At 36.9% G+C, this 144,179-nt stretch overlaps 3 protein-coding genes and 1 long non-coding RNA gene across 5 annotated transcripts; 3 read left to right on the top strand and 1 right to left on the bottom strand.

Annotated features, from left to right (window-relative positions):
* The first annotated feature begins 4,527 nt into the window (after positions 1–4,527).
* Positions 4,528–6,737, top strand: LOC125225351 (very-long-chain (3R)-3-hydroxyacyl-CoA dehydratase hpo-8-like). Its single transcript, XM_048129022.1, has one exon. It carries the CDS (start codon positions 4,746–4,748, stop codon positions 5,460–5,462), a length of 717 nt encoding a protein of 238 aa, XP_047984979.1. The 5' UTR covers positions 4,528–4,745; the 3' UTR covers positions 5,463–6,737.
* Positions 6,738–27,223: 20,486 nt separating this feature from the next.
* LOC125225137 lies at positions 27,224–85,783 on the top strand. Its single transcript, XM_048128711.1, has 10 exons — positions 27,224–27,318; positions 29,158–29,276; positions 29,480–29,628; positions 29,982–30,058; positions 45,667–45,884; positions 46,667–46,846; positions 47,740–47,922; positions 80,680–80,852; positions 81,604–81,684; positions 85,598–85,783. Exons 1-10 carry the CDS (start codon positions 27,270–27,272, stop codon positions 85,722–85,724), a joined length of 1,356 nt encoding a protein of 451 aa, XP_047984668.1. The 5' UTR covers positions 27,224–27,269; the 3' UTR covers positions 85,725–85,783.
* Positions 34,543–37,092, bottom strand: LOC125225138. Its single transcript, XR_007176960.1, has 4 exons — positions 36,775–37,092; positions 36,198–36,326; positions 35,614–35,751; positions 34,543–35,163 (listed from the first exon to the last, which is right to left on the bottom strand). It is a non-coding gene; the product is annotated as an uncharacterized LOC125225138 (long non-coding RNA).
* A 1,095-nt stretch (positions 85,784–86,878) lies between the features above and the next one.
* Positions 86,879–105,529, top strand: LOC125225621. Of its 2 annotated transcripts, none has more exons than XM_048129426.1 (10): positions 86,879–86,977; positions 94,536–94,660; positions 96,742–96,890; positions 97,206–97,282; positions 98,879–99,096; positions 101,469–101,648; positions 102,079–102,267; positions 103,024–103,196; positions 104,344–104,424; positions 105,288–105,529. In XM_048129426.1, exons 1-10 carry the CDS (start codon positions 86,923–86,925, stop codon positions 105,391–105,393), a joined length of 1,353 nt encoding a protein of 450 aa, XP_047985383.1. In that variant the 5' UTR covers positions 86,879–86,922; the 3' UTR covers positions 105,394–105,529. The 2 variants fall into 2 exon arrangements, with proteins under 2 accessions (XP_047985383.1, XP_047985382.1); XM_048129425.1 differs by having other exon boundaries at positions 105,285–105,529.
* The last annotated feature ends 38,650 nt before the right edge of the window (positions 105,530–144,179 follow it).

The following is a 144,179-nucleotide window of genomic DNA, read 5'->3' as shown; positions in this document are numbered from 1 at the left end:
CGCTCACGAGAGCATTTCTTTTTTTTTTTGCCAATAAAAAAAATTTGATTGGTTTAGGGAATTTTACGTCAATTGTACTCAGAATCACGAGTACTTTCAATCTCACTGGGAGACAAAAAGTGTCCCAGAATTTCCATACATTTTTGTTACTTTCCTCTTTTGTTACCCCATACAACATGTACGGAAAATGGTAACAAAATAAGAAAAAATCGTATGGGACAATTTTTTTAACTACTAGGATTGAAAAAGCTAGTAATTCTGAGTAGAAATAGCATTTTTTTTTTCAAAAATATCTCACTTCATAAAAGTGGCAAAAAAAAAAAGAAATGCTCACGAAACGAAACGCTCGTAGATATGTATCTCTATCGCTCGTGCGTATTGGCGTGAGAGAGCCAGACTACCTTTCACGGCGTTTAGTTTTCGTTTCGCGTCGCAGAAATGCCATTCGGCTACCACCACTCAGAAGAATAACAAGTTTGGTTAGCCCTGTTACCCATGGTCAGGCCTCTGCGAACAAATTGTTAGAGAAGCTTGTATTAAACTACTTAATATTCAAATGGAATAATTCGAATATTATACTTAAGAACCACTTGTTTATAAATAGATGGTAGTTATTGACTAATACCACACACGACGGTATATAAAAACAACGTGAGATTCGCAATGGTTAGTTAATTTGTTTACATATTTATATAATCACTTATTATTTGTGTATTCATAAGAAATGGATATTATTTGTTAGGATTATCAAGATAACATTTTTTATGCTTGATTTTATTTTTGTCAAAATCTTAGTACCTATTCAATCTGCAGGGCAATCATGGTCGCGCGACAAATGATAAAACATCGAGCCGTCCCTATCGCATTATTTGAAAGTGCGATAGGGACGGCGATGTTTTATCATTTATCGCTCGACTATACTTGTAATATATGGAATAGTTCGAAACGTTCGCTCGCTTTTTCGTATTGGTGCGACGTCGATAATACTCTAGACTTGAGGCCCTGACCTGATGCAAAATCAATGTTTGTGCGAAATCTAGACGCCAACGTTGATAAATAAAAAAGAAACAAAGAAACACAAACACAAAACCTCGACTTGGGGGCAATTTGTAACTAATCCATTTTTTCCATTATTACACTATGATGTTGAGTTCTACATGTATCCACTGAACACGCCTACCATACATAACCGGTGGACACTCTATTTAATAATGTAAACATTGTAAAACATGGAAAAAATGGACCAGTTACATTTGCCCCCAGTCGAGATTTGCCCCTATGTACCTTACCTATTTAGTTCTCCAGTAAGGATTGTGTTATGATGCGGCGCGACGTATGATGCGACACTATAATTAAATGGAAGGATCAATCTGTAGACATGACAAAAAATTTGGAAATGTAAAGAAAACTTTTAAAGGTGGGAGAAACTTATTCAGTTCTTGAGACTCAAATAAGAAACACAGCAAAAGCTCAGTCTATACCCTATGGTTCCGTAGTGTACAAAAACTACTGTTTTCTAATTTTCCTAGAAAGTCTTTATAAAGTTCTACTTTTGTGATTTTTTCATAATTTTTAAACATGTGGTTCAAAAGTTAGAGGGGGACGCACTTTTTTCCCTTTAGGAGCGATTGATCTTAGAAACACTGTTTGAGAAAAAAAAATTGCAGGCGTCCAATAAAACATTTTTTTCCATTTTTTATTTTTGCACTTAACGTGATTGATATACATATTGGTACCAAATTTCAGCTTTAGTGCTAACGGTCAGGCGGGCGGACGTGTGGACGGACGGACGGACAGACACCGACGTTCCTAGTATAAAAAGAAAAGCGGCATAAGTTGGTATGTACTAGATTCGATAACTTTTTTATTAGTGTCAACAGAAATGACGCTTTTACTAAATCTGATCGTTGGCGTAGACCGTCAGACAGTTTGTATAATTAAAACGCTTCTCAAAATAGTGATAAACAGCTAATCGTCATGGTAAATATTATTGTCAATACACATGGAATTCCTACGTAGTACTTCCTGACTTGGAAAAAATATTTTAATACTTACGTTAGGCACTGGTCCCACCGCGAGCTAGTAACTCTAGTAAGCTATGAGCTATCGGCTATAACAACGAACAAAAAAGATAAGTACTCCCGTGCAAATAAGACGCGGCGATATTAATAGCTCACCGCTAGGCGAGTAGCTATAAACATCGCCGTCTCTTTTATTTACACGGGAGTTATCTTTTGTTCGTTTTTACAGCCGATAGCTCATAGTTTACTAGCTCGCGGTGGGACCAGTGCCTTACTCAAGTAATCGTATAGATACTTGTTTTTTTTACGTAAGTAAAAGACAACTTCCAGTTTTAAAGTAATTGGATATCTATTTACAGTGTGTATTCCATATGGGCGAATGTATACAATGTATGTTATGCCAGGTGCTACTCTAACGCTCAGCTTGTAAAGCAGATAACAGATTATAGCTAGGTAAAATCAAATAAAAATTATGCAGATTGACTGAGTGCCACGACTTACCGTGAAGCCTTCAAGTGTTGCCGAATTCTACGCCCGGACAGACGACGCAACGAAGCCTCAACGTTACGTTGTCACCTAAATCTAGATAATTATTTGTTATGCTAGTAGATAGTTTATTTATTATGCTTTTATGTATTTTAGTTACTCAGTGCTTTGGTTTTTTCACTTTTTACTGTCATACTGGGTAACGTATTTGAAATAAAAATAAAAATGACGGCTTGTGTTGTTGTCAGTAAAAGTGGGTTCTCTTACCGGGATTCGAACTAATGCCTTTTCAGCGCATTTTACTTCCAAGTGACATGCCGTTACCGTCCAACTGAAAGTCAGTCAGTCACTGGCTTCCTTAAGTTGATTCCCTATAAAAGACGAAATTAGGAATGGCATTACTTACATTTTATTTCGTTTTATTACGGTAGCAAATCAAGGCCGCAATGTGGTCGCGACACCTGAATGTAACTACTCGAAGGGTGAAATAAGGGTCTGAAATCCCTAAAGGGCCTGTATTCCTATTACTTGGCGAGGAAATGCTACTTCATAATAGATACATTTTGTAATTTTATTTTTTATTTTTTGTCGCTGACTGTGCATTTTTTTAGTCAAACTACTAAAAATAATATAAAAAAGAGACAATACTGAAAAATACAAAAGCAGTCATGATGCGTTATTATTATCAGTGTTATCACAGAGTTTCCATTACCTTCATCTGATCAACTCAATATTGTCATTATTTTGCATATCCGATTATTTACCTACTTATGCAAAACTCATCATAAAGGAATAACAAACTTCAAGAAACAAAGTTCATCCTCACTTTCACGACACGTGGCAAACCAAGAACAAACGGGCCTCCCGCTCGTTTTTGCCCAGAACGTGCAAGTTGTGGAATGAGCTACCTTCTGAGGTGTTTCCCTTGCGCTATGACATGAGGTTCTTCAAGAAGCAGGTATTTAGGTTCTCAAAGGTCGGCAACGCATAAGTAGCTGCCCTGATGTTGCGTATGTCCATGGGCGGCGATGACTGCTTACCATCAGGCGGCTCGTCTACTCGTTTGCTGCCTATTTCATAAAAAAAAACTCCAACTTCCAATATTTAAGAAAGAAAATCAAAATTAAATAGGAAACTTGTATAAAACATGGAGTACATGACGATAGTTTTTGATATTAATAAAAAAAAAGCAACAAACATGACTGTGTAGCCATAATATTGGAGAAGTTTTCTTTTAGTTCTACATAATTATTTTTGCAATTGTTATTAGTATATTACGCATAAATAAAAGAACATCCGCATAACATTACATTTTGCGACAAAATTTGAATTTTCGGTGGAATGTCCCAGAATATCCTTGGAAAAAGAAACTGTATAAGTTTGAGGTCAATAAGCTTCATAGCTTTGCGTACCTAGTCAGGGATCACCTTTATATTGGTTTTCCCAAAAATCTCGCCAGTACCCAATGGTCGGTTAGCAGTGTTCATAAGAGTAGTTCCGGTGATAAGTAAGTTTATTATATAGAAGCTATATTTTAAGGGTCTTTATAGAAAGTCCTAACCAATGATCCTCTGTTTACGACATCCATTGCCCTAATAATATGTTTTATTTACAGATCCGGTTCTCGTTAGTAAATAGGAACTAATTTAATAATGTACGTCTTATCGTCAATCGTCAAGTGAAGGAATATTCCTTGTATTATGTTGATTGGAAAGGAGTCGGATTTAATTTTACATTTTACTAAAACCTTTCAAAAATTACAACCGTTCAAACATATATTGTTTTTTTTTTTATTATACGCCATTATACTAACTTGCCTTGAACTTGACGGATTAACGTAAATTATAGACAAAAACGCAAACATGCAGATAGACGTATATTATACTTTGCTTTCAAGTTTGCGAAAAACTGGAAAAATGGAAATGATTTACAAAACAACACTTTGTATGTAAATTATAAATGGAAGGTTTGATCACTTTGATCTCGAAGCGAGAAGTGAACGTCAGTTACTCTGCCGCCGTGTGCGCAGCACGACGCGGCGACCGACAAGCGCCTCACAATTTTATAACCTTGCCGAAGAAAACCCTGATTTCACCGACACATAACTGGTTGCGCGCTATAAGTGGCTCAAATATCACATTGATTCATCAGTGACTTGATAGTGCTCGGCGGTGAACTTGCTTATAATATATTGAAATATATTAAGAGAAGGTTGAATATTTGTGTATAAACGTTGACATGGCAGCAAAAACAACGACGAAACCTCGTGAAAGTTCGCAAATCAGCAAAGCGTACCTCGTGGCCTACAATGGTACGCAAATCGTCGGCTGGACGTATATGCTTTTGCATACGTTGGGTTACTTCTTGAATCGTGGAACCCTCGATAACTTCTGGAAGGAGATCAGCTGGATCATGGTGATTTTTCAAAATGCTGCAGCGCTAGAAGTTCTACATGCGGTATTGGGGATTGTGCCAACCGGTGTTTTCTTGACACTCACGCAAGTGACATCTAGAGTATTCCTTGTGTGCGGCGTGCTACTTGTATCTGATGCAGCAACGATCAGCCCTGGCATAGTGCTGTGTGTGCTTGCGTGGTCAATCACGGAAATAATCCGATACGGTTATTATGTAGCCAACGCGATCGGACAACCACCACCGATGCTGATGTTAATGCGATACTCAACATTTTTCCTGCTGTATCCACTTGGAGTTACTGGAGAGATCCTGTGCATATATGACTCGCTGAAGGACATCGCTGCCAGACAGTTTTGGACAGTGCCCATACTGTCAAGCTACGTTACTGTAGCGAGCCAGTACCACATAATCTTTAGCATGTTATACCATTACTTCCTTATTTGTTGGATGCTGCTGTACATACCTATGTTCCCGATGTTATTTGGACACATGATGCAACAAAGAAAAAAAGTGTTATCTAAATTTATGAAATCATATTGAAAACAATTGAACTGCCTAGAAAATATTGTAAATAGATAATGTTATAATTTATTATAAGGACTTGAATTAATGTTACTTTAGTGTTGAGCGGTTATTTAGATATATTATCTACTTAAGCGAGTTATTGACTACAAATTTCGTCTTTGATTTTTAAATCTTGTCAAAATTTTATTAGTCTTTTTTTATTTTTTTTTGTTCAGTGCAATATGAAATATGTAATAGGATAAAAAGCAGGCCACTTTCTAAGTCACTTTCTTCCTTATTTTGTATGGAAACCATTAAAATGTAAGCTTTACTTAATTCCTACTATTTTATGTCGCACATAAAAGTAATTCCTACTTGTTTGAAGTTTTTTACTTCGTCGTTTATGCAACACGTTGCTGTTAATTCAACTTTAATAATCAAGATGTAGAAGAGAAAATCAATAATTTTTCGATCGATATCTCAAAAGATGTTTTCACTTCGGTTACTGTTATTCTCGTCTCACGGATACGTCACGTATGTCTGCTTACGTCAATGAGTAAAACTATTGATTTTAAATACTCGAATTTTAAAACAAGCTTAGGTACTCATTTTTAATATGTGTACCATATTGCAATACCCTGTAAGGTATCATGTTGCTATGTAACTATTGTACCTAGTGTAAGATCTGTACACCAACATGAAAGCAATAAAAATTCTATTCTATTCTATTCTCATTTTATATTGTTTTGAATTTTTGTATTGTATTGTTTTGTTCTGAAACAGTCTAACCATGTATAAGCAACATGTATCAACTCGAACTATATTTACAAGTCCGTGTCTCGCACATGGGCCAATAATAGCCGATTGGCTACTATGGAAGACATTTCCTTGGAGAAAATCAAATCATTTTGTATGTGGACTGTGTACAGTCAACCAATTGGAACTCTAGGCCACTCTACAACCATGTCAAAATGACAAGCAGTAAGAGATTTCTTGCAATCTGATTTATAACGTCACTATGACATAGTTCTAGTGGTCAAGGGTTCCAATTGATTGACTGTAGGTGTTGATGAAAATTTTAGACACCAGTCTCATAAAATTAAAGAATACCTACCCTTGGCAATGTTTCCATGTGTGTGTACTGAATACTATTTTGTGTAAATTGACATACAATTTGTAGCTTTACTGATTTTATACAAACTTGTAAAATCTTAAAAGACTGTAATTCGTTAACTATGTAGGTATATTGCATTTAAATTGTTATGTAAGTTATGTTGTAAAATAAGATTTAATAAAAAATTTTTTTTTTAACATTATGTTTTCGTTGATTTACCTATGATCGTAACATACTTATACCGCAAAACCTTACTTTTCATATTATATTTTTCCACCACACCAAACAGTAAAGGCTTACTTTGTTCTTCGAAATCAGATAGCAAAATTTTAATTTTATCCACAAGAGTGCAAAGTAAATTTCGTATAAACTTTAACTTGATGTCTTAAGCGGGATGGATTCTATTTATCTAGAAATGGTGATTTTGAATTATACATATAAAATAAATTGATGGTTTTGATTATGTTTGATGTTTTACGATGATGATTTTTGATGTTAATATTTTATTCATGTTGTTGTGAAAAAATTAACGGTTAGACAACAACTAAAAGGGCGCCACTTGTAAAACAAATAATTATTTTTTAATTGCTCAATACCTAGATGTTATGTCACAAATATCTGTCACTAGAAATTAAAAAACCGGCCAAGAGCGTGTCGGGCCACGCTCAGTGTAGGGTTCCGTAGTTTTCGTTGTATTTTTACCACGTTTGAAAAACTACTGAACCTATCAAGTTCAAAACAATTTTCCTAGAAAGTCTTTATAAAGTTCTGACTTTTGTGATTTTTTTTCATATTTTTTAAACATATGGTTCAAAAGTTAGAGGGGGAGGACGCACTTTTTTAGGGATACGAGGCCGGGAATCCTTTTCAGGGGCGATTATTTCCAAAATATTAATATTATCAAAAAACGATCTCAGTAAATCCTTTATTGATTTTTAAATACCTATCCAACAATATATCACACGTTGGAGTTGGAATGAAAAAATATCAGCCCCCACGTAAAGACAATATTTCATTTGTACTTTTTCTCAAACATGATGGGAAATGTTTGAAAAGTCTAATAAAACATTTTTTTGTGCGATTTTTTTTTTTTAACACTTTATTGGCGTGATTGATAGACATAATTATTGGTACCAAATTTCAGCTTTCTAGTGCTAACGGTTACTGAGATTATCCGCGGACGGACGGACGGACGGACGGACGGACGGACGGACGGACGGACGGACGGACAGACAGACAGACATGGCGAAACTATAAGGGTTCCTAGTTGACTACGGAACCCTAAAAAGAGGACTTTGCCGGCCTAGGCCTACAAGATTTATATGAAATTCCATTAGCGGCATCTTGTCCGAGCCGCACCTGAAACGTCATACTTCGCGGCCAATTTTATAATGCACATAACATCAATATTTCATACGATGTTCGAGGCAAGCACATTTCCTGATTTCTGAATCGTAAAAACAAAGTCAAAAATAAAAGTTTCTACGTCAACAATGTCGTTATACGTCATTTGACGCATGGAATAACTATAAAAAGCTGCTTCAAATCCAGTTTTCTATATTTTTATCCTTAATTAGAATATTTCCATAGCTTTATATGACGTCTTTGGGCTTATGAATCTTATGATTCAAACTTTGGACGCAACAATATTTTTATCGTGTCAAGAAGATTCATTGCCCCGCTGGTTTTACCAGTGCAATAAGTCAACTCATGGCGACTAGTAGCAAAAGCTGGTACCTACTACTGACCACACCTATCTCATTGCTTCTGGAAAATTCTTAGATGTTGCTTTTTGGTAGGATTTATCTTATGCAGGCGATCGAGTTATCTGCTGGTAATATGTACACAGATAGAAAATATCTCTTCAACCAAAGAAACCTATTTGAACCAAGAGATATCCAGTTTCCCATATCAGGAAGATTTTAATTACTTGATATAAAACATAAAATGTCTCGATGTTTATTACTTGCACTAACCATTTTATATCTTAACATGGTTAGCAAAACAATCTTTTTTTAAAAACTTAAGTTCAGTGATAATTATTACTCAGAAGCAAATCAGCAAGTTCTTAAAAACAAGTATAATATTTCTTGGTTCTAAGTAATAAAATTGTTGTATTAAGAGTTATGACGGTTTTCGGTTAAGAGTTATGCATAATTAAAGTAAAAGTTAATGTTTCTTGGGGTGAAACAATTAGTTACTTACACCAAATATATACATTTTTCATTTTAAAAGTTCTGACGGTATTAGATGAAGATTTACATGTTTGAAGTTAGATTTAATGTTTCTTGGGGTGAAACAGTAAGTATCTTAAACCAAATATACTTACTTCTTGGATGTAATTTATCTTATTTCATTTAAAATATATAATTTCTTGAAATGAAATTTTATATTTCTTAGATTGAGTAAATAATGTTTGTAGCGGGGGTGCGCGCGGGGAGAGAAGGGAAAGCCGAAATGACGTGAGAGGTGTGTATTATGTTCAATAACCCGTACGTTACAAGCTTATAACTCAGAACGAAGACGAGTTCCCCAGCCAGTTAGAGAGAGAGAGAACTGGAGCGGAAGCACGTTTAGGATAGTCCTCAATAATAGCGCGTAGTTCCCAGAGGGAAGCAGGGGGCTATTATGTCGGAATTTGTATTCCTATGATTCGATACATATCAAGTTCCAACCGGCGAGCCTAACCAAATCGGCAAAAATCTTAACACCGCGATGTACGAATTCTATGGGCTGGGGTCAGCGCCATCTAGCGGGTTTTTTGGTAACTAAACCGGTGTCGCCGCTCAGCGCGCGAACTAAATCTTTAAGCAAAACTTTATTATTTTTCGATCTAAACGTGTTGATTCTCAAATGGAACTTGTAGGCATTAAATCAAGAATTTGTGATATGAAGCCAAGAATGTAATAAATCTTGACCTAAGTCCGTGTTGATTTTTTGTTTAAAACCTGCTCGAATTATGAATGAAGTCTATAAGCATCAAACCAAGAATTATTATAATCAAGCCAAGATTGTTCTAAATCTTGAAGTAAAACCTTGATATTTTTTGATTTGAACTTGTTGATTCTCAAATGGAGCTTGTAGACATTAAATCAAGAATTTGTGACATAAAGCCAAGAACTTAATAAATCTTGACATAAATCTGTGTTTATTTTTGTTTTAAGTTATTCTGGAACTTTGAATGGAGTTGCAAAGCATCAAATCAAGAACTATTAAAATCAAGCCAAGATTGAACTAAATCTTGACGTAAAACCGTGTATTTTTTTTATTTAAACTTTTATGTCTTGACTGTAGAACGTAAAAGTTAAATTAAGAAATTATGATTTCCTATTAAAAACGCAGAATTCTTGTAGTTAAATTGTGGTGAATCTTCTTTTAACAGGTTTTTATTTTTGCTTTGATAAAGGTTACTTGAACCAAAGACGTTTTTTAAGAACTAGCATATTCATACTAAAACGGTGTAATATTTTGTTGCAAATAAATACTTCTTTGATTCAAATCTGTCCTATTTGTACCAAATGTATATAAAAATTGGATATAAATAAATAAATATTGGGGGACACCTTACACAGATCAACCTAACCCCAAACTAAGCAAAGCTTGTACTATGGGTGTCAGGCGACGATATACTTACTTATATAGATAAATACGTACATAGAAAACATCCATGACTCAGGAACAAATATCTGTTGCTCATCACACAAATAAATGCCCTTACCGGGATTCGAACCCGGGACCGCGGCTTAGCAGGCAGGGTCACTACGCACTAAGCCAGACTGGTCGTCGTTATGTATATCGTTTGTAATACTAGGTGTATCGTCTGTAATGCAAGGCATCCGTAAATTTTTTTATCCCACTCGCACAACCGTTCAGTGCTTTCACTCCATAGTGCATTTCTCAAATAATCTTTACCACCCAGGGGCGTGCTGCCTCTGCCTGTGTCTGAAGTTCCAAGGCAAGGACAGTATCCGCTCATTTTATCTCATACGACATAAAGTGTCAAAAGTGGTTTCACATGCCTCGCAAAGCGCATAAAATTGGCATACGGGAGCAAATGGCAAGGTCGTAGGGGAGCAAATGGCAAGGTCGTGGGGGAGCAAATGGCAAGGTCGTAGGGGAACAAATGGCAAGGTCTTAGGAGAGCAAATGGCAAGGTCGTAGGCGAGCAAATGGCAAGGTCGTAGGGGAGCAAATGGCAAGGTCGTAGGGGAGCAAATGGCAAGGTCTTAGTTTGAAGTTAAATGACATGTCTTCAGTAATCTACTTAATTAAAAATAATTCCAGATAAAATGCAATGATGACTTTAATTTTGTTCAATTTACAGTAAAAAACAGCTGCAACCATAGGTAAAAAAACTGCAGCAGTATTAAAACGTGCGAGCATATCTGACCTACTAACATTGCAACGTAGTCTAGAAATCTATATTTACTTATCAATGAAAATTTACATACAAGAGAATTGGATAATTTGTACACCAAAATAATACGAGGTTACTTTATTTACTTTACTTTTACTTTATTTGCTTACTTTACTTTATTACTTTATATGGCATCAAAAGTTACTGTTTAAGTACTGCAACTTACTGCAAAGACTGTTTGTTCACTGCAAAGAGGATCGAGACTTATATAGAGTTACTGTCGAAGTAAAATGTGTAATCAGAGTGCATAGACTGTCATCTCTCAACACAGGCTTAAAACCTTTGGATCTCAGTGTTGACAATTTAGCCCTTAGCTTGATATGTGTCTTAAAATGTCAAATATTAGTATTAATTAGCGCCATCTACATAGTTGAGCGTACCCTAAAGTTGTAATGTCATCTAGACCACCGTACCTTTTTCTGTATGGTACGTTTTTTTCTTAGACTTTATCTGTCTGTACGGAGTTATATATGTCTTTGGTTACTGTTAGCTACGTACAGTCAACCAATTGGAACCCTAGGCCACTCTCCAACCATGTCAAAATGACAAGCATTAAGATATACAATCTTATTTATAACGTTACTATGATATAGTTCTATAGTGCTGTGGCCTAGCGTTCCAATTGGTCGACTGTACATACGTACATAAACTTATCGTCTGTTTTACACCCATGGGCAGACGCGTGAAATTCTTGATCCGGAGAATGGGAGAAATTCCCCACGGATATTTGATTACTATTATATTAAAATGTATATTAAGGTAACATATGTTTTTATCATGATTAGGCATAATTCGATCTCTCGCAGTGCGTCATTCTCGGCCTGTATCATACTTCCCCTCGGGTCAAAGGCGAAAAACTATACCTAATAATTATCTCCGCGACGACAATCATAATATACATCCGGGCGATTCGAACAGCGCTTAAAAATGTTCAAAGCGATACGATGCCACTGCCAGTGTCAAAGGTGATATTTCTTCAACCAAAAACGTTACTGTGATCACTCGTCATCAACAACATCGATCGGTATTGTATCACTGGAAAATCTTATAAGCGTTGTTCGAATCGGGTAGCTACTAACAGGAAAAAACACTATAATATGCACGTATTTTTCTTAAACGTAAATCCGCATAATCTGCTTGGGTCAGCATAATTATAATCCAATTTGCATTTTAATACATATTATCATAGTTCCCCACTTCGTCTGTTTATATGTCTACGAGTTCGCAATAAATCTAAAAACTACTGATCAATAAAAAAACTGAAATATGTACCATACATCACGCAATGTATGTTATCACTTTCAGTGGTTGTGCACGGCGGTGGTAGGCGGTCGGGGTGGTGAAGAGGTGAGCGCGTTGGTCGCGTAAGCTGAAGACTCGGGTTCGATTCCCAACTCCTTAGGTCGGCTCAAAACCTTTCTATAGTTTGCTAAATAATCATGCATATAAATTAAAATTAAATGAAGGGAAGTGAAAAATGCAAGTAATAATATCTATAGGTGCCATCAACAAAATAGTTATTAAAACCGAAATAAATTACACATATGAAAGAAAAAGTGACCAAGTCCTCTGGTGCCTGAGGCTGGAATCGAACCAGCGTACTTTCCAATCGCGGGAAATGCCTCTATCCGCTCGGCCACCCAGGTCACAGCTGTTTCGAAATTATCTCTCATATGAGTAATCTATACAAGGACTCGTAGCGCCCTCTGTCCACCCCTAGGGCAGAACGGTTGACAGCACAAGTTGAAATATTTTCAATAGATTATGATTTAACTTGTGTTCATTAGAAAATAGTTATTGATTTTTTTTCACTTTTATATAAAAAGGACATAATTTTTAAATTTTTTACATTTGATTTTCCTGTTATGTAAATGCAAGGCTATTTTGATACAAGTATCAAGCTCAGCGACGGTCGGACGAGACAATCTAATTGAATAGCGGAGTCCCGCGTCGCCGGGATCGCATTATCGCCGGGATTCGAGAACTCGAGCCAATGTGACTCGAGCCCGGCCAGGGTCAAAGGCAATAGGGGCATATTATTAGATAAATCAGTGCCTCAAGAAATGTATAGTTTTATTATCTTTTTCAATTTTTAACCGTTGATTTTCCTGCTGTACATATCAGGTTATTTGGATACAAGTATCAACCTCAGCGACAGTCGACGAGACAATCTAATTGAATAGCGAAGTCTCGCTTCGCCGGGATCATATTATCGCCGGGATTCGCGACCTCAAGCCGATGTGACTCGAGCCGGGCCTGGGTCGAGGGCAACAGACACATTTTATTACATAAATCAGTTTCTCAAAAATTTGCACAGTTTTATTATCTTTTTTAATTTATAAGCGTTGATTTTCCTGATATGTAAATATTATTTAATTTCAGCTAGCTAAATGGATACAAGTATCAGCTCAGCGATGGTCGGCGAGACAATCTAATTGAATAGCGAAGTCCCGCGTCGCCGGGATCACATTATCGTCGAAATTCGAGATCTCGAGCCATTGTGATTTGTGACTCGAGCCGGGCCTGGGTCGAGGGAAATAGTGCCATGGGCTATTTTGGCATGTAATATTACTGACAAATCAGTGCTGCGAGTAAAGGTAATAATTATTTAAGTTCAAAGTACAAACACAATATTATAAAGGGCAATATTATAGTAGGCATCATCTACAATAGGCACTTAACACTAGCAACAGTCGCTTTTTTTCTTATATTTATTAATATGATAAAACAACATTTTATTTCCAATTTATGACATTTGATTTTCCTTAAATCTTAATGTCACAGGCTCACAGCTATTTCAAGACAATATTTCTGTGATCTGGCCCCGTAGCCGAATGGAATTTCTGCGACGCAAAATGCCACAGAAATGTAGTCTGGCTCTGTCGCGCCAATACGCAAGACCGATAGAGACCGATAACTACGAAAGAGATATTATCGTGAGCGTTTCGTGAGCGTTCGTGCATTCGGCTATGCACACAGAGCCAGACCTGTGTCAAGGGTAATAGGGACGTGGATTGTGATGCTGTTATAGATGAATCAGTGCCTACCTAGAAAAAAGGAATATACTATTTTGTAATTTAATAATTTAGGTAATGAGTAGGTATTTAACTAGGAAAATAAACACTTACCTTTTTTCCCTGAAAGTGTCATCAACCGTGTCCGTGATAATAGTATAAAGTGATGCTGAAGTTTTTTTAATTCTTTTTATTTACATGAACATATTTACATAATTATATAAGAAACGAATTATCTCTATTAAGTGATGCTTAGGTATTAATATCCAAAGGTATGCCTACTAATATATGTAAAGGATTGTCTCTAACCATTTGCTTATAAATGTTATTATTATAAAGCCAAACAGGTTAACTACATAGTTATTTGTATGCTAAAATGTGAAACTACGACACTATGACGTGCGAAACTTTTCTAGAAGATTTTCTTTTGTTTTACGCCATTTATAAAAGAAAAATATTCTCAAATTATTAGCAAGTTTTTCGCTTCTAATCTACAACGTAAAATGCGTTTAAGTACATTTTTTTGGACAACAAAACATATCCATACTAATATTATAAATGGGAAAGTGTGTGTGTCTGTTTGTTTGTCCGTCTTTCACGGCAAAACGGAGTGACGGATTAATGTGATTTTTTAAATGGTGATAGTTGAAGGGATGGAGAGTGACATAGGCTACTTTTTGTCTCTTTCTAACTCGAGCGAAGCCGTGGGAAATATCTGGTTATATTATATATATAATATTGAACGAATAAAGCAAAACGTTTTTCATAAATCAAGTTAATTATGATAGTTTAGTTGCCATCTGATATATTCGAGCAGGCAATGTTAGGTAGGTACTTCAAAATAATAGAAGCGTGCACTTTGTTCTCATCGATCGCAAACGATGGTAACATTTTGTATGTTTACTTGTGTAAATTACACTTTTATATGTAGCATCGAATTCCTTAGTCACTTCGTAAACATATACAAATTAATGATATAATAAAAGCTACTTATAGCAAATCATGTCATATAAGCATAAACCGTTATGTTGGTTAATCAGTTGCAAGTGAAAGTAGAGTTAGATTCAACTTTCGTTAAAAGAGTCTATATTTAGACCAGTCCAGACTGCTCTACACAAACAACATACCAATTTTAGTATGTAATGAATTTCAATTATTATATAGAAAAACAATTGAAAATCAAAGCAGAGTGAGGGAATGCAAGTGACTGACGAGATGACGTTCGATAGATAAATATGGAAGAAAATTACAGGTCCGGCATAAATAAGTGATGATGTCTATCCCTTGTCACATTAGTGTCTTGTTTGAAATGTCATACGAAATTGTCAAACGATTAAAAGTGACAAGGTACAGAAATCATCACTTATCTATGCTGGTGACTGTACATGCTGCGCCAACCACAAGTAAATGGAATAAGGGCTAGGAAATGATGGTAGAAAAAAATTTACCGTTTGTTATTATTTGCATAAATATAATAAATTAATTACATTTCTTAGCCAGACAATGAAGCTAAAGCTAAAAATGCATCATTAAATAAAATGTAGGTGTAATATTTTATAAGAAACAGGATTTTGTAAGGATTTTCATAAGACTGCCACAAAAATGTGATTTAAATGGTATAACCTGTTTAAATATATGTTTCATTTAGATTTTTTTGTTATTAACGGTTCTATGACAAACACCGAAGCAACACCTGTTCCTAACGAAACATAATATTTAACTTAAGTGCTTATTCTCATAGTAAACAGCATAAATTATTTGTGTACACATTTTTAACCTTTGAAAACATACAAAAGGTTAATACGTCAACTAAGTGTTTGTTTAACTTCTCTACTCATACGTTGAAAGTCTTTTAGTAAAAGTTGCACAGACATAAATCTTTCTATGGCGCTTTTGAAAGAAACTATTAACTAGTAATTTTAATCTTCGACTGCCTTATTGAAAAAAAAAAATATCTAAGTAACAAACACTTTAATAATATTCTAAACAAGGACCACAGTAGTAATAATGGTTATATGATTATTCATTAGAACGTACTAGACTACCGATAACATTTTTTACATGCCAATTGGCATCTATTTTTAGAAATTATGTTTTTGTTTTTTCATATTTTGCAAAACCTAACCTCAACTAGTACCTAGTTACTTTTGACTGGGTATGTTTATGTGAATTACATAGTCATACGGAGCTAGGTGTATAAGAAACTAGCATTTGCCTGCGGCTTCGCTCGCGTTAGAAAGAGACAAAAAGTGGCCTATGTCACTCTCCACCCCTTCAACTATTTCCACTTAAAAATCTAGTCAATTCATCGCTCCGTTTTGCCGTGAAAGACGGACAAACAAACACACACACTTTCCCATTTATAATACCTATTAGTATGGATTATAATGCTTTATGTCTCAGGATATGTTCTCAATCTTACGAAAATTTCTCAGACAAGCAATTTCATTTAACACCTACTGCTGGCCTATTCAAACACACAATCATTTGGCGATTGAAATGAAACGCAGTGTGGCTCTCTCGCGCCATTACATAATAGCGATATTGAGAGCTAAGCTACGAAGTGTAAGCGATTGTAACGTTTGGCTAGGTTAGGTACCCTGTCGGTCTAGCCGAACGACAGTCGTTGACCCTAGACGCCGATCGAAATGCGTTGTGGTTCTGTCGCGCCAATACTACACCTCGGACACTGGCGATCAAATATATGAAAGAGGCGCGTTCCTAGCACACAGTCTAAGCTAGTGTACGTGAACGCGTACTATGCTTGTGTGATCACTCAATATGACAGATCGACTGTTCGCGTTTTTGACAGGCGGAAACTGTGAGATAACCGAGAGGGGTTGAGCGGCACTTTCAGCGGGGAGCAGGAGTGGCCATACTGTACGATAGTACTCATTATTATACTGTGTTATCGTGAGCGTTTGTGCATTTGGCTACGTATACCCTGTTCTTGTATATTCTGCGTTATACCACGTTATAAGTACTTACGTACTTATCCCTCGCAGCGTGATTGCCAGACGTTGGCAATTAGCAGCAAGCCCTTTGTGCCGCGCCTGTGTTTGACAGGTCAAAGGCGATACTCGTCATTGAATGGGTACCTTTCACAAGTAGACGAGACGAGAGGGAAACAAAACGTCTTATACGTTGAAGCAAATATGATAGGAAGTGAAGTTACCTACTTATTGTATTTTGTTTACAGTCAGTGTTTATATCATATCGTAATTAGATCAAAAACAAAACTTGTAAAAACACCCTCGAAACTCAGTTCTTCTGGCGTAAAAAAGAGTTGAGATCCCTGTAATACCAAGTCGATAAATTTATTCAGTCAATATTCAGTTAAAGGACCTCCTGCCATAAGTCATTATGTAGTTTACCTATAGCTAACCTAATAACATCTTATAGCGACCATTTCAATATTCAAAATATTTCATGTTTTAAAGAAAATGGACTGACATGGCAATCAAAATTCCATGAGTATAATAAATAATGTAGAATGTTAACCAGAAAAGTCATTCGTTTTTGTTTTCTTAAACCTAAACAGGATATTAAATACGCTTCTAAACTTTCGACTGTTTATTGTTACATCTTGTAGGTATTCAAACTTTGACGCACATTGCTCATTATTTCACCAAAACAGGTTTTTTTATTTAGGTATGAATTTATTGTATATTAAAAAAAATACAGTCACCATGTTGAAGTGTAATAATTATGTTTTATTTTGTAAAGTCATCATATTTAGCTACATCTTAGATACAAATAATCGAATATATAAATGTTTAAGTTCAGTGTCATGTGCCTATTTTGATAGATGTGTTTATAAAAAATTGCTTAGTCATAGTCAACACAATGTTTCTACGCAAGTTAACCTACTTTCTATACCAGTCAAAAATAGTCAATGCCAATCAATTATCGCATTTATAGGTAGGCAGAACACATGAACTACTATGTTTCAGTGCCACTCTTGGCAAAAAGGGCTTCTAGGGATGTACCGACTATTGATTTGGCCGACTAGGCCGACTACCGACTAGTCGGCGCTTGGGTGGCCGATTAGTCGGCCGACTAGTCAGGCCAGAACATAATTTTCGATAAATTCACATTTTGAATGTCATTTTTGGTCCTTCGTTCGCGCTTTTAAATGATTTTTTACAGATGTTCAAAGGTTCATGACAATATTTATATACATTTTCCATTTTTAACAACCGGCTTGGCTTAGTGAGTAGAGTAGTGATCCTGCCTACGAAGTCGATTCCTAGGTAGGAAATTTATTTCTGTGGTGATAACAGATAATATTTATTGTTTTGACAAAAAAAGGAATTACTAATAGCTACATAATACAACCATAATTTTCAGCTGGTAATTTAATTTTGTACTGTTTTTCTATCACTAATGAAGTGCCGACTAATCGGCCTTTTTTGCCGACTAGTCGCCGACTAATCGCCGACTACAAATGTGGCCGGATAGTCGGCTTTCCCGACTAGTCGGCGACTAGTCGGTACATCCCTAGTTGAAAGACATTTATATCTGGGCATAAAAATTATTGGAAACAAATAGGCAAATTACAAATCTCGAGAAAAACGCTACATGAGACAAATCTTTTCAGTAGGAAATGAATCTTCGATTAGAAAGAGTTGAGCAAAGGGCCGATGTTCAATAGCCTTGGTTTTTAATCAGAGACGTCTGCGTTATTTCCGGGGCTTGAGACCCACCTGACTCGACTGATAGTGACGTGCATTTCCGGACAATTCTTCGCTATATAGTACATACATACATACAAACATACAACCACGCCTGTATTCCATAAAGGGACAAACTACTCAAGTTTTAGTGCCACTTTTGCCATTCAGGAATTGAAAGAAATAGTTATTTGTTATACAAGGGGGCAAAGTTGTATTTTAACGCCGAGTGTGGAATTGAAAAACGAGCAAGTGAAAGGATCCTATAGTTGAACCACGAGCGAAGCGAGTGGTTCGAAAATAGAATCCTGAACTTGCGAGTTTTTTAACACACGAGAAGTAAAATACATTTGCACCCGAGTGTAACACAAACCTTTTCCCCTCACTACAGCGAGGAAACTACAACGCAAAAATGCATTTTTCACTGCTTCCAGTAGTTCCACAGGTGGTAAATCATCTTTATTACTAGATTCACCTACTTTTATCAATTTTAAAGCAGTTAATTTGATTATATTCAAGGTCAAATTACTTTACCCACACTAGTGAAAAGAAGTGGTGGAAGTTATCCACTAGGATAAAATGCGTTTTTACCCGCTGGTATTAAAGGACAAAACAAGTGTTTCCGAGCTAGTGAGGGGAAAATGAAATTGTGATCTTGCAGTGACAGGTTGCTAGAGTCTCGCTTATCGCCACAATTCAACCTATTTATATTCCCACAGTCGACTTCTTCGACTTATCATTTCGAATGATTAATGATCAGTTTCACTAGACAAATTTAGACCGAAATTTAGACTGTGATGGGAATTTCGACAGTCGCAGAATATAATGTCTAGTATTACTGATTTACCTATGTTATGAGAGTCGTTTATAATAATATGAATATAATATTGTATATATTCGCCCCCTCCCGCCCGTATGGTGACGGGTTAAGAATTTCACCACCCCCTTTCTTCCCGTGGGTGTCGTAGAAGTCGACTGTGGGATATGGGTTAAATTGTGGTGTAGGCGAGAGGCTGGCAACCTGTCACTGCAATGTCACAATTTGGATTTCTTTCAACCCCTTTTTGCCAAAAATGGAACTGAAACTTAGTAGTTCATGTGCTCTGCCTACCCCTTTATGGGATACAGGCGTGATTATATGTATGTTATATGTATGTATGTATATACTTTCACTTAATTTTAACCAAAAATACATGATATAGTGGATGATGACCTTTCTGAAAGTTGACAGATGTTTATAGTCCTATAAATATTATTAGATTACTAATCAAAGTATAATCAATCACCCTCACTAATGAAGAGGTATTTCAACATTTATTGCTAAAGAAATATTTCTTCTTTGTCAATGATTTCTAGTTTTTAACCGACTTCAAAAAAAGGAGGAGGTTCTCAATTCGACTGAATGTTTTTTTTTTTATTTTTATTTTTTTGTATGTATGTTATTCGATATCTCCGAGAATCATGGTCCGATTCAGGGGCCAGCCTGGTATGGTTGGGTGGTGCAAACAGGAAATAGCAAGGCGACGAACAGGTCTGGTACCGAATACAAAAATAATTGATTTGTTTATAATTTGGATGTTTAGATTATTGCAATCCGATAAGAAATCTGAATTCAAAGGTTTATTATTTTTGCTTTTTAGTTTGTCCGTGTTTTGTAACGCGCTTATTTTTTTATGAGAAGCGTTTGATGCTTAATATAAATTTGCTCGTTGACTTTTGTAGGCACTTTTGCATTGTATCTTGATTGTTCATCAAAATAAAAAGTACAAAAAGAAGCTTTCAATAATACTAAGTTGATAATAACATTAAAGGCAATATATTTTAGAAGATTCGTTAATAAAGGTAAACTCTTTAAAATAAAAATCATTTTATTTCACTACGCGGCCCCCATTAGTGGGAAAGTAAACAATTTCCACTAAGTAATGTATTTTAACCTTACCAGGAGCCTTAGTACTGTAAGAGAGTCGGCCTATCAGTGGAGAGCATCCAAAAAAAAAAAAAAAAAAAAAAATCTCCTAACACCCAATAGTGACAGCCTCATTCAAGGTAGCCAACATCTAACGCTCTTTGCGTGGTTGCCTAGTCCACGGTTGAGACCGCCATAATTTGGATAGTTGGACTATAGCCAAGGTCCTCGCAAATTAGTCAGATATGGACTATGGTTAGGAAAACCAATGGCAAAAACCTAACCCCTGCCCATCGACTAAACCCTTTTATTTTGAACTTTCTGACAGCTAATTGTCTGTGGCCATGACTAGATGACATTGACATGACAGCTGTTAGCAAATTCACCTAACTTCAAGTAAAAAAACAAGGCAAAACGTTTATTTCTCATGAAAAAACATAATAAATTTTGAAGATGCCGATTCTTGTTGGCGGTGGCGTTGAAGTGGGGGCTTCTCATGGCCGCCAATCTTCCCGCCGCGCCGGTTGCGAAGTGAAGTGGAGCCCGAACGGCTCATGAAGATTGCTGCAGCTGCACAAACCCTACAAGTAAAAATATTTCATTTCAATAAATTTAGTTTTTTTATCGTAGGTCCTTGAAACAAATAAAGGTATGAGTTTCTCCCTCCTTAATATTGAGCTCCATATCCATGCTTAAACAAACCCTACAAGTAAAAACACAATAAAAGGTCCCAAACAAATAAAGGACAAGCAATTCGAATCTCAAGCAGCACTTAAATTTTACGCATCAAGTTAAAGAGTCCATTAAATTCCATTGTACCGCTATTCGTGTCCGAGAGTGTACACTTTGAGAATTTAAAAAGTAAAACGTACTTAGTACAACTAGCTCAGTGCCTTCTTGTACCTTATAGGCTTAGGATAGAGTGTGAAATGAGGGTGGTTGGTTGTGAGGTAGATGTGTTTCAACATTTGAAGGTGGAAATGACGAGGGTACAGTCAGGCTGGCGTCTTCAGTCCCTATCTAGCTGGACCGCTCTTTGTGTGCTCTTTCAAAATGTTCGTCATTTCTCGGTTCCGATATTTCCGATATTGTCACGTTGTGATCAGTTTTCGGAAAGATTTATCTTGCTTATTTATGACAAAATAAATGAATGGAGATAAAATTTCATAAAATAATATAATAGGTATACCACCTATTTGTCCATTGTGATTCAGTGAGGAAATTCTAACTCTAATGTAATTTGTCGGACCTTTTACTTATTTATTTAGAAGTAATAGCCGTTTAGATAGTAAATTGATTTATTTTGACAAATTATAAAGGTATGAAATCAAAATTTTGTTTTTTACCAATGTATTATGTACCTACATAAGTAAATTAAATAGAATATTTACATAAACATTACTTTTGAGTGTATTAAAAACTATTTATACTAATACATTTTATTTATGAAGTACTCTTAAGGACGTAATACGTAAGTATTTGAAACTTAAATATGTACCCATTATCAGAATATCTGTAATATTCATCTGAATGTTTTGTATAATTAAATGTTCTAAATTTTCACTGCCCCATTAACAGTTGGCACGCCCATCTTAATTTTCAGATTTTTATACAATTCGCATACAAACAATAGTTACATGAAGATGGCAGATATCCTAATAACAATATTTAAAATATAACAGTGGAAATATATGTCCGATGTCAAGAGACGCTGAGGTGGGTGTTCGAGAGGCATCTTGTTATTTCTAACCCTTTTTATGACGAATTTTTCAACTCCTGATTCAATTGGATATCCCCGGCCTGATTATATTTGCACATAAAATAAAACTTGAGAAAAGAAATGCATTGTAGAATGTAAACTTAAACTTACTCGCACTTATTTGAATGACGCAGCTCTAAACAAAATATTTTCATAAATGGATGAAAAAACTTGTTTAAAAGAACGTTGTGTTTATGCTAAGATTTTTTTATAATTTTAACCTTTGGACTACACGCGCAATATAGGGCTACAGTTGGTTCGTCTAAACTCTAAGGGCTAGTTGCAGCAAGAGACATCAACGTCACGCAGTAGAAAAATATTTGCGAACCCTAAATTTGATGACAGAGTGGTTGTCTTGGGAGGCTTAGTAGACGCGGCGGCATGGTCAGACGACTCTGGCTCAACCGGCAGGGACTCCACTTTCGAGACGGTGTTTGCGCGGCGACACACGCCGTTCTTGCAGAGAACTAGGTATTACATCGCCGTTCGATGTCCAACTGTTTGATGCAATTGACCCTTTATGGGCGTTTCTCCTAGCGTTTCAACAGCTTTGACGTCATTAGTCGCAACATTTTTACGCGATTCCCGTAAGAGCCACCTGAAATTTTGTCAATTGAAGAAATTGCGGATTTTAATAGAAACAAAGGAAACTCAAGTCTACTTTTAATTTACTTGTACAGATTTTTCTGCATTTAGAAAAAAAAAGTTGTTCAGAATGGTAGGATCAAGTGGTTTGTTTCATCCGCTACAGTTGAAGCTGAACATCACTTTATCACGGTACATATCTATAACATCGAGCAAACTAACTATGTAAGAAAAGAAGGTAACCCACTGTTGTTGGGAGAATAAAATTATTAAAATATATTTTAATCGAGGTTAGGAAGTTACAGAACGTAAAAATAGAAAAACAAATACATTGGGTACAGTCACGGACTTTAATTGTTGATCCACTTCTAGCTCTTTTTATACTGGACACCTCTTAGCTTAACTATGCTTAACTGTGAGACATGCAGTATAAATGAGCTAGAAGTAGATCAACAATTAAATTCCGTGACCGTACCTGTGTAAAATATAAACGTCGTCGATACAAACATAAACGCAACGGTTACGCGATTAAGTCCCGTAAAAATATGAGAGAAACTCGTGTTTTAAATAAAAAAGTACGTAAAATTTCGGTATTATTTACTGCAAAAAAGTAAAATAACAAAAATATTACTATTCGGTAAATCACCGTATCATGCCACAAGAGGCGTCACTGAAATTTTTGCGGGCCGAGCCTCCAGTGCCCGAGGGCCAGGAGGGTCCTTCAAGCCCTCATTACCTCCGGACACGAGAGGGTAGATATTGTATGTTTGGTAACATGATAACGATGGTGAAAACCAGTCAAGTGCAGAAACACGCAACAAAGGATCTTGTAACTAGCATGGGAAACAATTGCCAAAACGAATGAGTCTCATTGACGTCAGATGTGTAAACTTATGCATAGTTGCAATATTTTTTTTTTATGTAGAAGTAAGTTTTGTAGACACAATTTTTTTACAGTCATACACAGGATTAAAGATGAGAGGCTGAAAATTTAGTCAAATAAATAATGTTAACAGGGTACAAGGATCAACGAAAGGTCTGCAATTTCTGAACGAGCATCAATTTTCTTGATATTTTCGAGGTACTTCGCGTTTTTTTTTTTATTTAGTTTATACGAAATTATTCATCATTAGTTTAGCTGGCCAATAAACACTGATTCTTGAGAAATCCCAAGTGATGAAACTATCCATCTTGGCGGTGACCTAAATGGCCACGTGGGATCCTCGAACATAAATGCGGAAAGATGCCATGGCGGGTTTGGGTATGGCACCCGAAATAGTGACGGTGAGACAATTATAGAAATGGCGTCAAGGTTTGACCTTGCTATAGTAAATACCTTCTTCCAAAAGAAAAATGATCATCTCGTAACATACCGAAGTGGTAGGAACTCGACACAAATAGATTATATTCTCGCAAGACGTATACATCTAGGCAGATACAGAGACAGTAAGGTCATACCTGGGGAGTCACTGACAACTCAACACAGAATATTGGTCACCACATACAAACTTCCTAAGCCTTTAAAACAAAAGCAACACAAGGTTCCAAAAATCAAATGGAGTTCGCTATCAAAAGCGGTAGGGCAAATTTTCACCCGAGAACTAAGGGATGCATACATGGACCAAAAAGACACTGAATTAACGGCCGCAGAAATGTGGAATGATTTTGAAGTCACGTGTAGAGGAACTGCGGAAAAACATCTAGGTCGCACAAAGGGAGCAACAGGTCCATTTAAGGAAACAGCTTGGTGGAACATAGAGGTCAAAAACGCTGTCTCCAAAAAGAAAGAGGCTTTTAAAATCTGGCAGTCAACAAATGAAGAGGCAGACCGTTTACTTTAAAACGACCTCAAACGGCAAGCTAAACGAACCATAGCTATATCCAAAGCTGAATCCTACCAAGCTTTTTACGAAAAATTGGAAAAAGCTGACACTCTAGTAGACATCCACAAACTGGCGAAATCGCGTCACAACAGCACCAAAGATATCACCACAGTCAAGTACATAAATGATGCATCCGGTAAACTTCTAACCCAGGACAAAGATATCCGGGATAGATGGGTGCAGTACTACGAAGATCTCTTAAATGTATCGCACCCGAGAAACACCAATACGTCACCACCAGTCTCTGTCTGTGGCCCCCTTACAGCGATAACACCCACGGAAATAAAGAAAGCTCTGTGCCAGATGAAGAACAACAAAGCAACAGGACCAGATGAAATCCCGTCAGAAGTCTGGAAACACTTAGGCGAAGAAGGTATACTCTGGCTTTATGAAATTTTCAACAAACTTATACAAGGTCAACAAATACCTGAAAGCTGGAGAAACAGTCTTCTCATACCATTTTACAAAGGAAAGGGAGACGTGAGAGACTGTGGTAACTACCGCGCTATCAAACTTATGTCCCACTCTCTAAAAATCTGGGAAAGGGTTTTGTATAACAGACTAAATGAACTAATAGTATTAACTTCAAATCAATGCGGCTTTGTTGCTGAAAAGGGAACGGCGGACGCTATACACACACTATACGCATACTTTTAGAAAAGAGAAAGACTAACAAGAAGAACTTACACATGGTCTTCATTGACTTAGAAAAAGCGTTCGACCATGTCCCACGTGACCTGATCTGGGAGGCCCTCAGAGATCAGCTGGTGCCGGAAAGTTATATCTCGCTCATAAAAGACATGTACAGCGATGTAAAGACGCAAGTTATGAGCCCAGCAGGTAAAAGTGACAGCTTCTCAATCAGATCCGGCGTCCATCAAGGCTCGACTCTCAGCCCGTTACTTTTCAATGTAACAATAGACTACCTCACGAAAAGTTGCCAAAAACCTGTGCCCTGGAATATTCTTTACGCAGACGATGTTGCACTTATTTCAGAAGATATAATAGATCTCCAACACACATTCAACACCTGGATAGAAGCACTTGAAAGTAATGGGCTAAAGATTAGCAGAAAGAAAACTGAGCATATGTCTTGTGTGTTTGATGGCATTTCTAATGCCAACGACTTCAAAATCTATATCGGAGCCACAAGAATTCCCACAGTGTGCCAATTTAAATACTTGGGATCCATCATCAGCAACGATGGCAAGATCGATAAAGATGTCACACATAGAACTACAGTGGGGTGGCAAAAATATAGGGAGCTGACCGGCGTAATATGCGATAAGAAAATGCCAATAAAAGTGAAAGGGAAAGTCTATAAAAGCGCAATAAGGCCTGCTCTTTTATACGGCACAGAAGGCTGGGCAACAACCAAACAGCACATAAATAAATTGCATGTCACTGAAATGCGCATGTTGCGTTGGTCAGGAGGAGTCACGTTGCTGGATAAAATCCGCAACGACTACATAAGAGGTAGTTTCAAGGTCGCACCTATAGCTGAGAAACTCAAAGAAAATCGTCTTCGGTGGTATGGGCATATTCTACGTCGCCCAGAAGATCATATGGTCAAGTTAGCCTTAAACATGCCGACACAAAAAAGAGGAAGCGGAAGACCACCTACCACTTGGCTGACGACAGTCCAAAAAGACATGAAAGATGTTAACGCAGACGCTGAAATAGCCAAAAATCGTGTATTATGGAGGAAAAGGACAAGAAAGGCCGACCCCACTTAAATGGGAAAAGGTCAAGGAAGAAGAAGAATAAACACTGATTCTTCCATTCCCTGCAAAAAAACAATATACGTCATGCAATACTCTTAGGATCTAGAGAGAGAGAATAAAGCCTAACCGATCAATTGATATAGTAATATATGCACAAATAAAAGGATCTGTACGCCTAGCCACATTCACAATCGCTATTGCTTTGACAACATAATGTTTCTCTCTCTAAAACTCATTCATAGGGGTTGTAATGTTTATTACTGTCAATATTTAAGGTAGTGATATTTGATAATTAAAAAAGTGTAACTACGTTTTACTCTAAATTTCCTTCCTTTAAATGATGGATACTAAGCCAAAGCCGAAGCTGGTACATTAGATAACAAAATCTTCCGAATCGCTCCGTCACCCCCACGCGTGCCGTGACCACTGTGGCGGCGCTTGAGCACATCAGTGTCCTTTTGAAGAATAATGTTTAGACAAAATCGAATGAATGTTTAATGTTTTTTTTGTCACAACCGGCCAATCATATCCGGAAAATCAATTACCGGTTGTAAAAATGATACCATTATAAGTCCGACAGTTGCGTTTCGATGGCAATTTGTCTACGACTCCTGTATAAACGGATACATGATGTTCAGTCAGTATTAGCTGCCTAATAATTATATACTAACCAATCAGGTATACAGTCAAGCATGAAATTGGATTTGGAGCTAAATGATTTCATATCAAATATGGCACGTTTGGTATCTACACTATTTTTCATCTAAAATGTTGAGTTTGTATTTCCTTGTTTTAGGTTTCAGTAAATCTTACTCAGGTAAGTTATCTTCCCATTTCTTTTCCTCCCTGCGTTGACATTTCATCTACAAGAGTAATTAAAAAAAAAATTAAAATTAAAATTTATTTATTTCAAGTAACATTTCAACTACAAGAGTAATAAAGTGATTTGATGCAAGTGTTGTGTTGTCTAATGATTTTTTGTTTCCGGGTGTTCTCATCTGCAGGTCCCAATTCTCAACAGATTTTCATGATATTTAAAGTCACTTACAGGTCGAACGCGATTAATTAACATTATTTTACCTTTTTTCTCAACGTTTCGGCCAGGTTGCACTGGCCGTGGTCGCGGAAGACTGACATCCCAGCAAAGCAAAGCAAAGTTGGGAAAAAAGGTAAATTAATGTTAATTAATCGCGTTCGACCTGTAAGTGCCTTTAAAATATATAGATTTTCATGAAATTTTGTAGTCATAGTCATTAGTCATTTTATTCATTTAACAATATTATTATACATTGTGTTTGAATATTACATAAAATTAATAATATTACAATTACAATATAACTAAATATCTACAAATTAAAAAAAAACATTACTAACTTAATAAATAACTAATAATACAGAAATCTAAGTCAACCTCGAAATTATTCATTAATACTATTCATTCATTATATTAGGTACCTATGTCAGAAAGAAAGAAAAAATATCACAAAAAAAGAAACTATTTTGAGCCTATAAACTCATCCACGAATAAAAACACTTTTCCACCAGATACGATTTTAGACATTTTTTAAACAAATTTAAATTTGTGACCGACTTCAACTCCGTTGGCAATCTGTTAAACAGAGTAACTGCTTGGTAAGCTGAAGAGTGTTTAACCACCTGCAGTTTAGTGGTTATTATTTGTGGTAAGTCCTTCCTTCTTGTTTCCAGCCGTTTTCTTCTTTCATCCAAACTTTCAATGCAGTTTAGATACTTTATGAGGTCACTAAGAATAACAAGAATGTATAGACTGGGTACTGTTAGGATATGGAACTTTATGAAATGAGGTTTACATGATGTCATCTGAGGTACTCTGGTTATAGTTCTGATGACTCTCTTTTGGGCCACAAAAGCTGCCTGGATATTGTATAGATAACTGTTACCCCAAAACTTGACGCTATATCTAATTTTAGATTCTACCAGTGCGTGGTACACCATTTTTAAGTTCCTCTTTCCAGCATAAACTTGAATCAATCTTGACTCCGAGAAATTTAACAGAATCAACTTGTTGAATTATATAATAACTCCATTTGATGAAATCTGTAGACTGTCTTTATTTCTCGAGGTGGTTTTAAACAACAAAGCATTAGTCTTGGCACAATTCAGTTTAAGGTTGTTTGTGCTGAACCAGGTGTTTAGAGCTTGTAGAGTAATGTTAACTTTGTCATTCAGCTGCGTCATGTTTTCAGCAGATACTACAGCATTGGTATCATCAGCGTAGACTACAAGCTTAACATCCGGAACCAGTAACCAGATTCTATAACTAACAAATTTTTTTTCGACCCAGTTTTAAGAAAGTTAGTAATACCTAAGCGGAAATAGCGTTGATGACGCTTAATAATACCGTGACTCGACTAGATAATGGCTTTAAAACCAAATTATTTTCACTTTACGTTTTTAATTAAACATGTCGCAAAAGATCTACAGCTCTCAAAACCACTAGTTTAATTATTTTCATAACCTCGTGCTTTGATAAATTTGCATTTCCCATGGTTTTATTTATCGTACTATTCGCTATTACCTACAGCTACGGCGGTTGTAAAAAAATCTATCCATCGCTTACTCAGGTATCAATATTAAATTAGTGATATCTTGTAAAACAAAATAAATCTAATTTCAGGCACAATTCCCTCCCCAGCTCCTATCACAAACGCAACACTAGAGAAAGCGGCAGAAATTTTAAAAGATGCTAGACGTATCTTCAAAGGCAAAGACGTTTTTGACACTAGGCCATACATGGTTAGTATTTTTTTTAAGAGGCAGTAAACACAAACTCGTTTTATGTAACGAAACGAAACGAGAGTATAGGTTGCCGATATCGTAAAGTAGAAATTACGATGCACTAGCAGACACAGATTTTCAACATAGGCTCTTTGTTATTGCTCCTAAGAATAGTATAGACAACTTATGATATAGATAAAACTAATTAAAATGTCTCCCAGGTGTACTTGCGGCCTACCTCTACCCACAATGATTTGGCGGACGAAAATTGGTTATGCGGTGGCGTTATTATCCATGAGAATTATATACTGACATCCGCAGCGTGCATCGAAGACGTCAAATACTTTTATATAGTCTCTGGGACGCATAGGTACGTTATTGCTCCCTTTACCGACTCAATCATGTGGTTGTTGATCTGCGAATTTTACATAAGTACGTATAAAATCATAATGCTGATAGTATAAATCCCGCGCAAAAATTTGATTCGGTGAAAAATACAAACAAATCAAATTATGAATTGTAGTCGTTTTCTACTGACAATTAGTGAATATTGTCTAGTGTGTTATAACCAACCTAGCACAGTTGTATCCAAATGTACTTGTTTAAAATAATTTTATTACACTTGCTTGAGTAAGATTTGTAAAAAAGACAACTATTTTTTATAAAAAATTTTAAATGTGTTTTTTCTATTTTGAATAAATGATAATAACCTTTGGTCATCAGGTGGTTACCACCAGCACAGACAAATGACTGTATTAAAAACGGCGCCTTACGAGCCGTTTGGAAATGTGTTCATAGAAGTAAGTAAACTGTGCAGATTTTTCCTAAGCATTCTCGATTAATGACGAAACCGTAGTCAAATCTTAATAAATTATCTTTTTCGTTCTTCCGTTGGTTCGGCAGAGCTAGTTGCCACTCACTCAACACGGAGAATGAAATAAAAGATACTATTGGTTACAGACTAAGCCCCGTTATTCATAAATGTTCTCTAATGTTATCAAGCCGATAAAGTTCGTTTGTCCCTTTTTTGATAAAATACGTCGAAAAGGGGCAAACGAACTTTATCGGCTTGATAACTTTAGATAACATTTATTAATAAGGGTAAGTATTTATTTATCATTGACTAAGCGTCAACGTTAGTATAGATCCAAGGTCAGCCCAACATGTCCATAAAATCTTGCCTGTTATAAAAATTTCACCCTGGATGTCCGGATGTTCTCTACAAGATCCTGTATCGTGTCTCAGAAATTGTAACTAGATTTTATGATAAAATATCAAAATGTCGTGAATGCAGATTATAAATTTACGAACTGAATGAATCATAAATGACAATCTAATAATCCTAATAATATTGCTGACATGGAGCTAATCTAATGAGTCATGATGATAACAGGATTTGGCTATTGGAACACAGTGATAAATCAACGTAATCTTAGTATATTAGGCGTTTTTTAAATTGTCTTACTTGCTTACCCGTTAAGCAAGCAGAACTTGCGGTAACATTGCTCAATGCTACACCTGGGAGCTTGAAACTTACAATTGCAAGCTTGTAACATTAGAGCAATGTTTGAGCTATATTGATGTTAAACGCTTTCGGCCGCGCTGTAGATAAACCCTGTAAGTTTCCCAGATCGGAATTTTACAACTTTCTATAACTTTGAATAGCAATGTTGCTGATACATTGAAATATAAACTTACTAGAAAGTTATGACGAAAACTTTTAAGAAGTTCATTTTTGTACATTGCAACAATAGCACATATGCAATTTGTGCGTAACTTACACGCTATTCATTACGGCAAGGTTACATTTGTAATAAACCAAAAAGTTTGAAATTGTATGTTATATAAATTTTTCACTGGCACCTTTTAATAAGTTACAAATGTAACATTGCTTTAACAACTCTAGTGAAGTTCCTTGCAAGTTACACTTGTAATGTACCTAAAAGTAGCGCTCATAATGTTTCTGGTATATAACCATTTGGTATGTTGTGTCAATAAATCACTGGCAACTTACTAGTTTAGTCAAAAAATAATATTGCTAGAACTTGCTAATTGCACGTCATGAGAAAGTAACTCGTGAATCGTTCGCACAACATTTCATAGGGATATTGCAGGGAAATTAATTTTTGTGGTTGATAGGACGTCGCAAATACAAATGCACGCAAGGTGCTCTGCGAGCTGCGTGCGGACCGCAGCGAGCCTGGGCGGGCGGGCGGGCTCGCCCAGGCTCGCTGCTGTTCGTGTGCAGCTTAATAACTAGAAACAAATAAAGTCAAACTTTAAAAATACCACACACAAAAATCATTGATGTTTATAAAACAAAAACATGGATATACAGCCAACATAATTTATTTCATTTTTTTTCTTTTAACCCTTCAGACCAAACCAGCACCATACTAATGTACAATGATAATACTTATTTATACTAATGGTGTTACATATTTGAATTGACAATGACATATCTATTATAATACACACAAACACATTTTAAAACAGTGTGCGTGAATACTACTACTATTATTTAGTGCCTAAAAAATCGAAAAAATCAAGGTTTTGTTCTCCACTGTTTCGTTCTCCAAAACCTAACCAATCGTAATCAAATGTTTAAATCTGGATGATAATGATTGTCTGTGTCGGACTGTTTAGTTTTTTGGACAGTCGATGTCAGATTTGAATAGGTACCACGCCTATCTTTGCAGCTGTGTCAAAATAAAATCAAAAGAAGCAAAACAGTCAGACACAATATGAAGTATTGGTAAAAGGGGCATTCCACGAGAATGTCCTGTACAAAATACAATTATTCTAATACTTCTGACAACGCTAAGAAAGCGATTTTGTGCCTGACCATCTTTCATGACTTAAGAGTATTTTCTCGAGCTTCACTGACTTGATTGGAATAGCTGCCTTATATACGTATTTCGTAAAGGATATTCTCGTGGAATGCACTAAAAACCAAGCTCTAACTTTAAAAAAACCAATGAAAGATACAGTCGAGAATATTTGTATGAAGAAATTACTATTCCTGTTTCCTCTTAACTAATACGCACATAAGTTTTCATGAAAACATGTTTTTTAAATCATAAATACAAAATACAAACATTTATTCAGCAAGTAGGCCACAAGGGCTCTTATACACGTCACTAGCCACAGCACATGAAATATACATAATAATATGTTTAAACTTTCAGACTGAAATACATGATAAACATTTACATGAAAAACATTCAGATATAAATAAATACAACAGCCAATACCTGGGTACACTTTAAATTGAAGTCTAGTCTCGATGGAGTTTTAATAAGCTTTATAGTCAGTGATCGGAATAGGCAGAGTACATTTACCTACACTTGGTAGAACATATAAAAAGTAGATTTCCTTACGACATTTTTTTTTTGCGTAACTAACGTCCCGGGAACCTACTGTAATTAATATAGTTCTAAATAGGTCAAAATACACTGCAAACTGACCTAACTCGAAAATAAAATATTAAAAAAAAACGTTAAACTAATGTCCACTAACTTTTTAACAGATAAATAGTTAATTAAAGAAATTTAAAAACCGTGACGAGTGGCGGAAAACAGGGTAGCACGCCCAACTTTTAACTGCCTGTCGGGGGAAATAATTCGTGTATAAGCGAATTTTGGCATAGTTGTAGAGAATGGTGTCTTAATTCACGTACTCAAAGTACTCTAGGGTCGGGGTGGTAATGGTAGTATGGAGGGGAAAAGACGGACAATAATAGTACATTGTACTAACGAGAGTAAGTTGGCTTGCTGGAGCGATTTAAAGAGTCGAGTTAGTAATATTCATACTTCCCGAGTAACGCACAATGTTTTTCATCACACTTGCATTATAAAAAAAATCTTCCCTGTCCATCTTTTCCTATCCATATTTCATGATCCCAGATAAAAAGTGAACATATTTTTCTTTGTAGAGAATTTTCTGAAGATTACTTGTGTCTTGAAACATTTTTTGCTACGTGGCACAGTTTAAGAAGTATTCACGAAAAACTAAAAAAAAAGGGACTTTTTCCACTCCCCCTCTACCCGTTATCTCCACCCAAACCCCCGAGTACTTTGAGAATGTGGATTAAGACACCATTCCCTACAATTATACCAAAATTCGCTTATACACGAATTAATTCCGATGAGGTAGGCTTCGTTGAGTGTGCTAGGGGAGGCCTTTGCTCAGCTGTGGGACACAATATAGGCTGTTAAAATAGTATCTTACGACGTTTTTCAGTACAGATGAGCCTCCGAACGAGACTTCGGAGTCCGAAGTTTCGACCTGGCATATAATGAACCACTTCTCGCACTAGTGCGTAAAAAAACCACCATCTGTACTGAAAAAATAGTTAATTGTTTTACAAGGGGGCAAAGTTATTGTTTAACTGCACGTGCCAATATTGATACTCGAGCAAGCGAAAGATTCCAATATGGCAAAATAGTACATTACGATACAAGTGCGTAAAAAGCGAAAGATTCCAATATGGCAAAATAGGAAGTTCGAAACGAGTAGCGATAAATTAAAACACGACCGAAGGGAGTGTTTTAAATCGACACGAGTTACGAATTTCCTTTTCGCACGTGTATCGTACGACGTTTTTCAGTACAGATGAGCCTCCGAAGTTTAGACCTGGCGTATAATGAACCACTTCTCGCACTAGTGCGAAAAAAAAAAACACCATCTGTACTGAAAAAATACTATCGCAAGGAAGTCATTTCGTTTAAAAATAAATATATCTACTCTGCCTATTCCGATTGCTTATAGTACAAGAACTTATTTAGTTAAAAATAGAATAACTAAGGAACTTATAAATTTGGTCTTCTAGTAAATTTTACCGTGTAACAACATGCACTGTCGTCTGTCTAACACAGTCCGTTCTCTATTGGGAAAAGGTGAATTTTTGAGTAGGGCATTGGCGTTTGGTATGGGTATTATACACGTCCTCCCGAGTCAAACAAGACCGGTAGCCACTTTGAACTCCGTGTCCGAAGGGGGGAGAGGGGGTCAAAGTATGGAGCTCCTGCTGCTCAGAAAAAATTCTGGCCGATTAGTTTGAGCTTTTGAGTCAATTTTAGTGTCAGTTTTATGTAACTACTTTTTTAGGGTTCCATAGCAAAATATAGCACAATATTTAATATAATGAATTTTTAGTAGCCACGAAATGCAAACAAATCCTCATATTTCCATATTTTTATACTAATCATGATTTTTAAAAAATATTTTTAAAAAGCCTATTTTATTAGTAATCTTTGATGATTCTAATATTTGATGTAAAAAATATTGAAAGTACTGCAACGATCGCCATCGCAGCATAGGGGACAGCATAAAGATTTTTAATAATCATTATACTGCGCCCCGAGTGTTACCCACGATCAAGAAGAAGCGACGTGTTAACTTAGGGTATATCTTACTTCCTCCATACTTAATTTTATAAATAATATTTGTTAAGGCACTTGGGCGTGGCGTGAGGAAGTAACAAACACAGTATGCTCACAAACTTTTGCCTTAATAATATTACTGTGATTTTTAATCTTCTTCAATTTAAAAATGAAGCGAACAGTTTACATAAAAATGACACCAAACTTGACTCGAAAGTTCAAAACTAATAGACCAGAATTTTTTTTCTGAGTACCGGGAGCTCCATACTTTGACCCTTTCGGACACGGAGTTCAAAGTGGCTACCGGTCCTCTTTGACTCAAGAGGATGTATATAATACTCATACCAAACACCATGTCTGTACTCCAATATATATACCTCTCCATACAAGCATGCCCAATAGAGAATGGACAAAACAGTACAAACTGACGTCTCTTGAGTTGGGTCTCAGCAGCGTGTTGAAACCATTACATGTCTCGAAACTTTCCTCCGTTACATTTGGAAATGTCTGCCTTACAGCACCTGTAAAATTTATAAAATGTTAGGAAACCTTTAGATATATTATTTTAAATCAATTTGGACTAAACGCATATGAATAAGTCTTTTGCAAAAACGTCTTTTTTGGCACAAGCTTTTTTATTGCCGACTGTACCTTTCTTTCAACAGTTGTCTACTGCTCTCCGAGATGTTTCTAAAAACCCCTTTTACTCAATGGGGATAGGACGTTTCATAACAAAGTTCCTATGACCACCTTTCTGCTCCATCATCAGATCAGCTCCATGATACCATAATATTGCATTGTCACATGATTTACATATGCATGCAAAATTTCAGCTCAATCGGAAACCGGGAAGTGGGTCAAATTTAGCTTCTACGTTTTGACCCAAACTAACACACTAACAAGGCAAGTTGAATAAAAGCTTGTAATAAAAGATGGACATTGCCCTTTATGAAGGGTTCATAAGTACTTACGTTTTAGAACATTCGTCAGTATTAGGGTAGATGATGAAATTGTTTTTTCCCTGTCCAGAAGTCATCCCACAAGATTGGTTCCAAACAGCAATTGATGCAGTCCTGTTCCTTGCCTCCTTCTGTTTGCCTTAGCATATCCTAAAAAGAGAAAAGAGAGTCAGTGTTATTCAATCCATAATTACTTCAGCAGAAACGGGCGATTTACTACAGCAGGGGTCAATTCTCCATACAAAAGCTCTCGACTATTTCCTCCCTGGTTTTTTCAACACAGATTATTATATTTATTATCGTTTATATATGTGTCGGACTGTCGTAGGATAGTCAAAATGGGTCAACAATTAGCCAAAAAAAACCAAACGGTACGACACAGATTATTTCATTATCATTCAAATCCTCAAATTTCATCCTGATTGATTAAGTTTTAGAGGAGGAAACAGTTGAGAGTGGAACCTCAATTTTTATACTATAAATCTAGTTAATAACACAAACTAGTAAGAGATTTTTGCTATACCCTTTTCAGGGTCCAAATATGTACATATTGTAAAAATTATATGGTATGCAAATAAAGAACAATAGTATATTACCTAAGATTCTCTAATTGAAAGGGGAGCTCCTTTCCATTTTCGCTCCTGTTGCCCTTCAATGCAGCCCGTGGAGCAGCTGTGACATACTCCATGTTATTATGAGCAAAAGTAACAAACTCATACCTAAAGCTGAAAACATAAAATTAGTTGAATAAATCAGCATCATTAATATATTTACACAAGTAGAAGTAGTTAGTTTCAATTAGATTTGAATGGTTTTCTCCTCATACCATAAAATTTATTCTATATCTAATCTATCTCATATAATCTAATTAACAGGATAACGTTAGATTCTTCACTCCTACGGTTGCGCCTAGATCAGCATACCTAGGGCATTTTATTTCTTAAATAACTAAAAACTAAACCAAACAAACAAACTCGACCTAAATCAATAAATAACCAGAACTGGCAGGCAAGCATGGTCGTGCGATAAATGATAAAACATTAGGCCATCCCATGCTTGCCTGCCTGGCGCTAAGAATAAAACACATGGACGCCTAACGCAAAGTGCAGTTAACTCGATAGAACTCATTTCATTCAAAGAATCCATACAAAACTTAAGAAACAAAATACTTACTATATGATCCTGGTCTGCATTCCGTGGGTTTCCACTCCGTTCTATATGTGTCATCCGACCATCTGCTCGTGGTTTCCCGCCACCTCGGCCACCCAGGCTAGGTCTCCACAGCAATACTAGGCGACCCCATTGATCGTCATCTCTGCGAAAAATATAGCCGGTCCATTCCCACTTGAGTTAATCCTTTTTGCAATGTCGGTAACTTTATTGCGTTGGCGAATATCCTCATTTCGAATTCTGTCTCGCAATGAAATTCCTGGCATCGCGCCCTGATAGCTCTTTGCGCCAGTCTGAATTGACGAATTCTTCCAACAGTCAGCGTGCATGTCTCCACGTGTCCACTAAAGTAACACAATTTGTAAAATACCAAAAATTACTTAAAAAACGGCACGGTGGACGTCGGCAAAAACTAATTACAAAATTTACAAGTCAACAATCAAAAAGGTAAGAAAGATGGCGGACTGGTGGCGCACTCACAGCTCGCTTGTTCGTGGCGTCACAAGGGGCGTCAGGGTTACCAACTTAAATGTTTTACCGCTACTTTTTCGTTTTCGCTACAATCCTTACAAAATTTTATAAAAGCAATACTTTGAGAACGAGGTATTTATTTCATTTATTTGTGTGGTATTTAATATGTATTTAATACGAAATTGTCTATTTTGATTTGATTTCCTAGTAATTAGTCTCATTTATTAGTAAGTATATTTAAAGAAGTACGTTACGTAAAATATGCATGCAATGCAATTAAGAAATAACTGACAAATAGTTTTGATACTTATAATTTTTCCATATTTATTCTTTATTCAATTTTTTTTTAACACGGAGTTTGTACTAACGGTATCTCGAATAAAAGATAACATATTAAATGATAATGAAAGTTGGAATGCACTGCACTGCACATATTATGTGCTGAGCTGTGCAACAATAATAATTATATCAAATTCAAGCACATCTTATAAGACTGGGGCGCTTGGTATGAGCAACTGATGGGAAGGCTATACGAGTACATTACGTTTAGTTAGAAATTGAAACTTTCTGCCCGTACATGGAATATAATACAATCTTATACTTTTAAACGAACAATTCTTGTATATTTATTTATATATTTATTTATACTGACGATCTCGGAAACCGCTCTAAAGATTTCGCTGAAATTTGTTATGTGGGGGTTTTTGGGGGTGAAAAATCGGTCTAACTTATCCTTAGGTCCGGAAAACGCGAATTTTCGAGTTTTCATGCGTTTTCTTCACGCGCCATCTCATGTGCAGTAGTTGTACTGTTAAGACAGAATTCTTTCGGTCGATGTAAGTACTATTTATTGCAAACACTAGATGGCGACACAGGTCAAGGCTAAAATGAATAGAAAAATACACTATTTGAGTTTTAATGGCGAAACGCGCGCCATCTCGTGTGGAGTAGTTGTGTTGTTAAGGCTGAGAATTCTTTCGCTCGATGTAGGTACTATTCATTTTTGAACTAGATGGCGACACATGTCAATGATACGAAACAGAACCAAGCGAAGCTCGGTCACCTAGATATTTATATTAATAAGTGACACATTTACACTTTGCTACACCCGTATCAGGGTCCATGTATGTACATATGTATGTGGGCCTATGGGTGTACAGAATGAATGAGGTATGCAAATAAATTCTCTATTCTCTATAATATTTTCAAGTTCCTATGGGTACAAAATATCGTGAGTGTTTTTTTTTTATGTGAACACTTAATGTTATTCTTCACATAATAAAAAATTGTAACCGGTTATGAAATTTGATCGGTTATTGCATTCCCTAGTCTTAGGCACGCCATAGACACTGAGAAATTCATAATCTTAAAAAAGATTTGCATCCAACCTGTCAGTTCATACTGACAGAATTTTCAGATTGAACTGACAGGTTGCATACAAAAAAAAAAGGTTGCATATAAACCTTTTTTTTCCACACTGTGGCGTGGTGTGCCTTAATTTATACATGCAGCTGAATAGGCAGATTTCTAGCAAGTAGTTTTTTTAAGCTGTCACTGTAGTATCTAAGTCATAAAAATAATGAGTTCAAGTTTAATTGGTTTTACATGAAAACTAGTGCCTGTGCTATGAATGCGTCACCTACAGAGCTGAATTTTTTTATTTTTATTTACAACATATCTGTTAAGGGTGCGCGGCTCGCCCACGTTCGTCGAAGTTGCTCGGCAACTTACGTATTTGTATGAAAAGTTGCGTTGCTTCGTGAGCGATCTCTCATATGCATTTCTTATTAAACAGCGTCCATCAGCGACGCGTCGAATCGCATATGAGAACTCGATTCGACACAGTTCGATTCCGCCTTAAGCCTGGCATCCAATAAGGGCACTAAGAACGGCAACAGAGTCTGAAAGAGACAGTCTGAAAAAATCATAATCTGAAAAAAGATTTGTATGCTGACACTGACAAATCTGTCAGTGTACGTTTGAACTGTCAGTTATGCATACAGTCTTCATTTCATAATCTTAAAAAATCATAATATTAGCGCTAGGAGGTAGGGCATAGCGAATGATATTCCGCTTTCTGTGGTAGGGCACACGGATATCGTTTCGCTCGAAGCTAGAGCAGAGCCCAACTGGGGAAGTACCTCCGCCTAACAGAAGACCGCAGCCAAATAGCACTAGACCCTACTCATAGTGTTGTGTTCCTGCCGGTGAGTAAGGCTCCCAGAGCTCAACGAGGGTGCGGGGTGCTGACCACGGGAGGACTTAAGGAAATAATTTGTTCCGTCTATTGTCTTTTGAGTCGTTGGCAACCCAAACCCTCCTTTGAACTTGTGCACTCCTTTTTGCTGTGTACTTATACTTAACACAGCAAAGGGGTGAACAAAAGTGTACAAAAGTTTCTAATGGGGTGGCAACGCGCATGTGACACTCTTTGAGTTGCAGGCGTCCATAGGTTACGGTAACCACTTTCCATCAGGCGGACCGTATGCTTGTTTGCCACCGACGTAGTATAAAAAAAATGAAATCAGATCGAGTGCAATGAAAATTCATATTATTCGCAATCTGTCAGATCGATCTGAAAAAAAAAACATAATATTAAAAAATAACACGGACAGTTGCGAATTGTATGGAAATCCTTGCACTAGATCTGTCATACAAATCCAAATTCAGATTATGAATTTTTCAGACGGTGGACGCCAGCAGGCTTTCGAGACGGTCAATTTAAGTGTTATGGCTCCTCGATGATTCCGTTCATCCAACTTCAATGTTTAGGATACATTTTTCTAATTTGCCGGCTTTTTTACTGCCGAGATTTGGTTGACCGTCTTTAAACAAAAAAAAATGTTTATAGTGCATTAATACTTTTAATTACTTAACGCTTTTATATCAGAAATGCACAGAACATTGAGAATATTTTGATATCTTTAATTCATGCATTCAGGTTTACCGAGCGGTTTAACTTCAAAAAATTAGAGACCTTTTCATAATCTCCGAAATTTTCCGATTGTATCTGATCTCCGCTAGAGGCTCAAATTCTCAGCAAATCGGAGAAAAATCTCTGAACTGACAACACTGGTCGTGCTATAATTACGTTACAGTGCTGTCAGCATAACAAAAACTCCGTTTGACGTTTCGTTTCGATTGACGGAATATGTGAAACCATGTAACTCATTTTCAGATTTTACACTCTAGAAAGTTAAAAAGTATTTAAAGTGCATATTTTACCATCACATTGTATTTAGTATCGATTCACTTTAAATGTATATTCTTTCTACAACAATTATTAATGACACAAAAATACTTTTTAAAATATATTATGAAATTTTATGTGGATCAAAACGTAACTCAAAATGTAGTGATTATACAGATCTGTCAGTGTCAGTTTGAATTGTCAGTTTGCATACAAATCTTTTCTAAGATTATGCATTTTTATGACTGTCTGTTGCCGGCCTATAAATTCTCTTTGATGTCCTGAGAGGAAAACCTGCCCGACCCGACAACCCAGAACAGAGCGTCCTGGCGCCGTAGAATTAGGATAGCCGACCCTAGCCCTACATGAAGTGGAAAGAATCAAAGAACAAGAAGAAGACTTGTTTCAGTATTGGTAAATTCACCATTCTGGAAAGCTAAAGAAACACCTGTTGTTTGTCCACCAAAGAAAACCGTACGTAAGTATAAACCATATTCTTTCTTTTAGTATGAATTGTTTATATTGCTAAATACCAGGGGCCCGTTTCTCGAAAGACGGGCCACAGGTCTAATAATATAATAATTATTTATTGTTACTTAATCTACCTCTTCTATTTTGCAGTGGATCCTCCCATCATTTGAAGGAAGCAAGTTCTGAGACAGAAGCAAGAGCACATAATTATAAAAGTACAAGTACAGAAGGCTCTGCACTGTCATCAACCTGTCAACGGACTGCATGCAACTTTGAGTTCTATTGTGCAGGGAGACGGTCATCAAACTCTAAGCCAGGACTTGCGGCTGCCGGAATGTATGAAAGAAAAGTTGAGTGAGCCTCCCTGGCAAGAGTATATTTGTAATAATCAGGTAGAACCATCACAAACAGAAGACTTCAAATTCAGTACCATCATTGTTCAACCACAGGATCTATATAAATTTATAAGGGCATGTGGGCCTTAGAGAAAGAGTTGTTAATGTGAAGACTAAATAAATTCAACAAATAAAATCTCAACTATAATACTGTCTTTGGTACACCCGCTACCATCACGTCCAATAGTGAAAGTGCAGTTCAGTGTAAGCAAAGACAGTGTACAAGATATACCACTCACCTATGGCATTAGTGTTACTAGACTACATTAATACATACGAGTAAAGACTATTTTTCTAAAGTTGTCCAAAAATTTTATTAAAAAGGTGTCGAGAGCCGGTTCCTTCTTTGCTCAGAGGTTGAGTCTGGCGGTGCAAAGGGGAAACGCCGCAAGCATTCTTGGGTCTATGCCAGAGGCAGGGGATCTGAGGGGGGTTTTTTATATTTAGTTATAACCTGCTTGTGTTAGTTTTAGTCTTTAGGGTTTTAAGATTTAATTATAAGATTAGATATATTGTTCGTAGTTGTTCTTGAATAAGCAGTGTTTGTGTGTCTGACTAACGAAAATATAAATTCATATTCTAAACGTCTAAACTTGTGTATAGCTCTGTGTTGTCTTAATAAATCCTATTGGAAACACTGTTGTTGTTCTGATTAGCCAGGCCTGAACATTACACTTCACCATCTTATAAGAGTGCCGACTATTGGGAACCTGAACCTAAATGACAGTAAGGGTCACTTGCACCACCGAAAATCCGAGGTTAACCTTAACCCACCATTTTATATGGAATTTGACAGTCCACTAACCTTGACTTAAGCAGGTGGTACAAGTGGCCCTAAGGGAACGCCATCACACAATGAAGCTAGGAATATATTGCGCTGACGTCCGCGATCGCACGTGCACGACCGACAACCGATAGTTTGCACAATTCAATCTAGGAACATACTACGCGGACGTCCGTCGTAAATCGACCGCGGACGGGGATCTGGACTGCACAATGAATATACACTTAACCGTGCAAACTATCGGTCGACGGACGTGGACATGGCATTGAGCGCATGGACGTCCGATCGAAATCTGGCTCGCTGGATGTTTTGGTGACCGTGCACACTGATCGGTCGCGGTCGCGGTCGATTTACGACGGACGTCCGCGTAGTATGCTCCTAGCTTCGGTGTATATTCATGAAGCTAGGAACACACTACGCGGACGTCCGTCGTAAATCGACCGCGGACGAGGATCTGGACAATGAATATACACCTCACCCAGCAAACTATCGGTCGACGGACGTGGACGTGGCCTTGAGCGCATGGACGTCCGATCGAAATCTGGATGTTTTGTTCCGTGCACACTGATCGATCGCGGTCGCGGTCGATTTACGACGGACGTCCGCGTAGTATGTTCCTAGCTTTATCCAGATCGCGTCCGCGGTAGAGACCCATAATATGTTCCTAGCTTTACCAGTTCCACAATATAATATATAATATTATGTGGTCTGTACGTGGCTTGGCCCGAACCCCACTGATGTACACGCCGCTATGGTGGGGAGGCAAGTATGGTCGCGCGATAAATGATAAAAAACATCATCGTTTATCGCTCGACTATACTTAATGCCTGCCAGGGAGCACACGTAAGGCCGTTTTCACATTATCCGATCCGAATATCGGATGTCGGAAGGATTTTAATGGAAAAAATCCAAGATGTCGCCAGTAATGAATGGAATAGCGGTTCAATACATCCGATATCGGAATGGATAATGTGAAAACGCACTAACGTCGTTATACTCGTACCTACAGCGTCAAGCTAGGAACATACTACGCGGACGTCCGTCGTAAATCGACCGCGACCGCGACCGATCAGTGTGCACGGAACAAAACATCCAGCGAGCCAGATTTCGATCGGACGTCCATGCGCTCAAGGCCACGTCCACGTCCGTCGACCGATAGTTTGCACGGTTATGTGTAATTTCATTGTCCAGATTCCCGTCCGCGGTCGATTTACGACGGACGTCCGCGTAGTATGTTCCTAGCTTCACCCTCGGATTAGGCTGGTTTTACGTCACGCGGGCCGACCGCGCGGAGCGATCCGCACTGGATTTATGTGTTAAGTTAACACTGTTAACTTCAGGGAGCGGTTTAGACTTAGAGTGGCATGGACCGGGTCCGCGCGGACGACAACATCATCATATAAATTGGTCGCGATCCGCGCGGACGGGCCGCGTGAGACTAGTAAACTGCATGCTGGGGATGAATCACAGAACTAAATTCTGTGGGATGAATCTATTGAGTGGTTCGTGATGGAGTCGTTGGATATCCAACATAGGTCTTTCAAAACGTATATCTGAAAAATCTAATATACTTAGCTTAAAACATCTATTGTGTTTATAATTTGCCCTGATGTTATGCTATTTTGATACGGGTAATATTTATAGATTCTAAAATAGATTCATTAAAGGAAATATCAATTTGTGATAACGAAGCAAAATTATAAAAAATATATTTAAAACGGTCAATGACTGTAATATTGATGTTAAATGTTTAATAAACGTTATTATTTAAAATTGGTGCAACATTGAGAAATTAATTCTTTAAAAAAAACAATTGCTGTGACATTGTATTTATAATTACCTGTAATGTTACAAAATAAATATACCGGTTATATCAAAAGGTTTTATTGAAGTAAATCTTAATTTGTGATATTGCAGCAACTGCATAAAACCAATATTTCAAGTGGTCAATTGCAGTAATATTGATTTTGAACATTTGGGAAACTTTAAGTTTAGACATTGAAGTAACATTGAAAACTTGATGTTTAAAAGTTAATGTTGCTGTAACGTTGCATATGTAATATAGCTAATACCTTGTTGCAGCAATGTAATAAATGAACATTTAAATAACTTGTGATCAAAACATCCTTGCAATATTATAATATTAGTTTTCATTTGTCATGTTACAATAATATAGCACTACTAATTTTCTGAAAGTTTCAAATTACCAATAAGTTGAATGTTGTTGTCATATTTCTCCGACCTTACATTCTAAACTTACAAATGTGAGGTATGTAAACTTACTGCAAGTTATTGTAAGTTTCATGCTCAGTGGGTATGGATAGAAAACCACAGGCAGCGTAAAGAGATTTTATTTTACATCTATTTTCTAAGACTTTTCTCTACTCTTGTATATGTCGCAGGGAAATGGCCAAAACAGAGATTTGATCAAATCTCTAAGGGATATGATCAAATCACGCAGGATGTCCAAATGGCGAATCCATTTCATAATTTCTCTAGAAAATTTCAGTCATTTCACTAAATCCCTGACTCTGTTTAGTGAAATCTCAAAATCGGCCAATAAACACACCACGTTTTGTCATTTCACTAGATTTGCTTAGGGATTTGATAAAATCCCTGAACCACGACAGTAAGTTGACGAAACGAGCTTATAAAGTCAACTAGTTTTATGCTGTTGGGGAACATCGACCTCACGAACGTACCCAAGTGGTCCTGGGGAGCTCTGTAAGATTTAGATTCCATTAACTCTCAAATAGTCTTTACACTGATGCCTCTGCAATTGCTGCTGCTCTCAAGGGCAGCATCTGCTCGTTGTACCCCATGCATTTCATTAAAGTACCAAAGGGGCCTCTACATGTTGGTTTCAGTTCCGCGCACGCATCCCAAAGGTCCGGAATACCCTATGGTTTCCATGATGGGATAGACATATGTATTATATTATTTGATAGACGTACAAATAATTATGTTTCAGTTTACAACCACTTTATACTTTATAATTTCCCTAATTTTTTTTAGCGAAATGTTAAAACTAGTTGACTTTTTGAGTTCGTTACGTCAACTTACTGTCGTGGTTCAGGGATAAATCCCTAAACAAATCTAGTGAAATGACAAGACGTGGTGTGTCTATTGGCCGATTTTGTGATTTCACTAAACAGAGTCAGGAAGGGACAGAGTTAAATGACTGAAATTTTCTAGAGAAATGATGAAGTTTATTCGCCATTTTGACATCCTGCGTGATTTGATCATATCCCTTAGAGATTTGATCAAATCTCTGTTTTAGCCATTTCCCTGCGACATATACATCCACCTTCATATTAACCATTCATTTTGTAATATTGCTTTAATCAATCCTTATGACATGAATTTTTTTGGGCTAGTTTTAGTGTCACAGCGCGGAGCTCAAGCTTAATTATGTACTCATTAAGTTCAGGGAGCTATTTAGAGTATCGGTGTCCGCGTGGACGACAGCATCAACTTCATTCAAAGTAGTCGCCCAGATCGCTCCGCGCGCGCGGTCTGCGTGACAAACATCAGCCTTAATTTGAAAATGTATATTTTATTAAATGTTAATATTATTTCCCCAGCATATCGGTTTGATGGACAAGTGTTTAACAACATTCGTTGGATGGTGAATGACATAGCAGTTGTCATGACGGAGGCCCCGATTTCCTTCCAAAGACGTGTGAAAGGTTGCGATTTTGTCCCACAGATGATCCGTTTCAATAATATATCTCAAGAGTTTGAGAAACCCGGAACTCGGGGTTTCATTGCCGGATGGGGTTCTTTAAATGAATTCACTGACGTGAGTCTATATTTCTAGTTTGTCAAAAGTTATCCATTAAAACCGGGATTTCCGTGGCATTTTTAGCTGCCAGAGGTCCTATTACTTTTAAACTTGATCCAAAGATAAATTAGAAATCCTTATGACATCTCAAAAGCACTGCAAAACTTCTGGTCTCAGTTAATTTAGGTATTTATATCAGAAACTAAAAAGCTAAATAACTCAGGAATATCAAAATACCTACTACGTTTTCTTTCAAAGTTTATTTGTTTAACTAGCTTTTGTAGCTTTCTAACTTTCTGTAGTAAATATTGCACTTCAATAGTTGTCTCACAAAATCTATCAACTTGTATGATAAGTTGATAACTATGAAAACTAAATCTAAATCGGTTCATCCGTTCGGGAGCTACGATGCCACAGACAGACAGACATACACACAGACAGACAGACAAACAGACAGACAGATAGACAGACAGACAGACACGTCCAACTTATAACACCCCTTCGTTTTTGCGTCAGGGGTTAAAAACAAAATATCTTTATTTCAGACCAAAGTTCATACAGTGTATACATTTTAAAAAATTATTTTAATTAACTTAATCTTACTATTATATACATACAAGCTTAGCCTGACACTAAATAATCATCAGGGTCCCTTGACATGAAGCTGACTTGGGACTTTTTCAGTTACGCTTTATGCGTTTAAATTAAGCGTTTTAGAAAAAATTTCTTCTATTCTATTCTAAATATTCTAATCAAACATTTGATGATTTACTGTGTCTATGATTATTCACTATTTACAGGCAGTAGACATTTTAGCCCGCACCAGTGTCAATTCCCGTATACTGCAGGAAGCGGAGACCATGATCATAACCAAGGATACTTGCAAGAATCGCTGGAACCCACGGTACCACAATATCATCCAACACTACATGATCTGTGGAAAGCAGGGCCGTGCCGGCGACATGCGCGAAGGTTGTATGGTATGACCACAAAACTGTGTGATTCGAATATTAATTAAGAGGCCGGGAAAATGAGGATTTCCGGCCAATTTTAACTATAAAACTCCCGTGAGACTCATACATATTTAAAAATATTTCGCTCTCGACATGTAAAGGCGGGGTGTCGCTACTCTTGAGAAAGGTTCTCGAAATTGAACCGAAACATGTCGAACGCTATATCGACTTAATACGTGAGTAACCCGCTTAAAATATTTTTAAATATTTCCGGCCAAGTGGGTATATACGGCCGAGCGAGCGTGCGAGCGAGGCCGGATAGGGATACGAGGCCGGGAATCCGTTTTCACGCCGAGGCATGTATAGTGCTTTTCTCAAACATACAATGAAATAAAAAAAAATGCTCTAAAGGACAATATTTTATAAAAAAAGTTACTTTACAGGCCTAGGCCTGAAAATAATATGAAATCCCTTTACAGTCCTCTCGAGTTGTTGCGCCCAAAAAGCGATACTTCCCAGCCCATTTTAAGGAACGTAAAGACAATATTTCATTGCATGTTTGAGAAAAATAAATAAATATTGTTTGCATGTTTACACAAATTGCCTAACCCCCATGGTGAGCTCAAGAAGACTAGTGTTGTGGGTAACCAGACAATTCACGTTAAGTCTGTTTCACCAGCGCTACCTGGGTGGATCCATCGAAAGGTGGCACCAGGATACGTATTAGCCGAATGGCACAAACGCTCACGAAACGAATCTCTAACGCTCGTGCGTATTAGCGCGACAGATCCAGACTACCTTTCGCGGCGTTCCGTTTTCGATTATCGTCGGAGAAATGACATTCGGCTACGGCACCCGCTATTGTTTTCAAATTCGCCCGCATAGCAGTCGGCCAAATTTTTGTTCTTTAATTTTCACAGGATAATCAAGTGGACTGCAGACAGCTGATATACTCAGAGGAGGAGGGACCTCGAGTTAGAAGATTCGAGAGGAATCCCGTTAAGCTCCTTCTACATTCTGCAGCTGTAGTAAGAAAAAGGGCGAGAGAAAGAAAAAATTCGAGACGAAACAGTTACCGAGAGAGATTTGGAGGGTTTTGCGAAGTATGTACCTCTAGATTATATATTACGAATATGCGTTCGATAATTTCATTTTTGGTACAATCTTTTATCGCCAACTGTACTTTTCTTTCAACAGTCTTCTACTAATTTCCGAGACATTTCTAAAATCCCTTACCCGATCTGCCGTGCGATGACAAGACACTGTATCTAAAAAATACCTATTTTCCAGAAATCGCAAAAAACTTTTTTTTTTCTTTAATTGGCCACAGAGTCGTTAGTTTTCATCCGGTTGTAATGAAATTTGGACATTTTACAGATAATATGTTACTATTAGTGACCATTTATTTATTCATTTATTTAAACTTTATTGCACAGTAAAAATATACAGTTACAAAAGGCGAACTTAATGCTACATGGCATTCTCTACCAGTCAACCTTTAAGCCTAACAGAAAAGACCAAAAAAAGGTGCGGGATATGTAAAGAACACTAAAGACTTGATTTTATTGGACTACGTTATTGAAAAAAAAATAGGGACTTATATAAATATATTTACCTATTTAAGCCACTAATAACTATAATAAATACATAAGGTGCACTAGGATATTTCCGAATGATTTTTGCACTAGTTGATAAGGTGTATGTGTTTCCATGAACCAGTCAGTATAGCAAAGTTTTTAGACGGAAATAGTGAATAACACACTTACTAGATGGAATAGCCTAACAATGGATTACAGAATTTTTCATAAATAATGTAAGATTTTTAAAATACAAGCATTTCAAATCTAGTTTGTTTTTTCGGTGCAAATGTGCAATTCCGAATTGGTTCGGGTAAATCCGAATACACTTGAAAACGAGTTTTATGTGTATGTCGCATAAGAAACATATTACTTTTTTGATTTAAATTACCCTCCCGGTTCTTTTTACTCGATTTGGCGTATAGGAGTACTTATACATGTGCTTGTCAAGCTTTTATTTCGGATTTACCCGATCAGGAATCTGTGGTACTCAAACTAAACTAAACTAACTTCCTGTCGCTATTTTACCGGTGACGAGACGGCAGGCTAGTTTTCAAAAAAATTGACAAAAAATCATTATAAAATATTATAACGACAAATGGATAACAGCAATTTAAGCAGATTGTGCAGATTATTTATATACTAAAATAACTTCGATAACATGTAGATTTTTGGAGAAATGATCACTTGTTTCGATGTATTTTCAAGACAAAATTGAGTTCGTTTTACTTTTAATTTATCAATTTCAAAGTAATAAAAGATAAATATTGTTTAATGGGCCTAAAATACAAGATATTAGGAACTTAAATTTACCGCATTTATGGGAGTGAGCTTATCAAATTGTACATAATAAGAGCTCCGAAATCTGTGCTTCATGCGGTTTTTTGTAAACGTGCATCAGAAAAAAAATCATTACTAATTGGAAAAGCTTTTTTTTCATATGTTTTTTAATTAACCAACAGTTAATAAGATGTTCTAACTGAAACAAGTACTTTTACGTCGGTGAGATTGCCAATTCCGCTATGTGCATTTTAGCTACTTTTCAGGAGAGACAAAAAACCGATTTACTAGAGAATTAGGTACAAACATCATTTCAATTTATATCCAAAATGTGTCAAAAATAGCAAGAAATATGTTGTGTGAAAAAAAATGGGAAATAATAAATCACACATTAATATATACTCCTTTTTCTTAATTTTGTGCACATACGGGTATTGGTTTTGAGCTTACTAAATACATATGTGTAAGTCATGCACATAGTAATCATAAATACTGTTCATTTAAGGTTTATCAGAGTAAGTTATGTGCGTTTAGGGTAATAAAAACAAAACAACATGATATAACAATCACTTGTATCAGAAATAAATGATATTATCCAAAGGAAAATGTCAGTATCTGACCTTCTGATAAAGACCTTTCTTGTCAACTACTAATAATATAATTTACGTACATACATAATACATACAACCACGCCCGTATCCAATAAAGGGGTAGGCAGAGCACATGAACTACTTAAGTTTCAGTGCCACTCTTGGCAAAAAGGGGTTGAAAGAAAACGAACTATATATTTATAATAAAAAAAAGAACTTAAAACTCGTTCTGACTAAATTCAACGTAATTATAACGACAAAACGACAACCTATGCGATAGCGACATACATTGCCACATAGCTGACAAGGGAAGCTTGCAACCTGATACCTCGTTTCTCTATTGTCTGCAAGTGCCGCAAACCAGGTCCATGGACGAACTTGCGACCATCTTCAATGCACTTACGCCACTCCCTCAGTTTCTTAGCAAGCCTCATCTCCTAGTTTCGGTAGTCGATCTTAAAGGCAGCCATGTCCTATCAGCTGCTAAAGTTCATGGCGAATTTATCAATGAATTCATTCCTAATTTCTCCATGCACTTTTGCAGCTGATAGTACCTCTTGGCGCAGTCTTTGAAGCGAAGCAATGACCTCCCCACATCTTTTTTGGCATTCGCTACTGTGCCCTGAAGAACACGGCGTGGTAAACGGGAGGGTTCCATCCTGTGCAACCATCAACGTAGTCGCTTCTGTTTGAGAAGCACGGTCAGACTGGGCAGCCATTTCTAGAACTCTCTGGTTTGACGACCTGTGATGATATGCCCAACATCTTACGCAGGCATCGCTTATAGAAGGAGATGCCACGGCGTTTGAATTTGGCATACATCTCGGCTTCGTACAAGAGTATGGTCTATACACAAGCCTGAAAGACTAACACCTTGGTCTTAGTAGTCAGGAGTCTGTTTTGCCATACTCGAGCACTAAGCTTCTCAAAAGTGGTCTGCCTTGCCGATGCAAATGTCAACCTCTGCCTAGAGCGAAAGATTGTCGGTTATTGTCGTAAAGTTGTCTCCAACAGCGTGCCATCGAGTGGAATTTCTGCCTTGGAGATTGGACCCATCATTAGCTGAAGCTCACAGAGGTAGAAACAAAGGCTACGTCATCGACATAAAGTATTGGCATAAAGGCTGTCAATTAAAAGTTCCTCGAGTTTCTTCTGTGATTTGAGGAGTGATGTGAACTTTGAACTTTCTATCGGCTCTTGTATGCAGATGAATACCAAAGCAGCAAAGACACACACGGTACACGGTAAGAGCCAAAACGCAGCCCTGTCGCACACCTCGGCAGACACACCACCAGGGACTGAGGAGTTAAGGAAATCACTGTGATTCCCCGCACTTGCGCCACCCTCTTAGAAACTGGGCATTGGAGGCCGAGGAGTTTACCACATATTTCAGCTTGGACCTTACTCGCGCCTAACGGGGATTCCATCCCGGGCTTGAGTTTGTAGTTTTCCTTCTCGAAGACAAGTGGCTCATCTCCCCTATAGCTATTAGCTGCTTCGTTTGTGAACTTAGTCGCCTTTTACAACACCCTCGTTATTCTTACCAATGTTGGTGATACTCTTACGCCGGATATACTACACAGATAAACAATTACTTTTAAAATAGTGTTAAAATAAGTCAGATACGAAGTTATCATAATTTATCAGAACGTTAGAATGAAGTATAATTGCTACCCTCTTACTGTGTTAGAAAATATTTTGCTATAAATGTGAAAAACTTGCCGAATAATCGACGACGAAAAGGTACTTTACAATATTAAACACAATAAGTATAACAGCTTTACGGTTAAAGTATTTAGCTTTGAATACCAGAAAACAAAAAAATAAATTGAAAAATAAAGATATATATTATGACCGAAACTCACAAGCACACTAAGCTACAATCCATACTAAATCCACACATGTGCAGTAGTAATTATCAATTTCGTTTATTTTACTTGGTTACCAAAACCTATATGTGCTTGGAAGTACATGTGTATTTATTTTTGGGGCTAAAATCACAAATGTGTTTAGTTAAAACATAATCCAAGTAGAATTTGCGTATGCTGGTTTTTGCATAAGACGTGGAATTTTAAAGGCAAATCTGCAAAAAACGAAAAATCGAAAAAATGCACATAACGGAATTGGCAATCTCAACGATACTAAAAGTCAGTAAATTACTGACTTTTAGTATGAGTACAGTGTACAATTTTGTCGATAAATATTGTGCATTTTACAATATATCGCCTTTTTTTGTCATAGCGCTCTTAATGACACATTTATATCCACCATCAATAGTTTCCAAGGGGTCAAGTTGACTCTGTGACCAGCTGATTTCAAATATTGAAATTTAATTATATTTTTAGCTTTAAAGAGGACTTCTACTCATTGTTAGTTAATTTAAGTAGTAAAGTATTATCAGTGATACAGTTTTGGTGAAATTGACAACGTTACACCGAGTATTTATTGGACTTTGAGGCAGGACTACCCAACTGTCAACGAGTGATCGCAGCCGTTGGAATCTGCGTTTGAAACGGGGAGAGTATTCCGTTTTATTTATCATTTATTTCTACACTCAAACAAAGCTCATTGCTGCGGCCGTGAGCAACGTCAAACAAACAACATTGGCACCGTGCAGTTTCCCTTTGCTTGACGAACTAGTGGAAGCACAAGACGAGACAAGACACATTCGCCACAGACACTGCCGACTACTGACACACTGCACACTATTCATTCCTACAGCTCACATCTCTGTCGTCATCTTGGCAAATCTTTCAATCTCTGTTGAGATAAGTACTCATCCTTTTTTATTACATCTTTCAGAAAGCCAGACGAGTGACAATGAACACCGAAATTGCGACCGAAACTCGCAAGGCAACGGCACGACAACTAGAGATGCAGCTAAAAACAACAGCACAGGACCTACACGAGTCGAGGGCCTTGTCGAAGCAGTTGTTGGAGGAAAGGGAGGAAAGCGAAGTGGAGCTCCAGAAAGTAATCAACAAAAACTCAGAATTGAAAAGGGAGCTGGCGGACAATGATGTGCAGCTGACTGATGCCCGCGGAGAAGTGGACCGTTTGCAAGGCACAATAGACACCTTCAACCAGTGCGCTTCGACACATGAAGTGGCCTTGGCCCGCATCACACAGTTAGAAGAAGAACTGGGTGCGGCTAATGAGGAACTTAATTTGTTTAGGAAAGAGCGGGAGCACTATGATGCTTCGCAGTTACAGAATGTGTACCAAGAGTTGGTAAGCGGTGAAACACAATTGAGTAGGGACTCCAAACACATAGTATTCTTTAATAGTAGTAATAAGTTAAAAAAGTACATTAAGATTAATAGGTATATAAGACAATTCTCATGGGTTATTAGGAATCAACCAAAAATAAACGAAGTGTTGCTCTGAAAACAAAGAAACGACATTCAAAGTCTATTAATTGGCATGTCGATTCCCACTTTACACCTTAAATTATTTAGTTTCTTGATTTTCACTCTCCGGGTTTATAACCTCTCATAGTCGCCATGACAGATGGATGACACCTACGCGCCGAACAGTTATGGAGTTTGCCACGCCATCTATTGTCTTGCTATGTGAACTTCTACTTTACCGACCGAGTCATAAGTTGTAGACCATTCAAAGAAATCTCATTTCTTTACATCTCCCCTCCACGGGAAGAAAATTTTCTCACTCCAGAAAATTTTCATAGATGCTATAACAGTTGTCTGTATCTTCTTACTTATGCTGGTGCTGGAATGAGTTTTGTTATATGAAATAGGTTTGATTCCAACTTCTTGTGGCCTGTATTAACTCTATATATGGAATTTGAAATTTTTTCTTTGATTTCAAAAGGTCCAATCTTTAATTCATCTAGTTTTTTTCTGTTTAATTTATGTCCGTTTTCTACATAAACCATATCACCTGTATTAAAGTTATGGTATGTTCTAGTCTTGTCGTTCATCATTTTATTATAAGTATGAGATTTAATTGAATTTTCGAATGCAAGTTTTTTATCTTCAATCCAGTCATCTACCGTTTTGTCTAATTTTAATTCGTCTGGTAGCAATGAATCATCTGAGCCTTCCAGAAGGTATCTTGGTGTGAAACCAGTAACTGTGTGTTCAGTATTGTTATATTTGTTAACACAATCATGAGCAATTGTCGTCCAAGCACTCGTATTCTCTTTCTGGTTCATTACACATCTTATTTTATTTACTAGAGTTTGATTTAAACGCTCATTCAAACCGTTAGAGAATGGCGCATTTACTGCTGTGAAAATCAGCTGTATTGATCTTTCGTTTAAAAAATCTTTGAACTCCTTGGAATTTATCCCCGGATATTGGTCTGATAAAACCATGTCAATTTTATAATCTTTTATTACATTGTTCATTAGTTTTATGAAATCCTTTGCATTCTGGGTCTTCGAGGTCACTATATATGCGTATCGCGTAAAGTGATCCACTAGAAGGTGAAGGTATTTTTTTGTAGAACGCGAACCACCGAATCCACCAATGGTATCTATGGAAACGATTTCAAAAGGCTTAGTAGCAGGTCCTAAATGCGACATCAAGCCATATTTTATCTGTCCTCTACTTTTGTTTTTTATACAGACCTCGCAATTTTTACATATATTCATGATATTTTTTGTCATATTCTTTGCTGTATATTGTTTTCCAATTTTTATTTGTAATTGTTTCATACCTATGTGACACATATTTTCATGTACTTTTTTAATTAGTTTTATGCTAAATTCTTCAGTCAATACTATTTTTTCTCTTTTTTTTAATTTTTTATAATATACATTGTGTCCATGTATCAAATTGTTTTTATCATTTTTAATGTCCTTGTTTTTTTCTTGGTCTGTGAGTATTTCCTGTAAATTTATTAAGTTTACTATTTTCAACTGGTCTTCTGTATATGAATTGGATTCCAATACTGGGTTCCTGCTTAAGCAGTCGGCCTCTAAGTTATTCTTTCCTGGTGCATACTTTATTGAAAAATTGTATTGTGATAGATAATAGGTTAATTCGCCGAGTTCTTCATCAGGTCTAGATTTTATATTTAAATTTTCTAACGGCTTGTGATCAGAATATACTGTGAATGACTTGTCTAATAACCAATATTGCCAATATTTTATGGCTTCTTTAATGGCCAAGCACTCCAAATATATCGCTTTTTTTCTTTTTTGAACCTCGTTCAATTTTTTTTGAAAAATAAGCCACCGGCTTTTCTTCTCCGTTTGGCTGTGTTTGTTTCAAGACTGCTCCAATCCCCTCTATAGAAGCATCAGTGTATATTTTTATTGGTAAATTTTTATCAAAAATTTCTAGGATCGGTTGAGTACACATTAATTTCTTCACTTCTTCAAATGATTTTTGACAGTCCGCTGTCCAAACAAACTTCTGATTTTTCCTTAGTAGCTTATGTAGCGGTTCCAAAATAATGGAGCTGTTTGGTATGTATTCTCGATAGAAATTAATTTTTCCTAAAAACTGTCTAATGTTTTTTTGTGTTTTAGGTGTTGGAAATTCCCTTATTGAAATTAGGTTATCTGCTACTGGTTGCACTGTGTTATTCTGTATTACATGACCAAGGTATTTTACTGAACTTGAAGCGAATGTACACTTAGTGAACTTTAGCCGGAAACCTTCTTTTTTTATTGCCTCTAATAATTGCGTTAGATGATTGATGTGTTCAGTATAAGAATCTGAAAATACTAAGATGTCATCTATATAATTAACGGTAAATTCTGTTAATCCGTGTTTTCTTAGTATGTTACTTAATATTCGTTGAAATATCGCAGATGAGGTCTTTAATCCGTATGGTAAGCAGGTCCACTGATAATGGCCTTCTTGCGTGACAAAGCCAGTCTTCTTTCTGTCTTCAATCCGTAGGGGAATAGACCAAAAAGCAGAGTTAATATCCAGTGTTGAGAAAAATTTGCAGTTTCTTGTCTTTATTACTAAGTCCTCAATCAACGGGAATGGCTGGGCTTGTGGAATTACTATTTTATTTAGATCCCTGAAGTCAATGCATAATCTGGATCTTCTATTTTCTTCCTTTTTAAAAACTAGAGTCACTGGTGCAGCAAACGGACTGTACGACTCTTCTATGAGATTCTTCTGAAGTAATTTCCCAACTTGTTCTTCAATTTCTTTCTTATCTTGCATAGAACATTTGTAAGGCCGCTTGCTACAATATTTATCCACTAGCAAATCTATTCGAGCCTCATAGTCTCTTACTGTTCCTATATCGTATTTATCTTTGGCAAAGCTTGATTTATACTTTTCAATAAGTTTATTTATTTCTTGTCTTTGCTCTTCATTTAAGTGACTGACATTTGTGTTGAATTCTTCTTTCATGTGTTCATTAAAATTTACAGAAAGTAAATTTATTTTGTCCTTGAGTTCTACGGAAGCAGTATTTTTATGTGTTTCTTTTTCTCTTGATAGTCTTTCTGGTTTTTGACTGATCTTCAAATTTTCATCTTGAGTCAACTTAAACTCTTTGATTATGTCTAGTCCTATTAGGAAATCATATTTAAATTCCTTTCCATCTATAATGTATACATCCATATGTTTTTCTATTTCCATTATTTTTATTTTCAAATTTGTCAAACCTTTTGCTCTTTTTACACCATTAATTGTTACTAATTTTGCATTTTTATCATAATGTTTTTTTGCTGACCTCTTCAGTTTTAATAATTTTGAATTAACTAGAGAGACGTTTGAGCCTGGGTCATATATACCCAATACTTCTAATTTATCGTTAAGTATTAGTTTGACTTTAATCAATGGTGTAATCACGCGTTTTTTTGATCTTCGTCACTCAATTCAACATCCAGCATGACATTATTCACATTTTTATAATTTTTCTTATTCTCATGTTCTCCTGTCTGTTTAAACCAGCATCTTTCTTCGGGATGAAAGCGGGTACCTTTGTTTAATTTTTCGCATATTTTGCAGGGTTTGATCTTCTCGGCTCCAGTTTTTATGTCCGTATTTATTTTCTTTTTATAGTAAGTCTTTTTATTAATTGTATGCTCATACTTTCCAAGCTCATTGTAAAGACTCATGGTGGATGTTATTTTTCCTTTATCAATTTTGTCCATTATGAAATCTGGTAAACCCATTACAATGAGATGAATCATTGTCTGCGAATCAGTCTGTTTATTTACCTCTAGGAGTAGCCTTTCCTTTTTGGTGGCATATTCTATTAGGGACCCCGCTTGGTATTTAAATGTGAATGCGTACTTAATCTGAGACCAACCTTTATTTCCATATGACTCGCACAGATTACTTTTCCAAATTGTCCAGTCCGAATCTATGGTATGTTTTATTATCATGCTGTTGTACCAATCTAAGCACTGTTTATCCATAAGATGCTTTAGCATCTCAATTTTTTTAACATCCTGCACCATTTCAAATCTTTTACATTCATTCTCAAATTCCTTAATCCATTGTTCAACATTTGTTGTTTTTCCAGAAAATTTTTCCAGTAAAAACCGTTCAGCAATTTTTCCCAAGTTTTTACTAACAGGTTCCGTATTGTTATTGTTGCTAACTGAGCTTTTTGTTTCACTTACAATTTCGTCCAAATACTGATCACCAAATTGAACATTTTCACCTTCGTCCAAGTAGGTCTTTCGCAAGTCTTCCGTTAAAGGGATCCATAATTTGCGTGTTTGATGTCTTTTCTTTAATGAGTTCTTGACTTTCGTGAATACATCCGTAGTCGTAATACCAGTGTGTTTACTAGCAGGTTTCAGATCATCAGGAACTTCAAAAACACGACCATCGGGTACTTCGATTGAGGTTATGCAGATTGTATTTGTTTTTCCTTCTGGCCCCGTCGCTAATACTGCGAACGTAAATCTCAATTTTTCCATGTTTATGTTTTTACTAAGAATGTCGTTTTATAAGACAATTCTCATGGGTTATTAGGAATCAACCAAAAATAAACGAAGTGTTGCTCTGAAAACAAAGAAACGACATTCAAAGTCTATTAATTGGCATGTCGATTCCCACTTTACACCTTAAATTATTTAGTTTCTTGATTTTCACTCTCCGGGTTTATAACCTCTCATAGTCGCCATGACAGATGGATGACACCTACGCGCCGAACAGTTATGGAGTTTGCCACGCCATCTATTGTCTTGCTATGTGAACTTCTACTTTACCGACCGAGTCATAAGTTGTAGACCATTCAAAGAAATCTCATTTCTTTACAGGTATATTAGGAGAACCCAAAAGCTGATCAAAGGCCAGGCATGTATTAAAAAATATAGTAAATTAAAACATACATTAACAGTTATGAAAAATAGGGTTCAAGACTGTCATTCAGAGCTGGAAGTCAAGGAATCAAATTTTCTGAAATTAAATGCCGACATTAACAGGCTGAAAGATGAGCTTTTGGCAGTATCCACCATGTATGAGACTACTAAAAAACAAGTTGAGGAGCACATACAGGCTTTTAATACATTGCTGCTAGAAAATAGAGATTTGGAGGAGCGGTGTAAGGCATTATTAAATGGAAAACATAGTAATTGTGGCCAAATGCCACCAGCAAAGATTATTCAAGCCGATGTGGCCCACGACACAACTAGGCATGCGGCAGTAGTTAAACAGCCCCTAGAGCAGTCAGTAAGACTGTTGTTTTTTCAGATCAGATTGGGTTAGGAATGGGCCCATTATTAAGCTACCAGTTAGAGCAACAAGTGACAAATTACTGTTATCAAAACATTACTTTGTCTCATTTATGTGACCTTATTTCAAAGGGATGTTATGATAGCAGTACTACATTAGTAATTTTATTAGGAAATAGTCTTAATGTAGATAAGCTTAGCATAGATAAATTGATGTCCACACTAAATGTTATTGAAAAATCTGGTGTGGGGAAAATTATATTATGTGCACTACCTTATGCAGAAAATGTATCATATGACTATAATTGTAAGATAGCTTACTATAATTCTTTAATGTACCATGCCATAGCTGTTAATAAAAAGTACCATTTCTTTGACTTAAATAAATTCATTGAGCGCTTCATGCTAGCTCCACGGAAGGTATTTTTGCCAAAGAAATTATTTGTATATTTAGTGGAGTTATTGGCCTTCAATATTGAGCCAAATAGATGTAATAGTGTTAAATATAAGTCTCAGTCAGCTGACAAAGCCAAGGACCCCATGCCTCATTTAAACTAGATTGTAAGACAGCGGAAAAACACCTGAATATGAACGTTGTTCACCAGAATATTCAGGGTTTTTCCAGCAAAGAATTAGAAGTAGGATTATTTTTAGATAGTAATAATGTTGAAGTTATGTGTATTACTGAACATTGGTTGAAACAAGAACAGTTGATATTTGATTATGTTAATTTTAAATTAGCTAGTTTTTTTGCCAGAAAATCTGCTGCTCATGGTGGCTCCCTTATTATTGTTAAAAATTGTATGAAGTGTAAAGAGCGCAAAGATGTTGTAAAATATTCCATAGAAAGAACTATAGAAATTTCATGTGTTGAATTAGACAGATATATTATTGTATGTGTTTATAGACCACCATCAGCTGACTTCAGCATATTTGAATCTACAATGGAAAATGTTCTGAATTTAGTATGCAAGGGCCAAAAACATGTTATTGTATGTGGAGATTTTAATGTTAACTTGCTCGAGTCATCTAGTAATACTGTTAAAATGTTCTGTTTGTTTAAATCATTTAATTTATTTAATTTATTTCTTGAACCTACCCGGGTAGGAGTGACTAGTGCAACATGCCTAGATAATATTTTTTGTAACTGTGAATGTATAGATAAGAAATTATTTAACTGTTTTCATTCCGATCACAGCGGCCAAAGGGCAGCTTTCTTAAACGTTATTCATGATACTCCACAAACAATAACATATAGACCCATTACTGGATCTCGCTTGGAATCATTCAAAAATGAAATTCTACATAGTTTGTCTATAATACCATTTTCGCATTATGACTGTAATCATTTGTATCAAGATGTTTTCAATGTAATTCTTAATCAATTTAATAACAATTTCAAAGTGAAATCTATTAGTGGGTCAAAAGTTAAAACAAAGTTTAGTGAATGGGCTACTGTAGGTATTCACAAAAGTAGAAAAAGACTTTATGAACTTTATGGTGAGAGAGAGCTGAACAAGAATTCAGAATTCCTGGACTATGTAAGAAACTACTCAAGAATCTTCAAGAAAGTGTGTTTAACTGCCAAGAAAAACTTTATTAGTTCTAAATTGAAAGTGTCGGACAACAAAGTGAAAACAACTTGGAGTATTATAAATAAAGAAGCTGGTAAATGTAAATCACGCGATTGTCAAGTCAACATTGTATCAGATAATCAACAAATAGTGTCGAACAGCGATGTTGCCTCGGCATTCGAAGATTATTTCTCAAATATAGCCGTTAACACCACAAAATGTTTACATTCTTCTGCGGCTCAAGCCCATTCATTACTTTGTGCTAATGTTAAGAAATGTAATAATTCATTTGAATTTAGTCAAGTAGACTCTGTAAATATTGTTAAAACATTCAAGTCACTCAATTTAAAGAAAACGGAAGACTTATGGGGAACATCAGTTAAAGTAATTAGTCATGTCATAGATATAATAGCACCTTACTTGGCCGTAATATATAATATTTCAATTTCACAAGGCACCTTTCCAGATCTTATGAAATGTAGCAAAGTCATACCGCTTTTTAAATCGGGTGATTCGAGTGATATAACCAATTTCCGTCCCATATCAATACTTCCTGTACTAAGTAAAGTCTTTGAGAAGCTAATGTTAAATGATCTACTGGGACACTTCAACAGACATAGATTACTTACAAGCAAACAGTTCGGTTTCACAAGGGGCCGTTCCACGACCGATGCTGCTTCGGTACTCATTAAACATATATATAATTTTTGGGAAAATTCTTGTGATGCAATTGGCATATTTTGTGATCTTTCAAAAGCCTTTGATTGTGTGGATCATGGAACGCTCATTTTGAAATTAGAACACTATGGTTTGTCTATAAATGCCCTAAACTTTATGTCTTCTTACCTTAGCAATAGAACACAAACAGTAGTTGTTAACAAAACTCGCTCTAGCGGGACTGTAGTCCAATTAGGAGTGCCACAAGGCTCAATTTTAGGTCCATTCCTGTTTTTGGTTTATATAAATGATTTGCCATGTATAGTGAAAAACTTTTGTGAAATAGTACTTTTTGCTGATGATACATCACTGCTTTTTAATGTTGACCGAAAATCTACGGATTACAATGTAATTAATAGCACGTTAGCTGATGTACTGCAGTGGTTTACTGTCAACAATTTACTTCTTAATTCTAAGAAAACCAAATGTATTCGATTTTCTCTGCCGAATGTTAAACCAATCGATACAAAAATACTTTTGAATGATGAATGCTTAGAGATGGTAGATACAACACTGTTTCTTGGTTTAACATTGGACAAAAATCTACAATGGAGTCCTCATATAAAGAAACTAGCAAGCAAATTAAGTTCAGCCGCATACGCCGTTAGGAGAATCAGGCAACTGACTAATGTTGAGACAGCTCGCCTAGTGTATCATAGTTATTTTCACAGTGTAATGTCATACGGTATTCTGGTTTGGGGCAAAGCAGCTGACATACAGACTATCTTTGTATTACAAAAGAGAGCCATTCGTTCTATTTACAACTTAGGAACACGTGAATCAGTAAGAGAACTCTTCAAAGAAATTAATATCTTAACTGTAGCTTCCCAATACATTTATGATAGTATAATTTATGTTGTTAAGAATTTAGACTGTTTCACTAAGAATTCTGATATCCATAATTATAACACTAGAAACAAAAATAAGCTTGCCATAAAGAAGTTTCGTGTCCGTAAAGTACAGAAGTCATTTGTTGGGCAATGCATTCATTTTTATAATAAGTTACCTGACACTGCTTTGAGATTACCCCTCCCAGCTCTTAAGAACTACTTAAAAAATCATTGATGTTAAAGGCTTATTACAGAGTCGAGGACTATTTGACAGACAAACATGCATGGCCCGAACCAGAAACTACAAAAAACGAATAGCAATTAAAATAATTGTATTATGTATAGAGGACACAGTTCAGATAAGAAAGCACATCAAATATTTTATATTTTATGTTGTGTAGGTAAATTACATATTTAATGATATTGAGATTCATATTATCTTTTTCTTCTATGACAATTTGATATGTTTTCTCTGAAGAAGAACGACGTATTATTAAGCAATAATATAATTTATTGAAATTGATTTCCATAGAGTACCTAGTCTGTTCATATTCTTTGATGAATACTTTTGCATGTTAAATTGTATGTTGTTATTTAATGCATGTTAATTATAAGATGTAATGTTTTGAAAAGAAGTTGCCCGCCGAGTTTCTTGCCGGTCCCATAGTGGATACCCCCTCCCAACTGAGGGGGACTGAAATCTTCTCGAGGCTGAGGCGTAGGGTTAGAGCCGGCGTAGCTTTATTTGACGTTCATATGCGCATTGTAATATGCCTACTTGAAAAATAAATATTTCATTTTCATTTTCATTTCATTTTCATTAAAAGTTACTCACACAAAGGAAGCCTGTTTAGTTGACTAACGCACATATAGGCGATAGAGAGTGTGAATGAAAGAAGACGCTCGCTATTTGACAGTTTTTGCCACGGGGCCGCGAGAAGAGGTTGTGTCATACTGACGTGTGACGCTAAACCTAAGTGAACTCCAATCTCATTTAGTAGTTTACGTAATAATTATGGCAAACAGGTGAAAGTTATGCATTTCAAATTATTATTTATAGTTTTCTACATGACTTCTGAGTACTTTTTACGTATTGTTTAGCCTGGAAATGTGTTTAAAGTGGAAATTAAAAGACAGCGGTGAAAGGCGCCATTTCGTGAGTAGATTCTATTACTGTGGTATACCACGGTAATAGTTAAAGTAGTGATATTAGTTATTTTTGCTTTATTTTAAGTATATGTGATCAGTTATATAATGTCTTACAGTTGTTTCAATCTTGATCTATTCACGCTATCAAAGAACTATTTACGCGGTATGAAAATTATTCAACAAAACCTTAATTTTTAGCAAAAACTTCATGACTGATTTCGTAGTTTCTATGAAAACCGTTAATTTGTCAATTTTTTAAACATTGACATAAAGTCTGATGCTTACTTACCAGTTATGTAAGCTTGGTTTTAATATAAGGTTGCAATATTTTATTTTGATTTGTAATGAAAATACATCTGTATGACTTTGTTTTTATGGGTCGGAATTAGATTTTATAATACTCCAATTTATGCCTATTACCGATGGTACGATCAGATAACCCTCGGTAATAGAATATATTAGAATCTATTACCGATCCATGCAATATTTGTTTGGGTCGGTAATGGGTTCCTATAGAAGTATCTATTACCGAGCGACATATTAGTCTTGTATCAAAATATGACATTTAGTGTACCGTAAGTACAGATTTCTTAGGTGAAACTGAGTCTTCTGTGGGTATTCATAAAGGAGGATAGTATAGGTATATGTATTTGTCATAATTTGTATATTCAACCGTCGGTATTAAGCTCCGAATTTTGAGATGGGTTTCTATTTACCGATGGCAGAAAAACACTGTCATTCATACCCTCGGTAATGAAATCTCAATTCGCGTTAATAGAACTGCAACCTGTTCATTACCACGGTAATAGAAAATTTAGGTATGTTGGCTTCAATAATAATTTTATGACATATAATAAACTAAAATGATCCTAAAACTCTTTAAAACTAATAGTTCAATAAATACTCTTCCATAAAAAAAATATTTGTGGTCGTTAATAAGCTTTGATACCCTTAATTTTTTGGTATCTTTTGAAATCTGCTTAAATACCACGTTAATAGGCGCCATTACCTTACTTTGAGAAAACAAGGTCGGGTAATTCCGGTACACTTTGTGACACGGAATTCCCCACTTCGGATAAATCTGAAAATGTAATAAAATTCAAGCTAGAATAGTTTAAGCCGATTTAAAATGGCTAAAAAACGAAAATCTCTCAAACACAAAAGCAGTCAATTCATTTACTCACCAAAGTACAGAGTTAGCGATGGTCGTCTATACTCCAATTGCTAATTCGAGTCCAAAAAAACTACTACGATGTTGCCACTGCAATAAAATGTTTGTAAAATAGTATAATCCTTTTTTATAAAAACACACGCCAAGATAAATTATTTATTATTTATTTCAATCCTTTGATTTATATATTTAATAGTCTTTTATTATTTACATAAATACTAGCTCGCTCGATTTTTTTTCTTTTTTTCCGTGATTTTTAGTTGTAAAGTTGGTATTGCGCTTGTATCACTTCAGGTATCAATAACATTTGGTGCTATATTTTGCGGTATAGAACAAACTATTGATGATATAGATATTGTGACCAATTTTTTATACATATATTTTACAATTAGCTAATCAGCGAAATAGTGTATAGTGGGTTTATGGTTGCCACGGCCGCCATTGTTTTGGAAGCGGCCATGACACCATGGTCTGTCAAACTGTATTTGAATTTGACATTCTTATTCGACGTCTAACTTCCGTTCTGATTGTTTGAATGTTTTTTTGCTCCGTGGTGATTTTTTGCCTTGTTGAGTTTTTGTTTTTTGTTAAGTTTTTGTTAACTGTTCAGTTACTGTTATTTCAAATCGTTGTTAAGATTGTGTTCTGCGAGGACTTTGCGTGAGCGCAAGCGCAAAAGTACGAGTATGATGGAACCTGAACCAGGGCCTTCTCGTCAGGTGATTCTTTCCCCAAGAAACGAAACCAACATTTATCATTAGTGGCGACTGGTGGAACTAATTTGACGTATGAGAATTAAAACAAAAAAACTAAAACGAATTTTCTTCACAATTTTATCATCAAGTATTCTTGGATTTCTTACGTGCCAAATAAAGAATGTAGAAGGTTGGCGAAACCTGAAAAGTATTTTGACAGTGACATAAGTGACATTGACAGCTGTGACATTGACGTATCTGTCGTAGTTTTTTTGGACTCGAATTAGCAATTGGAGTATAATTCCGAATGACAAAAAATATTTAGAGCAGGTATATATATATATATATATATATATATATATATATATAATATATATATATATATATATATATACCTGCTCTAAATATACTTAGTCTTGATACTTCTCAAAAAGATGTTTTCGCAGCTTGCGCTTGGATGTAAACTTAGATTCGGCTTGTCGTATATCAAGAGGCAAATCATTCCAGAGGCGTACGGCGTGCTCTGTGAAAGAATTGGACATGGCATTGGAACGATGATGTGGGACAGCTAGAACAAGCTTACGAGCAGTACGAAGTTCGCCACCTGGCCGAGCAGTAACAAATTTGAATTTAGACCGCAAGTAATCGGGTGCCGCTGGGTCGTGTAAAATGGAGAACAGTGTGCTTAAGGACCTAAGACTGCGCTCAAGAATGCGGAGCCAGTTGAGTTGTCGGCGAAAGGCGGACACATGGTCGTACTTGCGCAGGCCGAAAATGAACCTAATGCAATTACCATTTAAAAATAATGCAATATTTATACTTCTTTCATGCATTTTAGAGCATAACCGTGTTCTAATGAACACAAGTTAAATTATAATCTATTGAAAATATTTCAACTTGTGCTGTCTTAAAGTAGTCACACTACTATGTATATAAATTAAAACCGAAATAAATTACACATATGAAAGAAAAAGTGACCAAGTCCTCTGGTGCCTGAGGCTGGAATCGATCCAGCGTACCTCCAATCGCGGGAGATGCCTCTTTATCCGCTCGGCCACCCAGGTCACAGAGCTGTCGAGGTCGAAATTATCTCTCATATGAGTAATCTATACAAGGACTCGTAGCGCCCTCTGTCCATCCCTAGGTTAGAACGGTATGGTTCTTGCCCCCCGTGTGAACCAAACTCAGGTTGGTTTCGACGCAGCTCGAGAGATGGCGCTGCTAAATCAATTCTAATGAACACAAGTTAAATTATAATCTATTGAAAATATTTTATACGACGTAGGACAGAGGGCGCTACGAGTCCTTGTATAGATTAGTCATATGAGAGATAATTTCGACCTCGACAGCTGTGACCTGGGTGGCCGAGCAGATAAAGAGGCATCTCCCGCGATTGGAGAGTACGCTGGTTCGATTCCAGCCTCAGGCACCAGAGGACTTGGTCACTTTTTCTTTCATATGTGTAATTTATTTCGGTTTTAATTCATAAACGTGTTGTCGTAATATACTTTATCAGTATTATGTGCGAGTTGCATTGACAAAACACTGTAACGCATGAATTACAGCGTTTTGTCATAGCAGACCATATTACTTCTAAGAGAATTCCAGGTGTGTACTATGTGTACACTATTAATTTAAACTGAAATAGTTGTCATATATGCCTTCTTATAAGTAACTTTATACTAGTATGTGACATCTATTTCATTTTATAAATATGTAGGTAATTCAATAAAGCAAACAAGAAAGGGATGCTGCTTCTGCTTCTGTTGCTTTAACATTTTTGTGGAACTACGTTTTCGCTTGTTTTTTCTTTGGCACAACTTCAACATGAGACTCGGGTACTTCAGGAATCAGGAGCAGTATGAGTATGGAGCGTTCCATGCTCTACCGAGCATGGAACGCTCCATACTCGCACCAAGGTGCAAGACGAATTTTCGTCATTACCACGCGGATCCAGATCTTGAATCTTGGTACCCCAAGATTCAAGATCGGGTGAGGAATGCCTGGCCGTCATCGTGACCCCCCTGGTGCAAGACGTGGGTTTCGTCATTACCAAACTTAAATGGAGTTGCGAGGGACATGTTGCTAAGCAGAGTGATGGCTGTTTAAATAGGTATAAGGTATTTTCGTCTAACAAGACAAATGAAACAACGCGTTGCTATATCTGTAACGATAAGAAACGACATTTAATGTCCATTCGTCAATGCATGTAGCTCTATTCACTATTTTATAATTAATTTATTTATACATACGTTTTCCGTATTGTCATTAATTTTTCGCTTTGACGTATGACACATGTCGACAGCCTCGCACCCATAGAGGCGGCGGCTAGTATTAAAAAGTATAAATACTTTTTACATCTCCCCCCTTAGGGAGAGAAAAAAAATATTTTTTTAAATCTATTTTACCTATTATTACACTATTATTATTCTTCAGTTTCTTCTCCTTCCTCTGTAATAGGGTCTGGAATAAGTTTTGTTACATGGAAAAGGTTAGACTCTGCTTTTTTATGGCCGACTTCTATTCGGTATATGGAGTTTGAAATTTTTTCATTAATTTTATAGGGTCCAATTTTTAGCTCATCTAGTTTTCTTCTATTAAGCCTGTTTCCGTTTTCCACGTATACCCGATTTCCTACGTTAAATTCATGATATTTTCGATTTTTGACAAAAATATTCTTATTATAGTTATGTGATTTTAGTGTATTTTGAAGTGCTATCTCTTTATCTTTAATCTAGTTAGTTTGCATTTCTTGTTTTAGTTCGCTTGGTAAAATTCTATCATCTGTACCATTCATAAGGTAAGATGGGGAAACCAGTAACTGAATGTCTTGTTTCATTATATGTTTTTAAACATTCTTGTGCTATTGCTGCCCAAGCTCTTTTTTCTCCTCTTTCGTTTATTCTGCATCTTATCTTGTTCACTAAAGTTTGATTTAATCTTTCATTTAGCCCGTTCGAGAAAGCTGTGTTTACTGCTGTGAATACAATGATGATACCCTTGTTCTGTAAGAACATTTTGAATTCTTTCGAATTAATTCCAGGGTATTGATCGGTAAGTATGATACCAACGTTATTTGTCTCTGTTACATTTAATTTAATAAAGTCATCTGCTCTTTGGGTTTTCGATGTTAGTATATACGCATATCTGGTGAAATGATCTACCAACAGATGCAGATATTTTTTTTTTTACTACTGAATTGGCAAAAGTTTCTTCTTTTTTATTATTTATAAATTCTTCGTCATTATTATTTTTTTCTGGTTTTTGGGATATATCTAAGTTTTCATCTTGTCTCAGTCTAAATAGTTTTATTAAATCTATTCCAATCAAAAAATCTTCTTTGAATTTTTCGTCATCCAAGATATCTACGTTTACGTTCTTTTCAATTTCAAAGAGTTTTATTTTTAAGTTTGTCAAACCTTTCGTCTTGTTAAGACCACTAATTGTAATACGATTTGCTTCGTTTAAGCTGTTTCCTTTTCCTCTCTGTCTTAAAAGCTTTGAGTTAATCACAGACACGTTTGAACCTGAATCATAAAGTGCGTTCAACTCATGCTTATCATTTATTTTCAGCTTGACATGTATTAGTGGTTTTATTATTAGTTTTTTCGGTGAGTTTCATTTAAGTCCGCTTCAATAACTGAATTGTTGACATGTCTCACAACATTTTTTATATTCTTATGTTCGTCTTTTGTTCTAAACCAGCATGAGTTTTCTGGGTGATAACGTGGTCCTTTATTTAAGTTTTCACAAATTTTACATGCTTTTAGCTCTTCATCTTTTGTACTAGTTTTGCAACTTTCGACTCTTCTCTTAAACACATAGCTTTTTCTGTTTACCATGTGTTCTAGTTTGCTAACTTCATTAAATAAATCAACAGTGTCATTTAATATTTCCCTGTCAATCTTCCAGATGCAAAGAAATCCACCAAAGTACCTGAATCAATCGATTTTCTCATGTCCAGTAGTAATTTTTCTTTTTTAATAGCGTAGTCCAGCAATGAACCTTATGTATATCTAAATAACATTGTTTTCGTAACTGGGTTCCATCCTTTATTTGCAAAAGACTCGCAGAATTTTTTCATCCATTCAGACCAATCCGCATCCATTGTTAATTTTATGATCATTGAACTGAACCAGTCCGCGCAACTCTTGTCCAAAAATAGCCTTAATATTTCAACTTTCTTCTCCTCTATAATTTGAAAACGGTCACATTATCTTTAGAAAATGTCCCTCCACTGAACAGCGTTTGAATTTTTAGTTGAAAATTTCTCAATAACAAATTTCTCCGCAATGTTTTTCAAACTTGTCTGTTGGCGGTTTTCTTGTGTATTCTCTATTAATTTTTGTAATATTTTTTCCAAGGCATCTGTATTTTTTTGAGGTGCGATTGTGTGATATTCTTCATTTAACTCTTCTAGGTATTGATCACCAAATTGTATGTTACCATCCTCATCAACATATATTTTCTTAATCTCTTCTGTCATGGTTATCCAGATTCTTCTTGTCTGATATCTTTTAGTTAAGCTATTTTTAACTTTACTGTAAGCAGCTGTTTTCAGTATTTCTGTATGATAACCGACAGAGGCCACAGATGTCATATATACCATAGATCAAGCAAACGTATCTACTTAGCGTGTCAAATGAACTCAGTGAAATCCACTGAGTTGTCCGTCTTTACTCGAGGCTTGCAGCTTTCGGGCGTCAATTTTTGTAAGTTGAAGTCAACCAAAACATAAAAAATGCCTCGTTACGTGATATTCAATTGCAACAACACAAAAATTATGAACAATCAAGAGCCTGAGATATATTTAAAATTACAGGCAAGAATCAACTTCAGTACAAAATTTGACACGCTCGGCCCCTATACAAATATATGAATTTGTTTCTTCTATCTAAATTAAGTTCTGTGGGTCAGGCAGTAAATATTTGTTTTTGCATCGCTTCCCGGCAATATAGTAAATTGAAAACGAAGTTTCTCCATTTTCGGTCATCTTAATGACAAAAATGTCGTTTTATAAGATATTTTCATCTAACAAGACAAATGAAACAACGCGTTGCTATATCTGTAACGATAAGAAACGACATTAATTTAATGTCCATTCGTCCATGCATGTAGCTCTATTCACTATTTTATAAATAATTTATTTATACATACGTTTTCCGTATTGTCATTAATTTTTCGCTTTGACGTATGACACATGTCGACAGCCTCGCACCCATAGAGGCGGCGGCTAGTATTAAAAAGTATAAATACTTTTTTTTTTACATAGGAATAACTAAAGACGGCACTGTAGTTAATTCCGTAAGAGAATTTGATATAGGTTGGTTCATATTTCGTCTAATTCGATGACACATTTGAATGACACTCTGTTGCAATGTTTAAAAGTTTTAATTTAATTTATTCCGTTCTAGTCTAAGAAGTCCTGATTTATACTAAAAAAATACCTAAACCAAAACACTCAGTAAAAATTTCTCGTCGGATTATTTTGACAAAACACTGTAACTTTAGTCACCGATTGAAGAAATGGGGAGTTTTATTTTGACAAAACACTGTATCGAGAGATGCAGTGTTTTGTCAAATGACGACATTAGGTTTTAAGAGTTACAGTGCATATTACAATGAAGGTTTTCTATGTTTTTGATAGAAAGTCAGTATACTCTTAACATGTATATGTCACCGTAAAATTGTAAAAACCGTTAGTTTATAATTTCACTAGCAAGATTATGAACTAACGAAATATTGTGAACCGTAACGTACAGTTCACAATTTGACGGATTATTTTTACGTTAGATTATAATCTAACGAAGCGAAACCGTCAAATTGTAAACTGTCATGGCGTCGGAATGAAGCTAGCGCTCTGATTGGTCGGTTTTATAGTAGATCGTTCTGTGGCCATAGAGTGACAAAAATAGACACTGCAATCACAGATGTCAATCAAAAACCTCATTAAACTTTTATCATCAAAATTCGATATGTCTCCGTAAAATTGTAATAACCGTTAGTTTATAATTTCACTAGCGAGATTATGAACTAACGAAATATTGTGAACGTAACGTACAGTTCACAATTTGACGGATTATTTTTACGTTAGATTATAATCTAACGAAGCGAAACCGTCAAATTGTAAACTGTCCTGGCGTCGGAACGAAGCTAGCGCTCTGATTGGTCGGTTTTATAGTAGATCGTTCTGTGGCTATAGAGTGACTGACACAAATAGACACTGACATCACAGATGTCAATCAGAAACCTCATTAAACTTTTATCATCAAAATTCGATATATTGTTTAAGGAAATGGTCGAACTCGCCAAATAAACAAAATTGTCAGTTACTTTGTTTGTTATGTGGCGGCTTAATTGGTATATTTCTTGTGATTTAATATTCAGTTTTCGAAAAAAAACCGTTAGTTTATAATCTTACTAGTGAGATTATGAACTGACGAGATATGGTGAACCGTAACGTTCACAATTTAACGGATTATTTTTCGTTAGATTATAATCTAACGGAGAGAAACTGATAAATTGTAATACGTCATATGCGCCAGAAGCTAGTGCTCTGAATGATCAGTTTTTTGTTAGATCGTTCTGGGCCCATAGAGTACCTAACATAAATTGAAGGAATAAAACAAGGCTTTATAAAGCAATTATAAACTATATTAAGTGGAAATAACTTTAGGTATAAAACGCGAGTGACAAACGGTAATGACAGAAGAATGTAAACAACACTGTCAACACTATGCTAGCAACCAGTGCGATAAAGAGGATTGCTCTGCATAAAGGTCTAGGCGTCCATATTTCCAACATCCTCTCCTGGACGCAGACGCTTTGGAGCTAAGCCCGGGGCCGCAGAAAAATATTCATGCCTCGTTCGTTGGAGACCCTTCGTCAGTATATCGGCAATCATGTCTCCAGAGTTTTTATACTTAACGGCCACTTGTCGGCTAGCTATCTTCTTTGAGTTCATTGGACCAACCTGAAATAAAAATATATTACCGGTGCAAGATCTCCGATCTTCAACACTGTTTGCCCAGTCTGGATCGCAGTCGGAAATCATCTCGCATCTCAAATTCCTCTTATGTTTCATATTAATTGTTCCTTTGAGACCCATGACACGTTTTAGCTCCATCCAATGTTCTGTGGTAGGCTGACTGTTGTATCGTCTCAGTGAGTTCACTATAAAGGTTAACACCATTTTATTCAATTGCCCGCTAGCTTGTTTAAATCCGTATATGGATTTGTTCAATTTACAAACTTTATTTTGATCTTCATAGCCAGGAGGTAAACAGATATAAATATCTTCATCTATTTGTCCTCGTAGAAAAGCCGTGACCGCATCCATTTGATGTATTGTGTCCATATTTTGCAGCTAAAGCCATCAAATATCTTATTGAACCATATCGGACCACAGGGGCATACACTTCATGGTAATCAATACCCTTAACTTGTTTGTAACCTTTTATTACAAGTCTATCTTTGTAGCGTGATACCATTCCATTGGCATCTAACTTCGTCTTATACACCCATTTACATGGAATAGCAGATTTGCCATCTGGTAAGTTGACAAGTGTCCATGTATTGTTTTCTAACAAAGACTGGTATTCTTCGTTCATAGCTTTCTTCCACTCATCAGCCTTGTCACTACAAAGAGCTTCTTGTAAGCTCAACGGGTCACTGTTTAAAAAACTCATCGGAGACTCTCCACTCATACACATGAGAGAGGTAGGTACATGATCAGTTTCATTATCTCTTCTCCTCTCCATTCGGTGTGGAAGTGGTCTTAAGTTCATCACAGGCTGCGGTGAAGAATGACATGTTTCATCAGGCAAAAATGTTTCATCTGGCAAATATGTTTCATCATGGCCCGTATCAAACTGATCAGATTCATCTGACGTGGAAGGTCTTTGCGAGTCATCCTGCGCTTCTATTGCCTGATCTTCAGTATTTGAACAAGTCGGTTTATCTTCAAATAAAGGTAAGTTTACAGTCTTATTTTCTCTCATTTCATTACAATCTTCATCTTTTTTAGTTACTGTCACATTTTTACTAACATTTTCTTGTTTTTCAGGTACATCATCAACTTTGTTTCGCTCAACCGAAGCCTCCAGGAACACAACATCTCTACTGATAATAGCTTTTTTGCTTTCAGGGTCTATGAAGCGGTAGCCCTTGGTACATTCGCTATATCCAACAAAAATTAATTTACGTGACTTTGGTTCGAGCTTCGTCCTCTTTTCTTTGGGTATATGCACCATTGCATGACAACCAAAAATCCTCAAATGATTTAAATTAGGTTTCTTTCCAGTCCATATTTCATGCGGGGTCTTGTAGGATAGAACGCGAGACGGTGAGCGGTTCACTATGTACGCTGAGGTGGCAACCGCTTCAGCCCAAAATGTGTCCTGTAATTTCGCATTTAAAATTATACATTTTGCGCGTTCTGTCAAGGTTCTATTCATCCTTTCGCTGAGACCGTTATTTTCAGGAGTGTAAGGATTAGAAGTTTGGTGCAGAATACCGTGTTTCTTCAAAAAAGTTTCAAAAATTTTATTTTTATATTCGGTCCCGCAGTCGCTTCTCAGGATTTTTATTTTTGCGTTTAACTCATTTTCAACTCTATTCTTGAATTCCACAAATTTTTGAAATACTTCGCTTTTATGTTTAATAAAATATACATGTACTCTCCGAGAAAAATCATCGATAAAGGTGACATAGTACCTTGCTCCTCCCAAAGAATCATGCTTCATCGGCCCACAGACGTCACTATGCACAAGCTCTAGCAAACTGGTTGCCCGGGAGCCCTCGTTAGGAAACGGTCGTCGTGTCTGCTTGCCTTCAAGACATGTTACGCAAGTTGTATCGCTCTTACTCGGTGTCAACTTTACTCCTTCAGTACATTCCGGTATTTTATTAACGCTTGAAAAATTCAAATGACACATTCTCTGGTGCCACAAAAAAGGATCATCATCAGTTATTGTCTTTGCCATCATTCCTTTGGATTGATTATTTTCATTCGTAATTAACTGGTATGTTCTGTTGACTAACTTTGCCCTTGCGACTAATAGTTTATTCTCGTTATATATGTCACAGCCTTGTTTGTGAAAATCTAGTCTGCAATCATTTTTAACAATCTCACTGACAGAGAGCAAATTTGTTTTCAGGTCAGGAGCATAATGAACATTTTTCACCTGTATAGTCTCAATATTGCCATTCACCTTTACTTCGACGTATACAATACCCATGCACTCGATTTTTAATGCTTGGTCGTTGGCTATTGTTATGTTTGTTACAGAAGGCGATGTTATATTTGTGAGCCAATCCTTTCGCATTGTCAGGTGAACTGAAGCTCCACTGTCAACATACCAGTGTTCGGAGTCATCGGTCAAGGCGGCTGAAAATGCTGAAAATGCCGCTACATACCCGGTGCTCTTCTCTCCATTTGTTTTTTTATTTTGACAATTTCTGCTGAGATGTCCATAGCGATTGCAAGAAAAGCATCTCGGACCCTTTCTAAACTTCTGAGGGTTATTTCTAGGTTGACCTTTAGAGTTTGTATAAAGTGCGGTAGTGTCTGACGATGACGTCGCCTTAACTTCTTGTAATAACTTATTTTTCACTAAGTCAGCACTAATCTTCATACCAGAACTCTCTAAACCCATTATCATTGGCTGATACATGTCAGGTAAGCCTGCCAGCATTAAGGTACCTAGCCATTCATCGTCAACCTCAAATTTTATGTTCCTTAATTTGTGTGCCGCTGTCATTATTTTGTTGACATACTCTTCTACGGAGGAACTGTTTTCTAAATTAGTATTAATAAGTTCCTTTAATAAACCCACCTTCCGAGTTAATCCACTATCCTCAAAAGCCTTCGTTAAATTATCCCAAACCTGTTTTGCGCTTTTAGCATCTTGAATATGCACATAGAGTATCGGGTCTACCAGTAATATCAATTTTGACTTCGCCTTAACATCTTGCCTGACTGACTTTGATTCGGAGGGATCCGGAGTTGTTACTATGTACTCATACAAGTCTTCATGCTGTAAATACGCTTTCACAGCAAAACTCCAACTAGCCCAATTTTCTCTGCCAGTAAGCTTTTCAATCGACATCATAGAATTACTGTTCGACATCTTTACAGTGCTAACTTACCCTGAAATAGCTGAAAAATAGAAATAATCGCGGGCACGGTAACTAACTGGAAGTTATACACGCGACATTTTTACTTTCACTTTTTACTGATCGGAACGCAAAAATAACTTTCAAACGGCAGGAATGGGACGGCCCATAACCTGAAGGAATAAAACAAGGCTTTATAAAGCAATTATAAACTATATTAAGTGGAAATAACTTTAGGTATAAAACGCGAGTGACAAACGGTAATGACAGAAGAATGTAAACAACACTGTCAACACTATGCTAGCAACCAGTGCGATAAAGAGGATTGCTCTGCATAAAGGTCTAGGCGTCCATATTTCCAACATAAATAAACACTACAATCACGGATGTCAATTATTAGTACATTACTCTTCTTTCAGTCGTGTTTTGATTTATCGACACTCGTTTCAAACTTCATCTTTTTCGCACTTGTATCGGTCGACGTTTTTCAGTCCATACACATGGCCCTTTAAAGTTTCGATATAGGCACATAATTAACCACATTTCGCACTAGTGCCATAAAACTGCACCATGTGTACTGAAATATACTTTGATTAAAGTAAAATAGCGGAAGATACGACACGTCATATTAATTGTCAGATAATAAATGGCACTACACACTACTACACACAAGCAGACCCACACAGCTATGTAAATTTACGCTTCTGAACGACAGAGACACACCGATTTATTAGGACGGTAGTGCGAACGAGACAAACGCGCGCATCGAGATGAGCCTCTTTCCAAGTGTCATGTCAAAGCTCTTTAGTAAAGATAAAAAAAAATGTCAATGCAAAGAATCAAGAAGCGTCAGCAGACAAATTGGAGTATAAGAATTATGCAACATATTTTTTATGAAAACAAAATAAATTACTTATTATTTATTACTTTACTATTTTGCACTGTGGTTTTTAATATTTATTACGTCTTATTTTTAAACTAAATTATAAACTTATTAACCAAAATTTAGATGTGGCACTTTTTGCCACAACTGTCAACAATTATTTGATACAGACATTAGAAAAAATCACGTGGAGCGATATAAAGCGCGAAAGAAGTGAAATTTCGTAAAATTGAAATGAAAATATAAGAGCTTGATGACATGTATCACACTTAGGGTTGCAAAAAATACGGTTTTTTCTGGCTTAAAAAAAAACATGAAAAAAAACCGTGAAAAAAAAAACAGTTTTTTTTTTCTGGAGTATGTTTTTTTCTAAAGTACGAAATCTCAAAATTTGCAAAGCAGTTAATACTTTTATACGGTTTTTTAGACTTAATTTTAACTATTAAACGAATTTAACCAAATAACTTTAAGTTCTGGGTGGCTAGCCGAATGGCACAATCGCTCACGAAACGCTCACGAAACGAAGCGCTAGTAGATATCTATCTCGTAGAGCCAGCGGCGTATCGCTTTCGTTTGGCGTCGGAGAAATGCCATTCGGCTACGGGGCCTGGTCTTATAAAAGTAACATTTACGAAATCTGTACTTGGTAGTTATCACTATTTACTGTTGGCAACACGACCGCCTCTCGACGCTGCACGTATCATCGGGGATTCCCCAATAAACGTTTGTATACTGAATGTTAATCGTATTAAAATGTACGTTATTGGTATTGAAACACGTTACAAGTCACGAAAAACCGTTATTGTCGAATTATTTGTTCATGTGAAACAAAAACATATTTAGAAAAAAAAAACCATGGTGCTTGGTTTTTTTTTTTTCATAATACTGAAAAAAAAAACATTTGGTTTTTTTTCTATTTGCAACCCTAATCTCACTCACAACACACTATTACTTTTTGAAAATATGAAATGGCAGTAATTGATGGAACTACAATAGTGACCTCATATTTTTTTCTTAAACACAAACTTAATTAAAATTGCTTACGATAGGGTACTTTCCTATACTTAGAATAATAGTTATTTACAAAACTTTTCCCCTCACTATAGCGAGAAAAGTCGAGGCGTCCAGTCTGGCTCTTGTCGTTGTTTACGCATTACAATAAGCCTTTTGTGTCTGACAAGTTCATTTCCAGGAAAACTAGAAAACAAATAAACATATTTGGTGCGAGTGAATTAAAAAAAATCTTGTCGATAAGGCAAGCATTTTTGCAACAAACTTTAGTTGATCATTATTTTATTATTTGTAAATAAAAATAACAAAATCATGTACTACTAAAGTTTGTTGCAAAAATGAGGTCAAATATCATTTAACAAAAAAAATATATAATCAATCAACAATCAATACCAGGTAAAATTATATAAATTATTTATTATGATCAACATTTTATGCTGACGCTACCGCGAAGGCAAATCTCAAAAGGCAATCTTTGAGCGTCATTAATGTATCATGCGTATTTGGTCGCACGTCAATGAAACTTATATTTCTATCCCGCTCTGCAAAATGGCCGTCAAAACAAAGACTGAATTTATAAATTCTCTTAGAAAATAAAATTTTTCATGTACTTACGAGTGAAATGTGATTCCATGCGATTTGTTTTTCCTTTTAGAATGGTTTGTGCAACGCATAAAAACACACGAAAGCATTTTGGTTACGTTTTACCCATAAAAAATAATTTATAATTTCCTCACGTCACGCGTCTCACGACATCCGATGCGCACGCAGTACCGATTGCAACTGAAGGCAATCAGGCGACGGGGGCTTCATATTTGAGGGCCACATTTGAGTGGCCGCCACATAACAAGCAAAGTAACTGATAATTTTGTTTATTTGGCTAGTTCGACCATTTCCTTAAACAATATATCAAAATTATCGAATTTTGATGATAAAAGTTTAATGAGGTTTTTGATTGACATCTGTGATTGCAGTGTCTATTTGTGTCACTCTATGGCCACAGAACAATCTACTATAAAACCGACCAATCAGAGAGCTAGCTTCGTTCCGACGCCATGACAGTTTACAGTTTGACGGTTTCGCTTCGTTAGATTATAATCTAACATAAAAATAATCCGTCAAATTGTGAACTGTACGTTACGGTTCACAATATTTCGTTAGTTTATAATCTCGCTAGTGAAATTATAAACTAACGGTTTTTACAATTTTACGGTGACATATATATATAATAGGGCCAGATAAGCTTATTGGACAGTATAACCACAAAACACTAACTTGAGTTACAGTGTTTTGTCATGGCACGGCAGCGATGGGGATACGACATTTCATCACAGAGTTCCTATGGCCACCTTTCTGCTCCATCATTAGATCGGCTCCATGATACCATAATATTGCATTATCACGTAATTTATATATTTGAGCAAAATTTCAGTTCAGTCAGAAACTGGGAAATGGGTCAAGTTTAACCAGTTTAACTTACAAGATTTGACAGACAACGGGACAAGTGAAAGTAAATAAAAGCTGTTGTAAAATATCAACAATAAGAATGTCACGTTGCATTTTTTTTTTAATTTGGGTGGGGCACCCCCTAGTTTTTTTACACTACCTTATACGAATATTTTGTTAAAGTTCCAATGTCCTGATAAACGAGGAAGACGGTGCTCATCAATACCTAAGTGTCCAGGAAATTGAACTTTTTCGCGTTTTTGGGACCTAAGTATACAATCGAAATAAAAGTCACACAAACGTTTAAACATGCAAAATAACATTTATTTAGGCCCTTCTGACCATCAAAACACAAAATATACAAAACATTGCCTTTTTAATATTTTTTTAAACCTTACTAAATCAACATTATACTAAAATAATACCACCAAACTATTGTACATTGCATTACTTTGAAACTGCTTCCACTATAGCCCGTTTTGTTGTAGATGTTGGGATCATTTTCCTGTTGGCCTCTACGACCTGCAATAGAAATTGTTTGTCTTCTTCATCGTGAGTTAGCAGGTTGTTATATTCATCAAACAATTTAACTCCTCGCTCAGCTGTATCATTAACTACTCTAAGCTGTGACACTCGCTCTTTTCCCTTCTTATAACTTTGCTCTTCTTTCCATTTTTGAGGTGGCAATGACAAAAACGAGTCGTCAATCATCAGAAGTGTAAGCAATCTTCCAGTTCGCGTAGAAGCAAAGTCGCCAAGGGTGACTCCTTTTCTGAGAAGAGACGCATTTCCTTTTACCGATCGAGTACTTTGCGTTGACTTTGCCATCCCCTTGACAATTTTTTTCTTGTTTTGATCGGTAACTGTGTCGGAGAAGAGAGCTAGCCCAACTAATTCATCTGACAGATACCACAAATGCCTTTGCAGGACCTGTTTAGCACACTTAGAGACTTCAGGGTCCACAGAGCCACTTTTCAAGATTCAACCATAAGTTTAGGTCTGACGTGGCAGCTTCTGTTGCCAAAGCAGCATGAGTCCATGCTCTTGTATAAAATAGGGCTCCGAACTTGACAAAACGCTCAAGCTGTGCCAATTCACGCCTTGTAAGCTTGACCACGGAACAAGAAGATTTTCATCGTGTATAGCAATTTTGCCATCCAGCGTGCGTGATGAATAGGCCCGGGTGCTCTCCAATGCATTTTATTCGGAGATATTCCAAAATAAGCATCGTCAACTCTATTAGCTCCATGTAATCTTTAAAAGACTTGTCTTATAATGGTAGTTGTATTAACGCGGCAAGTAGATCCAAATCTCTCACTCCTACAAGGAACACAGTATCCGTTTTTCGGGTTGTTGTCATTATTTAAATATGAACTATTGATGTTTAAAAACAAAACGGAGGCAATGTTATTTACTTCGAAATTAATACTTTATAAACGAAAAGATTTTAATAACACTTTAAAAGTAAGTTTACAAGACGGTTAACCGAACTTCAATATACAGCCAATACACTTGGTAATGTCAGTATAAAGAAAAGTTGAGAGTCGTTGAGCACCGTGTTAGGCATAACGTAGATCGTTGAAATTTGGCACGGGTTATCTTATGGACTAATGAAATAAAATTAGGGGGTGCCCGGATTAAATATTAAAAAAAAATTTTTTGGGCCACACCTTGATTGACACACCAACTGGTAATGGCTCTCTTTGCTATTCGAAAACAGATAGCAGAATTGGATTTAATCCACAAGAGTACAAAGTAATTTCTTACAAAGGAGGATGGATATTTTGGGCCACGAGCGAACAGAGATGACACCTATAGTAAAGTGTAGATGTTATCAAGTTATGTGTGCCGCTATAAGACATTGTGCTTAAAAATCAGTCTTTGCCTTAGTTATGGTACAATTAAATAGTACCATAAAATCTGTTTGAAAATGTGAAGTTTTTTGACATTTTCTAAACAGATACTAAATGAAATTGATATACGTGTATATCCTCTGAACTTGTTTCTAGAACAGGGAACATATTGTCATGCTTAGTAGATGGAGTGCAAATGTTTTCGTGAAAGTTGGCATATCCCAAAAACCAGGTCATAATATGGGTACAGAAGAAGTCTCCCTAGGTATAACTGTTTTCTCTCTAAAAGACCGATTTTTATAGTATAGCTCTGGCATATCCTTGTTTACCATGAATAATCCTAATCATGTACATAACTTTCATTTGTGTTCGCTCATGGCCCAAATATCCATATAAAATGCGCATGGTCCTTTTAACTTGATGTCTTAAGCTGACTGATAGATTTTACCTATAAATGATGATTTGCGAGTAGAATCATACATATTGAATAAATTGATGGATTTGATTTATTTTGATGTTTTATAGTCAGTATTTTGTTCGTGTTGGTGTCGTGAGAAAAAATGTGTTTCACTCGGTGGCAAAGTTTGTTTAACCTCGTTGTATTCGTGCCTTGATACCCTCGCAACGCGCAAAATTCTACTTTTTAATATCGGAATCTTTCGCTTGGTCGGGTATCAATATTGACATGTGCGGTAAAACAACAACTTTGTCCCCTTGTAAAACAAATAACTACTTCGTAATAAATAGAACATACCTATCTCACGTTGAACAATAAATTTGTAAGCGCCCCATTTTGGGGGTCGTGTTTATCGTAATTTCTTCTGATCATATTAATTTCTTTTTAGAATGACCATGGTGGTCCGTTGGTGGTCGGGCTCGGATCTGCGTCAATGGTAATTGGCGTTATATCAACGTACAGGGTGGAAAACAAATCAAAACTTTGCTTCGGACCTTTTCTTTTTACCAGTGTATACAATAACAGACATCTCATCCATTGCGCCGTCTTCAAATCTGAATCGTATGTATTCATACACTGAGTGTACATCATTAGCCTCTAGTCATGAAACCATTAGTAACGCAGCATAACATAGAATAGATTAAATCCTTCAACTGCTGCTCGCTTCTATAGCTGGTACATGGTGCCATTGGTGCCTTAGCCCTAAAAATGTAGCTTACGGCAGTAAATTTGAAAAAGGTACCACCGAGCGGTACTTTTGAGCCTAAGCTGCAAACGCTGGTTTGATTCCAGCCTCCAATGTCGGAACTTTGTGAAAATTTTGCAATATATCAATGGTTAGCAAAATATTTACTTAACATTATAATAATTATAGGAGGTTATTTTATTTAGATATTAATTTAATGGTGTCAGCTGCTATCGCTGAGTAGTGCTTATTTAATGTAAACAGGATCAGGTGCCGTAGGCGAATGGCATTTCTGCGACGCGAAATGAAAACGAAACGCCGCGAAAGTTCAATAGTCTGGTTCTGTCGCGCCAATACGCAAGAGTGATAGAGATAGATATCTACGAGCGTTTCGTTTCGTAAACATTTCGTGAGCGTTTGTGCCATTCGGCTATGTAATTGTGAGAATACGATGCTCCAAGACAAGTGTCAGAAATGCCACTCGGATACGAGGCCAGCTCGATCGTTATGTCTGCCACACCATGTAAGACATAATTGGCTAATGTGGGAGCATCATAAGTTGATAATGAATTACTAAATTATATGCTAAAATTAAGACATAAATACAATTATTTCACTTTCTTATAGAGACGATTGTGCGGCTGTGTTACGAGATCATTCTAGTGTTCTCGAAGAGGAGAGTTTTGATTGGGAAAACTTCACAGTCAGGTACCTTTTAAGATATTTTCATTTCTGCAAATTTGAAATAAACAAAACCAAAAAAAGGATAAGGCGTTTGTTCAGTGAACCACAATTTTCCCATTTTCTGATAGTTGAAATTATACTTATCTAAACGAATTAATCAACTTATTCAGAAAAATACAATGTGATAATTATATTGAATTGTAATTCCTTCCTTGTATGATAAAAAAAAAACAATATACTTATGCAATTCCACAAAATCATATTTATTTTGTATAATATTAGGATAATCACCGTACCTATTAAAAACTATAGAGGACCATAACTGGATGCTGATAAGCAACAATGTGTCAACCCACACGCCAACCATTTTGAGAAAATGGTGTCTAAAGATTTTTTCTAATTTTTTTGTGTTTCTCTTAAAAAAATTGTTTTTTATATAGATTGTTGTGTTATTCAGCTATAATACGTTCAGTAGTAGTGATTATTGTAGCTTAATTTCAAAACAAACTTCAATTTGACGAAATAATGCCCTTTTCTTTTATTGCGAATTGTTCGACGACGTCAAACTTTTTCAAGACTGTGTTATGATACTTAACCCACTTTTGCTAATTGTTTAAAAATATCTATGAGTCTTAACTAAACATGTTAAAGCACATAAATTGTTGTTGTAAAATACTCTACCTATGCATATTTTTAACTTTATAAGTGTTAAGACATATCAGTCATGGTCACTTATGTTATTAGGTATGTAGGATTCAATATTATTTATTAATCAAACCTTTTAATGATTTTTCTACTCCCGAACTGTTATTCGTCATTTATAGGATTGTGCGTATCGAAAAAACTGAAAACGCATTGTTTGGTTCTGTAATCATGGCAACGCATTGCATTAACGATACTGCGTGCGTCCGCGGGAAGGCTTTGGGCAGCTGAGCTGACAGTGCAAACCTTTGCAATACAGGAAACAGTGTAAATTTCGCGAGAATTATTAAAAAAAAACTATTAAAAACTAAGTGCATGGTCGTTGAAAAAGTATTGTATGCAATGATGTTTAACTGACTCCAAAATACTCGTGGAAAGTACGCCACTCATATTTCTTGACCTCCTTTAAACGCCTGTTGAATAAAATACTATAAATACTTAGAGTAATGATCATTTCTAGACACATATTTAAATTATCTGTGCTTTTTCAACAAAAAATCGTTACAAAAACCAAATAATCATCTTTAAAAAAAATAAACTACTTATCTAAAATATACAACAAAATATTTTTTTACGCTAAGAAATAGACTAAGTCATTTAAATTATGAATAACTCATGACTTGTACAAGAACAAAACATAAAATATCTTTAACAAAATAATAAACTACCATTCAGTAAGTATTCAAAAATCAAACAATATTTTTATGCATAACACGTCTTAATGTAATTAGTAATTATAAAAAATAGTAGCTTACATTAGATTTTTATATAAACACGTACTTGTAAAAAATGTTTGCAAATTATAATAACGAATATGTATATTCATGACTTAAAATGTTCAATTTCGTACTGAATTTACCATTCATGTGCAAAAATATACTAATGGACTAAGTCATAACTTATTCAAACATAAATTAATATGAACAGTTATATTTTACAATATAGTGTCATGGTACTTACACCAAAAACGAACAATTTATGACCCGAATATAATTTAACAATAATGACTTATGTTTTATAACACGGGTCGTAGCATAAAACAACGAATAAAATATCATTTTGCAATAATCATTCAAGTCTCATAGTGGGTAACTATGTCATTTTTTGCGTTTTGCAAGCATGAGTCAAGTGTAAAAAAATCGTTGAGTCAACCCTCATAACACATTATTGTAATTTAAATATGTCTTCTGCCAATTACTATAATAAGTTAAGGTTCTTGACACATTAATGCAAAACAGGTAACACACGATAAAGGATTTGTGTTAACCTATTTTTTTACTTTTGGGATAGTGAAAATTTTCAAAATGAAAAGGTCATTTTTGCAAATAGAAGTTTAAAAATCCAGCTATAACATGGCATTAAAATCTCATTTTTTAGTTTTTGTGGGTTGACACATTATTGCTTATCACCATCTTTTTAATTTACTATGGAAATGTTGTGTAACAGGAAGTTGATTCCCTCGGGTATTATAACAAACTCATATTAAATGATGGGTACTTTGCTATGACCAAATTTAGTCCTTTATCTACAATCTACATATTTAATTGTCATGTCTTTAAACAAGCAATTCTTGTGAATATACGTATAGCAGGGGCCCATTTCTCGAAGCTACAAGTTACTGTTTGCAAGTGGTTTTCAAACACTGATTTAAACTTTCACGATTATTAGAATAGAATAGAATAGAATAAACGTTTATTCGTGAGCACAGGTAAGACAAAATACACATAATAACAATAAGACAGAAAGGAATGAAGTGCCACGAAATGGCCTCATCTCAGCGTAATTATTTTTAAAATCGGGACTTAATCGCGTATGACTACATATTAAACTGACCAACGTTTCAGAGACGGCGTTGTCCCTGTGGTCTCGGAGAAGACTGGCTTGAAATGACATCAACACCTTCTGACAGCCGCGCGAGTTTTTCGAACTACCCGCACTTGGTTTTGATTATCAACTTGAACTGTTTGCGCACTAGGGATGTTACTCTGTCGACATACAACACCGACGATATTCGATTTAACGACTGTCGATATTATTTTCCGCTTACACTTATTTATGACAGAATTTCATGTAGATGAGATCCTAAAACCTTCGTCCCGATTGAAATTGCGATGTTTTTGATTTCAATGGCTTCACGCACTTTTCTACTGTAAAAATGGCGTTCCGGGCAATTCCACGTAACTGTAATGTAAGTGACCACTTCATTGCATGTCTTTTTATTTATGATGCAAGTTCAAGTCTTAATTTATCTCTAGATAAGCCTACTTTTAATCCTTAGATATATTGATATTTAAATTAGCACCAAAAATAAAAAAAAACATGCAAATAATTGGTCACTTACATTACTCTGTTACATGGAATTACCCTTCCGTATTATACCGTTTCAATCACCTGGCGTTTATAAAATTGATTGCAGTTGTGGTAGCTCCTACATTGGAGAAACTAAGCGCACCATAGAGGAAAGGGTAAAGGAGCACATCGCGGCTGTGAAAAATCATCAGGTCAACAAGTCTGCCGTGGCTGAACATTTGTTAGAGTCAGGACCGAACCACTGGATCGAACTACATGACCCTAAAGTTATTTTCAACGCCATTTCTACAGTAGAAAAGTGCGTGAAGCCATTGAAATCAAAAAACATCGAAATTTCAATCGGGACGAAGGTTTTAGGATTGATCATCTACATGGAATCCTGTCATAAATAAGTGTAAGCGGAAAATAATATCGACAGTCGTTAAATCGAATATCGTCGGTGTTGTATGTCGACAGAGTAACATCCCTAGTGCGCAAATAGTTCAAGTTGATAATCAAAACCAAGTGCGGGTAGTTCAAAAAACTCGCGCGGCTGTCAGAAGGTGTTGATGTCATTTCAAGCCAGTCTTCTCCGAGACCACGGGGACAACGCCTTCTCTGAAACGTTGGAGGTCAGTTTAATATGTAGTCATACGCGATTAAGTCCCGAGTGGTTGTCAATGTCTAATATGACAAGTTTGAAAGAGACTTCCGCATGTAACTTGTAACTTTCAGTTTTGAGAAATGGGCCCCTGGGACCACTTGCAAATTGTAACTTGGAGCTTCGAGAAATGGGCCCCTGCCATCTCGGAAACCGCTCTAACGATTCCACTAATTTGTTATACTTTTCTAGGTCCCGGGAAACGCGAATTTTCGAAATGAAAGTGAAGCTCGGTCGCCCAGATACTAATAAATTACATTGAATTAAAATAAATATAATTTGCAGGCCTAGAACGGTTTACGAAGGCGAGGAAGAGGACGAGAAAGAACCGGTACTTCGCAGTGGAAAAGACATTTCGAACGACACAAGAGGCGACAACCAGAAACACAGTGCTACACGAACACCGCCATAAAAAAATCAAAGTATTGTTTAGCAGTACAATATAAGTAATAAAATACATTTATATTATAATGTTTGTTTGTTAATCGTCAAAACCTGATTACAGAAAAAAAAATGTCTGCTCCCGTAGTGTTATTCGTCATTTATAGTGTCGTGCATAAATCTTTAAAAGCCTATATAAAAGATTAGGGATCCAGCGCTCCGCGCACCCACGCATACGTTATAGCTCTTTAAGCATTGTTAAGAAACCTTTAATGGATATATCAGGCCCCGTAGCCGAATGGCATTTCTCCGACGCCAAACGAAAGCGATACGCCGCTGGCTCTGTCGCGCCAATACGCAAGCGCGATAGCGATAGATATCTACTAGCGCTTCGTTTCGTGAGCGTTTCGTGAGCGATTGTGCCATTCGGCTAGCCACCCAGGGGTGCGCGGGGCGGCGGCTGGCGGCGGCGCGGGGAGTGCGAGCGACAGGTTGAGTGCAGGAACAGAGGGGAGACCGACGCGTCAAAATACAGAAAGCAGTGCGAATTTCACGAATGTTATTCTTGAAAACTATTCAAAAGTATGTGCATGGTCGTAGAAAAAGTATTGTATGCAACGGTGTTTAAGTGAGCCAAAAAAACGTGGCGTCTTTATTAACAATTTTCGGCTTGGCCTCAAATTGTTACTCACGTCACTCGTCTTTTTTAATTTCACTTAAAAGCCAGTTGCATAAAATACTATAAATGTCCTATAGAGTACCAAAAGACAAAAACACAGAGTACATTACGATACAAGCGCAGAAAAGAGGAAGTCAAGTTACGAATTAATATGTAGTTAATTTTGCATATATGAATGATTCCTTATAAATATTTGACACCAGCGTAGCACACTTGTGTGATACGTAAACCTTATCGCATCGGTGTGCCCTTATCGAACTTACAAATAATGCGAGAAGGAGAGCCCTGACGTTCAATTTAGGGATTTACGTATTTATAACTGCAAAAATTAACTTCATAACTTGTTGGCTATAGTTATATCTACGAGTAAGTCATTAATAAATATTACTAACTCATTTCATAACCTTTTATTTTTGTACGCGAACTTATACCCAAGATTTTCAAACATAATGATCTTATGATTTTATCGTACGAATCAAATATGCATGAAATTAATTTTCGATTCAGCCGAGTTCATAATAAATTAAGCTATGTACACTTGTAACCTTACATGACAATGTTGAGATTATATATAACGTTTTTGGTGTTGGGTAAATCTAACTCAGGTCAGTAAGTAGCATCCCCTCTAAACTCTTAGTAATTGATATTTGTTCAGATTTCTATTTAGTTGTCTGTTAATTTTACTTTTTTTCAAATATGAGATTTTTATACACGTTAAACTTCCGTGAGACATATTCAAATAATTAATTGAGATACGGTTGTACTCACGTTATTATATCGCTATTGCTGCGACATGTTTCGGGCCAATCGGAGGCCCCTCTTCAGGCGTATAGGAGTTCACGCGACGGCTATGAGATTTTTTGTACTTTTTCTACTCAGAATCACGAGCTCTTTTGATTCCACAAGAGAAAAAAAATACTTCTCTTATTTTCACTGAGTTAGAAATTCTCATAGAACTTGTTTGATCGTAACCTAGAGGAAAGCAAAAAAAAAATAGAATCATGGGACATTTTTTGCCTCCTCTCTTAGAATTGAAAGAGTGAAATCGACAACAAAATAAAAATGATACCCATTTATTAATACAATACAATTAATTAAATTACCTATATTTAGCTACAAAACATGTTAAAACATACCGTATTACAAATGAAACCCTAAGATACAAATATAAATAATAATTATAAGTAAATAAGTACCTAAGTAAAAAAACTGGCTTTGACGGCATTACCGTGTAGGTTGGCAATGCCTATACGTTGCGCTAGGTCATGAAGGGCCTCCGGAGGTGGTGCTCTGCACTGCGGACTGGTGCTGGTGGTACTGTAGACGAAAAGCGCAAGTGTTCCTGCAGCCCACCGCTACAGCACAATGGCGGCAGATGGGGGGGTCGTTTAGTGGGTAGACTTGAGGCCTTATTAGCCCTTAACATGGAGTCCCACATAACCACTTGGGTCCGTCTCCGCACCCAAGTGGTATGCGTAATTGCATCCCCCCCTAAACAAAAAAAAAAGGTCTTATGTCAGCCAACGGAGGAATGCCACGAATGCGGCGCAGCAGTTGATACCGCACAACACACGCTGGAGGAGAGCCTAGTCCACACGGACTAGAGCGTGCTGACGTAATTGCCATATTAGGGACGGATCTATCACTGCCTGCCATGGTCAATTCCATGGTAGACAGTGAAAGACCTTGGCAAACAATACAGACCTTTTGCGAAGACGTCATACAGCAGAAGGAAATGGCGGAACGCGCTAGAGAGATCGCCCCAATGGCCGACCAACGGCACCGCAAGCATGTTCGACGCAAACGGGTCGCACCACACAATGACACAATAGTTATTTGTTATACAAGGGGGCAAAGTTGTATTTTAACGCCGAGTGTGGAATTGAAAAACGAGCAAGTGAAAGGATTCTATAGTTGAACCACGAGCGAAGCGAGTGGTTCGAGAACAGAATCCTGAACTTGCGAGTTTTTTAACACACGAGAAGTAAAATATATTTGCACCCGAGTGTAACACAAAACTTTTCCCCTCACTATAGCGAGGAAACTAAAACGCAAAAAATGCGTTTATCACTGCTTCCAGTAGTTCCACAGGTGGTAAATCATCTTTATTACTAGATTCACCTACTTTTATCAATTTTAAAGCAATTAATTTGACTTTATTCAAGGTCAAATTACTTTACCCACTAGTGGATAAAATGCGTTTTTACCCGCTGGTATTAAGAGCGCTATGACAAAAAAAGGCGATATATTGTAAAATGCACAATATTTATCGACAAAATTGTACACTTTACTCATACTAAAAGACAGTGAAAGTACTTGTTTCAGTTAGAACATCTTATTAACTGTCGGTTAATTAAAAAACATATGGAAAAAAAAAGCTTTTTCAATTAGTAATGATTGTTTTCCTGATGCTCGTTTAGGAAAAACCGCGTGAAGCACAGAATTCGGAGCTCTTATTATCTACAATTTGATAAGCTCACTCTCATAAATGAGGTAAATTTAAGTTCCAAATATCTTGTACTTAAGGCCCATTAAACAATATTTATCATTTAATCCTTTGAAATTGAGAAATTGAAAGTAAAACGAACTCAATTTTGTCTTGAAAATACATTGAAACAAGTGATCATTTCTCCGAAAATCTACATGTTATCGAAGTTATTTTAGTATATAAATAATCTGTACAATCTGCTTAAATTGCTGTTATCCATTTGTCGTTATAATATTATATAATGATTTTTTGCCAATTTTTTGAAAACTAGCCTTCCTGTCGCTATTTGACCGGCGACGGACGCCTGCGATTTCAGTGCCGCGCCGGAGCTCGTAGAGGTGAGACGTATGTCACTTCGCTCTCCGAGTTTTGATCGCAAACGTCGAGAATATTTATCGTTGTGTGGGTCGGACGCCTTGTTTATACACAGGCTATCCTCGCATTGTGTGTGTGTAAACAGCGACCAACGAATTTGATCCTAGATCCGTAAATATTTGCTTTTGTAATATTTTGTTATGTTTGAATGTTAAAGTATTACAACGTTATGATGATAAATATGTAAAAATACAATACGGTCAAGATGATAAGACACATCAAGATGGTACTCGGGATCTGATGATGGAGCCAGAAGGTGGTCACCAGTACCAGTGAACCATGTAAGTAAACGACTTCGTGTTTAGGCTCGTTGGGTTCGTCTCAACAAGACCTTTGACAAGAGGTGGTACTCAGGGTCTGATGATGGAGCCAGATGGTGGTCACCAGTACCAATGAACCATATAACTAAACCCAGAGATGGGGAGATCGTAATCGATTCCGGATTACACGATTACTTGATTTTACTTTGTAATCCACTACTGGGTGTCAGATTACTTGTAATGTAATCAAGTGAAACGGTAAATTACCATTATAAATAAATAAATATAAATAAATAAATATTGGGGACACCTTACACAGATCAACTTAGCCCCAAACTAAGCAAAGCTTGTACTATGGGTGCTAAACGACGATATACATACTTAAATAGATAAATACATACTTATATACATAGAAAACATCCATGACTCAGGAACAAATACCAGTGCTCATCACACAAATAAATGCCCTTACCGGGATTCGAACCCAGGACCGCGGCTTAGCAGGCAGGGTCACTACCGACTGAGCCAGACCGGTCGCCATTACATGTAAAGGAATCACTAATCATCTATACAATAATTACTATTACCAATAATTCGGAATCATAGTCGATTCAAAATAACTGAAATTATTGACTTGATTACTTTCAGATTACAAATATGTAGTACCTCAGATTGCTGACTGTCACTTTGACACAAAAGTCATCATGGGTGTCGTAAAATAGGTTTTAGGGGGTGCTGATTCCAAAATTAATGACCAATGTGGAATCTGACATTGCTGACTGTCACTTTGACACAAAAGTCGTCATGGGTGTCGTAAAATAGGTTTTAGGGGGTGCTGATTCCAAAATTAATAACCAATGTTCAATCTGACGTTGCTGACTGTCACTCTGACACAAAAGTCGTCATGGGTGTCGTAAAATAGGTTTTAGGGGGTGCTGATTCCAAAATTAATGACCAATTTGGAATCTGACATTGCTGACTGTCACTTTGACACAAAAGTCGTCATGGGTGTCGTAAAATAGGTTTTAGGGGGTGCTGATTCCAAAATTAATGACCAATGTGGAATCTGACATTGCTGACTGTCACTTTGACACAAAAGTCGTCATGGGTGTCGTAAAATAGGTTTTAGGGGGTGCTGATTCCAAAATTAATGACCAATGTGGAATCTGACATTGCTGACTGTCACTTTGACACAAAAGTCGTCATGGGTGTCGTAAAATAGGTTTTAGGGGGTGCTGATTCCAAAATTAATGACCAATGTTCAATCTGACATTGCTGACTGTCACTCTGACACAAAAGTCGTCATGGGTGTCGTAAAATAGGTTTTAGGGGTGCTGATTCCAAAATTAATGACCAATTTGGAATCTGACATTGCTGACTGTCACTTTGACACAAAAGTCGTCATGGGTGTCGTAAAATAGGTTTTAGGGGGTGCTGATTCCAAAATTAATGACCAATGTGGAATCTGACATTGCTGACTGTCACTTTGACACAAAAGTCGTCATGGGTGTCGTAAAATAGGTTTTAGGGGTGCTGATTCCAAAATTAATAACCAATGTTCAATCTGACGTTGCTGACTGTCACTCTGACACAAAAGTCGTCATGGGTGTCGTAAAATAGGTTTTAGGGGTGCTGATTCCAAAATTAATGACCAATTTGGAATCTGACATTGCTGACTGTCACTTTGACACAAAAGTCGTCATGGGTGTCGTAAAATAGGTTTTAGGGGGTGCTGATTCCAAAATTAATGACCAATGTGGAATCTGACATTGCTGACTGTCACTTTGACACAAAAGTCGTCATGGGTGTCGTAAAATAGGTTTTAGGGGGTGCTGATTCCAAAATTAATGACCAATGTTGAATCTCACATTGCTGACTGTCACTTTGACACAAAAGTCGTCATGGGTGTCGTAAAATAGGTTTTAGGGGGTGCTGATTCCAAAATTAATGACCAATGTGGAATCTGACATTGCTGACTGTCACTTTGACACAAAAGTCGTCATGGGTGTCGTAAAATAGGTTTTAGGGGTGCTGATTCCAAAATTAATGACCAATGTTCAATCTGACATTGCTGACTGTCACTCTGACACAAAAGTCGTCATGGGTGTCGTAAAATAGGTTTTAGGGGTGCTGATTCCAAAATTAATGACCAATTTGGAATCTGACATTGCTGACTGTCACTTTGACACAAAAGTCGTCATGGGTGTCGTAAAATAGGTTTTAGGGGGTGCTGATTCCAAAATTAATGACCAATGTGGAATCTGACATTGCTGACTGTCACTTTGACACAAAAGTCGTCATGGGTGTCGTAAAATAGGTTTTAGGGGGTGCTGATTCCAAAATTAATGACCAATGTTCAATCTGACGTTGCTGACTGTCACTCTGACACAAAAGTCGTCATGGGTGTCGTAAAATAGGTTTTAGGGGTGCTGATTCCAAAATTAATGACCAATTTGGAATCTGACATTGCTGACTGTCACTTTGACACAAAAGTCGTTATGGGTGTCGTCAAATAGGTATCCGAGGGAGTTTGAAAACTAATGACCAATTTGGAATCTGACACTGTTGACTGTCACTTTGACACAAAAGTGATCATGGGTGTCTTCAAATAGGTTTTCATGGGTACTGATCTCAATATTAATGATCAATTTGGAATCTGATATTGCTGACTGTCACTTTGACATAAAAGTCGTTATGGGTGTCGTCAAATAGGTTTCCAGGGGTACTGTGCAATGTCAGGTTCCAAATCGGTCATGACTTTTTAAATCACTTCATTAATTTTGGAATCAGTACCCCCTAAAAACTATTTGACTCACAGAATTATAATTAAACCAGAGTGAGTAGTTAGGCCAAAAAGTGTGTCCACATGAGAGGTTAAAGTTGGGGCTGGTGTCCCTCTCGCACTTATTACCACTATCAAAATCATTTGAATGACGTCATCACTGTCATCATTTGGGGATACCAGTCAATATTCAAAGTTACTACCAAATCTACTAATACCCAATTGAAGGTTTTTAATAATTACGCAATTTTTTGGTTTTATGGCTTCATAATAATGACTTACCAATTCGTTACAAGGTATTAATATCCTTGCCTCGATATAATACGAAAATAATTTAAGAAGTTTATAAACTTAGTTATCATACAGGTAAAAATACTACTACTATAGTAATTTTTTAACACTGGTCACACGTGCGAGAGGGACACCAACCCCAACTTTGACCCTCTCATGTGGACACACTTTTGCTAGTCTGTCAAGAACGCCTTTATGCGCCAGTGATAAGGTTCAATTTAGTATGGCAAAAAAAGTGTGAGCTCAGTCCCTATTGTAGGTCGATGATTTGACTACACCCATGATTCCTTTTGTGTCAAAATGACAATTAGCACTGTGAGATTCCAAAATAGTTATTAATTTTAGAATCAGCACCCCCGGAAACCTTTTTGACGACACCTATGACGACTTTTGTGTCAAAGTGACAGTCAGCAATGTCAAGATTCCAAATCGGTCATTAATTTTCAAATCAGCACCTCCGGAAACCTATTTGACGACACCCATGACGACTTTTGTGTCAAAGTGACAGTCAGCAATGTTAGATTCCACATTGGTCATTATTTTTGGAATCAGCACTCCCTAAAACCTATTTTACGACACCCATGATGACTTTTGTGTCAAAGTGGCAGTCGGCAATGTTAGATTCCATATTGGTCATTAATTTTGGAATCAGCACCCCCTAAAACCAATTTTACGACACCCATGACGACTTTTGTGTCAAAGTGACAGTCAGCAATGTCAGATTCCACATTGTTCATTAATTTTGGAATCAGCACCCCCGCAAACCTATTTGACGACACCCATGACGACTTTTGTGTCAAAGTGACAGTCAGCAATGTCAGATTTCACATTGGTCATTAATTTTGGAATCAGCACCCCTAAAACCTATTTTATGACACCCATGACGACTTTTGTGTCAAAGTGACAGTCAGCAGTGTCAGATTCCAAATCGGTCATTAATTTTTAAATCAGCACACCCGAAAACCTATACTCGTGGTATATGCACTTGAAATGTGAAAGTGAAAATGCTGGAATGACATGTAAACCAAAAACAATTTGAGTGACATATAGAAGTAAAGTAATAAGCCTGGAATCGAAGTAAAGTGGAATTCAGATTACTTAAGTACTTGATTACCGAGGAATCCATATTACAGGAATCTATATTATACCGATTCCAAAGGAATGGATTACAGAGGTAATCATAATACAGCATTACAGTAATTTTCATATAACAAAAGCAAATATTTGGGATGGGATCTACTTTTATAATTAATTTTTTAAATAAATTTTAACATAATTGATATTATTTTGCGCTACATTCTAGTATTTTCGTACAAAATAATGTTTATTAGAAATCAAAAGTTTATATCGAGATAGTAGATTGTGGTTGTTATCAAAATTCCATAGAAAGGATCAAGATTGTTTTGTCCATTATTGTAGTGCGAGCGAGTGATAAGACGTGCTAGAAAGGGTCGGCATATTGGGCTCGCGCGGCGGGTAAAATACCTAATTTCGCCCGACGCCGAAATGTTATAACGCTCTTAAAGGACAAAACACGTGTTTCCGAGCTAGTGAGGGGAAAAAGAATTTTTTGCTAGTTAATAAGACACCTATGTAATGTTAGATAATAAGCTTAGTTATAAAGTGGGTAGGTTACCTACCATAATTGTACGCCCTAGCAGGCAACTGTTGATACTTCTTGTATAAAAAAACACCTATGCATGTACACAGTTATACAATAAAATTCTATTCTATTCTATTCCACGACCGCCGGCGGCAGATGGGGGGGGGGTCGTTTAGTGGGTAGACTTGGGACCTCATGACCCTGAAGAAGGCGTCCCAGTAATTGAATTTTTCCCCTCCTAAACAAAATAACAAGGTCTTATGCCAGCCTTCTTGTCCCCTATCGCTTCGATGAGGCGCTTGCCCTAAGTAATCCATAAGTTTTAATATTTCACATTCATTAAATAAATCTACTTTTTCAACAGGCTTACTCCCTAGTGTCCCTACGCCAACGTCAACTTCTGTCATAAACACATCAACTAGTGAATTTTTAGGTGACACCAGGCGAATCATCCGAGGACATGAAATTTATGACACCAGGCCGTATATGGTGAGTTTAAAATATTTAATTACCAATTGTATTAAGTAGCAACTTTTGCCACGGCTCATGGGTACCTGGGGTCCGCTTTGACAACTAATCCCAAGATTTGGCGACTGCCATCTGACCTTCCAACCCGAAGGGTAACTAGGCCTTATTAGAATTAGTCCGGTTTCCTCACGATGTTTTCCTTCACCGAAAAGCGACTGGCAAATATTCAATGACATTTCGCACATAAGTTTTTTTTTTTTAATTATAAATGGGCTTACTCTTGGCCACAGACTAGCCAAAGGTAAAGACGTGGCCTACGATGGAGTGAACTCGCCCAGAAGATGCCTGTTCACTCTTGATTTGAAGGTTGCCGGGTTATATGAGCTCGGAAATATAGCCGCCGGCAAGGAATTCCACTCATAGTTCAGAAAAACTCATTGGTACGAGCCGGGTTCGAACTCGCGACCTCCGGATCGAAAGTCACACGCTCTTACCGCTAGCTTCTTAGAAACTTATTATTATTCTTCTTCTTCTTCTTTCTCCTCGCAACTTCCCGCTACTCGGGGTCGGCTTTCTTAATCTTGAGGCGCCACTTGCTCCGCTGATAAGCGTCGTCGTGGGCTAGGCCGAGCTCTGTCATATCTCTCTGAACATTCGTCATCCAACTTGTTTTCGGCCTGCCCCTCCCTCTTCCATGCACAGCCATGGAAAGGCACTTTTTCACGACATGGTCTTCAGGCCCCGTAGCCGAATGGCATTTCTCCGACGCCAAACGAAAGCGATACGCCGCTGGCTCTGTCGCGCCAATACGCAAGCGCGATAGAGATAGATATCTACTAGCGCTTCGTTTCGTGAGCGTTTCGTGAGCGATTGTGCCATTCGGCTAGCCACCCTGGTCTCCTTGTCACATGGCCGTACCACCTCAGCCTTGATTCGATTAGTTTATCATTATCAGTAATGGGCGCTACCTTGAAACTACCCCTTATGTAATTATTACGGATTCTATCGGATTCTATCTAACGGATTCTATTATGATTATGACAAATAATAATTATTCCAATCATTTAACTAACCACATTTCAAAATGAAATCTGAATTAGATAGTATATTTTTAATGGTGTTGAATTCATATTATTATAATTTTGTAGAATATTTTTACTTCTTCATGGAAAATGTCCTTACTTTAAACACATTTATGTATTTTTTTAATACTACGTCGGTGGCAAACAAGCATACGGCCCGCCTGATGTAAAGCAATCACCGTAACCTATGGACGCCTGCAACTCGAACAGTGTCACATGCGCGTTTCCACCCCATTAGAAATTTGTACATTCCCTTTTGCTTGTGTTAAGTACACAGCAAAAAGGAATGTACAAGTTCCAAGGAGGGTTCGGGTTGCCGACGACTCAAAGGACAATCTGTCTTTTGTTGTATATTGTCGTTGTTTATACTTCATATTAATAATAAAAATGAGATAGTGTCTGTCTCTCTATTCTGTGTGTGAAGAGGTATCTTCACGTTTAAACTGCTGAACCGATTTGGTTTTAATTTGGTACAGAGCTAGCTTGAGTCCCGAGGAAGACCAATTCATATATATACAATATCATTTGCCTCAGGAATCATCTCACTTCCACCCAGTAATATAATGTATGTAATTTGAGGCAGCTCCTGTTAATTGATGTAAGAATTTTGCTCAAATTGGATTATTCCCAAATTTTTCATCAGGCGCTAGTCAAATTATTCATTTCCCGATCCTGACGATAAAAACGTGTCCAGATTTTTTTTCCTCTACGTCACGATTCTAGTATGAACTTATTACGAGCGTGACGTATTGGAAACTCGAATTTTATATTGAAAATTTGGGACATTTTTTTCTCGTCGGGATCGAATCAGCTCGTGATTCTAAAAAAAAAATAAACACAAACACGTCCAGATCATGTGATATTTTTTTTTCGTATTTTTTGGTATTTTAAAAACATTAGTACATAGTATTTTTAACATTTAACCTGGAGTTTCATGAAATTAGATATTCGAGTTTTATTTTGAAAAAACACCCAAATGCGGTACATAGCTTGAATATTTATATTTGTAACATTACTTAGGTGTACTTGCGGCCAACACAATCTCACAGCGACATGGTGGATCGCTTTTGGCTATGCGGCGGCGTAATCGTCCACGAAAGCTATATCCTCACCTCCGCGGCGTGTATTGAAGACATCAAGTTCTTTTGGGTGGTCTCCGGGACGCACAAGTACGTCAATGGTTACGTGAATAATAATTATTTGCTTCACAAGGGGGTAAGCCGTCGCGATTCCAAGACTCGAGTATCCAATATTCTTACGCCCCAGTTACACACAACGTTTTTCATTACACTCGCAATGTAAAAAATATGTAAATAGATGTAAAAAAAGTTATGTACGGTACTAACTAGAAATTTCATAACTCATAACTCCCTAGAACGATTTTTCTATAACTCACGCTACGCCTGCTTGCAAAAGCACATTTAGTGGGGGAGGGTGATGAAAAATTAGTAACTGATGTTCAAAATAAGAGTTTTGATTCTCAGGTGGTATCCGGAATCCAAGTCAAGTAAATGTATCGAAAACGGTGCTTTACGAGCGGTTTGGAAATGTGTTCACAAGAGTAAGTAATTTCCTTATGGCGCTATCTTACCGCACTTTTTAGGTAATGGGCTCATTACGTAACTATGTCAAATTTTTAAATAGCCAGGAAATGAGATAGTTTATGTGTATAAAAGTGCAACTATTGCTCCATTTCTTCTATTATTAGGAAGCTCTTAAAGAAAACTAAGAATTTTAGGATGTCATATTACTTATACGAAATCTCCTGATACAGGTATTGATTTACTTAAAAAGACTCATGTTGTTTGTTTAGTTTTAATACCAGTTTCGGAACGTTTCTAAATTGTTTACATGTCATGTCTCACTCGCACATCATTTTATCATATATATTTATTTCGTATGGGGAATGGGGCATGCGCAAAAGACGCTACTTATATTTGGAACTAAGTTTAAAAATTTTATGACAAGAGGAAAAAATAATGTCAGTGGAAGAAAGAAAATTGACGTCCACGGCGGTGGTGGACTGCGGATAAAATTAAAGAAAATTTGTGTTTAATATACGGCGAGCGGAAAAGCCGTACCATATTACGCGGCGACCTACAACACGAAGCGCGGGTGAGTGTAGGGCTTATTTATATATATTTTTCTTTTAAGTTCTCTTAATTTTTGTTTTGCACCCCGAAACGGTGAAAATCTTACTAAGGTGCCGATTTCCGGACAGAACCAGCGCCCTTTTGTCCAAAGAACCCAAACTCACGCCAATCGGGTGGCGGGGAGGTTCTTTGGTACAGTTCTTTATTCTATTTACGTTGTTCTTCTCGTGTCTATGGCTTCAAACTGTACGGGCCCAAAAGGTACCTTTAAATCTTTATCATTTATCATTTTGTGTCATAAGTATATACTCGTACTTGAAAATGTCGACCCTAGCTCTGCTTTCATGATCCCATGGCCGAGTGGTTTTACCGGCATCTGTCCGGTTAACAGAGTATGCTGGTTCGATTCCAGCTCGGAATAGAACAGAATAAACATTTATTCGTGAACACAGGCAAGACAAAATACACATAATAACAACAAGACAGAAAGGAATGAAGTGCCACGAAATGGCCTCATCTCAGCGTATTGCTGGCGACTTCCAGCGCTGATCTTCCGAAGAGACCATCAAGTGAGAAAGTTCATCAAGTGAGAAGAATACTTGGAGGCTTTGGTCACTTGTTCTTTATACAGAGTGGGGCCTGTAACAAAGGCGAAGAATTGAACTCTAGGCTATTCTCCTTATACTGATCAACATTTGTTCGGCGACTTTTAAAAATAACTTGTATTTTGATTTTTATCACCCTTGAAAAATTTTTCTAAGATGTAATGTATTGCGAATTCTGTTAAGTCTAAAGTGTGACAGACAACGTCAATGACAACAATAATGGCGTACATTGAAGCTAATATTTATTTTGTATGAAAAATTAAAAATTTAAAGACTTCATAATTTTTAAAAGTCACTGAACAAATGTTGATCAGTATAAGGAGAATAGCCTACAGTTCAATTCATCGCCTTTGTTACAGGCCCCACTCTGTATATGACATTTATTTAATGTTTGTAGCTACATTTATCGCCCTGTCTGTCGGTCCTGTTTAGAGCCCGTTCTTTTTTGATTTTTTTCAGCATACCGATTCGACGGCAATGTCTTCAACAACATACGATGGATGGTGAACGACATAGCGGTTGTCATGACTGAAGCCCCGTTTTCGTTCACCAGGAGAGTGAAGGGCTGTGACTTCATTCCAAACAAGATACAATATAACAATATTTCTAAAGACTTTGAAAATCCTGGAACCTCAGGATTTATCGCTGGATGGGGTTCCAAAGATCGGTTTACTGACGTGAGTGTTTCTTAGAATTTGCTTACTCAAGTATTATTTTTTACGAACTGTCTTAGAAGGTATGTATAAGATATTACAATTCCCGTTTGTGGGTGCTAGAGAGAATCTGTATTCTGTTATATTCGATAACAATACCCGTCTGCTATCATTCTTTTCTTAGTGCACTTTATTGTTAACCTAAAGAATGGGATAAGTATGTCAATTATTATCAATAGATAATAATTATATAAATGTTTAGCTCTTAATAGTCACTATTGACTTAACTTAACACACTAAACCAAGAATCATGTCTATTTATATTGACCGGGATATAGACCGTGCTTATATACTTTTTAGGGTTCCGTAGTCAACTAGGAACCCTTATAGTTTCGCCATATCTATCTGTCCGTCCGTCCGTCCGTCTGTCCGCGAATCATCTCAGTGACCGTTAGTGCGTTTTCACATTATCCGATCCGATATCGGATGTAGGACAGATATCCCATACAGTTAAGCCGCCATCTTTGATTTTTGCTTTTGAAATCCTTCCGACATCCGATATCGGATCGGATAATGTGAAAATGTACTTAGCACTAGAAAGCCGAAATTTGGTACCAATATGTATATCAATCACGCCGACAAAGTGCAAAAATAAAAAGTAGAAAAAAAGTTTTATTAGGGTACCCCCCCTACACGTAAAGTGGGGAGTGATTTTTTTTTCATTACAATCCTAACATGTGATATATTGTTGGATAGGTATTTAAAAATGAATAATTTACTAAAATCGTTTTTTGAAAATATTCATATTTTCGGAAATAATCGCTCCTAAAGGAAAAAAAGTGTGTCCCCCGCCCTCTAACTTTTGAACCATGTGTTTAAAAAATATGAAAAAAATCACAAAAGCTAGGAAAATTGTTTTGAACTTGATAGGTTCAGTAGTTTTTGAGAAAACTACGGAACCCTACACTGAGCGTGGCCCGACATGCTCCTGGCCAGTTTTTTTATTTTTGTAGAGTCTCGATATTTCAACGCAGTTACATGCGTAATGATCACGGAAAATATCCCGATCAATTAAATACACGGTGTAATACGAGGAAGCTGAAAGATTTTAACTACGCATTTCTGAGGGCAAAATAAAGATAAAATATTATGACGTCAAGCAAAATTTCGCAATTTTTTTTGTTCATTTTTTTAAACGTATTTTCATATAACAAGTAAATACTTAAGTAAATACTTGCAATGAGTCACTAGTTACTTTTTAATATCTACTAACGAGGATAGATTATGTCCGACAAGAGAGAGACAGAGAGATAAATTATATTATTTAGGGTTCCGTCCACTCTGTCCGTCTGTCTGTCTGTCACATTATTAAATATCTCGAAAACTACTTATGGTATCGCTTTGTTTGGAATACTTACGAACATAGTTAACTTTTACAAATTGAAAGTTTTTTTTTTTAATTTGTTAATATTAAATTTAAAAGTGGAAAATGTCTGCCTTGGGTGAGACTTGGAACTCCGGTTGCCGTTTAAGAAGTTTAACACTCTTACGGTAATTGTCGCTACGGGTCCCATTGACCTTAGTAGTGGAAAATTTCGCTGGCTTGGTTGAAGTCTTGGTGGCTCAGTTGGCAGAGCGCTGGAGTATCGATCCAGTTGCCGTGAGTTCAAGTCTCACCCAAGGCAGACATTTTCCACTTTTAAATTTGTTCTAAGCCTAGTGGCATCGATTGCAGATGTTTCTGGTAATCAGAAGTTAAACATTTTGTTTATATTAATTACAGAAAATGGCCAAATTAAAAGAGGGGCAAACTGTAAATTTCAAGTTACTAGGTTCAAGAGCTCAAAACGTAATATCAAAACTATTTATATATATAATTTTTTTGCCGGTTTTTTTTTTCTCTTAAAGTAGGTGAAATCCAAAATAGTTCTTATGACATTTTTAGTCTTCTAATGTAATCAGGAATACGCGGTTAAAATTATTCGGTTTCCTTATATCTGTATTAGTATGTACACCGTGTATAAGTCTAATGAAAATGCCGCATTGTCTCATTAATCATATTTTATAATGAAACCATTTTTTGTCGATTTTAATATTTTTCTTATTAACTTTCTTATGTCCAGTAACAGCGATATTATTTTAGTTACTCCAGTGCAAAAACAAAGTTTAAGAAATTTGAAAGATTTACGGTTAGTTTCACTAGACTTACATATATCCCTGGCCCCGTAGCCGAATGGCATTTCTCCGACGCGACGCGAAACGAAAACGAAACGCCGCGAAAGGTAGTCTGGCTCTGTCGCACTAATACGTAACAGCGATAGAGATAGATATCTACTATCGTTTCGTTTCGCGAGCGTTTGTGTAAATAGTTACAGCAAATTAATACATTCATTTAGGCTACCGACGTGATCGCCCAAAAAAGCGTTAACTCGCATATATTGATGGAAGTGGAGACTCTTATAATCACCAAGGAAAACTGCAAAAACCGATGGTTGAATCGCTACCACGCTATCATCGATGATTACATGTTCTGCGGGAAGCAGGCAGCAAGCAGCAAAATGACCCCTACTTGTGTTGTATGGCCACAATATTAAATTTGATCAATTTCCTTGTTTGCTAACAAAGCTTTCATCCCCTTTTTTAACCCTTCAGAGGATAATTTTTTCAAAACCTTGAAATTACTTTTCTTGTTTCATACTCTACTAATATTTAACCAAGTTTCGTCCATAGCTTAAAATAAAACTTACTCCACATACAAATTTCCATAGCTATTTAAACCCTAGGATGAAAATCCAGAAACGCTGAAAGTACTTACTTATCTTCCATTTTAATAAATTACCTATCTGTAAAATATTTTTTCTTATGTTATCGCTCTTTCCTGATCACCTCTTTTATGGAAATTAAATATCCACGCTTTTCTCACTTTACTCCTTTCTGGAATAGTTCAAAAGTCTCAATAATCTGAAATCATCTAAATTTATATTTTTGGTCAATAAAATTTTACAGGAAGATCACATAGCCTGCAGACAACTCCTGTATTCTGAGGAGGATGGACCAAGAATCAGGAGGTTTGACGGGGACCTTTACGAGTTGATTCGGAACTCGGCTGCTGAGATGAGAAAGAGAAAGAAGGCTAGAAGGAAAACGAGACGGACCGAGGACGATACGCGGACGCATTTTGGAGGCTTTTGCGAGGTAGCTATGACGAGTTGAACTAAATGTTTTACGAATATATAATATACTCGTATGAAACTTTAATGCAAAATTAGGTCGATTAAAATTAATTTATCTAAGAAACTAGTATCTTAAGTAAAATAGTTACTAATAATTTTATATACATACAATATATGAATATTATTTTTATGAACCTATGTACCTATGTAGTGGGTACCTATGAGTACTGGTTATCGAGATATTTAAGAAATAAACTAATGGTATGGTAGGTACGTCCTAGTTTGTCGTACGCCTAAGTTGTCTGGAAGAGATAGCTCTTTAGCGATAAGACCGCCTCTTGTTTTACCTATTAAGTTGTTGTTTATGCTATGTTATTTCCTGTATTGAGGTGTGCAATAAAGAGTATTTGTATTGTATTGTACGCCCTTTATAACGTCATATTATTACATATTTACTAGCTTCTGACCGCGGCTTCACTCGCGTTAGAAAGAAACAAAAAGTAGCCTATGTCACTCTTCATCCCTTCAAATAACTTCACTTAAAAATCACGTCAATTCGTCGCTCCGTTTTGCCGTGAAAGGGACAAACAAACAGACACACACACTTTCCCGTTTATAATATTAGTATAGATTATGATCAGGCGTCAGATAATTGACACTAACTTTGATGTTATTCTTAAAAGGTCTTCGTTATTATCAAATAGGTATACGGAGATTTTTCACCTGGAAACCTGGATAGAAAATATCTTATCGGTCTAAGATTTATTTTACTTTTTAGAATGACCATGGAGGTCCGTTTGTGACTGGGCGAGGACAATCTTCCATGGTTATTGGCATTATGTCGTCGTACAAGGTTGAAAACAACTCAAAACGCTGCCACGGACCTTTCCTTTATACCAGCGTTTTCAATAATAGACATCTTATTCATTGTGCGATCTATAAAGAAGATGCGTATGTACCAATTATTTTTTGAATAGGTATATTGTTGTAGTGCTAAGGCACCCCTGAGGTGCAAAGGGCCTTCACCAGCTCGTGCCACGCCTTCCTATCTTCAGCGACCCTCGTGGCCTCGCTCCAGTTCTAACCAGCCGCTCGTAGCTCATTCTCGACGGACCGCTTCCATGAGTGAACCGGGCGCCCGGAGCCACGGCTTACATTTTGCGGTTTCCAGCCAAAAGCATTGCTTGAGTTATTTCTTTCCCCTCTCCAAAAAGTGTTTGAATAGGTATGCTTTTATATTACGACTTTTTTGTTATCTGAAAGACCCGTATACGTACATAAATGTTGCTAGGATGGCATATAATTATAATATACCATTCCATTCACGAACGCGCTTGTGTTGTTCATATTGTTGTCATTAAACGCCAGTTTCATCAATCACTGTTAACAACACATCAGGTGCCGTAGCCGAATGGCATTTCTATGACGCGAAACGAAACCCAAACGCCGCGAAAGGTAGTCTTCCGCCAACACGCAAGAGCGATAGAGATAGATATCTACGAGCGTTTCGTTTCGTGTGCGTTTGTGCCATTCGGCTACGTACCCTGATCAACATCATGTTCCCCTGGGTCTAAGGAATTTCTCACACTATACCATTTTATCAAACGCTTTAACACTTACTGCGGTAGGGGGTCTACATATAGAAATACACGTAACGAAAGAGTGGTAACCCTATTACATCAGTAAACGCGAGTTTTTCGTAGTCGACCTCCTAGCGCCAAGTAGCAAGAATTATCAGTACTACTATTTGACCATAGATGTCGCGACGAACGATGAGTCTAATGCTCATCAATTTTCAGCTAATATTACAACCGGATTAATCGGTATTCTATTTTCAGCTCCTTTGCTTCATATTATATTGTAAACTATTTGAATATTACATTTTTTGTCAGACGCGACACCCTTGACAGGTGTAAACAGAAAATAATTCACCAATCGACGCTAGAATGATGTCGACTATGAAATAACTAGCGAAGAAGAAAACTTATGGTACACTCCTTCCTTATTTATAAATCAATGGGTGAAACCGCCCCTAAATGGAAGAGTTGATAAACTATTCATAGATATCTTCATAAAAAAGTAATTTGCATTCTTGCAGAGACGACTGTACGTCTGTGTTAAGAGACGATTCCAGTGTATTAGAAGAAGAAACATTTGATTGGGGGAACGCATCATTCAGGTAACTTTTTGATCGTTTTCTAGCATAGGTATAACGTGAAATTAGAAATGTAAAAAAAACGCTTAATACTAAGTTATACAAAGCGATTGGCAACAATGGTCATTATGACCATTGTTGCCAATCGCGGTTAACTAACCGTTGTCACTTAAAATTTGTAGTGTTTTACTTATTTCACTGACACCTTTTGCTAGTAAATGTCCTAGTAGTTCATTTCAGAGCCAGACAGTTCAATGATTTAAAAAAAAATATTTCATTTTTTTATTTATTTGAATATGAAACAAACGGTCATACAAAAATATTTATACAGTTTCTTTTCTTAATCTAGACCTATAGTTTCCATTTTTCTTTAACAAATCTTTTTTAAAAAGCACAATCAATACCTACTTAACATGTGTGAGATTTAGTTTGTCTATAATAAAATATCATAATAGTATCACTAATTATCAGTGCTACACGTCCAATGTGCGAGCAATGTTGCTACGCGAGTCAGGGTACGTACGTAGCCAAATGCACAATATATATTATAATGCTTACGATAATATTATCGTTATCGTAGTTAGCTACCTCTATGGATTATACGTATTGGCGCGATAAAACCAGGCTGCCTTTCGACCGGCGTTTAAGGTCAACATGTTGAGTGAAGTCACCTGACGACAACATATATGAGGGTACATAATGTCACGCCTGCATCTCCAAGATGATTAGGCAGAGCACATGAAACTGCTCAAATACTGAGGGGGTAGAAAGAAAACTAAATTATGATATTCCAGTGACAGGTCATCCAACAGTCGAATCCTACAAGGAATCACGGAACATTTGTTGCCTACTGAACCTCAATTATTAATGACAAAGTTATTTAGCAGATCTAAAACGATATATGAGGGAGATGAAGAAGAAGAAAAACGCAGTCACGAGGACCCATCAGAGGAGGGCACTCCACAAGAAACCTTGCCGCATGATAGCACATAGCCCGAATAGCAATGATCGTTTTAGTGACAGTAGTAATTAATGTACAATTTATAGCGAATTATAATGAAGATCTAGAAAAAAGAGTAATTTGTTTTAGGGTCCCCCCACATCTAGCGTCTCGCGAGCGTAGCGTCGGGCCTACTGTACGGGCAAAGCCTGACGCCGCGTCGACGTCGCGCCCACGCGGCGTCTTTTTCCATACAGTTGGCCCGACGCTACGCTCACGAGACGCTAGATGTAGGGGGACCCTTACAAGAGGGCAAATTTGTTGTTTAACCGCACGTGCCAATCACGGTGTTTTCAGTCAAAGGAAATAGTAAATCCGATGTACTTAGGATATGTTTAGGAAAGTGAACGATGGAGGGCGTGAAAAACAATTTAACGCAAAATGACGCGTACAAATATATCGTAGAGCAAGTTGTCACTAGATGTCACTATTACCATTGCAAACTGGCTAACGACTTGGCGTCGTAAAAAGTATTTTTTGATGTCTAAATTTCTCGCTATATATCGCTGTACCACTTGCAAACTAGCGAACGACATTCTATGGTTAATTACATTTAATTTACTGTAAATTTTATTAGTTTGAAATTTTGGAAAACAAGTACGTGTTGAGTAATTGCATTTGATATTTTAAATGAACAACACCTGGAGATTGAAGATGGTTGTTTCTGCTCAGATTCTGAGTGAAAACATTCACACAAACAAGTAACCTATTTAAAAATCCAGTCAAAAGTATGTGGCGCTCCATGTTTAAAGGGTGCACATGCTTTATATGCTATAAGGAACCTTTAGGCATGGGAATTCACATGAAAAGTTGTCGAAACATAATAATAAATAGATGACGCACCATATTATTCAATATACTCTATGGTGCCAATATTAAATTGGTGACCTGAACAAGCGACAGTGATTTAAAAGTGATTTAAAATGTGGAATCTTGAGCGTTGCGAGTTTTTCCAGGCACGTAAATTAAACAAATTTTGCTTCGAGTAAAACACAAAATTGTTCACTACGTAAGCCTTAGAGTATTAGCACACGTGCAATTAAGTAACGACTTTGCCCCCTTGTAAACAAGTAACTATTTTTTTACATAGGTAATGTTAGATAATTAGAAAGTTAACGCTCACATCTTAATAGGGGAATTACATGCGTATTTCTGATCAGACTACCTATTAAATTACGAACTTACAAGGAACAAATAATGTATTTTTATTTCATCTTTAAACCTTTAAATTTCATTCATGTTCCTAAATTAGAGTTTTTGATGCAGTAGCGCTCTCTATTAGCGAATATCAGATTTACTAAGCCAGCTATACGCCAGCGCCACCTGTGATTCGCCAGCGACTTGATGAAAACAAGAAGCTTCCTAACAGAAATTGCATAGAATGAAAACTAAGGCGAGTGAATTCTTACTTAGTTCAGCTACTCCACAAGAGATGGCGCTAAAAGTAAATTATTATTATTATCATTTCAAAAATATAATATATTAGTGTTGTACCGGTTGTACGCCTACCAAGTATTTAGAAACTTTGTCATAATTATTAATTATTAAAGTAAATAAAAATAAATAAAACTGGATTTAAAAAATTGCATAAGTACCTGTACCAATTTAATTACCGTACTTTATAATAGTAAAGGTACTCTAACATGTTTATGAACGATTTTTCATACAATATGAGCTAAATTATTGCAGTTTTTAAGTTGTCAAGGTATAAATAAAAATGTGGCTGGCCATGTGACCACGCTGGAAATTATAGTCAGTTGCCGATCTGGTACCGTCAACATCTCCTGAGGAAGCCTCGTAGAGAGGCGAAACACGTATCGAGTTTTGTATTTTTGGTGGTGGGTGTTATATTTATTTGCATATTTATTTTTGCATAAATTGCATGTAACAAATACCTACGCAAGTAAGTATAACGGGTTAGCACTGACTGATTGATTAGCAGGTAATTTATTCGCGGATTAGCAAGTAATCTTGTAAATTTTAATTAAATGTTACGAGAATCCGTAGTAGGTCAGGTTAGGTAGGGGCAGTAATTGAATTTCACCGACTAGTAAATACTGCAGAGCGTAGTCCGCAATGTACGTCCATTTACAATATGCGATGGACAATTCTTCCTCCTTCCTGTTTCCTTTAAAAATGCAATTTTGAGCCAACACCCCGTGTAGTGATTCAAATGTGGCTTAGTTGTTTACATTAGTTCAAAGAAAAAAATAATTGTTTTGGCCAAGTCTAGATAAACAAGTTGGATACCACTAATTGAAATAAAATGAAAATATATGTCCAATATATTGCCAAGAAAAAAACCTTTTATTACAAGATTATTTTTTAACTATTTTGAACTCTTAGGCGCCTTGAATAGTTGAAACTGGGTTAGACCGGACAAGGAAAGAATAGTTGCATATAAAAGTCCTCATTTGTAAATAAGTACAATCTGACACCAACGGACTTAGATTTGTGCTGGAATTCAGTCATTTTGCACCAGGGTGAGAGTCGTTCGCATTGTTCACAAAATACCTTATAAAATTAAAAGAAATTCAGGTAGCTGTCTATCTGTCTGTGTCTAGGCATTAAACTTAAGTACAAAAATGTCTAATGTTTGATTTTGGTTTCAAAAAATTTGTAGTAAATTTTAAGATAAGCTTCAGTAATCTGTATGCTTAAAATATTAGGTATAATAACAGAACTGCGGACCTCTCTCTCTGCGGTCTCTTTCGCACTTTACTTAAAGTAGAAAAAGGACGCACTGACACGATAGGCTGCGCGACCGTGCTTCGTCCAATAAACATAGCACTTTTACAATAAAGAAAAAATCTGTGGGAGTCGGAAAGAGGACAAAAAAATTGTGAATAAAAGCAAAATAAAATGGTCACAATATTATGAAACCAAGTATAATTTATAAGCAAGATTGCGTAGTGTGTACCCACTTTATTATTTGGGCCCACGCGTGGGTTCGCAAATGGATCGATGGATAAATTTAATTAAAGTACCCGTTCTCACGCTGCTGTCAGGGCGCAGGGAGCACAGTTGGTTTACTTTATGTGTATGGTTTAAAAATGGTACATAAATATTTTTGCGTGCATGAGGGATAAGGAGGTTACTACCACGCTAGTGCGGGTTGATAGGTTAGGTATATCAAGACCGTGCCGGCATAAAGCCGTGCCGAGTGGCAAAACACAGGGGAGGCTTTTGCCTAGCAGTAGGACAATGGACAATATACCGTCACTTATCTTCGTCTGTCAATGAAAAGAAAATTGTATGTATGGAATGCATATAGACTTACTGCGTTTTTAACTTTGAGGAACAGCGTGAGATACGAGATTTTTTAAAAGTAGCGACATGATCTTAGTCTATTAAAAGAAAGCAATATGAATAATTCTGCTGTTTTTTTTTTTTCATTTAGTAGTCTATTGCGGAACAATGAACATGTTGATTGATGGATATTAAATAAATCCACGTAGCGGATCTCTGGTAGAAAGGCACCCTTCAGGACTTCAACTGTAACGTCCGCGTGCAGCTTTCATACAAGTTGTATTCCGTTTGTATTGAACCTAAGTTTGGAAAATATTAATTGAGGTATAACATATTAGGAGGTATAACTACAGAATTTGGGTACCTGGGGGCCGATATGTGAACCTCGAGTGCACGATTTAGTGATTCTAAAATCTTCAGAAACGATGTAGTGCTGTTGACGTGATCGTCAGGATAGCGGGTGTAGGCAGGGGCGGCTCACTCCGCGATTCTATCGCCGCGCTACAAGTACATGCTGGCGGCCGCGAGTTCGCGGCCTACTCAGGGGTGGCGCGCGTTCTCACAGAACGCACGTTCACATTTTCTATTGTTACTTTACGTCGTGAAAATTATATGCGATGTCCGCATGTGGAATGGCTAATAATGCTTAGTTAAATAGACATAATTAATAAAATAAATACCATAGGACATTATTATACAGAATTACTATTGATTAAGTCCCACGGAAAAGTTCAATAAGGCTTGTGATGTTGGTATTTCAACCAAAAGATATACATACGGTATATATACCTAGAAAGTACCCAAGACTTGAATATAATTAGTAACATTTTATCTGAGTATTAATTCGTTTTAATCAATAGGCAACCCTATCGCCAGACGCCGCGCACGTGCGGCTCGTTTCTTTGTAAGAATTTTGTAGGCATTTAAAAAGGCGGCATTCCGTAAACATCAAAGCAGTGGGCCTTCTGTACTTGTACTATTATATATTCTGTGGTGTAGGTCAATGTAGCGAACTGAGGAATACTCTAGGAGTTAGTGCTATCAATGTGCCAAATGTGCGCCAAAATTCGAGCAATGTGATCTTTAAACTCCAGAGATATTTAAGAAATTAATGACACCCGCCATTCTGACGTCAGGATGCCGGGTGCACTTCCAGTTCTAGCTAATCGCTCCTTGCTCAAAGGTGAAAGTACTGCCCAGGGTTAGTGCGCAATGTGCTTCTCGTTTTCAATTGATCGAAATTAACAAAATTTTGAGGTCAATTTCAAAAATCGCCGCACTGTTCGCGCTAGTGAAGAAGCTTGCCTCCCTGGCCCGCAACGCTCTGACAAACGACCGGACGCGCGACAATACTCAATTATGCGCGAATTGCTGCCGGAATATTAATGGCCCTTCAATACGCGTTTTTAGTTGAACGGACCATAATACTGCTCTAATTACCCGTTTTGTTCCAAATTAGGCCTAATTAGGTTACTGCCAATTCGAATATGAACAGCGGAGTTTTATGCAACTGGGAAAGATATTAATTTATGATTACTGAATATTTTGAATTACATTTAGGTATTTTTAAATTAAAGGAAAAATGGAAAAATTCACACCTTCGGCAGGACTCGAATTAGCGACCTCTAGCCTTGCCGGGGCCATCTATAGGTACTAACTTCGCCACGGAGGCCTGCTAGATGCGTGCGAATTTATCCATGCCTTCCCACAATTCTCAACCGCCTTAGGTTGGCGTTATAGCAAACATCTACCCGTAGATAGGTACGAAAAGTGCGGAAAAAATATTAAAATAAAATAGAAAGATGCATTATTTGTTCAATATGTTTCGTTAGTGTTTTAGATATGAATATTTTTGTTATTGTAATTTTAATTAAAGACAACTAAGCGAATTATTGAACGCCATAGAACCGTTTAATGACGAACTCGAGACCAATGTTTGCATTTTTTTTCTATCGAGCCGATTTAATTAAATCGTGTATCGAGTACGGCTATGTTCGTTGAAATATAATGAATAATAACATATAATTTACTTGCCTTACTAAAACTAACAGTTTGTCTTAAAAAAACTGCGCAAGTAACATCAATTTTGCGCAATTGGGTGTTGTCAGCCCCTTAAAGGAATAAGCTTGCACATCGTACATCTTATACAAATCCTTTATAGAATACGGACTAGTGAGAGACGTGGTGCTGCCATCTACACAACTGGAGACCAAATCATATTTACGCTAAATTAAGTTTGTCTTAATTAATGATATGCAGAAGTGATGGATATCGCACATGGCTGAATAGATACCATTATAAGACCGTGACGCTGCTCTTCCGTGTGATATGACAGTTACAAATGAGGGCCTCGCTGATACTCACAGCACTTGAAGCAAGAACAGTATACATTAATATTAAATATTATAGGACATTCTTACACAGATTGACTGAGAGCCCCTACGGTAAGCACAAGAAGGCTTGTATTGTGGGTCCTCAGGCAACGATATATATAATGTTCAAATACTTATATATATTAGAAAACGTCCATGACTCTGGAACAAATATCTTTGAAATAAATCACAGAAATAAATGGCCTTACCAGGATTCGAACTCAGGACCGCGGCTCAGCAGGCAGGGTCACTACCGACTGATGCACATTGAATTTAATATATAATTATGAATGTTTTTACACATTAAGACCTAAGAGTGGCAACTCTATAAGAGTGGCAACTCCAGCAAAGGCGCTAAATGAAGATGTCAACAGAAAATCAATGAGCGGCGACCATACGGGTCAATCATAGGCGTCTACAGTGGCGCTACAGTTTCGCATACTCGTCACTGTTTCTTTTTTAGTGTCCACTTGGTAATTTACGTTTATAAAATAATAATAAAAATTACTAACACGTGACGTGACATGGAACGGACATATTGGGACGTCTCTTTTTAATCGTGAGATGGAAAGCGCTTTCGATTCTGAGTAAAATGAGCCATAAAAACACCTGAATTACTGAGAATCAGATTTTCAATATTTATTTATGAAAATGTCCTTTTATTTTTTGAGAAATAAGAATACTTTCGAACTGTTACCTAACGTTTATTGTGTCTTACTCGACATTCAAACATAGGTATTATGGATACCTACATACACAAGTCTAAGGGACAGGGTTGAACAATGATAGGCTTTCAGCCAAACGACAGTCCTTGAGGGTGACCGTTTACAACTTGCTAATATGGCGGCCCTAGCCTTTGTGTTTCGCCGGTCTCAGTTTTAATTGTTTCAAGTGTGACACTTGACGGATATTGCCCCAAAACATTTCAGAGCCGTTATAGTCAGTTGAGAAGGTTAAAAATGCGCGCGTGTCTTAAACAAGAGATTTCCTTTGGCAGGACTGGTCCTGACCTAAGGATTTAAAGGCACCAAAATTTTGATGTGAAAAATGTTATACCTACGAGTCACGTATCTACAAAAAATCAAAAAAGTACCAGGTATGAAGTTCTCAACAACCAGACAGTAGTATCAATGAAGCCATAATAACCATAATGCACAGCACTCAACTCAGCGCCTACACTCAAAGAGCAGGGAAAATTGTATCAGCGTCCACCTTGTGTTTGTGTTGAGTGCATCGGTGTGTATTATGTTCCAATAATGGCTAGCCGCTACTTGAGTGATGTTCCAATGTTAAGTGCCCATGTCCAAGTGACCGTCTCCGAAAACTACAAATAATAAAATAACTTAACAACACAATTAAAAATTTGAAAACACACCTAGTGGACCAATTTTAATGAAACATGGCTAAGAAAACTCCCGACTAATTTAGCTTTCAAACAAAAAAAACTAAATCTAAATCGGTTCATCCGTTCGGGAGCTACGATGCCACAAACAGACAGACAGACAGACACGTCAAACTTATAATTAAATTTTTAATATACAGTACTTAGTTTTAAAGCTAGTTCTAACCTATGGGTACATTATGCCTGAAATAAAAGCTTTTTATTTATCTATAACACCCCGTCGTTTTGCACCGAGGGTTAAAAATTATATTAAAAGATAAAACATGAAATTACGAGGGCGATTTTTGAATCTCGCATACGGGATTTTATCACTAAAATACCGGTTGGAAACGGTGACTTGCCTATTATTTTCAGTGACAATTTTCTGAATTCGAACGCGCGAGACTCAAAAATCGGCCCGTACCATTGAAAATGAAAAATATAGTCAATATAATAATTTCTTCATTAATTTAAAGCTGACAAAATGTATTAGCTACATAAGGAGGGTAATTTTAATTCCGATCCTTTATAAGGCAATAAAAATAAAATTGTAGCGATATTATTTAGTATTTATAACCTACAGCATAGGTAGGCACGGTCAACTATACAATATACATATCGACAATCGTCACACTGGAGATCTAAGCACAACAAATACTGCACAAGGAGGCAAGCTGCGCAAACAGCAGAGAGATAACGAAATCCGGGAGACTGGGACTTGGCTACCGTGAAGTAAGGAGCATGTCAAACAATGTTGACTCTATGTTCGCACGAGTATAGTAACAGTACATAGGTGTAGCTTAACTTCAAACTTGGGCTTTAAGGTTGATTATATATATAAAAAAAATGTGATCTGAAAGATAATCAACCTTATAGCAGAAAGGATTTACCTGTTTGAATTTAAGCGACATGGGGCCCGTTTAACAAGAAGTTATAACACGAAAGCGTGAAAGCGGAATAAAACAGCACTTATGGTCTCTTAGCACTTGTGAAATTAGTGAATCCCATTGCTTGCAGAGTTAAGTTGCTTGAACAAACCAATATTAAAGTAATCTGCTGTAGTGCAAAAACCAAAGCACTGTGAAACTAAAAAACCGGCCAAGAGCGTGTCGGGCCACGCTCAGTGTAGGGTTCCGTAGTTTTCCGTGTTTTTCTCAAAAACTACTGAACCTATCAAATTCAAAACAATTTTCCTAGAAAGTCTTTATGAAGTTCTACTTTTGTGATTATTTCATATTTTTTAAACATATGGTTCAAAAGTTAGAGGGGGGGGGACGCACTTTTTTTTCCTTTAGGAGCAATTATTTCCGAAAATATAAATATTATCAAAAAACAATCTTAGTAAACCCTTACCTATTCATTTTTAAATACCTATCCAACAATATATCACACGTTGGGGTGGAATGAAAAAAAATATCAGCCCCCCTACTTTACGTGTAGGGGGGGTACCCTAATAAAACATATTTTTCCTTTTTTTATTTTTGCACTTTGTTGGCATGATTGATATACATATTGGTACCAAATTTCAGCTTTCTAGTGCTAACGGTTACTGAGATTATCCGCGGACGAACGGACGGACGGACGGACAGACAGACATGGCGAAACTATAAGAGTTCCTAGTTGACTACGGAACCCTAAAAAACGGCATAAAACCAATGTTTCGAAAAAATGTCATGATTTGTCTTTGGTAAACTTCGGAGATAAGGGGGGACGGGGGCGCAGACGGACAGAGCGGCGCCATAAGGGTTCCTTTTGTACCTTTTTGGTACGAAACCCATAAAAATATCATATACAGTATAAAAATACAAAAAAAAAAACCGGCCAAGAGCGTGTCGGGCCACGCTCAGTGTAGGGTTCCGTAGTTTTCCGTATTTTTCTCAAAAACTACTGAACCTATCAAGTTCAAAACAATTTTCCTAGAAAGTCTTTATAAAGTTCTACTTTTGTGATTTTTTTCATATTTTTTAAGAATATGGTTCAAAAGTTAGAGGGGGGGGGGACGTACTTTTTTTTCCTTTAGTTATTTTCGAAAATATTAATAATATCAAAAAATGATCTTAGTAAACGCTTATTCATGTTTAAATACCTATCCAACAATATATCACACGTTGGGGTTGGAATGAAAAAAAAATCAGCCCCCACTTTACATGTAGGGGGAGTACCCTAATAAAACATTATTTTCCATTTTTTATATTTGCACTTTGTTGGCGTGATTGATATACATATTGGTACCAAATTTCAGCTTTCTACTGCTAACGGTTACTGAGATTATCCGCGGACGGACGGACGGACGGACAGACAGACATGGCGAAACTATAAGGGTTCCTAGTTGACTACGGAACCCTAAAAAGAAACACATTACAACAAAATTTAACTAAATTTAGGTGACGACGTTACGTCGTCGCCTCGTCGTCTGTCCTGGCGTAGATTTCGGCAGGTTGCCCTGGAACCGTAGAAAGACTACACCATCGGCCAGAAGTCTGCGCTTGCGATGTTGTCCTGCCCTGCAGCATTTTGCAATTTTTATTTGAAAATATGCATTTCTATTTTACTAATTAGACAATGCTAAAGATCGAGACCACTTGATTTAGCAACACTTGTCATTTTTTAACTCCATCATCTTCTCAGCTAATATGTCTTTTAGAAGTAACTCGATAACAACATCACGGAAATTCTATGTTGTTCTAAATTCGTCAAAAAACTAATCAGAATATCAACATGAAACATATCTTTTTGAATGATTATACCTTCATTTTATACATCCCGAAAAATAGAACTGTCTCTTTATAGGTATTTACCTAAAATGATCATAAACAACAGATCGAATCCAGTTTTTAATTACATTTATTTGTGTGATAAGTGAGTAATATTTCTTTTGAGACATTTGTTCCTGAGTCTGAGTGAGGTATATAAATATTTGTATATTATATATTTCGTTGTCTGAGTACCTGCAACACAAGCTATCTTGAGCTTAATTTATTTCTACATCCCGGAACATAAAAATGTTTCTAAATTAGGTACTTATCTAAAGTAACCACAAACAACTATAGTTTTTTAGCGATAAGACGGCCTGTTGTTACCTAGTTATACTCTCACTCAACATTCTGTATGACATGTAAAATGGTGCAATAAAGAATATTTACTTACTTACAACATGCATGATCTCAAGATCACGTTAAACTGGTTCACCTAAAACTTAACCCATTCAACCGCTAATAACAAGTGTCAGTTAATTAGCCAGGCTGTGAAGTGTTTGGCTAAACTGTTACAGCCAGTTACTGCCTGTTAACTTGAAGATGGGACCCTAGTCTGCTGGAATGGAAACTCGTTACTTAATTTTCGTAATAAGTATTTGATACGAGGTCAAAAAGCTTCAATGATACGTATTAGAAATTTACGAGGATTAAAAAATATTAAGTGCCTGGACGATGTGTCAAGTGAAGAGGGTAAGCAAACACCAAGATTGAGATTATCAATCTTGGTTTTTGCCTACTTACAAAACCTCCAAATTAAATTAAATAACAGCCGAGTAATTAGGCCTTTAGTATTGCTCAGATAGTTATACAATTTACGTAAAGTGATGTACGTATTTGTACTATTACAATCCATAAGGACGACAATAGGTCTGAGTCTTTCCAGGATAACATAAACGTCAGCAAATGTACATAATTATTATTACAAATAAATCCCTAATCTTATTCGTATTTAAATTCAGTACCTACATATTAATTACTTAATTGTTGCTGCTTATAACTTAAGTTTAGAATCCCAATCCAAGTATTAATTGAAAGGCTAGGATCAACAACTAAGTCCATCGCCGCGTCTTCATTATCAGAGACAATAGGCTTACCCCCAGTATAAACTCAGCATTGTCATCGAGTGCCTAACTTCAGAGCCAACCAGGGTTCCTTGCCAACTTCACAATACCTTACATTTTGTAGCTATCTTTCTCGCTCTTCTGTTATTCTGTACTGGCGCGACAGAGCCAAACTGCATTTCAAACGACTCGTGTAGCGTCAACGATTGTAACTTGAGCAGAAAAAGTTCAGAACCAGTGGTAAACGGGGACAATTTTAAATTGGGTCCTTTTACGCTAAGCGTTTAAAAAGAAAGGGGATCATCGATCTGAAATCGGTTTTTCTTACAATGTAGTCTCATTTTCCTCTCTGTTTATTGATTATGTTTTTTTTTTAATTTTAAAATACTTGTTCTTTTCATAGTGTAATTAAATTTGAACAAAAAAAACTGTCTGAATACAATAAAAAAAATACCAAAAATATCAGTGCTCATAGCTAATAAGATACATCAAACGGTGTAATAATTTGTTTTACAAGGAGGCAAAGTTGTTGTTGAACTGCACGTGCCAATATTGATACCCGAGCAAGCGAAATATTCCAATATTGAACCGCGAGCGTAGTGAGTGGTTCAAAAAATGAAATCTTGAGCGTTGCGAGGGTTTCAAAGCACGAAGGTTAAACAAACTTTGCCACCGAGTGAAACACAACATTTTTCACCACACCAACACGAACAAAATACTGATTATAAAACATCAAAATAAATCAAATCCATCAATTAATTAGATTTGTATTATTCAAAATCATCATTTATAGGTAAATTCTACAAGCCAGCTTAAGACATCAACTACATCATGTTAAAAATTGTATGAAATTACTTTGCACTCTTGTGAATAAAATGCAATTTTGCCCACTTGGCCGGAAATCCTCATTTTCCCGGCCTCTGATGTAATGTACTATTACATACTGTTAACATACAGGGAGGAAAAGGAGGGACGTTCCTATGGAGAATCGATCTTCCCCCATACTCTTAAAGTTGCGAGGCTCGATTAATTCTCGTAGGAAAAATAATTAAGAGACAGAAGAGACGAGTTGGAGCCAGACGGCTTTAGCGCGAAGTTTAGATGGAGTTTATGGATAAGACAAATACCGACCGAGATGCGATTAACGCTTATAAATAATACGGAAAGTTTTTGATGAGTGGTTTTTTAAATAAATTTACGAATAATAAGTTTGTTTTTGCCATCAAAAAGATACACACTCTTGTGAGTAAAGATCATATTATTTCATATTTAATATTTCTATTGTTTGCCCTAATATTTCAAGAGAAAGTTGTAAATAAAATTCCTGGGATAGGTATATGATGATACAATAATACAATTTGAAATATCAACTGAATATTTATTTATTTATTTAAACTTTATTGCACAATTGAAAAAATAGTACAAATGGCGGACTTAATGCCTTGAGGCATTCTCTACCAGTCAACCATAGGGCCAAACAGAAATTCGCGAATGTGGGTGCAGTAAGAAAAATAAAGCATGACAACTATTGACAAGTATAGCAATATTGTGCAGGTAAAACATTAATGAGGAGGCACACTGAAATTTTATCCCGCCAGGCGGCGCCTGTGCAAGTGTCCAGGCATGTCACTGTCATTCATATGTCATTCATTCATTCGAGTTCAATGCGCGCAGCGATGTAGACGCGTTGATGAGTAATTAAAATAAATTGCGAATTTAGCGCGGCTCGGCCGCGTTGGCGATTTGACACGATGGATCTCTCCAAACCAGTGTGAACGAGTTCCTCGCCTTTCTGCAGCTAAAACACAAGCTGTTGCGGGAAGGAAAGATGGATGCGGCTGCTGCTATGCAGATAAGTTCTCGTGCGTCGAGTTTTACCATCGAGGACATCTGCCAAGCGAAGCAAGTGCTGTGCCAGTCCCTGGGGATCGTCGGCACATATGTACCTCACCGGAGAGGTGATGAAACCGGGGAGAAGACCCTTCAAGATATTAAGACGATCCTGAAGGAGAATGAAGACCGGATTCCGGAGTTTTTAGCGACGGATACCATCCTGACGTCGCGTGAGCCGGATCAAGTCGACGTTCGCTGCTTGGAAAAGGAAATCGTGGCCCTTAAATCAAGTTTAGCGGAAGTTAAAATTAAGTTTGAAGCGAGCCTAACAACAATAGCCGAATTACGCAACGAAATCGCTACTTTGCGGAATGCCCCAATTCGGACGGCTGATTCAAATATTAATATGGACATAAAATCGGCCTGACACAAGTGTTAGGTCAGTCAGTTTGCGCAATGCTGACACGGTAAAAAGTGCAGCACGTGTCGCCGCTCCGCGCGCGCCCCCCCCTGCGCGCGCGACCGCCCCCGGCAAACTCGACACTACGTCAGCGTGCTTATGCTGATGTTGTGGGTCAGCCTCGAACAGCTGACCGGGTCAAGGCACCTACTAAGGTGCGTGATGAACGGGCCCCACTCAAGAAGTCCTCCAGCGTCAGTGTGGATAAGGAGGGATTCACACTGGTGGAAAGAAAAAACAAGACACGTAGGTCGCCTCGAAAGACTGTGTGTGGCACTGCAGAGCCGGTTAATTCTGGTCTACGGGTCGCAACACCGAGTAGGGCGCTGTATGTGTCTCGCCTGCACTACTCCGCCGTGGCAGACGAGGTGGTGGACTACGTTCGCCGGAAGACTGGCTACACGCTGAGGGTGCAACAGCTGCAGTCGCGTCACTACGTGTACTTCAGCTCGTTCGTTGTGCGCGTGCCGCGGCCGCTGCAGGACACCATCGCGAGCGCAGACTTCTGGCCGAAAGGTGTGGTTTTTCGGCGGTTCCGGGGCAACCTGCCGAATCCTACACCGGGGCAAACGACGCAACGGAGCCACGCTGTTACGTCATCGCCCAAATCAATTGTTTAGTTGTAAACTTTTATTGTTTTTTTTTCTTCATGTTCTTATTTACTGTTTTTTTTTTATTTAAGTTTCATGACGCATTGGATTTATCTGTAATGTCATTGAAATATGTTTTCAAATAAATAAATAAATAAATAAATAAATATGTGAGAGAGAGAGAAAACATATCATCTTCTCGCTCTCACGTGTGGACTAATAGGGTGGCGCCATCTGTCATAACCTTTGAGTGTGCCTCCTCATTGACAGCATAACCTGATATAACCATGAAAGTTTTAACCTAAGTTTTACTAGTAGTAGGTACTATTTCTCGTGGTTATAAGATTTAATTAAAATATGATATCCTTTTATACTACTATCATTGCTTTTAATTTGTAAGTACTTATCTGCCATGGAGTTGATAATATGTAGGTAACATTTTTAATTCATAAATGCGCAGTTTTATTTTTTAGCGAAGTAATAAATACATATTACTCAATTGAAAAGAGAGTTCCAAATTCAAAAACAGAAAAAATTGCCAAAAATAGCATATAAGTAGGTACATATTTCATTTATTTACAAGAATTATAAATTGCTTTAATGGCATAGAATATTGATTTATTATATTTACTTATTTGCCAAGTGGCACTGAAACCTGAGTAGTTTCATGTGCTCCGCCTACCCCTTCATGGGACACAGGCGTGATTGTATGTATGTATGTATGTATGTAATATTGATTTAATTAGGTTCGAATTGAATTGGCGTAATCCTCTTACGCTAAAATTTTAGCCAATGCGTCGGAAATATTAGCTTCTATGAAATAATCCACCGTTTTGCTAATTAGCCAATTGCAAACTGAAACTATTTGCGCTCAAAATTGTGCAATTTGATCGAAGCTTTGACGTGAATGTGCCGCCATTTCGGCGAAAAGCTATATGGAATCTATTTTATATACAATATATGTACCTATAGGTATCCGATGGAAATACAGAGGGACTGCGACCCATTTGTATTTTATATAGGAACATTAGGAACTGAATGCCGACGTCACGTCAACTACAATACTGGGTTTTATACATGGAATTGCATCTATGATTTAATTCGTCCATGATATACAGTGTGTAAATTTAATACGGACGAATCTCTTAACGATGGTTAGTATAGGACATAACAAATATAATTAAGTAGATACATTTTACCTAGAATCGAAATTATTATTAGAAACAATACCTAATTCTCATCGATCAAAATCGGAGTCTTGAATTCGTAACCACGGTCAAAACTAACGAACTACTTTTTTCCCTTAAGACGAAAAAAAATACCAACCCAAACTACAGAATATATCATAGTACAAGTACATAAGGCTCACTTTTTGATATTCACAAAATGCCGCCGTTCTAAATTCTTACCTACATTAACAAACGGACCGCACGCGAGCAGCCGACATTGAATTCTATTGCGCTGCGCGAAGGTCGTCACCTCTGCTCAAACCAAGATGAAAATCGACTAAGTGCGTGCTGAAGTTTTTCCGCTAACTCGTGCACTTGATCAACTGAAAGAAAATTTAAACTAATTTGAAATTAAGTAGATTTCGATTAAATAAACACACCTGATTCATAACTATGTAAATTAGTAACTGTACATAAACCATGTTGCCGCTTGCCGCTATCGTATTAGACCAAATTTTAGGTTTTTGCTATAAAATAAATAAATAAAAATCATTTATTTCAGAAGACAGGTTCCATAATATGGTTAGTAGCTCTAAAACTTAATAACTATGTTAGACTAATTTAGTACAAATAAAATAAAATATTAACACAACACAAACAATACTTTCACGGATCCCTCACGTGCAGATCCACGAACCGGCCAAGGACGGGCGAGTCCAGCCTGTCTGCTATCATCCGCAGGATGCTGTTGCCGCTCTCTCGCACACGTCTTATTACGGACGCCGACTTTTTGCGCATTATCGCATAAAAATCATCGACAGCGGCGTCCGCAAACATGCCCGACGCGCTACAATGGCGAGGGAGCCTCAACAATGCCCTGAATGCATTATTATACTGCACTCTAAGTGCACTGTACGCCCGCTGCGTAAAACCGACCCATAGACCACACGAGTAGAAGCTTTGGCAATAGGCTCTAAAAAGAGTAAGCTTTACAGGAACACTACAATGAGTAAATCTATGGGCCAGCATATTGCCACGAACGGACAGTGACCTTCGCTCACGTTCTATATCCCTGTCATCTTTAAGGTCATCGGTTAGTACATGGCCCAGATATTTGAATTCTGATACCCTCTTTAGAGGAATATTGTTTAGAAGAAGTGGTGGAATGTACAGGGGCAACTTGTTTTTACCTTTGAAAATCATGAACTCACTTTTTTTGACATTATACCTTAAGCCATGTGTAACCGCATACCTTTCACATATTTTTATTAGTTGTTGCAATCCATAGAACGACGGACTCAGCAGCACCATATCGTCCGCATAGCTTATATTATTAACACTTATATTATCTAGCCGGCAACCGATATATGTGCTACTCAGCTCGCCAATCAGCTGATCAATATACAAGTTAAATAATCTTGGAGATGTCAAACCGCCCTGTCTGACCCCACAGCTGAGTGAAAACTCGTCAGAATAGACATTTGCCCACCTAACCTTGTTTTTTTGATTACTGTACCAATATGAAAAGAGACTGACCACCTCAGGTGCTACGCCCGTAGCCCCCAACTTGTCCCAAAGCAGATCGTAGGACACAAGATCAAATGCTTTGGACAAGTCTAGGAAGCATGCGTATATTGGCGATTTTCTCTTGATATAGTAATCAACAGTATGCTTCAGTGTTAGAATGGCACTCTCAGTACCTAAACCTTCCTGAAATCCAAACTATGTCGTGGCATAGCAAAAGGATAAAATTTGTATACCTCTCTGTGTGAACCACTTCTGACATACTAATAGTTATTTGTTTTACAAGAGGGCAAAGTTGTTGTTTAACTCACGTGCCAATATTGAAGCCCGAGCCAGCGAAAGATTCAAAAAGTGGAATCTTGAGCGTTACGAGGGTTTTAAGGCACGAAGGTTAAACAAACTTTGCCGCCGAGTAAAACACAACATTTTTCACCAAACCAACACTAAAATAATTTTTAAGAAAAAAAAACCGCCTTCCTTTGTGGTTCTGATGATAAATACTTTCAAATGTTGGATTATGTTATCAATTCGTCTGTATATTTTTTAATGTTTGTTATTCGATATCTCCGTCATTTCTGAACCAATTTTGAAATTTGGATGATTCTGAAGTATTTACGGATGAGAATGATTATCAGAACGGAACTCTAACCAGGGGCGGCTCACTCTTCATCAGCAGTTCCACTGCACCAAATGTCACTGTTCTGGACGTAAGTGCATGCTGTTCTTATAAAAATACCAAATTCACTATAAGTGTGCCGTTCAGATTTGAGGAGTTCCGTTCTGACCATCATCAGCAGTTCCACTGCACCAATTGTCACTGTTCTGTACGTAAGTGCATGCTGTTCCTATAAAAAAATCCAAAGTCACTATAGTAATTGTGCCGTTCAGATTTGAGGAGTTCCATTCTGACCATCATCAGGAGTTCCACTGCACCAAATGTCACTGTCCGTACGTAAATGCATGCTGTTCCTTTAAAAACACAAATTCACCATATGTATGCCTTTCAGATTTGAGGAGTTCCCTCGATTTCTCCAGGATCCCATCGTCAGAACTGGGTTCTGAGAAAAATGGGACCAATCTGTATGCATATACATTCAATCAAAAAAAAATTCAAAATCGGTCCAGTAACGACGGAGATATCGAGGAACAAACATAAAAAAAAAACAGACGAATTGAGAACCCCTTCCCTTGAGATTTGGAAGGCGGTTAAAAATACTGACTATAAAACATCACACTAAATCAAATCTATCAATGTATTCAATATTTATAATTCAAAATCATCATTTAACACTTTCGCTACCAAGAACCCGACTGTCGGGCACACCGCTCGTAGAAGCGTAGCCGATTACATGGGTTTCCCCGTATGTAGCGAAAATGTCGTAGCGCCGCGTAGAGCCCGGTTTCGAAAGTGTTAAGGGTAATTTCTACCAGCCAGCTCAAATTATCAAGTTAAGATTTGTATGAAATTACTTAGCACTCTTGTGGATAAAATGCAATTTTGCTATCTTTTTTCAAAGTAAGCTGTGTGGTGTGGTGAAAATATAATTATGCTGCTGAGGTTATACTGACAAATACACTATTATCGAGGCGGATAGACCTCAGCGTACCGTCCTCAAGACAATTTTCAAAAAAAAACTTTGGTATACTCTTAAATCTATGCTATAGCTATATACCTACTGAAATTGTGAAGTGCTGACAGTTCGTCAATTGTATTTGCTTAGAGCTATTGATAATCACAAGCTATTTCTTAGGACTAACATACATTTTCTGTAACGTTCAAGGTATTAAGTAGGTATCGTGTTCTAATACGTCAAAACTCATGCTACCTTGTTTCCATAAATACGGTTTGACTTGAAAATAAATTGTAAATAAACCAAATGATGGGCTTATTTCAGTCTTTGATGGCTTTTTAATTTATTGGCCACTAATATAAAACGAGGTTTCACGCAAAATCAGCGTTAGTCTACCAATGCGGGTTCAATGTCTTTACTGTGAGAGTAATACGGGCTATATTTTCTAGATAGACGACGGGCTGGCTATGTTAAAAAGTAATAAAACATTAAATATTATAAATTTTGTACCATTTTATAATTTTCGGGCGATTTTTACTTTAATGCACTGCCGCGCGCTGGTGCTGGTGGTGGTGGCGCTGGTGGCCTAGCGGTAAGAGCGTGCGACTTTCAATCCGGAGGTCGCGGGTTCGAACCCCGGCTCGTATCAATGAGTTTTTCGGAACTTATGTGCGAAATGTGATTTGATATTTGCCAGTCGCTTTTCGGTGAAGGAAAACATCGTGAGGAAACCGGACTAATTCCAATAAGGCCTAGTTACCCTTCGGGTTGGAAGGTCAGATGGCAGTCGCTTTCGTAAAACTAGTCCTACGCCAAATCTTGGGATTAGTTGTCAGAGCGGACCCCAGGCTCCCATGAGCCGTGGCAAATGCCGGGATAACCCAAGAAGGATGGTGGCACTGCCGCGCGCTTGGTGCTCACAATTTATGCTTTAGGTATAACATTTTGGGTAAAACTACGGTAGGTACACTTATTTAATGATTAGTGTGGGTTGTGTATCAGTTATAAGACCACCTCCTTAAATGTAACATTGCTCGTTATAAAAATTACACACTTTATTCAAGAATAATTTAATGAACTATAAAATATGACGTACGAATAGACTGACAATATGGCTATCGTATCGTGGCAACGACACAAGCGGTAAATAATGCAATGGAGTATAAACACCGACTTTTGTTTTAGAAACTGCGGATCGTTATCCCCAATGAAAATACTTCTAAATCTGAGTTTTTTTTTATAATAATACAAAAGAGTTTCGCTTAAAATATAACGTCCAAGGTTCGGCAAAAAAGTCTTTTTGCATTATGTTCGTTTTGAGCAATCAAAAATAAATAAATGCACATTGCAGCAATGAAAACCTTGTTTCTCTTTATTTTTACAACATCTATCTTACATACATAATACAACAACATACAGGAATAATTGCAGCGGATCAATATGGCCGCCTCTCTGCAACACAACGTATCATATTCATATTATCTTTCCTTTGAACAGACAAATTAGATTCTATGTAGATATTCAAAGAATATTCCGATACGGTATTTTAAAGTCGCGGCATGAAAAGAGGTTGTGCCTTTTTAGTAAACGTACGGTGTTGTAAATTGAAAAAGATATCATGGATACCAGCAACCATGCCGGGTATTGAAACCTAGATCACCCGGACAGTAGTGTACCCGTTTCATATCCTCCGATTCATTATATCTTTGAAAGCTAAGACTCCTTTGACCAGAAAGGGCAAGTGCGTGGAAATTGCAATGTTTCATTAACAAATGTTTGCAAACCAAGTTTATACTCTTATTAAACCATTCCGCAGACAAAGAGTAAATTAACATAACTACACCAGACTTATATTGACCGGGATTAACTTTTTGATTTTATGATGCATCATGATCACGGAAATCATGATCATGCTGCATGCAACTGCGTCAAAATATCGGGAGCTCGACAAAAATCAAAAAACGTAATCACGGTCTATATCCCGGTCAATTATAAGTCTAATTAAAATAACCGTGAATCATTGAAAATTATTATAATTACCTCTACACCAGTTAGTGTGGTGATCCTCAGATCATATTTCAACTTTAATAAAAATGAGCTCGCAAATACAACAAAAGACTTTTCACACAAACTTCTAAATAGATCACAATGTCACAAGTTAGCCGAAAGACGCAACTCCTGACACTCTGTAGCAAACTTTACCTGACTCCACCTTAATAAATTATAAGATGTCTCCTGTAGTTTACTACGCGGCAGAAATTAATTCGCTGAAGTCAAGGTATTTCGGAGAAATATACAAAGACAAAATTGTTTGTACTGGAGTACCTGCAAAGTTGAAAATGCAGGACGTACTTGGAATTCTGATTATAAAACTAACTACGTTTATATTGTACCTAGAGTCAGACATTTTGAGCTATCAAGTAAGTAACGTATTTCAAGACGTAAAACCCTTGTAGTGGCTCTGTACCATATTTTATTATTGTGTTCTTGATAGTAAGTACCTATCCGGTGTTACAATTTTTTCTGATTTTAGCATTGTAACAAGTTTTGGATCACATCTAGATTTATTATGGATCTATTGTACACATAAATACTTTATTCAAATCAAATTATTTATATTTTCTTGAAAGTTTGTTGAAAGGACACTACCTCATATCATATGTTCTTAAAATCTCGTATAAAATCGCGTTCTGATTTATGTTTATGTGCTCAAAAACAATGGTCTATTTTTATATTACGAGTAAGTCCAGGAATTTCAAAATGGGAACAATAATGAAAATTAATTAAGAAAATCGCTTTGCCTTTTCCTTGACAATCAGAAACGCCCTAAATCTAAACCGAAACGAACATTAAACTTTCTTAATAAATGATAAACACTTACTAGGCATGTTTGTTAGCATATGTAGGAGTTAGTACTTAGAAACCAGAAGCTACTAATCACTAACCCGTATCGGCTTTAAACTACTAATACGCTATTTGGTGCAAGAACTAACCGAGCATGACATACTACCACATAGAGGCATGTATTCGCATTACTTGTCTAAGCATGCGTTCAAGTACTTGACAGACCAGTGACACGTGAGCTTAATACACCCTGCTTTTATTGAATTCCGTTAACTTTAAGGGATGGTTCTTTAGATCAAATGCAATTAATTTCTCTAAGAAACTGGCGTATTAACTTTTAAGGTTATCGAGTAATTAAAAAAAAAAAAAAATTACTGAACACGTGTGTGACAACCTTTACCACTTCCCAATGTTATTTGTTTTGACATGTGCCGTCACATATGCATAGAGTGTCCCTGGACTATGAAACATGAATGGAAAGTACCATATCGTAGATATTTGTGCTCTTTTGCTGAAAGTAGGCTTAATTTATTTTTCCCCTCACTACCTCGGAAACACGTGTTTTGTCCTTTAATACCAGCCGGTAAAAACGCATTTTATCCACTAGTGGGAAAAGTAATTTAACCTTGAATAAAGTCAAATTAACTGCTTTAAAATTGATAAAAGTAGGTGAATCTAGTAATAAAGATGATTTACCACCTGTGGAACTACTGGAAGCACTGATAAACGTATTTTTTGCGTTGTAGTTTCCTCGCTATAGTGAGGGGAAATGTTTTGTGTTACACTCGGGTGCAAATGTATTTTACTTCTCGTGTGTTAAAAAACTCGCATGTTCAGGATTCTATTCAACTGTAGAATCCTTTCACTTGCTCGTTTTTCAATTCCACACTCGGCGTTAATATACAACTTTGCCCCCTTGTATAACAAATAACTATTTAAAAGGCGGTAAATTCTGCATTCAAAGATCTTCTAAATTGACAGTGAACGACTTAAACACTGGTACGACCTATTTGATACCTTACAAAGTGTTGACGCTGTCAGTGACTCTTAGTAGGGGTACTTTAGGCGCTCAGTATGCATGTTCATTTGTTCAACGAATTATCAAAATTTTATTATGGCAATATTGTGTAAAATTCTGAAGCTGACTTACGACGCGATTTAAAAATTAACTTTGGTAACGATAAAACAGATTGAAGTTTTTATTTTGAAGAAAACAAATGAGGAGGCACACTGACATTTTATCCCGCCAGGCGGCGCCTGTGCAAGTGTCCAGGAATATCACTGTCATTCATATGTGAGAGAGAGAAAACAAATACCATCTCACAGAACTTTATTTATATAGAAGAAACAAGTTCATCTATTTGTATAGGGGCCGAGCGTGTCAAATTTTGTACTGAAGTTGTTTCTTGCCTGTAATTTTAAATATGTCTCAGGCTCTTGATTGTTCATAATTTTTGTGTTGTTGCAATTGAATATCACGTAACGAGGCATTTTTTATGTTTTGATTGACAAAAATTGACGCCCGAAAGCTGCAAGCTGCGATTAAAGTCGGACAACTCAGTGGATTTCACTGAGTTCATTTGACACGCTAAGTAGATACGTTTGCTTGATCTATATATGACATCTGTGTACCATCTTATCGCTCTCACGTATGAAATTCTTTATCTGTGCAATGGACTAACAGGGTGGCGCCATCTGTCATAACCTTTGAGTGTGCCTCCTCATTGGGTCACGATACTTGAGAATGGCTATGAAATATTATAAAACAATTGAAATGATGTAGTTTTGAAATTGTCAATTTAGACTTTGAAGTTATCCCACACGATTATCGCTTGCGAAGCAACTTGAATGACACTCCAGGCAGCATAACGACTTTAGTCACTAACGAGCTGGCCTCAAAGAGACAGGACTCGATTACCGACTTGTCGATCCAAGGCTCGGTAAAGGGTCCACTTTGTAACTTGGTTAGTTTCTCGCCAGCATGTGGACGCGGAGCATCTCTAATGAATTTCGCATTACGAGGTCAACCTCGTCAACTAAGATCCAAATTCGGAATGAAATCTTAAGCATATAAGAAGCACCTTAATTTCAGTCTAAAATGCGGTACACATATTTGAAAACTAAAGTCTGATCTTGATATTTTAAAATTAAAGGAAAAATGTAACAAAATTCACACCTTCGGCAGGACTCGAACCTGCGACCTCTGGACTTGCCGGGGCCATCACGGTTCCAACTGCTATTTTTCCATTTTTCCTTTAATTTAAAAATATGTAATATCATTCGCAGACGTTTCTGTATGAAACAAAAAAAAATGATTCTTGAGATTAAAAATGTACTTATCAAATAAACTTCTCATCTCCTCGTTTTTGCAATTGCGTTTTTGCAATGATAACATGAGAAGTACGCAATACGAGCTACCAAAGATCTAAATGAGTAATTTAGGGTACATTAGTTAGTAGGAGTAATATAAAAATCACGATAATACACAGACCATATTTCTCAATATTTCATTTATTTTAATCACACACAGGTTAAACTTTGGATGCTATGAAACAAGCGATCGAACAATCACATTTTTGTAGCAACGCAGTTGACTGCTTATGTATAATGATATGCTGAGTCTAGGAACGAGAAATCTGTGATATGGGACAGGATATAATTGGGAGTGAGGGATCCTAGAAGCTATTATCAAACTACACTCGAGAGCAATGAAGACGGCTTATTTTATACAAGGATTATGTTTTTTTTTTGTGATTTACTATCATGTGACAGTAAGTTTGTTTTGAACAGACACGTAGTTAAAGAAAAAGGCACATAATTATGTTCTTTAAGTTTAATCTATATTGCCAAGGTATTTACATGATATACACAGAGTTAGTTATTTAAACTTGCACCTACTATGACAACCTAAGGTACCTATAGTAATTCTTTATAAGCTTCATCAACAATGCCTACACTGAGAGAAATTTGCATTGTGAATTTAACAAGTTCGACTTGTTGAATCAGCCAAACGTATGTTTAAAACAACGTGTGTCAGGTTGTTTTTATAAAATCGACTTGCTGATTCAAATATAATATTGCCGATTCAAATGACAAGTAGCTTTTTGTTTGAACCAAAGAGCACGTAGGCGCTATTTTAACCAAAAAACTTGTTGAACGAACATGAAAACTGGTTGTATTTTCTCTCAGTGTACATACATACAAACAAAGCATTTTCGATGAATTGATTAATTTTATAAACAGATTTCCAATTTTTGTAAAAAATATTAGTTACCAGAAATATATTTCAAATGTGTACTCGTACATCAAAAACTGATCAACTGTCCAGATTGATAAAAGCCGAAATACGTGTCAATAAAACCTATTTTCCCGTGCACATGCTACATGTCACCCGTCAGTTTTACAGTGCGTTGCACATCGGATCTAGAGGCAATTATAGGCTTTGATGAAGTTATCGAATGGCTGACTTCGTAGAATGTTATTATGTAACAGGATCATTTAATGTACAAAATAGAAATTAATATATTAACTAAGTACATATGTAGTAAATCTTTATGCAATATTTAAATAAATTATATCATATATATATATACGCTTGTATCCCCATAAAGGGTTGCCAGAGCACAAAAACTGCTTGTTTCAGTGCCACTCTTAGCAAATAAGGGGTTGAAAAAACAAATTTTTGACTTACAATGACAGATCGCCAGCCTATGTATGTCATAATTGTCCACCGTGTTCTACGAAACTCACAGGAAGAAAGGGGGTCGTGAAACTCTTAACCCCCAACAAGTCACCACCTACGGGCAATATCAGCCATTTATTGAATTATAAAGTTTCAGTAACTATGCAGACCAACATATATCCAAATGCGACCAATAAAATCGTCAAGAGCGTTTCGGTGGCACACAAGGGATTAGGATGCATTTTCATTTGAACCGAGGTTCGGCATATGCTGCAAAAAGACGACGGAACGGGGCCGTTCAATTGAATCCTTTCTAACCGGTTATTGGCTGTCTAGGGTTGGTTTAAAAAAAAACCAGGGCAGGTCATCGATTAAACGAGACAACTAGATAATGCATATACAGTTGGGAGCGATACTGCTTTGTCCCCGATCCACGCGGGATAGGTTTCACGTTGTACCCGCTGGTGTAAGTAGTAATTTTGATATTCAGGCTGGGGCTCCATTGAGGCAGATACGAGTGACGTGTCTTTACCCCAAAGGAGATGTTTGAATTGACCTACAAATTGATCAACATCTTGTTTTCGCACCAATTTAATAAAAACGTAGCTGAGCCGAGCGGAGTGGAGATGAGAGGTGTGGAAAACGACCAATCATATTGGTTGATATCCACATCAGATCTCGTCTCCGCATTCCAAATTTAATATAGGTACCTACCTATGGGGTCTCATCTGCTATTTCTGGTTCTGGTGTGTAACGACACACACTGCGGTCACATCTCGGACACTGGTGATCAAGTATATGAAAGATGCGCGTTCCTAGCACACATTCTAAGCTCGTGTAGGTGAACGCGTGCCATGCTTAAGAGAGAGATAAGACAGGTCGACTGGTCGCGTTTTCGACAGGCGGTAACACTGTGACTTACAGCGGGGAGCGAGAGTGGCCATACTGTACAATAGTAGGTACTCTTTATTATACTGTGCTGTGGTGGAATCACTTACCTCTTTTCACAACTCTTCTAGCTCCACCTGTCACAGCCTCAGGATGCGGCTCCATCCTTAAAACAAACAATTTTTATTATAATTTTTACTAAGATTTGAGATTTTATTCAAAATGTCTGTCTGATTTAGATGTACAATTTTTTTTTGTTCGAAACTAGTTCGCTTCAACCCCCAGATTTCGTGGTTAGGCGTTTATTCCCATTGGACGCGCAACTGATAGTGAATAGGTACCTATTGTTTTAGGTATAAAAATATGAAGCTAAAATGTTCTGAATAATTTTATATACCTACTCAGTAGCAGCAGTAGGATATGTCAGTATCTCAACTCCGTATATACTTACCTAAGTCATTGCTAAGAGTGACTTGCATTGTTTGTGCATCTAAGTAGTTATATAGTTGAAACAATGTTTCAAGTCAGAAATATATCCTTGTCGACACGTGTAATCTGAGTATGTGTGTGTGTTACAAGAAGTGATCGGACATTCTACGTCATAATATTAATTATTTATAATTTTAGAACAAAACGGGACTTAATCGCGTAAACACTTACATTTATATTTGGCCCGACGTTTCGAACATCACGTTATGTTCGTGGTCACGGGTAGACTGGCGAGGAATTGCATCAACATCTTCTAGCCGCGTGAGTTTCTCGAACTACCCGCACTTGTTCTTGAATTTCTTGATTATTCACTTTTGCGCTAGGGTTGTCACTTTGCCTACAATCTTAAGTCCCGTTTTGTTCTAAAATTATGAGTGCAAATCGTGTTAGTCTAAATCAATATATTAATTATTTATTTCGGAAATGTGCAACGCAAACGCAAGACTTGTGACCAGCGCACTATGGGAGGTATTCATGATCTACGCGGCCAAAACTATTTTATAGCTTAAAATGGTTACAAATGGGGTAAATGATACAAAAAATACTGTTTTTTTAATATTTGCATGGTATTTTTATTAAATTAATTGTTTACATTATTTTTCACTTATTGTACTAAGCATGTTCTTCATCTTCACTTTCTGAAGAATCATTTTTCTCATTTGGCTGAGGTAATTGCAGCAGGGCGATAGTTCCTGGAAGACACAAACGAATGATCCTTTTCTTTAAGGTCCTCATGCTGCTTAGCAGGGGGTCTGAGCTAAGAAGTAGCCTATTGAATATGTCTTGATTGCAAGCTATTCTTGAGCATTTTTCGAGTAGTTCTGCCGATATATTCGAAAATGTTTATTTCTCGCCTCTGCTGCCTCTTCCGAAAGCTGTCCTATCGGTACTGATATGCGTGTTTTATTATAATACCTCCATGTATTACCACTTTATGAAGTTTCGGCGTCATTGGGTGCCACAGGTAGGTACTAATTATTTAATATTCAACGTAAAGTCAGGCAGTTTCTAAAGCATATTTGTCGTATTTTCGTCTATATATCTTTCAGAATATCGGAGGCATCCCTTTTTCCAGATTTCATCAGATCAACTTGGGCTGCGTAGACTATCAGTCCACCCTCTGCACCCGAACGTAGTACCTCTGTTTTTCTTAGTTTTCTCCTTTCACTGGACTCTTCAAACTATTTTTTGGGACGTCCGTCCGACCGATTTTGTGTAGCCACCGGAATCTCAATGTTTCTTCTAACCACAACTACGAAAGTTTCTTCTTTTTTATGCGCTTTGGCCCATAGTTGTGTCATTTCTGATTTGAAATGTGTGAAACTGCTACTAATTTTTTTTTATTCATCTTCAGTAAGTATACTCCTCGCCTGACAGTAGAAGATTTTTCAAAAAAAAAAAAGTTTTTTTTTGAAAGTCGGCAAATTTTCATTTCTCATTAGGTCTAGCAAGTATCGACGGGTGACTGTCCTTACTCCGGATGTTCCCGGTGAGCCTATAACACTTACAATATTGAGTTAAAAAAATAAATCAACATTCGCAATTTTATACTTTTTCGACCTTAAAAACTCAATGTACTATGATATTTTACAACTGCGAAATACCGCGGCTGTTTTTGTTGTTATCTATTACCTAAAACTCTAAATTATCAATATCAATCAGAAGATATACCGGATCTACCCCGATAATACATTAAAAACTTTAATATTTAAAATAAATACTAAGATAATCTTTGTTGCACGTGGTATTTTTTAAATGTCTAAGTTTGTACATGAAATCTGACAATTCAAACAAACAAAAAAAACATTGAAATAGCATATTACCTGCAGAATTAGGATCCATTAACTTTTCTTTATAAAACAACGTAGAATAATAACTATTCACTAGGAAAGCCATCAGTTTTTACAAAGTTGCCGCGAACTGACACGTACACTAGGTTCAATTATCAAATTCCGACGAACACTGACAAGGCGCCATGCACTGGACAGGGGTGGGAGGGGATGAATATTGTTCCCCGGAATGTCACCTTGCTTATACAGTGTTTTTTGGATCGTTGTTTTAAATTTACTGAAATCTAGTATTGGCCGCGTAGATCATGAAAACCTCCCATAGTGCAGCGATTGTTAATATACCTAGATGTCTAAAGAGCTCTCAAAAATGATCCCACAAATATTGTGCCACGGTAGGCGGGGCCTCAATATTGTGCTACGGAGCTTGTCAGTGCGCTAATGTCGGCCAGTCGGAACAGTTGTTTTGTAGTACGGCATATTTAGAATATATGTTTACAAAAAGAATATGCCGTACTGTTTTGTAATATCATGTGCTAGTCGTTCCAATAAATACTGATAAAAATATGCGATTAAGTTTCATGTGTAATTTGGCGAGGATCATAATTATTACGATTTATTTTGTACGAGCTATTTTTGTATGGGGATGATGTTATGCAATATTTTTAATAGCCATTGATATTTAAAAACTTTCATTTTTGTATAATTTTATTCGAAGCGTTTCTCCCCGGCACTGTTTTACTACTTAAATGCCTACCTATGCCGGTAGATATTACTAAATTCTTATTCCTATGCCACTGGCATAAGTCATTTTTTTATTCCTATGCCAGCGGTATAGAGATATGAAGTTTTTAGTTGAAGGTCGCGCTATAAATGATAAAACATCTGACCGTCCCCCCTAAATATATAGTGCGATAGGGACGGCCAGATGTTTTATTATTTATCGCGCGACCATGCTTGCCTGACTGCTGTGCGGCCGACATAGGCCAGTAAACTTGTGCCACTGACACATACGTGTGTTTAAAAACACACGTATGTGTTAGTGGCATAGGAGTTCGATTATTTTGATCACAGACCTTGTGTCACCCCCATAGTGGTTTAAATGGCCAATCTGAACACATTCGTGGACACGTATGGTATAGCATACGCGTAGTCATTTATTTCCTTTGGTCTATGACAGATGACGTCACTAAGCGTCCCAGAACGTGTTAATTTAGAAGGTTGTTGTAGAACAGAAATAGACGTGACCTGTGGTCCGGTGTCAGTACGGCGATTATGAATTTGGAACCACTTTTCGGCTGACATTTTGTTAGAAAGTAGTGTTCTATGTTATTATTTTTCGGTGGCGACATCTAAGTAATTACATATTTAAAAAGGTAAAATTTATAAAATGGAAGCCTGCGTTTAACACCTGTTAACAATAGATGGCAACTGACAACAACCTGAACGTGACTATAACATACAACATACAATCACGCCTGTATCCCATAAAGGGGTAGGCAGAGCACACGACTACTGAACGTGACTATACATTGATATAAAGATATAAATTGAATTTATCTAGCCATAAAAAAACTTTTTATAGCGGAATACGTGTACGACATAATTAATATTTTCATATGTAGGTTGTTACTTCATAACAATAAATTAATTATGTAGTTATTTTTTAATATGCATAAAATTAAAATTATTTTTGCTTGGTTCTTTAATGTATGACATAAACCCATCCCTTTTCGTGTCAAATTTTAGTCAAATATGAACCGCGAATTCTTAGCTGCCAGTACGTACAGCAAGAAGGTTATTAGCCGAATAAAATCGCTGATTGGTAGTTAGTGACATTATATTATGCATTTCAGCTACACTTATCTGTGTGCATTAGTATAAAAGAGATGACTATTGTTTTGTTTACCAGTTTTGATTACAGGGCCTATAAACGTATTGTCTTGTGTAAATGTAGGCGTAATTGTGGATGTGTGTTAAACGGGGCCAAGAATTTGAACGGTAATGTTCTTAAAGGCGGCTTCCATGTTTATCTTACTTCGTTGCTTGTGACATTATTATATTAGAAGTGGTGGAAAACTCTCTAATAATATGGACGTCGTATTAAACTTTATTTGAGAACACAAAGAATAATAAATACTAATTTAAGTATAATATTGTTAGAAGGTGCTTATTTAAATGTCAGCTGCAATATTCAGTTATGGTAGGTAAGTTGATAGAAAACGAATTTCATCCCTTCAGAGTCAGAGATTTTATCCATTTATCCTTTATTTTCTAAAACTATGCTGAATATGCGATTGGAATGCCATTCTAGGTCTCTTCGAATCAGCTCCGGTTGACCGATACGACAAATTGAATAGCGACGCGATCGCTGGCACAGTTAGGTACTCTTCACACTAAAACCGGGTAAGCGACAGGATAGAATATAATTTCCTACTTAAGATAAAAACAAAAAATAATGTTCACGGAAAAGAGATAAATAATATTTGAAGTTTTTCGCACTAATTGCCTATGATGAATAGGTGTAGATGTACCTACACTCTTCACAACTATAAAAGCTATCAACGCGCAACGATAAAGCTAGTAGGTACTCGAACAACTAGTATTTCGCTGTTTTTGCATTCAAAAACCATCTTTCTAGACAAGCGAGAAAAAAATATAAGAGCCATGCAAGTGCCATAACAGGTACATTTTGATATTGTAGACGAGGATGGGCAGAGTCACGGGAGTGGTATTGAAATAATAATACGGGTATACGGGTTCAGAACAATAGCTACAGGTACCTACTCTATTCACGCTGCTTACCAATTTCGTTCTCAGCGCGGTCGAGTGATATAGCCTAGCAAATCGGTGCGTCCACGGATCCACGCGATAAGTAGATCATATCAATCATAAACTAGAACATTCCTTTGCTAATCCACGAATTGATAACGTGCAAGTCAATCGGACCGTCAACATCAGCTCCTGAGGATGCCTCGTAGAGAGGCGAAACACGTGTCGAGTTTTGTATTTTTGGTGGTCGGTTGTTATATTTATTTGTGTATTTCTTTTTATTTTTACGGTGGGAAGGTGGAAAAATTAATTGCATGTAAAAAATACGCAAGTAAGTATTTATTTTATTTTATTTTTTTATTTTTATTTCAAATATGTTACACAGTATGACAGTAAAAACCAAAGCACTGAGTAACTAAAAATACATAATAGCAGGGGGAAATTAGCTAAAATTACGGCATAATTAATGGAAGGTTTTTTTAAATTGAAATATGTACATTATAGACCGAAGTTATTTTTCATCAACCCTCCCCACTCCGCCCTCCTCTGCGTCAGCCCTCTACCCTCCCTTAAAGTGCCGAAAATGCGGTTTTTCTCGATTTCTGACAAAACTGTTGAAGATACAGAAAAAGCGCGTAGGAACGAAGTAATCCTTAATAAATTTACTACAAATCATTCATTAACACTTTGGTTCTAGCACTTATAGTTTACGCGTGATCCGTCACGAAAATTGGTCCTTTGCTGCAATCTTTTTTAGTGAATGTTAAGTTTTCGCCCAAAATGCATACGAAATCGTCGAAATTTGTTTGATATAACTAAAATATTGTAACTCAAGACTAAAATAAAATTAAGGGGGAAAAATCACTACCATGGGTGGAATTTCCAATATGTCTTGGAATTCCAGTAACTATTTAAGACGTAATATTTTCACGGTAGTAGTCGCTAGGAGTACCATTGATCTATATAGTGTATCTATGACTGGGGATGAGCTTTTGGTAGCTGTTGGTAGAGCCCTGGAGTATCAATCCAGTAGCCGTGAGTTCAAGTCCCACCCATGGTAGTGATTTTTCCCCCTGAAATTCATTTTCAGTTTATAATATTTTAGTAATATCAAAAAGATTTCGTAAGCAATTTGGGAGAAAACTTAACATTCACTAAAGAAAATTGCAGTAAAGGACCAACTTTCGTGATGGATCACGCGAAACCTATAAGTGCTAGATCCAAAGTGTCAATGAACGATTTGTAGTAAATTTATCAAGGATTACTTTTTTCCTACACGCTTTTTCTGTATCTACAACGGTTTTGTCAGAAATCACGAAAAACCGCATTTTCGGCTATTTAAGGGGGGGGAAGAGGGGTGACGCAGAGGGGGGAGGGATGGGGAGGGTTGATGAAAAATAACTTCGGCCTGTAATGTACATATCCCAATCAAAAAAAATCTTCCATTAATTATGCCAACATTTTCATACATAACTTTCCAGAAGCAACGGACTATAAGAGCATAAAAAATAAACACATAAAAGTAAGAAACGTCATCTAGATTTAGGTGACAACGTAACGTCGAGGCTTCGTTGCGTCGTCTGTCCGGGCGTACAATTCGGCAGGTTGCCCCGGAACCGTCGAAAGACTACACCCTTCGGCCAGAAGTCTGCACTCGCGATGGTGTCCTGCAGCGGCCGCGGCACGCGCACAACAAACGAGCTGAAGTGCACGTAGCGGCGCGACTGCAGCTGCTGCACCCTCAGCGTGAAGCCAGTCTTCCGGCGAACGTACTCCACCACTTCGTCGGCCACGGCGGAGTAATGCAGGCGAGACACGTAGAGCGGCTTACTTGGTGTGGCGACCCGAAGACCAGAATTAACCGGATCCGCAGTGCCACTCACAGTCTTACGAGGCGCCCTACGCGCCTTGCTTTTCCTTTCCACCAATGTGAATCCCTCCGTATCTACATTGGTGCGGGAGGACTTCTCCTTAAAAAGAGCCCGTGATTCACATTTCTTAGAAGGCGTGCTGACCCGGTCAGCTGCTGGCTGCCGGCCAGTGACGCTAGCGTATGAACGCTGACGTAAGCTCGAAGGGGCAGGCGGTTGCACGCGCGGAGGGCGCGCGGGCGGCGGAGCGGCGCTTGCGACACTTTTTAAGTAGTATAACAGGTTAGCACTGATTGACTTGCACGTTATCAATTTGCGGATTAGCAAAGGAATGTTCTAGTTTATGATTAACATGGATTTCCGCAAAGTAACGCCTGATTCCATCGATTATTTTTTTAGATCATATCAGGCGACCGAGCACTGCTTTCTAGTTTCTAGCTGTAATCGCTTGTTCTCGCTCATCGCCAGAGGTGTAAGCAGTACCTTATGCGACCTTGTTTAGGTAAAAAAGACGTAACGGACATGATTTTCCAACAATATACTCCTGTTCGTAGCCAAAAGCCCGTCTAGATGTATGTGCCACCAATTTAGAATTGTGTACGTGGAAAACGTTTAATTGTATCCTGACCGAGGCCAATTCGTTAGACTTGAGAGAGAATGCACTTAAAAAAGAACGGGTAGCCAAAATGCTGGACGACTAATTACGAGTGTGAGCAAAGTACTGTGATGCCTGTTTTATTTATTCTAAAAATGTGTAAACTTCAAACTCAGGTAAATTCATTCTGATGTAAGGTTGATTATTAAAAAAAAAGTATTCAAATCTGAATAATAATCAAGCTTATAGCAGATTAACCGAGTCTGAAGTAAATCGACACAATTAACATCGAAATTGACATTATTATTTTCAACAGTAAGTGCAATGTAAGTAAAGAATTTAAAAAAAGTTCGTACTGAATAAGGAGGCACACTGACATTTCATCCCGCCAGGTGGCGCCTATGCAAGTATCCAGGCATGTCACTGTCATTTATACGTGTGAGAGAGAGAAAACATATCATCTTCTCGCTCTCGCGTATGGACTAATAGGGTGGCACCATCTGTCATAACCTTTGAGTGTGCCTCCTTATTGTAGTTCTATACATATACGCTTAATACCGATAATACCACAAGATTCCGGGATCGTATCATTTAGTCAAACATTGACCAGTTGATTGCAAGTGACCCTGCACCACCGAAAATGGAGGGTTTACCCGAGTTTAAACCCACCATTTAGCATAGAACCCATCATTTAGCGTAGAATTTGACAATTGCCAGCCCACTAACCTTGAGTTAAGCGGGTGGTGCAAGTGGCCCTAAAATACATAAGTACCTAATCTTATACTTTTAAACGAGCAATTCTTGTATATTTATTTATTTATTTATATATACCGACGATCTCGGAAACCGCTCTAACGATTTCGCTGAAATTTGTTATGTGGGGGTTTTCGGGGGTGAAAAATCGATCTAGCGTAGCCTTAGATCCCGGAAAACGCGAATTTTCGAGTTTTCATGAGGTTTTCTTTCGCGTTTGTAAACGTAAAATATGGTAGTTAATTTCGCCGCGCGCGCATCGATTCCACTTAGCTCAGTCGTACGAGGTCGGTCTAATGTACGCAGATAGATCGTAGGTGTCAGGGTTTCGAATCCCGGCCAGCAATTAAGTTTTTGTTTTTGTCTTTTTTTTTTGTTTTTGTATTTATAAGAGTTTTTTTTTATCTAAAGACGTGATATATTATTATTAAAATAGTCGCCCAAATATTAACATTTTAAACTTACTCGTTAACAGTATCTCCTGTAATCTTCTTCAGTCGTTCCTCATTGCTGAGGATTGTGACAACATGTCATTCTGTTGAAAACTTGGTCCCTCCATAGGCCCTGTAATAATAATCTTATATTAATTGCATGTTACTTTAAAATCATCAAAATCCCATATAAGACGATTAATTCATTGTGAGAACAGTACATTCTTGGATGAATTAATGACAGTCACTTGCCCTTTTCCCATTATTTTTATGTAGGTTTTTTCTTCCATAATCAATATGATCATTTTTCACACATTCCGTCCATCTTATCTTAGGCCTTCCACTTCTCTTCCCTTGTATTCATCCACCTTCTATTTACCACTCGTTTTGTAATAGTACATTACATCAGAGGCCGAAAAATAGTTATTTGGATAGTTGTTTAACCGGCCAAGTGGATGCCTGAGCATACGGATAGGGATACGAGGCCGGGGAATCCGTTTTCACGCCGAGGCATGTATAGTGCTTTTCACAAACATACAATGAAATAAAATAAAAAAATGCTCTAAAGGACAATATTTTATAAAAAAAAATAGTAACTTTAGCAGGCCTTAGGCCAAAAAATAATATGAAATCCCTTTACAGTCATCTCGAGTTGTTGCGCCCAAAAAGCGATACTTCCCAGCCCATTTTAAGGAACGTAAAGACAATATTTCATTGCATGTTTGAGAAAATACATTCTTAGTATTCGTATAATTACCTCTAATATGTCACGATAACAAATTTCTTCGTCGGTCTATATTATATATACATATACAGTTGACATGCCACTATCATGTTACTTTGATGCCAAAGTTATACACAGTACTCCAAATGAACTGAAACCGACCCTTACACTCGAATAAGTCAATACAACTATTCGGGCTCTCGCAACAATGCAAGCAAAAAGCGGCGCCGCGGGCTCTTTTGAGAACTATTTAATTGCGGCCGGGCAACAACTATGTCATGTATACATTGAAAAATCGTTACAGGTTTTGACATAGTATCAGAGTTAGCGGGCTGTACATAAATTTTCCTATTCAGAATAACAGTATGGGGTTCTTCAAAAACGGAGTGTACAAGTTTCTAATGGGTTGGCAACGCGCATATGGCACCCCTAGAGTTGCAGGCGTTCATAGGTTACGGTGACCGCTTTCCATCAGGCGGGCCGTATACCTGTTTGCCACCGATGTGGTACCAAAAAAAACCCTGTTAACATCATAATAATATTAAGAGGACATGATTCTCTAGTATGAGTAACTTCTAGAGCTGATCAAATTTGGCCAAATTACATCAGTTTCTATAATTCTGATGGTCCATTTCGGAAATAGATGTTTTTTAGTTTTAAATCACTCACTTTACAAACGGAATGGCATTGATAAAATAACGACTACCGCAACAATCGGTGAACAAAGATATAGAGAACCAACCAATTTTATTTAAACTTAGCACCTGGATTACCTAGCTGAACCGTTTCACTGCCAAATAGTATTGAATAGAAGCCCCAATTATTATTTTTTCTACTCCCGTGTTGTTATTCGTCATTTACAGTGTCGTGCATAGATCGTTAAAACCCTACATAAAAGATGCCCGCCCCCGCCCGGCGCCCCGCGCACCCACGCATACGATATAGCTCTTAAAGCATTGTTAGGAAGCCTTTAATAGATATAGCGTGGGTGCGCGGGGCGCCGGGGGCAGGCGACGTCGCGGGGGAGTGCGAGCGACAGGGTGTTTGCAGGAACAGAGGGGGGGCCGACGCGTCAAAATACAGCAAGAGTGCGTCGGAAATAGTGCGAATTTCACGAAAATTATTGTAGAAAACTATTAAAAAGTAAGTGCATGGTCGTAGAAAAAGTATTGTATGCAACGGTGTTTAACTGAGTCAAAAAATACTCGTAGCGTCTTTATTAACAATTTTCGGCTTCGCCTCAAATTATTACTCACGCCACTCGTCTTTTTTGACCTCACTTAAACGCCAGTTGCATAAAATACTATTTCGTTAAGGGTTTTGCTTTGAACACTGTCAATAAAGACCTTTATCTTTCCAACGCAACAACTGCGTACTAAATGTAGTGTATATTATGTGTCTTTCCCATCACGGAACAATGGTATTCCGGACCTTTGGGAGGCGTGCGCGGGGCCGAAGCCAACACGTAGAGGCCCTTTCGACACTTTAATGAAATGTAAGGGGTACACCGAGCGGATGTTGCCCTTGCCCGTATCATGGGACACACGCAGAGGCAACACCCGCCAGGGTGTAAGGACTATTTGAGAGTTAATGGAATCTAAAATGAACTGGTCTATTTTGATGAGAGTGATGGACTAAATACTGGGCTATGGATAAAAAACCGGACGCCTGCCTAATAAAACGGTATCCAATTTTATTTCCGGCAGACGGTGACTCGTCCCCACAAGATGGGCCCCCACAAAAAGCGACATCCAAGATGGCTCAAGGGCAACACCGGTGTGAGAACTCAAGGGTGTCGAGAGGTGTACACCGCTTTCTGCCCAGTGGCTGTGAAGCCACTGCACCAACTCGCGTCTTATGCAAATTTTCACTTCCACCCCTGGAGCATGTAGCCCTAACGACTCCACTCTGGACGGCCAGAGGTAGAGAGTACTGTCCCACCCACCCGCCTTACGGGTAACAGAACTCCCCAGGAGCACTCGGGTACGTGGGGTCGCTGTTCCCCAACAGCTCGCCACAAGCTGCCCTGCGTTGACTGATTGCACTGGTAAAACCAAAATGTTATTCTTACATAAACTCACGGACATAACTAGAGTTGGATGAAATGGCATGACAAATATGAACCTTTCGGGGAAACTACGATGGAAAACTTATTACGTAGGTACTATAGGTGCGCACTATGTGGTCATCAGTAAAAAACCGTTCAGCCTCAGTGAACCAATATATCACTGGCGATGAAAAAGATTTATAAAGCTATTTATTTTATTGCACCTCATCTTCGTTTATTTACACCCGCTTTAGGCTGTGGTCGGATATGGTGTAAAATATAAGAATGAACGGAATAATGTATGTAAAAAACGTAAATAAAACACATATTTTCATACAATCACGCCTGTATCTCATAGAGAGGTAGGCGAGCACATGAAACTACCTATTCAAGTTTTAGTACCACTCTTGGCAAATAGGGGGTTGAAATACAACGAAATTGTGAAATTGTAATGTCAGGTTGCCAGCCTCTTGCCTACGTTACAAATGCTATAATCGAACCCATATCCCACAGTCGACTTCTACGAACACCACGGAAAGAAAAGGGGTGGTGAAATTCTTAACCCCTCGTTCATGGATCCGTGTGTGAAAATTTTAATCTATTGTTTTAAATGTCAAGATCATATTTTCAATGATCAAAATTGACAGGCCGCATACGAGGGGTCAACCCGTCACCACATGAGTAAATAAAAAATACAGTAAATTTACTATTTAAAAAAAATACACACTTACTTATATAAAACCTATTAATTCGAATTTCATAACAGCTCACATTTCAATAAATATGCAGAGCAGATCTGATAGGTGGCGTTTAATCAAAACAGTGTGAGTATAGCCGAATGCACAAACGCTCTCGATAATATCTCTTTCGTAGTTATCTATCTCTATCTTACGCCTTGGCGCGACAGAATCAGACTGTGTCGCAGAAATGCCATTCGGCTACGGGGCCTGATCCTTTTGATTGCACGTTTTGAGATGTCGATAACAGCATATCATGTCCCTTTCTTTACTACACAATAGAAAAAGACACGTGACCGACTATATAGTATTTATTCACAATGTGGCGATATATAATTGGTGCTACAAACAAAGCGAAAACTGGCTAAAACAAACTCATCGTCTCATTTAGTGGAAAGCAATTTGAACTTTACACACTTGATTTAAAGCGGTTGTTGTTGTGTTTTGTGGCGGTAAGTAAATCACTGAACGATTTTAATCCCAGTATAGCTATTATTAAAATATCGGATGAGAATAATATCAGTATGTAGTTTTAATAGCATTGTTATTTATATGCTCACTTATTTATACCAACATTTGCTTATATTAAATAGTTAAATAAAAAAAGCATATTAAACGGTAAAGTCGTGAAATTCATACAGGATGTGCTGAGTTTTTATTTCATAATCTTTAATTATAAATTTGTCAATATTTATTATGGAAACTGATAATAGAATGGGTGAGAAGGCTCAAAGAGGAAGCGAGACATCTTTAATATTTCTGATAATACCTACTGATAATTGACACATCGCAGAGAAAAGTGAAAGAAAGAGGAGACAATGTAGGTAGATTTAGATGAAACCAATAATTGTTAAGGAGAAAAAACACCTTACACAGATCAACTTAGCCCCAAACTAAGCAAAGCTTGTACTATGGATGCTAAGCGACGATATACATACTTAAATAGATAAATACATACTTATATACAGGGCATTTATTTGTGTGATGGGCACAGATATTTGTTCCTGAGTCATGGATGTTTTCTATATACGAGTATATAAGTATTTATTATATATTATATATATCGTTGTCTGAGTACCCACAACACAAGCCTTCTTGAGCTTACCGTGGGCCTCAGTCAATCTGTGTAAGAATGTCCTATATAATATTTATTTATTTATTTATTTATTTATATACATAGGAAACATCCATGA

This window comes from Leguminivora glycinivorella, chromosome 4 (assembly GCF_023078275.1).
Source record: "Leguminivora glycinivorella isolate SPB_JAAS2020 chromosome 4, LegGlyc_1.1, whole genome shotgun sequence".
Taxonomy (NCBI): Eukaryota; Metazoa; Arthropoda; class Insecta; order Lepidoptera; family Tortricidae; genus Leguminivora; species Leguminivora glycinivorella.
This window is presented reverse-complemented; position numbering and strand designations above follow the sequence as displayed.

Excerpts from the sequence above, each read along its gene's own strand:
- LOC125225351 (XM_048129022.1), top strand. The coding sequence starts at position 4,746 with ATGGCAGCAAAAACAACGACGAAACCTCGTGAAAGTTCGCAAATCAGC.
- LOC125225137 (XM_048128711.1), top strand. The coding sequence starts at position 27,270 with ATGTTGAGTTTGTATTTCCTTGTTTTAGGTTTCAGTAAATCTTACTCA. Across the intron at positions 30,059-45,666 it reads TTGGAAATGTGTTCATAGAA|CATATCGGTTTGATGGACAA; the intron begins GTAAGTAAACTG and ends TTATTTCCCCAG. Across the intron at positions 81,685-85,597 it reads TGGGAAAACTTCACAGTCAG|GCCTAGAACGGTTTACGAAG; the intron begins GTACCTTTTAAG and ends TATAATTTGCAG.
- LOC125225621 (XM_048129425.1), top strand. The coding sequence starts at position 86,923 with ATGACAATGTTGAGATTATATATAACGTTTTTGGTGTTGGGTAAATCT. Across the intron at positions 96,891-97,205 it reads GTGGTCTCCGGGACGCACAA|GTGGTATCCGGAATCCAAGT; the intron begins GTACGTCAATGG and ends TTTGATTCTCAG. Across the intron at positions 101,649-102,078 it reads AAATGACCCCTACTTGTGTT|GAAGATCACATAGCCTGCAG; the intron begins GTATGGCCACAA and ends AAAATTTTACAG.